This window comes from Tachyglossus aculeatus, chromosome 11 (genome assembly GCF_015852505.1).
Source record: "Tachyglossus aculeatus isolate mTacAcu1 chromosome 11, mTacAcu1.pri, whole genome shotgun sequence".
Classification (NCBI taxonomy): domain Eukaryota; kingdom Metazoa; phylum Chordata; class Mammalia; order Monotremata; family Tachyglossidae; genus Tachyglossus; species Tachyglossus aculeatus.
Genome location: NC_052076.1, coordinates 56,838,995 through 56,956,060, shown reverse-complemented (window position 1 = coordinate 56,956,060; position 117,066 = coordinate 56,838,995). Strand labels below are relative to the sequence as shown.

General features: G+C 42.7%; 1 protein-coding gene across 3 annotated transcripts; it reads left to right on the top strand.

The window, feature by feature from the left end:
* The first annotated feature begins 10,323 nt into the window (after positions 1-10,323).
* NUP93 (nucleoporin 93) lies at positions 10,324-114,147 on the top strand. 3 transcript variants are annotated; one of them, XM_038754504.1, is made up of 22 exons: positions 10,324-10,382; positions 16,456-16,660; positions 20,160-20,277; positions 77,528-77,590; positions 82,708-82,836; positions 92,421-92,495; positions 93,502-93,591; positions 95,281-95,420; positions 98,278-98,410; positions 102,429-102,586; positions 103,946-104,111; positions 104,436-104,529; positions 105,391-105,582; positions 106,446-106,572; positions 106,702-106,774; positions 107,096-107,140; positions 108,197-108,313; positions 109,837-109,955; positions 111,203-111,320; positions 111,634-111,717; positions 112,432-112,560; positions 113,910-114,147. In XM_038754504.1, exons 2-22 carry the CDS (start codon positions 16,482-16,484, stop codon positions 114,018-114,020), a joined length of 2,460 nt encoding a protein of 819 aa, XP_038610432.1. In that variant the 5' UTR covers positions 10,324-10,382; positions 16,456-16,481; the 3' UTR covers positions 114,021-114,147. The 3 variants fall into 3 exon arrangements, with proteins under 3 accessions (XP_038610432.1, XP_038610434.1, XP_038610433.1); XM_038754506.1 differs by lacking the exons at positions 10,324-10,382; positions 16,456-16,660; positions 20,160-20,277 and adding an exon at positions 56,564-56,643; XM_038754505.1 differs by lacking the exons at positions 10,324-10,382; positions 16,456-16,660; positions 20,160-20,277 and adding an exon at positions 58,324-58,417.
* The last annotated feature ends 2,919 nt before the right edge of the window (positions 114,148-117,066 follow it).

Here is a 117,066-nt window from a genome sequence, read left to right as displayed (position 1 = left end):
TGCCCACACCACTGTCTGCTGTTTGACCTTGGGCAAATCACTTCACTTCTCTGGGCCTCGGTTACCTCATCTTGAAAATGGGGATTAAGACCGTGAGCCCCAGGTGGGACAGGGGCTGTGTCCAAGCTGATTAGCTTGTATCTACCCCAGCGATTAGTACAGTGCCTGGCACATCGTGATTGCCGACTTGTACTTCCCAAGCGCTTAGTACAGTGCTCTGCACACGGTAAGCGCTCAATAAATACGATTGATTGATTGATTGATTAACAAATACTTCTAGACGGTGAGCCCACTGTTGGGTAGGGACCGTCTCTATATGTTGCCAACTTGTACTTCCCAAGCGCTTAGTACAGTGCTCTGCACACAGTAAGTGCTCACTAAATACGATTGAATTGAAAATACCATAAAAAAGGAGAGAGAAGCAGTTGGTCGAGAAGCAGCATGGCCCAGGGGAAAGAGCACGGTCCCAGGAGTCAGGACTTGGGTTCTAATTCTGGCCCTGCCGTTTGCCTTCTGTGTGACTTCGGCCAAGTCGCTTCACTTCTCTGGGCCTCAGTTCCCTCATGTGTAAAATGAGGATTCCATACCTGTCCTCCCCCCATTTAGACTGTGAGCCCCATATGGGACAGACCTGATTATCTTGTATCTACCCCAGTCCTTGGCACATAGTAAGCGCTGAACAAATACCACACTTATTATTAGCGGACTAGGGGAATGATAGGAGAATACAGTGTGACTTTCCATTGTCAACAAAAGGACAAACAGGGCAACCGCGGAGCTACTCCATTACCCGCTGTCGGAGGCATCCATTGTCAGAGACGTGCCCTTCTGCCTTGCTTTTGGTTTAGAAGCAGAATCCGAGCCGCCTTGCCAGCTGTATGTGGAGGAGGAGTGTCAAGAAACCGAGCCGCTTCCTCCCGGGCAGATGTGAATGACTTTGACAACCCACGTGGACTGCACTGAAGGGAATCTGGGCCCATTATTCATTCCTGTCAGGACTCCTGGTCGGAGAGAGTTTCAGGCTGGAGAGTGATTGCTGTGGGCTGAGAAACCGGAGGGGGAAGGGAGACGGGTGAAAGGAAAAACCAAGGAATTTAACAGGCTCTGGATTGTTCAGGGTGCAGGATAGCGGGACCCACCAGTGGGTGAAAGAGTACCTGGGCAATCCTGATAAATCCCTTAATAATAATAATAATTATTCTTATTATGGAATTTATTAAGCTTTTACTATGTCCCAGTCATTATAGTAAGCACTGGAGTGGATACAAGCAAATTGGGTTGGACACAGTCCCTGTCCCACATGGGGCTCAGAGTCTCAATCCCCGTTTTACAGATGGGGTAACTGAGGCCCAGAGAAGTGGCTTGCCCAAGGTCACACAGCAGACAAGTGGTGGAGCCAGGATTAGAACCCATGACCTTCTAACTCCCAACCCCATGCTGTAGCCATTACACCATGCTGCTTCTCTCCCAAGCTGCTCCTTAATAATAATAATAATAATAATAATAATGGCATTTATTTAGCGCTTACTATGTGCCAAGCACTGTTCTAAGTGCTGGGGCGGTTACAAGGTGATCAGGTTGTCCCAAGGGGGGCTCACAGTCTTAATCCCCATTTTACAGATGAGGTAACTGAGGCCCAGAGAAGTGAAGTGACTTGCCCAAAGTCACACAGCCGACAATTGGCGGAGCCGGGATTTGAACCCATGACCAAAACCCATGACTCCAAAGCCCAGGCTCCTTCTACCAACTCTGTTGTGCTGTGCTCTCCCAAGCGCTTAGTACAGCGCTCTGCACACAGTAAGCACTCAGTAAATAATCATCCGTTCAGTCGTATTTATTGAGGATTTACTGTGTGCAGAGCGCTGCACTAAGCACTTGGGAGAGTACGCTATAACAATAGACAGATTCCCTGCGCTCAGTGAGCTTTCAGTTTAACTATCCCAGTGTTTAATCCAATGTTTGGCACATAGTAAGAGCTTAAGAGATATCATTATTGTTATGAGATGGTGGAAAATGTCTCTCATAGCTCATAGCTCGGGAACGAGAAGCAGAATACAAGGTGTCTGCCTACCAAGAAATAAAGCCTGTCACGGATTTCCATTAAAAACCATGCCCCAAAGGGCTGGGAGAGGCACAATGCATCCCACTGGGAACTAGTAGGCAGCTATCTGGGGGTCAGTGGGTGGAAAGAAAGGAATGGAGCAGGTTTTGGGAAAGCCCCAAATGATTCTAGCCATTTAGCACGGCCAAGTGGATAGAGCATGGGCCTCGGAGTCAGAAGGTCTTGCGTTTTAATGCCGGCTCAGCCACATCTGTCGTAGTGGAAAAATGATAAATTGTCACGATCCTTGTACTGTGTGCAAGTGCAGGACAAGACCATAAGAATATGTGCTGTTAGGGTGGCCCCTTATTTAATTGTGGGGCCCTGCTTGACCACCACATCTGTCGTAGTGGAAAAATGATAAATTGTCACGATCCTTGTACTGTGTGCAAGTGCAGGACAAGACCATAAGAATATGTGTCGTTAGGGTGGCCCCTTATTTAATTGTGGGGCCCTGCTTGACCACCACATCTGTCGTAGTGGAAAAATGATAAATTGTCACGATCCTTGTACTGTGTGCAAGTGCAGGACAAGACCCTAAGAATATGTGCCGTTAGGGTGGCCCCTTATTTAATTGTGGGGTCCCGCTTGATGCTACTCTCTTCTCTTTGAACTTAAAACCTTTTTAAACACTTAAGGTAAATCAGCCTTACTTTGGTGCGTGCTGAAGGGGATATTATTTTATTTTTTATTATATATATATAATAAAATTTATTTTATTTGTACATATTTATTCTATTTATTTTATTTTGTTAATATGTTTTGTTTTGTTCTCTGTCTCCCCCTTCTAGACTGTGAGCCCACTGTTGGGTAGGGACTGTCTCTATATGTTGCCAATTTGTACTTCCCAAACACTTAGTACAGTGCTCTGCACATAGTAAGCGCTCAATAAATATGATTGATGATGATGATGATATGTTCATTCATTCATTCAATCATATTTATTGAGCGCTTACTGTGTGCAGAGCACTGTATGTTGCCAACTTGTACTTCCCAAGAACTTAGTACAGTGCTCTGCACACAGTAAGCGCTCAATAAATACGACAATGAATGAATGAATGAATGTCTGCTGTGTGACCTTGGGCAAATCACTTCACTTCTCTGGGCCTCAGTGACCTCATCTGCAAAATGGGGATTGATACTGCGAGCCCTACATGGGACAGGGAGTGTCCAACCTGATTTGCTTGTATCTACCCCAGCGCTTAGAATAGTAAGTGCTTGGAGAAACAGCATGGCTCAGTGGAAAGCGCCCGGGCTTTGGAGTCAGAGGTCATGGGTTCAAATCCCGACTCTGCCAATTGTCAGCTGTGTGACTTTGGGCAAGTCACCTCACTTCTCTGTGCCTCAGTTCCCTCATCTGTAAAATGGGGATTAAAAACTGTGAGCCCCCCGTGGGACAACCTGATCACCTTGTAATCTCCCAAGTGCTTAGAGCAGTGCTTTGCACATAGTAAGGGCTTAAGAAATACCATCATTATTATTATTATTAAATACCATTATTATTACTATTATTATTATTTAGGTGGACTTGGAACATTACGATTCCCGGGTTAGGTTCTGGGATAGGATGAACGATGAGTGATTCCACACTTCGACTCTGTGTACATGGCATTTTTTTTTAAGCAGTATTTGTTAAGCACTCACTCTGTGCCAGGCACTGTATTAAGCACTAGACTGTAGCTTCATGTGGGCAGGGAATGTGCATGTTATATTGTTATATTGCACCCTCCCAAGAGCTTAGTACAGTGCTCTTCATGCAGTAAGTGCTCAATAAATACAATTGATCGACTGGGGTAGATACAAGCTTTGTACTTTGCAAGTGCTTAGTACAAGTTCTCTGCACACAATAAGGGCTCAATAAATAGGATTGAATGAATGAATGAATAACCAGGTTGGACACAGTTCCTGTCCCACAGTCTTAATTCCCATTTTACAGAGGAGGTAACTGAGGCACAGAGAAGTTAAGTGAGTTGCCCAAGGTCACACAGCAAACAAGTGACGGAGCCGGAGTTTAGAACCCAGGTCCTTCTGACTCCCAGGTTTGTGGTCTATCCACTAGGCTACACAGCTTCTTGTTCCCGGAACACTACCAGAAGCTTTGAGTTATGACTTTGAGTTGGTCCCAACTCCACCAATTGCCAGCTGTGTGACTTTGGGCAAGTCACTTCACTTCTTTGTGCCTCAGTTACCTCATCTGTAAAATGGGGATGAAGACTGTGAGCCCCACGTGGGACAACCTAATCACCTTGTAACCTCCCCAGCGCTTAGAACAGTGCTTTGCACATAGTAAGCGCTTAATAAATGCCATCATTATTATTATTATGAGAGAAATGTTTCACCATCTCATAATAAAAATGGTATTTGCTAATAATAATGATGGCATTTGAGAAGCAGCGTGGCTCAGTGGAAAGAGCCCGGGCTTTGGAGTCAGAGGTCATGGGTTCGAATCCCGGCTCCGCCACGGGATTCTCTGAATCACGGGAGTCCGCCAGAGGACTTCTCTGGGCCTCAGTTACCTCATCTGTAAAATGGGGATAAAGACTGTGAGCCCCATGTGGGACAAATCCAGGTGTAAGGGCAGCACCCAAAGGAGAGGGAGTAGAGAAGCAGCGTGGCTCACTGGAAAGAGCGTGGGCTTTGGAGTCAGAGGACATGGGTTCAAATCCCAGCTCCGCCACTTGTCAGCTGTGTGACTTTGGGCAAGTCACTTAACTTCTCTGGGCCTCAGTTACCTCATCTGTAAAATGGGGATTAAGACTGTGAGCCCCATGTGGGACAACCTGATCACCTTGTATCCCCCCCAGCGCTTAGAACAGTGCTCTGCACATAGTAAGCGCTTGATAAATGCCATCATTATTTGTTAAGCACTTACTATGCGCTAAGCACTGGGGCAGCTTCAAAATAATCAGATCAGACATAGTCACTGTCCCACCCGTGGCTCATAGTCTAAAGTAGGAGGGATAAAAGATGCTGAATCCCCATTTTACTGATAAGGAAACAAGTTAGTGACTTGTCAGTAGGCAAGTGGCAGGGCCAGGATTAGAACCAGGTCCTCTGACTCCGAGGATTATATTCTTTCAACTAGTCCGCAGGGCTCCTCATGACACGCTGCTGAGAAGCAGAGCGCGGGTTTGGGAGTCAGAGGCCGTGGGTTCTAATCCCGACTCCGTCACTTGTCAGCTGTGTGACGTTGGGCAAGCCACTTAACTCCTCTGTGCCTCAGTTACTTCATCTGTAAAATGGGGATGAAGACTGTGCGCCCCACGTGGGACAACCTGATTACCTTGTATCAATCAATCAATCAATCAATCATATTTATTGAGCGCTTACTATGTGCAGAGCACAGTACTAAGCGCTTGGGAAGTACAAATTGGCAACATAGAGAGACAGTCCCTACCCAACATTGGGCTCACAGTCTAAAAGGGGGAGACAGAGAAAAAAAAACAAAAACCAAACATACTAACAAAATAAAATAAATAGAATAGATATGTACAAGTAAAATAAATGGAGTAATAAATACGTACAAACATATATGTACCCCAGCTCTTAGAACAGTGCTTGGCACATTGTAAAAGCTTGACAAATACCAACGTTATTATTACATTATTATTATGTCAATCTTTTGGCCCTTGGTCACATGTGCTTGTGCGTTCCCCCTCCATTTCTGCAGCCGCGCATATTTCATGCATGAGGATCTGGGCACCACCACTGGCTGCCATGCCAAGGAAGTGAGAAAATAGGTGGCGGCTGAGGAGATTGCCAGATGGGCGAGGAGGTCATCTGGATTAGAGCATTTTGGAGAGGGCAAGAGGGATGCCAGCCTGGAAATAAAAAAAACAACAGCATGGCCTTGTAGATAGAGCATAGGCCTGCGAGGCAGAAGGAGCTGCGTTCTAGTTCCAGCTCCACCACTTGTCTGCTGATCATTCAATCGTATTTATTGAGCACTTACTGTGTGCAAAGCAATGGATTAATTGCTTGCGTGAGGACAATACAAAAATAAACAGACACTTTCCCTGCCCACAGTGAGCTTACAGTCTAGAGACTGCTGTGTGACCTAAGGCAAGTCAGTTTACTTCTCTGGGCCCCAGTTAGCTGTAAAATGGAGATTTAGTCTGTGAGCTGTATGTGGGACAGGGATTGTGTCCAACCTGATTAGCTTTCGTCTACCACAATGCTTAGAAGAGTGGTGACACATACCAAGTGCTCCACAAATACCATAAAAAAAGCCACTAATTAGTGTCCTCCAGGCATAGCAGGTAGAGCTAAGCTCCATCTGAATAACATTTATATTCTCCAGCGGTGAAGCAGCATGGATACACATACTACTTTAGTCAACCTGGGAGGGTAAACAGGCCTCCAGGCATTGACAATCAAGTGTGACTCTTTTAATTCATTAATCCACAAAGCAAAAATGTTCAATTTGATAAAAAAAAATCCTTGGTAGCCCACGACAGAGTTGATTTATTCAATCGCATTTATTGAGCGCTTACTGTGTGCAGAGCACTGTAGTAAGCACTTGGGAAGGACAAGTTGACAACATATAAAGACGGTCCCTACCCAACAATGGGCTCACAGTCTAGTAGACAGGCTCACAGTCTAGAATGTTTCCCCCTTCGATGAACGACATGCTTACTAACGAGAACATTCGTCAGGCAGATGTTTCAAAATTTTGAGATGTCATTAGAAAGTCGACTAGCTGCCTGTTGATGGAGAAGGATGTTGGAGGAGGGGGGACAGATGGAGTATACATTTCTAATTGGAGAGTTGGGGATAAAGGGAGGCAAGGTAATGGAACCAGATGATCTACATTAGGTGGGATGTTATGAGGAAAGTGAGAGAGTGGAGGAAATGTTGTCCAGAACTGAGAAGCAGCGTGGTCTAGTGGTTAGAGCACGGGCTTAGAAGTCAGAAGGACCTAGGTTCTAATCCTGGCTCCGCCACTCGTCTGCTGTGTGACCTTGAGCAAGTTGCTTCGCTTCTCTGTGCCTCAGTTACCTCACTTCTCTGGGCCTCAGTTACCTCACTTCTCTGGGCCTCAGTTACCTCACTTCTCTGAGCCTCAGTTACCTCATCTGTAAAATGAAAATTAAGACTACGATCCCAATGTGGAACACGGTCTGTGTCCAACCTCGGATCTACCCCAGCGCTTAGTACAGTGCCTGGCACATAGTAAGCACTTCAACACCAGGAAAAAAATGGCAACTAGGGCCTGGCACATTGTAAGCGCTTGACAAATGCCAGAAAAAAAAGGCCACTGCTACAGATGTTCATTTTTGCCTCCCAGGCATCATTATGGGGAAATCATCTGCCTATAATAAGCATTCAACAAATACTATGGTTTGATTGATCATTGGGAGCAGGAAACTCCCTGTCATCTTTGTCCATCGTGCTCTGCACACAGTAAGCGCTCAATAAATACGATTGATGGTGATGAGAACTGGCATTTGAAACTGGTATGGTGGTGTATATACCGGATGTCCTTGAAAGCTACCGTCCGATGGTCGTATTACGAATGTCAGACTCCAGACAATCACGCAGTAACTTGTCACCGCCGAGGCAGACGGCATGACACAAATCCAGATGGCAAGGTAAGAAATTGCTGGATGGGAGGGAGGGGAGGAGTCCTCTCTGAATGACTTTTAAATAATTTTGCTGCTCCTTCAACTACGCTTTGCTTAAAACCTTTTAAAGAGTGGTGATTTCATTCCTAACTCCAGCTTTGGGTGGTCTGGTCGATTATGGTAACCCCATTTGCAAAGATTTTTAAGAAATCCGGTAACACGAGGATAAGATTTGGAAAAAGGTTGTTTACTTAGCTTCTTCACACGGCATGAATCAGTAAAATTAGTAAAAAGGACACAAGGAGCTTGGAACCATGTGGGTTAAAATGTCTTCGCTTTGAAAAACCCTTGTCAATTGGGTGGCGAGTTCTATCGGAAACAGTCACCCATTTCCTCAGCGGGGCTCCTTGAGAGTTCAGTAAAGACGCTTCACTTCCCTCCTTTCACGTTCAACATGAAAGACTTTCCTATCTCCTCTGGAGCAGTGGTATTTATTGGTTGACTAATGTGCAGAGCACTGTACTAGGTGCTCCGGAGACGACACGACAACAGACTTGGTAGACTTGTTCCCTGCCCACAACGAGCTTACAGTCTACAACCATTCCAACCGCATATTCAATCTATCACCAAATCCTGTCGGTTCAATCATCAATCAATCAATCAATCAATCGTATTTATTGAGCGCGCAACGGTGCAAAAATCATCATCATCATCATCAATCGTATTTATTGAGCGCTTACTGTGTGCAGAGCACTGAACTAAGCGCTTGGGAAGTACAAGTTGGCAAGATAAATCAATCAATCAATCATATTTATTGAGCGCTTACTGTGTGCAGAGCACTGTACTAAGCACTTCGGAAGTACAAGTTGGCAACATATAGAGACAGTCCCTATCCAACAGTGGGCTCATAAAGACTGTGACAGTTGGATAAAGACGGTGAGCCCCACGTGGGACAACCTGATTGCCTTGTATCTACCCCAGTGCTTAGAACAGTGCTTGGCACACGGTAAGCACTTAACAAATACCAACATTATTATTATTATTCTCGCCATCGACCCCTGGCCCACGTCCTACCCCGGGCCTGGAATGCCCTCTCTCTGCCCATCCGCCAAGCTAGCTCTCTTCCTCCCTTCAAGGCCCTACTGAGAGCTCACCTCCTCCAGGAGGCCTTCCCGGACTGAGCCCCTTCCTTCCTCTCCCCCTCGTCCCTCTCTCCATCCCCCCCATCTTACCTCCTTCCCTTCCCCACAGCACCTGTATATATGTATATATGGCTGTACATATTCATTACTCTATTTATTTATTTATTTTGCTTGTACATATCTATTCTATTTAGTTTATTTTGTTAGTATGTTTGGTTTTGTTCCCTGTCTCCCCCTTTTAAACTGTGAGCCCACTGTTGGGTAGGGACTGTCTCTATATGTTGCCAACTTGTCCTTCCCAAGCGCTTAGTCCAGTGCTCTGCACACAGTAAGCGCTCAATAAATACGATTGATGGAAGCAGCGTGGCTCAGTGGAAAGAACCCGGGCTTTGGAGTCAGAAGTCGTGGGTTCAAATCCCGCCCCCGCCACTTGTCAGCTGGGTGACTTTGGGCAGGTCACTTCTCTGGGCCTCAGTTACCTCATCTGGAAAATGGGGATTGGGTCTGCGAGCCCCCCGTGGGCCAACTTGACTACCTTGTTTCTACCCCAGCGCTTAGAAAAATAATAGTAATGATGGCATTTTTATTAAGCGCTTACTATGTGCAAAGCCCTGTTCTAAGCGCTGGGGAGGATACAAGGCGATCAGGTTGTCCCACGGGGGGCTCACAGTCTTCATCCCCATTTGAAGAGTGGTCTGCCCAAGATCAGAGTGACCCAAGGGATTGGAGGAATGGGAATTTTTTTAATTTTTTTTTTGTTGTTGCTGTTGTTGCTTTTTTTTGGTATTTGTTAAGTGCTTACTATGTGCCGGGCACTGTACTAATAATAACAATGATGGCATTTATTAAGCGCTTACTATGTGCCAAGCACTGTTCTAAGCGCTGGGGTAGATACAAGGTAATCAAGTTGTCCCACGTGGGGCTCACAGACTTCATCCCCATTTTCCAGATGAGGGAACTGAGGCCCAGCGCAGTGAAGTGACTTGCCCAAAGTCACCCAGCTGACAAGTGGTGGAAGCGGGATTCGAACCCACGACCCCTGACTCCAAAGCCCGGGCTCTTTCCACTGAGCCACGCCGCTTCTCTGCTTAGAGCAGTGCTTTGCACAGAATAAGCGCTTAATAAAGGCTATTATTATTATTAATGAATGCCAAATAAATGTTTAATAAATGCCACTATTATTATCATCATCATCATTATTATTATTAATGATAATAATAATGATCATCATCATTATTATTATTAATGATAATAATAATGATGATAATAATAATAATAATAATAATAATAATAATAATAATAATAATAATAATCGGCGGAGGCGGGATTCGAACCCAGCCCCCCGGACTCCCTCCGGCCCGCCGTGTCCCTGTCCGCGTGGCGCGCGCTGTCAATAAAGTTGGTTTGTCGGGGCCCGCGCGGGGGCTGCTGGGAGGGGCGCCTCTCGTCCAATCGGGAGGCGGCGGCGGCGCGCGCGCGCGCATCGAGCGGCGCGAGGACGGAGCTGAGGAGAAGGCGGCGGGGGCGCGCATGCGCGCGTGCGTGTGGGGGGCCTTCTCCTCACGGCGCTGCCAGGTAAGGGCCGCCCCTCATGCCCTCTTCGTGCCCAATGCCCATTTCCTGTATATATATTTGTACATATTTATTACTCTATTTATTTATTTATTTTACTTGTACATATCTATTCTATTTATTTTATTTTGTGAGTATGTTTGGTTTTGTTCTCTGTCTCCCCCTTTCACACTGTGAGCCCACTGTTGGGTAGGGACTGTCTCTATATTTGTTGCCAACTTGTACTTCCCAAGCGCTCAGTCCAGTGCTCTGCACATAGTAAGCGCTCAATAAATACGATTGATGATGATGATGATGACATCATTTGCTCCCGCCAGTTCTGTTGGCACCTTGGAGCAGTACAGAAAATGGGATCCAAATCCTAGTGGAAAGAGCCTGGGAGCCAGAGGGCCTGCGTTCTAATCCCGGTTTCGCCACTTTTCATTCATTCATTCGTATTTAGTTTTTAGTATTTATTTTACTTGTACGTATCTATTCTATTTATTTTATTTTGTTAGTACGTTTGGTTTTGTTCTCTGTCTCCCCCTTTCACACTGTGAGCCCACTGTTGGGTAGGGACTGTCTCTCTATGTTGCCAATTTGTACTTCCCAAGCGCTTAGTCCAGTGCTCTGCACACAGTAAGCGCTCAATAAATACGATTGATGATGATGATGATGATGATTTCCTCCCTCCCCCCATCCACCAAACTAGCCCTATTCCTCCCTTCAAAGCCCTCCTGACAGCTCACCTCCTCCAGGAGGCCTTCCCACATTCAGTTCAGTCATAATTACTTATTAAGAGTAATAACGATAGTAATAATGATGGCTTTTGTTAAGCGCTTACTGTGTGTCAAGCACTGTTCTAAGCGCTGGGGGGGATACAGGGTGATCAGGTTGTCCCACATGGGTCTCACAGTCTTCATCCCCATATTACAGATGAGGTAACTGAGGCCCAGAGAAGTTGTGACTTGCCCAAAGTCACACAGCAGACAAGCGGCGGAGCCGGGATTAGAACCCATGACCTCTGACTCCCAAGCCCATGCTCTTTCCACTGAGCCACACTGCTTTATAATAGCATGGTGGGCAGGGAATTTTTTTTGCCAACTTTGTTGTATTGTGCTCTCCCAAGTCCTTCATACAGTGCTCAATAAATACCATTCGAAGCAGCATGACGTAATGGAAAGAGCACGGGCTTGGGTGTCACAGGGCCTGGGTTCTAATAAATCAATCAGTCAATCAATCAATCGTATTTATTGAGCGCTTACTGTGTGCAAAGCACTGTACTAAGCGCTTGGGAAGTACAAGCTGGCAACATATAGAGACAGTCCCTACCCAATAGTGGGCTCACAGTCTAGAAGGGGGAGACAGAGAACAAAACCAAACATACTAACAAAATAAAATAAATAGAGTATATAGGTACAAGTAAAATAAATAAATAAATAGAGTAATTAATATGCACAAACATATACATATATACAGGTGCTGTGGGGAAGGGAAGGAGGTAAGATGCGGAGGATGGAGAGGAGGACGAGGGGGAGAGGAAGGAAGGGGCTGAGTGTGGGAAGGCCCCCTGGAGGAGGTGAGCTCTCAGTAGGGCCTTGAAGGGAGGAAGAGAGCTAGCTTGGCGGATGGGCAGAGGGAGGGCATTCCAGGCCCGGAATGCCAGCTCCAACCCGCTCCTTTTCTGTGATCTTGGGCAAGTCATTTAACTTCTTTGGGTCCCAGTGTCCTCATCTCTGAAATGGGGGTTCAGTACCTGTTCACCCTTCTACTTAAACCACAAGCCCCAGGAGGGACAGGGGAGATACGATCTGATTAACTACTCCAGTGTGTAGTACAGTGCTTGGCACATAGTAAATGATTCTCGAATATCACGATAATAATTGGAAGTATGATTTTCAAATCCATGTGTCACGTGTATTTAGTGTCGAGAAGCCAACTATCAAATGGTTTAAGGGGTTACATCACCAGGTAATAATAATAATAATAATAATAATAATAATAATGGCATTTATTAAGCGCTTACTATGTGCAAAGCACTGTTCTAAGCGCTGGGGAGGTTACACGGTGATCACGTTGTCCCACGGGGGGCTCACAATGTTAATTCACATTTTACAGATGAGGTAACTGAGGCCCAGAGAAGTTAAGTGACTTGGCCAAAGTCACACAGCTGACAAGTGGCAGAGCCGGGATTTGAACCGATGACCTCTGACTTCAAAGCCCGGGCTCTTTCCACTGAGCCACGCTGCTTCCCTACAAGCCTTTGGCCATTTAAAGGGGAACCAACAATGAGCTTTGAATATTTGTTTCAAGTTTTGTATTTTGAGGATGTGGAAAAGACCGCATTTTTATTTCAGGAGTGATATTCATCTTTTAATAGCAAGTAATTGTTTGAAATGATTTTGAATGAACAAATGTGACAGGTTGACTTATTTTCAGTTTAATTCAGTGTTCTTTTAAACGAGATGTAGAATTGCTTCACATTTAAAATTGTGGGAGCACATGGAAGATTATTTTATTGGACCTAGATTAGTGATTTAATAGAGCAGGACCTAACTTGATCGGTGCTTTTTAGAGTTGGGATCAGTCCTCAGTTTTACCTACGGGATAAATCAGACTTTACTGAAGTTAGTATAGTTTCTCATGTCTACTTTTTCTTTTTTTAAGTTACCTTTCCAAAGACAGTTAGAAAAATCTGCAAAACCTAGAACTCTGCTGCAGTGGCAATTTTCTCTTTGAAGGGTTGCAGTGTCAGGTTACACTATTTTGTCAACATAAGTTTAGTTACAAGCGCTTAGTACAGTGCTCTGCATACAGTAAGCGCTCAATAAATACGATTGATTGATTGATGTTTGACTTAATTTTGTCTCATTTGAGAAGGTAGAAAGTTTTCTTTGAGGGAAATGGATTATGATTCCTATTAGACTAGTTTACTGGTCAAAATGACCCTGGTTTATTTTATTCTTAGTCTTCTGTAGACTAGTATTTACCTTTTTTATCAGTGGTATTCAGCACTTACTGTATGCAGAGCATGGGACTAATTGCTTGAGAAAGTATAAGAGTATTCTATCATGAGATTATTTGAAATTGTTCTTTGTCTTCTAATTTTTGGAGTGAAACATAAAAAGCGCTGATTGCTTTGAAGCCCTCAGCCCAACTCTAGGTTTGGGAACCATTTTTAAGTGAGAATTGATCGTTTTTATATTGGCTCTTAGGCAGTCTGAGAAACCAAGGCCCATTTATGGCTGTCGCTCAGATGAATAATGGAAGACCTGTCGAAGATTAGTTCTAATTTGATTTTATGCCATGTCGACAGTTATTTCTTATCCCTGTCTCTCAGAAATGTGGAGCATCAGTTATTGGATTTGGAGGAAGGTATTTGCCCTGAGCGCTTTCCCCAGGTGTGGGTTGCTTCTGGCAGTGATACCCAGGAAGCCAGTGAGAAGACGAGACAAGGAAAAACTGAATATATGACTCTTTTTTCCTTTCGATCGATCATTCTGAATAACAAATTCCGATATGGAGTTTGAGTGACATCAGTAAGATGACTGTTTAACCTAAATTGCATCACCATGAGTCTAAGATTGTCACTATTTTCACCTCTAGAAACTGTTGGGCCCATGATGTTTGCTGTCAGTTCTTTGGGAAAAGAGTGGTTTGGGCCTCCTGCTTTTCTTCTGGCACCAGCAGATTGTATTCCCTGTCTTGCTCAAGTTAATGCCTTACCGTGCATCACTAATACCAGTGAACATCCTGAAGCAGGCTGTGCCAAGTGTCTCTAAAAGCTCTTCTACCGAAAGACATTTAATGGCTTTTCCTGCACTGAGTCTGTTATGAAGAGAATTTTGTCTTAAATAAACTGTAGGGTAGTATGTGTTTACTGCCTTTCTTTCTCCTCCCTGGTGATTTCTCAGGCTTCTAGGAGCCTCGTTGAAATCAGTAAAATTCCAGGATGTAATTGATAGATTGGGTAGCACAAGTACAGTAATACCTCATTATTAATTCAGACCCTATGAATCTGAAATTCTTGATAATCCAACCCTCTGCTTCCTTCCTTTGCCCCAACTACTCTTTTTTTTAAAAAAAAAAAACAAAACACAAAAACTCTTGCTACCAGAACACTGACTTTGAGCTAAAGAAATGGGATCTGATCTAGATCTGATTTCTCCCCAGCCGCAGACTGTAAACTCATTGTAGGCGGGGAATGTGTCTGTTTATTGTTGTAGTGTACTCTCCCAAGTACAGTGCTCTGCACACATTAAGCACTCAATGAATAGGATTGAGTGAATGAATGAAACTATACTGCTGTTAATAAAAGCTAAACTGCAAAGTTGAGGTAAATGGAGGAAGTAACAGGACAACCGAAGAGACAGCCTTTTTCTGGATCTCAGCACTTTACTATTTACCTGAACCAATTAGTCAATTTATTGAGCTCTTACTACATGAAAAGCACTTTACAAAGTGCGTGGGAAAGTACAATGCAACGGAATTGGTAAACGCGATCCCTTCCCACAAGGAGTTTGCAGTCTGTGATTCTACTGAACGTGGAAAGGACTTCCTCATAATCCCATTGTCTCTCTTAACTTCTGTTTTAGGGATGCACCGCTAATACTAATTGGTTTTTGATTATGCTGGTCAAAACATCACTGAATAATGTTAGGCATAAAATATTTAAGAGTTTTGTGTCCCAAGTTTTGTGTCTAGTACGGGGTTCTGCACACAGTAGGTGCCGATTATATTCTGTTGCCAAGTTGTTCTTTCCAAGCACTTAGTACAGTGCTCTGCACACAGTAAGTGCTCAATAAATATGATTGAATGAATGAATATACTGTTCATGATGGTGGTGAATGTTTATCTAGGTTTAAAGCCTAGCCTATTCAGGGTGCTAAAACAAACACTAAAATTTCTGCTCCACCTTCTGTTTAGGTCTGAATTGGTCACATTTATGCATTTCATGCCCCTTAAGTTCCTGAATTTGAGATATTCATTGTCCTTTCTCTGTGGCATTAAGGGTACCCAGTTTTTCTTATGATTATGCTTCTTATACCCTGAGGACTGTGCTAAGCACTGGGGTAGATACAGTATAATTAGATCAGATGGATTCCTATCCCATATGGGGCTCACAGTTTAAGTAGGAATTTTCAGAAACAAATATCTGTAGTAATGAATTATGAGCAACAATGTCACAGAGTCAACAAACTGAGATAACACTGCCAAGTTAGAAGTAAATAAACAGTTCTTGAAAGATGGTATCCTCAGAAGCAACAGCTCTTCCTTACAAATCACTGTAGTTTCCCTCACCTGTGCTGGGCATCAGCGGCCCGGGAGGAAGTCGAGGGTGGAGATTCAAGTTTACTGCATGGAAGAAGGTAGTGGTAAACCACTTCAGTATTTTTAACAAGAAAACTCTATGGCTACACTACAAAACGACTGCAAATGGAGGTGGGGTGTTCTGGGAGAGATGTGTCCATGGAATCCCTATGGGTCAAAGACGACTCGACAACATAAGGCACAAGTAGTTTTTCTAGTGGAAAACGGTAGTCAGAGACATAATAAATACCATTGCTTGATTGAGCTCAGATGTGAACTCTATCTTTTAAAAATTTCCGTTTAAAAAGTGATTATATTCCAACAAAACAGGACTATAGGGCCCTTACCAAAAGGACAAACACATGGTCTTTGATATTGCTACTTTCTCTAAAAGGACAAGGAGATGGCCCATTTAGAAAGGATTTAACGTTTATTGTTTTAAACCTCAAGGATGCTGATAGTATCACTTCTGCTGTTTGGGTATGTAGTGGGGGTTGGAGAAGAGAGGCATTTTTAATTCCCCATAAGTGCGTTGCATATGATGAGCTTTGTTTTAGGCCTTGATTGAACCCTCTGAGCCTCTCATTTGTTCTGGGATGGGAGGAGGGGGCCAAGGGAGGCCAGGAATCTTACTCATTTCTTCATCTCCATTGTTCTTGGATGTCACGCATGAATCTTTGATGAAGATCTTGATCTCCTCATATGCTTTTCCACAGAGGACCAGGCTGTGGTAAACCAGAGCGACACCTGCACAGGATTTTTCAGCCTCTCCTTCCCGTCGTCTTAGGTTCCCTCTCCTCTCCCGTCCCCAAGATGGACACGGAAGGGTTTGGCGAGCTCCTCCAGCAGGCAGAGCAGCTGGCAGCCGAAACAGAGGGCATCGCCGAACTTCCTCACGTCGAACGCAACTTACAGGAGATCCAGCAGGCCGGGGAGCGGCTGCGCTCCCGCACTCTGACCCGCACATCTCAGGAGACCGCAGACGTCAAGGCGTAAGTCGTCCGGGTGGGTCCGACCTTGGCACCCGGAGCCTCGGGTGGCCAGCCCAAGCTTGGTTCATCCGTTGTTCCTGATGGAATCTCTCCTCGGCAGCCACCCACGCTGCTTAGAAAAATGTACCCTGCCTACTTGTCTGCCCAGTGGGTAACTGAATTAATCCATCATGTTTATTGAGTGTTTACCATGTGCAGCGTGCCGTACTGAGCACTTGGGAGAGGACAGTATAGCGGACACATTCCCTGCCCACAATGAGCTTACAGTCTTGAGGGAAAGAAGCGTGGCTCAATGGAAAGAGCACAGGCTTGGGAGTCAGAGGTTATGGGTTCAAATCCCGGCTCCGCCGGTTGTCAGCTGTGTGACCTTGGGCAAGTCACTTAACTTCTCTGTGCCTCAGGTACCTCATCTGTAAAATGGGGATTAAGACTGTGAGCCCCACGTGGGACAACCTGATCATCTTGTATCCTCCCCAGCGCTTAGAACAGTGCTTTGCACATAGTAAGTGCTTAACAAAAGCCATTAAAAAAAAAAGAAGAAAGTCACCATGGAGCTAGTGTTCTGAAGTCATAGCTGCAACTCCACCTGTAAAATGGAGATTCAATACCCAACCTTGGGAGAAGCAGCATAGCATACTGGATAGATAAATATGATTATTATTATTAACTCCAACTCCTTTATTAATTATAATAATAACAATAATGTGTTAAGCGCTTATTATGTATCAAGCACTTTTCTAAGCATTGGGGTAGATGCAAGCTAATTGGTTTGGACACAGTCGTCCCACAGTCTGACTTGGGCTCACAGTCTCAATCCTCGTTTTACGGGTGAGGTACTGAGGCACAGAAAAGTGAAATGACTTGCCCATGGTCACACAGCAGAAAAGTGGCTGAGCTGGGATTGGAAACTAGGTCCTTTTGATGCCCAGGCCTATGGTCTATCAGTTAGGCCATGCTGCTTCTCAACGCTACTAGTTGCTCAGGGGTTGCAGGGATTTGGTCAACAAGAGAAAGAGCTTGCTGACCATATAGAGAGAGGTATTGTAATCATCACCATTTTGAGAATGTATGAAGAAGCTCCGGGAAAACTCACTACTTAGCCAGTGGAAAAAGTCACCAAAGTCTGGAGGGATCCTCAGCACAGCATCTTTAGGGGCTTGCAAAGAAATGAGGGGAAAATCTTTGAGATTTACTTCCACTGAAAAGCCTTGAAGGCATAGTTTCTTCTATGCTGATTATTGAGCTGGGAAGATTGAGCCTTAAAGCACTAAGAGTTTTCGGCAGGTGGAAATTGCTTACTGGCTGTCTGGTGGACTGTCTACTTGGGCAAAAATGTCTGCGGAGACATTGATTTGTCTGCCTTCAAAATCCAAGAGATGGGATGGAAAATGTTTTGTCCATTGCCCCTCATCCTTGTTTATTCTGAAAATATTGAAATGTTCACATTCTGTTCCATGACCGAGCATTTACTGGGTTTTTAAAACTTTCAGAACGTTATGTATAAAGAGAATATTTTATCTCTCTTAAGCAGTAACTTCTTAATTCCAGACTCACTCAACGCTTTGACACCTGGGTCATATCAAAAACAAGAATATGGGGATCTTGAGGCCATCACTGTGTTTCTCTTGCACCTTGTTACAAATGTCTCCTAGACAATACCCCTTTGTCACCTGAAGTCACTGTGACTGTAGTACGTTGTGGGTAGGGAATGTGTCCACCAACTCTGTTACATTGTACTCTCCCAAGTGCTTAAGCACACAGTAAGCGCTCAGTAAATACAATTGATTGGTAATATTCAGTTGAGAGATTTAAAGGCAGTCCAAGCAAGGATCTACTTAACCAGTCTTGCTCAAGCTCAAAAGGTGTATAAGCCTTTAGGTATTATTTGCCTGCCTGCTTTCCATATATATTCTCCAGCCTGGACTATGTAGTTTCTCCCTCTTCTCCCCTTCACCAAAAAAACAAACAACCCCCCACCCAAAAAACAAACAAATAAAAAAACAAGTAAATTCAACTTTCTGTAATATTGGCCTTTCACCACAAATTATTGGTGGTTCTGGGACAGGACAGTTTAGATTGTGAGTGAGTTTTAAGCAAAGCTGGTACTAGCAGTGGAAAGTGACAAGATATTAGATCGGGATTTCCTTTTGGACAGGGAACGTGTTTTGCTAATGTATTAAGTGCTTGGGAATATACATTGTATTGCCCTTAGGACTCTAAGTACTACTATAAATTGCTATTACTAGTTGGGTTCAGTTATGATTTAATGAACATATTACATTAGGGTCATTGCTTGTTTGGGGATTTATGGGAAAATTATTATCTATTAACCGGCTAGTTGAATATATTCTCCTTTTCTTCCATGTTTCTCATTTGAACACATTGCTTGTCAGTGGGTTTTTTTTTTCCTTTTAAGAGAATAGCTTGGAAAATTGGGGCAGGGTGGAACAAGTATACAGCAAGCCAAAGATTGATAATCTTTTGTATATTCCTAGATATATTCTTATAGTACAATAAATGTAACTAGTAGAGGCTATGACATTACTAAAATGAAAACTTGTAAGTAGAAAGCAATACCATGAAGAAAATTCTGGTTAGTGTTGCTGTTTCAATTCAAGATTCAGTTTAGATAGGGGGTAGACTAAAGTTTAGATTAAAACAGCCAACTGCGAAGCCTCTGACGGTGACTTCAAAAACCTAAGCCAAAAAAACTAGGGTTCAGAATCAGTATCCCGTAACATCTTCATGTTTGGAAAGATTTAATAGCTGTGCAGTTCTAGAGGGAATAATATGGACAGTAGGAAAATCTTTCACTGATTAAATCTCAATTTCCTTTCAGGGTTAAGAACCGGAAGCATTATATGCATCTATATTTTATCCAATCGTGCTTGCAGGTTTAATGGAACCTTTCTTCAGAGAACCTCAAAATATTGTACAGATATTTCCTTTTGATTTTGTTTCTCTTCCCAGACCCGAAGTCACTTTGTAGAAATACATTGGGTTCTTTATTACTGCAGCACAGTGCGTTCCTGTTGAAGTGCATTAAGTAGTACCCTAATGGCTTGGAGGAGCAAATTCTCCTCCCCAAGTACCTAATTTACTACCAGGGGATAGCATCGGTACTGGGGAAAATTGGATATATTCATTCCCTCTATACCCCAGTAAGAGGAGGGGGATTTGTTGTGGTGTCCTAACTTCATGGATGGTCAATAGAAATACCAAAGGATGAAAAACACAGTATTAAAGAGCTGGTTAGAATTGGGACTTTAGTCATTTTGATGACTTTGGCATCTTGTCCATTATCATGGGCTATAGCTGGCTTGCAAGAATTACTAGAAAGGTAGAAGATACCTGTAGATATTGAGTGATTGTACTGTATACATGAAGCCACTGATTTAAATACTAGAACAGTATTTTCCTCTTTAGGCCTTAAGTATATTAGCTGTTTAAGTCCCATTTTTATTCCATTTTGTTCTCTCTCCCTTATTTCCCCCAACAGGTCAGTTCTTCTTGGGTCCAGAGGACTTGACATCTCTCACATCTCACAGCGGCTCGAGAGTTTAAGCGCAGCGACTACATTTGAGCCTCTTGAACCTGTGAAGGATACAGATATACAGGTTAGAGCAGTCAGGTTGTTCTTGAAGTGATGCAGTTAGAACACTCAACAAATGTATGAGATTTTTTGATACAGATTTGGAAGACTCTTTTTAGTGCCTACTTTTCTGATTTTTTGCAAAGACTTGAAATTCAGCCTGGCAGCTCCGGGGTTTGTCATTCTGTGTATTTTTTGAGTGTTCTGCAATCAGTCATTTATTGAGCACTTGTAGGGTGCTAAACGCTTGGGAGAGTACAGTACCATAGAGCTGGTAGCTGTGAATCCTGCCCACAAGGAACTTACAGTCTAAAGGGGGAGACAAGATATTACAATAACTTAGAGATAGGAGAAATGGGAGAGAATAAGGATATGTACTTGTGGATGAGAAGCAAGTGCTTACCAGACTGCAGGACTGAATTTTAAAATGGTTCCCACCTTTAAGCTCCAGAGCAGGCCAACCAACACATCTTGTGAGCCATATAAAAATATATTTTAAGTGAGTGAAACAATTGGGAGTTCCAAAAAATCATCCTGCCGTATTAAAAAATTACAAAAAACCCTCAACCCCACCTATCAGTGTTATCTACTATAATGCAGAAAGGATTTCAGCTATCAGAAAGCCTTGTTCCTGGCAGGAGTTTCTCCAAAAGAGGGTAGCCACTTGAGCCCCTGCTTGCAGATCATTTCCAGGCTCTCCGTGGGCTAGATCCACAGCCTGATATTTTCCCATCCAGTTAAACGACCCCTCTGGCCAACTACCATTTAGTGACAGAAGGACTGAGGAAAGAGCCAGCTATGGGGGAACCGTTTGGAGAAAAGATGGCATAGAACTTGGGGTTTTTACTGGTTCCCCACTGTTCCTTCCAAGTTCGGCAGTGCCGGCACTTCCCGGCTGATTCTCTCAATGCCCCTGCCAACACCAAAGCCCCATTTCCTTTGATAAGAGTCCTCGGGCTGGTTAATGTTTATCCTCCTCAAAAAAGTGTAAGTCAAATAAGAAAAATCCATCTGTGGGCCATGATTCAATTTCCCATGGACCAGTAGTGATCGTGTGAGAAGACTTGTTCTTTAAATCAGTGCTTACAGACTCGGAGTCACCACCCAGTATTGGCTCATACTTTAACTCTGCACTTTGTTGTAGGCCCCAGGCCTGGGCAGCCCCATGGGGGTTAGGGAGCTTCATCTCATCCCCCAGAGCCATGCAAGCAGTTTCTGGAGAATGGGGCTTCTGGCCCTGAGTGTTAGAAAAGCCACTAGTCATCATCAGCAGCTGAAGGGATGTGAGACCCTCACTGTAAAGCTCCTCCCACCCCCACCATCTAGGTTGGGCGGTCCGATGGTCACAGATCGAGGGCCGGGCAATGTTCCAGGGCCTTGCCTTGTTTGGCAATGTTCAGTTTAGAGTAGATTGCCCTCTAATGGGTTTAATCCCAGGAATTGAAGAATTGGCCTCTGCACATTAGCTATACTTTACTGAATCGCAGATGGTTTTCCAGATCCTTTTCCATGTATTTCATCTCATTGGCATCAGTTGGCATCAAGTGGAAAGTTTTGAATTCGTTTGTTTAAAAACTCTTCTGAAAATTTGATTCCATTAGCTGGACCAGGAAATAAAAATAATCAAGTTAAATTTAAAATCCTGAATTTACTGTCCATAATCTGTAAATGGTCAAAGTTCAAAATAAGATTAAACTCTAGAATGAATGTTTTTTAAGAACAGACTATCTTCCCCTCTAGAGTGTAAGATGATTTTTAGACTGTGAGCCCACTGTTGGGTAGGGACTGTCTCTATATGTTGCCAATTTGTACTTCCCAAGTACTTAGTACAGTGCTCTGCACATAGTAAGCACTCAATAAATACGATTGATGATGATGATGATGATGATGACCGTGGGCAGGGAACATGTCTGTCATAAACAGAACATGTCTCTGTTCTTTTGTACTCTCCCAAGCTCGTAGTACAGTGATCTGCCCATAGTAAGCACTCAATAAATAACCATTGATTAACTGGACAAGTAATGGGAATAACTTCCGTATGAGGAGGGTGTGTAAAGAAGAGGACTTTTAGTTTGGAAAGGTGAATGCTCAGAGAGGATATTTTTGAAGTCTGTAAATTCATGAAGGGTAGAGAGCAGGCAAACATGGATTTGTTCACCAAATCCCACAAGTCTAGAACTAGAGGGCACCCAGCAAAGCTAAAAAGTGACAGCTTCAAAACTAACCATAAAAGAGTCAGTAAGGGAGCATATGGAATTCATTACTGTAGAAAGTAGTGTATGCCAAAAATGTCATTGGGCTCGAGATGGGTTCAGAAAAATCAGGACTATTTATTTGGTGTCACTGTATGTATTGCACTGTACTAAGTGCTTAACGATATGCAGTAGAACTAACAGGCCTTCAAATAGTTCACAGTCTAATGGGATCAATGAGCAGACAGACATCGGTTACAAATAGTGGGAGTAGGAAGACCAGTTAGGACTGGTGTTATTCGGTTGTCTTTATGAGCACTTACTGTGTGCAAAGCACCAAGCACTTGGGAGAGTACAATATAACAACAGACACTTTCCTGCCCACGTTGAGCTCACAGTCTAGTTGGATGGTATTAGCAGGGGAACTGGAAGATGAATATGTACGTATATTAATAAATAGGGTACAGAGATCAGTATGAGATTGGTACATATGTAAATGTTAAGATACTGTTAGATTGACATGACTGTGGTGGGGATTAATCAAAGAATGTTTCCTGGAGGAGGTAGGATTTCAAATAGGCTTTTTTAAAAAAAAAATGGTATTTGTTAAGCACTTACTATTTTTCAGGCACTGTACTAAGCGCTGGGGTAGAAACAAGCGAATCGGGTTGGATATAGTCCAGGTCCCACATAGGGCTCCCGGTCTTAATCCCCATTTTACAGTTGAGGAAACTGAGGCACAGAGAAGTGAAGTGATTTGCCCAAGGTCACACAGCAGACGTGCAGAGCTGGGATTAGAACCCAGGTCTTTCTGACTGCCAGGCCTGTGCTCTCTCCATTAGGCTATACTACTCTTATTGGGAATGAATTCCAGGAATGGGGAAGGGAATGACAATGGACAGGAGAAGATGGGGGAAGTAAGAGCTCATTTCAGATGGTGAGCCCGGGAGGAGCAAAGAGAATAAACTGGGGAACCTCATGGTATTTAGTAAGCATTTTTTTACGTGTCATGCATTACACTAAATGCTGAGGGAGATATAAGATTAACAAGTCATACATTATTCCGTGTCACACAGGGTTCACAGTTCAAGAAGGAGGAAGAGATAATATTTAAGCCCCATTTTTCTGATGAGAAAATGAGGCTCGGAGAGGTGAAATAACTTTCCCGAGATCATCCAGTAGATCACTGGCAGTACTGGTATTAGAACCCGGGCCTTTGGATTCCCAAACTTACACTCTAGTCACTAGGCCACGTTTCAGGTGAGGAGAGTAGATTTATGGATAATGGATCCTGATTAGAAGAAATAGAGTTGTTAGTACTTAACCCTGAAGACGGGTGTCAAGGAGAGTCACAGGTACCTAACACACACAATGGATTCTCCCATGAAGAGGGGGTTTTGTTCTGGACAAGTCACAAATTAAAAAAAAAAACTCAGACATTGCTTGATTCCATAGATATCTTCTGACATTGCATTGCGTTTTATCCCAATAATAGTGTATTATCAGAAGAATGGTCCCTAATTCTCCAAACTCTTTTCTGCAAAACACATAGTGAAAACCTGTATTTTGGATAAGTAGATTGTACTTAAGCTAACTAGTCCTGAGGTGTGAACCAGATGGATACCTTATCCATTTTGTTGATTGGCTAAAGGGGTTTTACAAGAAAAGGGATCTTTGGCCAGAAGAGTAACTAGCTATTCAAGTAAATGTCGAGTGGTCCCCAGTGAAAAAAGGGAATGGCTCAGAGAGTATGGAGCCATTGTTGAAAACAGTTTTGAGCAGAGTGGGATACTAGCCTGACCCAGTAAGTATTTTTATTGTTCTTACACTGTAAAGATTCTACCAAAATGCCAAGTATGAATACTTCTTCCCTTAAATTGGCTACTGATTAGAAGGTAAATGTAGTTCCCCTCAAATTCTCCCTAGTCCCCCCCAATCTCCTTAATATGATTGTGTTTTTTCTTATTTTTAATCTAGAAATTTTCCATACTATGTTTGGGGTTGAGAATTGAGCTTTGGAAATGATTAGTCATGAGAGCATGAGATTTTAGTGAACAATATGAGTGTTGCTGATTGTTATTATTTTGCTGGTCATCCTTGGCACTGATTTGGTTTCTATTAGAAGAGCCTTAAATCAGAAAAGAAGCCTCTACACTGAATTTTTTTTCTTGAGGACAAAAGAGAGATGCTTTCTTTGTTGTCTCTGGCATTTTAAGATCCTTTCAAAAGTAGACTGGAAAGGTTAACGCCAAGCAATTTTAATTATTTCCTATCTCGCTGTCATCTTATGGTATTAAAATTCATAACAAGTCATTTTTATTTTCTCCCACATTGAAGTCGGCTTTTACCATGTGGAAATAATTCTGGTAAATGCCTGATTCTACCCTATTAAGAATAAAGTTTCTTCTGTTTTAAGTGGGTATAGAGTTCCATTTCTCAGCTAATACAGAGGCTTTACCAAATAACTTGCAAAGTGTGGGGTTTTTTTTTTCCAGCTAATCATATGATGCCTTTTTTTAACCTGCTGGATTTTGATACTGTTGGAGAGACCCTCTCCAGGGAAATAGTATCCTAGCTGGCTGCCTTACCCGAGAATCAGGGGACTTGGCTTCGGGACCTGGGTTCTAATCCTGGCTGCACCACTTGCCTTGCTGTGTGACTTTGGGCAAGTCGGTTACCTTCTCTGTACCTTAATTTACTCATTTGTAAAGTGGAGATTAAATACCTGTTCTCCTTTCCCCTTAGACTGCAAGCCACGTATGGGACAGAGACTGTGTCTGACCTGATTATCTTGTATTTAACCCAGTGATTACAACAGTGCCTGGCACTTAACAAGCACTTAATGAGTACCACGGTTATTAGTTTTATTATCATTACTATTACCTGGATGATAGAAAGAGAAAATCCCCTTCCAAATGCTAGAAGTTTACATTCTTGGACGTGCCCAGATTTTGTTTTCAAAACAACAAAGGAATCCACACCATCTGATGTGCTGACTGTGGGTAGATTGTTTTTTCAAATAGCCCACATTTTTGAGATGGGAGGGCAGCAGCATCCCATATGTTGAATATATGTCAGCATGAATTTATTATTCCAATTTATAAGACCCTTGAAATTCGGCTCATAAGTGGAAATGCTGACACATCCTTAAAGGGCTGCTGCCAAATACTGTGCACCACCCACTGTTTGTGTTACTTAGCAGCCTGAAAAGCATTTTCCTCCATATAGATTGTCCATTCCTATTTGGTAAACATTGATTATCTTTTCCCTGTTTCTAATGGAGCTTGAAATTAGTATAGGGTTTTTGTTTCCTTGTCTGTCATAATCAATGATGTTAGCATAGCCATGGGAGTGCATTTTGAAAAATTGCTTCAGCCAGCAAAGGTAACATCAAAAAATCTGTTGATACATGCCGGTGATGATCATGGATATCTTTTTCCTTTATTTTTTTTAATGTTCATTGATCTTTTTTAGCCACGAGAGGTTATGGAAGTGTATAATAGTAGACTTAAGAGCTATAGCTATTGAACAGGCATTATGCTAAAAAAAATCTGACCTGAGCCAGCCTAAACTAAGCGCCAGGATAGATACAAGCTAATCAGGTTGGACACAGTCCATGACCCACATGGGGCATCCAGTATTTAATCCCCACTTTACAGATGAGGTAACTGAGGCAAAGAGAAGTGAAGTGACTTGCCCAGGGTCACACAGCAGACAGGTGGCAGAGCAGGGATTAGAACCCAGGTGCTTCTGAATCCCAGGTTGGTTCTCTATCCTCTAGGCCAAAGCTGCTTATAGTATTTCAATTGAAGAACGTTAAGCATTTCTCATTCATTCATTCAGTCGTATTTATTGAGCACTTACTGTGTGCAGAGCACTGTACTAAGCTCTTGGAAAATGCAGTATGTCAAACTTCAGTCAATTCAAAGACCTAGTAAGGGAGCTGATTCTATAAAACTCCGCATTTGTGCCATACTTCTGGTGCTCTTTCAAGTGTCTAGTACAGTGCCTTGCTCAAGGCGTAGCTCAGTAAATACCATTGATGCTCACACTCCTTGCCCAGCCACTGTTAATTAACTACCATAACTACATTCTCCAGGGTCTTATTGCTAAGCAACACCAACCCCTACAATTTCAAAGCTATCACTACCCATTGCAATTTATGAAATAATTTTAGAGATATTTGTGGTGATACACTGGATTAGGAATAACCGTCCTTTTCTGGTCACATCAGGTTACTTTAGAGTTTGTTAATAATTTGACACCTTTTCATCAGAAGAAAAATTAATCAAGCTTATCCTTGTGGCTTCTGTCAAGCCATGCCCCTTGGAATTAGGTTAAAATCTGTGGCTTAATAAGTCTTTTTTTTCCTCTTTCTCCCTGCCAGTTATTTTTTTCCCTTTCTGTATTGGTCACATTTCTGTTGTGCTCATTTCCCACTAATATCTCCTCTTACTAGTGGGGCCTGTTAGTCAAAAGAAAAACATGCAGGATAACAAACTTCTGTCCCTGACGTCACTCGCTTCAGGTTGGATGGACCACATTCACATCCATCCACATCTCTAAAACCCTTTCCATGTAAATGCCTCCAATATCTGTAGTCATACCGGTGATATAGCAAAAATGCAACAAAGTCTATAATGATCAAACTTCACAGTTAATTCTATTAATTTAAATATGCATACCTTCCTCTGTCATTCTGGAAGTCAGAGAAGCAGCATGGCTCAGTGGAAAGAGCATGGGCTTTGGAGTCCGAGGTCATGGGTTCAAATCCCAGCTCTGCCAATTGTCAGCTCTGTGACTTTGGGCAAGTCACTTAACTTCTCTGGGCCTCAGTTACCTCATCTGTAAAATGGGGATGTAGACTGTGAGCCCCCTGTGGGACAACCTGATCACCTTGTAACCTCCCCAGCGCTTAGAACAGTGCTTTGCACATAGTAAGCGCTTAATAAATGCCATTATTATTATTATTATTTAATATTTGACTTGTTTGCCCAAAGGTAAAATACTACCTTATCAATTGATCACTGATATTTGAGTCCTTACTGTGTGCACACATGGGAAAGTACAATGCAGTAGAAGAGGTAAACATGATCCCCTCCCGCAGGGAGTTTACAGACTAGATTGAGGGAGGCAGGGGCAGATATTAAAATAAATTGCAGGCAGATAAGTGCTGTGGCGGAGGGGTGAAAAATCAAAGGGCTTCGAGAGTTATAAACACAAGGGCATAGGTGGAGCAGAAATTTGGATGAGTAAGGGAAGTAGGGGCTTTGTCAGGGAAAGAGTCTTGGAGGAGATATGATTTTAGTAGGTCTTTGAAGGTGAGGGAGAATACTGGTCTCTCACATGTGGACGGGGAGGGAGTTCCAGGCCAGAGAGAGAATCGTGGGCAAGGGATCAGTGAGTGGCGAGAAAGATGAGATTGAGGTACGGTATGTGGGGTAGTATTAGATGAATGAAATATATGGTTGGGTTGTCTGTGAGGTAAAGTAGGAAGGAGAGAACTAATGAAGTGTGTTAAAGCCCGTGGAAGGCCAAAGGTTTCGGAATATTTGCAGAATCAAACAGCTCTGAAGTATGAACCTCCACTGTTTAGGAAATCACTCAAACACTTGTTTTTGGTCTTAGAAGGTACGTCCTACACCATTCATCATGAAAATTCCCCAATCCGTAAGAAAAAGAGAGCAAATAAATTTCAAAACAGAGGATAAGAACAACGTTAAAAGATTGGGTTGGAGAAAGCTGATGCTTCATCTACAAGAATATATCCTCACTAGTAATTGATTTTACTTGCTCTGCCAACCATATAGCAACTAAAATGAAATATTCATGATTTCCTTCCTTTTCCTGCCTGCAGGCCGGTAAATGAAAAGAGCATGTTTGAGTCTCTTAGCCTGTTTTTAGAGAGTTATAAGAAGGTAAAGGGCTTTGATAATCATAAAACTGTTTCAGTACTAAAGCAATCTAATATCTTGTCTGCATTGCACTCTACTGATCTTTGGTTGGATAGATTTTTTTTTTAAGAAACGGGAGAGCTGGCGTTTTGTCTTTTGGTGGTGGTTTGTTTTTGGTTTTGACCCTTGATTTGTCGTCACAAAAGTAGAGTTTATTTCGTCTACTATGTGTGCGGAATTGAAATTGAATTGTATTGCTTATGCATTAGTTTTGTTCCCACCTGCATATGGTAGATGGTCAGGAAAGTCATCTTTGAAAAGAAATACAGGTAAATCCCATTAATGTGGGATCCTTCGAGACTGAGGCCCTTTCAAATTCAAAGGATTGTTCAGAGTAGACCTCCCCTGGAATGACTGTGGGTGTAGGGAGGAGGGAGGGTCTTCTGAGGGCCTGAGAGTCATGATCCCCTTCACAGACCTAAGAGTCTTTGGAGAGACAGGGAACCTATTTCCTTCAGCTCTGGGAACCGACTGTTGACAGCAGCAGCCATAGGGAGTAAAGGCATTTGTAACTGGTAACACTTAATAATGCATCCTCCATTTTGGGGAGCAGAAAAGACTACATTTTGACTGAGGTTTGTAACCAGTTTTTGGCTTACAGATTTCCCCCAATTTATACAAGTTCTGGTTACATATATTCACAGCGTCTACACTGAAAAGCAAGAAATCAAATTCACAGAGACTGGGAGTGGTTTGAGTCAATCTGCCTCCTTTCCCCTCCTCTTCTGTTCCCTCATCTCCCCTCCCTTCCCCTTTCAGGCAGTTTTCTGCTGTTGCAGTAAGCCATTTCTCCAGCCAGGCATCCTCCATGCAGCTTTTGCTACAAAGTAGTGTTTCTTTCCCCTCCTACTGCACTTTACCCTTCCTTAGTGTAGGTCTATGGCAGTGAATAATAATAATTATTGTGGTATTTAATGCTTACTATGTGCCAGGCACTGTACTAAAGTGCTGGGGTGGGTACAAGCAAATTGGGTTGGATACAGTCTCTGTCCCACATGGGACTCATACTCTTAATCCCCCTTCTAGACTGTGAGTCCACTGTTGGGTAGGAACCATCTCTATATGTTGCCAACTTGTCCTTCCCAAGCGCTTAGTACAGTGCTGGGCACACAGTAAGCACTCAATAAATACAATTGATTGATTGATTGATTGATTAATCCAATCCAGTGGTATATCTGTGCTCTTTTTAGGTCCTGAAGGCAAATAGGTTATTATTTTTAGTGTCATAATTCTCACCAAGTGCTTTTTTAGTGAAAAGCATCCGTTTGTACTGAATGCTTGGGAAAAGCACAAGAATATTGGGCCAGACACAGGCCCTGGCCCACAACAGGCTTACAGATCTAAAATGTTGGGGGCAGAATAGATATAGGGAAAAGTAATATACAAACACATTCAGTTAAAAATAAACAACACTAAAGTGATAACAGTTGTGAGAAAGGGTGGGAGTGAGAAATTTAACCAGTGGGATTGGAGGATCAAAGGTGGCTCTTGGGAGCAGGACCAGTGGCAAATGGGAGTTCCTGAAGAGGGTCTCTCAGTGAGACCTGTTCATGTATTTCAAGGCCACAGGATGAGAATAAGGGGTATGCTAGGGAGAATGGCACGTCTCTGATGTTAGACGTATGGCCCAGGGAGCCAACCAGTTCTTCCCTGGCCAGGATAATGCCAGTCAATCAATTGTATTTATTGATTGCTTACCACATTCAGAGCAGTGTACTAAGTGCTTGGGAGAGTATAATGCAACAGAATTAGCAGACACGTTCCCTGCCCATAACAGCCTTACTGCCTAGAGGGGAGACAGACATTAAACCACCTCCCCCAGGATCCTCAGTTGTCCTTCTGGGCCTTAATTTCCTTCCAGAGTCAAAATTGAATTCCCAAACTCTGGTAACTTTTAGCTGTAGCAGGATAAGGAGACTGTGGGTTGGGGACCATGACTGATCTAAGTGTCCTGTTTTTACCTCAACACTTAGACCATACTGAACACTACCACTGTTACTCCTCCTTACCACCTTCTTCCTTTCCAGGAGTTCACTAGTAAGGTTAATAAAAAGCAAAATTTTACTGGTTTGAATTTTATATCCTTTATGTCTCTGACCCCCCAGTTGATAGTGGCGCTAATGAGGTAGCCAAAAGGCAGGCAACTAGTAGGAGGAGAAGCAAGGGATGTAGATAATGCACAAGGTGGATAATTGAGAGTTTATTTAGGTGTTTTGTTGGTCTGTTGTATTGTCTGGGTGGTATTTGTTTAATTTCAACTTTTACTGCCTAAAGCTTCAAGCTGACAAATACAAAATGATCAGATGTAGGATACTGTGCCCATCTGCTTTCTGTAAAATGCAGCCATCCAGAAAAATTGAGCCATTATCACATATGAGAAATGCACACGAGCTTAGTTTTTTAAAACCTCATATTTGAAACTCTTCACACTGCAGTAAAAAATTGAGGACTGAGCAGTCATCATCATTGAGATACATTTGTGGAGGCTCTAGAATAGGGAAGGAACTTTCCCAAGTTAGATGTGCTGGAAGCAGTTCAGTGTGTACGATGTGGTTGGCAGGGGGATACCACATACCTCTTAAGGTATATATTTTCTTAGGACTCTAAAGAAATTTGGATGCAAACTTTGATATTTCTGGAGAGCTGTCCTTATTAACCCATATTACCTCACAAATATGTGACAGTAAAATGAGGTAATTGAAAGAGTGCTTTGAATTTTTATGACAAACGGTGGTTTGGAAATCCTAGGTGGTGGTATCCTCCATAATTAAATGATAGTTCCCCCACCACACCAGTTTTTATTTGTTTTTTTTCCTCCATCATAGGATACCATTTTGTTAGTGGGTAATGTAATTTAGGAGAGTTGGGATTTAGCCTTATTGTTAGCTGGGGAAAATCCATCATTTACTATGGAGTTGTCGCAAAGGAGATGACAGGAATCAGAATCTCCTGTCCAGTTATTCAGACAACTTGAGGCTTTGGTTTCCTGATCAGTAACAAAATCTGTCCCATACTTCTCAGTGATGCAGTGAGAAAGTGAGTGAAGGGTAGAAGTAATATATAAACAATTGAGATATGAAGATGTTAGGTCCAAAGCATTAGTAGAGGCGTTTACCTCCTACTGTAATCTCAATTATCTCACCAATGGAAAGGAGCAATAGCATGGATAATTGAAGCAGTGAGTAATATGGAAAGCCTCAAAGCTTACCCTCCACCGCAAACACACACCCACCCACCCACACACGCACTCGAGGTACACTATCATTTTCTGGTCTACCCCTGATTTCATGGCCTGATTCTGCTGGCTAACTCAGCCACAGACTTACGCCAGATCAATCAGTCAGTCATATTTACTGAGCGCTTGCTGTGTCTAGAGTACTGTACTAGGCCCTTGAGAGAGTACAGTATAACAGAGTTGGTAAACATGTTCCCTGCCCAGGCAGGACTCAGAAAGGTGGAGAGTGGCATTCAATCCATCAGTCAGTGGTATTTATTGAGCACTTACTTTATGCAGAGTGCCGAACTAAGCGCTTGGGAGAGAGCAGTACAGCAAGTAGACCATCCCTGCCCTAGCAGAAGAGATGTCCATTAAAATAAATTACAGGTTAAGGGAAGTAACTGAGTTAAGGATGTGTACAAAATTGTGGTTGAGATGGGACTAAGTGCTGGAATGAAGCAGTAGGGAGGCAAAATAAGGTGGAGAGAATTGTGGAGAACTCTTAGAGGTGGAATAACCTGATTAACTCATACTTACCTGTGTGCTTAGTTTGGTGCTTGACACATAGTAAGCACTTAACCAACACCATGATGAATTTCTCAGACAAATTGGAAGATTTGGACTTTTTAAAAAATCAATCAGAAGATGTTAGCAAGACGATTTTTCCCCAACCACATCATTTTTACATTACCATCTAGAGACCCAGTCATGCCAATGACATCAGCTTACTTTGCTTCTTACCCAGGATCAGGATGTCTTAATGGTTTGATATGCAGTGCAGTGCGTTCCAATTTATTCTTAGTTGTTTTCCTGCAGCTTCTAGGCAGGCTGTTATTTGTAGCACGAATTATTCTCTCTCTCTAGCAATTCTCTTTTCATCTCTTCTTTGGAGTGATCCTATTTCTCCTGAGTGGGTCAGCAATTAAATTCACGAGAGCCTCCTTTTTAAGGATTAAGAGTTTTAGAGAAGAATGCACACTTGTGCTTGTACTGCTTATGGGTTCATATCTTGAACTTTCTCTTTTGGTAACATTCTTTAGTTCCAATACTATTCATATATACAGACCTGACCGTCGTCCACATTAGAGCCAAAGCATTGAAAATTCTGCACAATTGCTATGAGAGAAATCCTTTGGAATCATAGGGGTGTTTCAGGTCAGGAGTCAGGTGGATTTGGCAGAGATGCATGTAGTAGGAGCTCACAGGAGTAGTCACATTTTTTGAATGGCAGCTGGGTGCAGTGCACTGTATTAGTTGCTTGGGATGTACAGAATAATGGAAGGGACACATTCCCTGCCCACAGGGAGCTTACACTCTGATCGGGGAGAGAACTGCCTACCATCATGGTACCCTACATTCAATTTAGCCTAGTGAGTTTTTAAAACTCTGTTCCTACTTAAGAAAATGCAGAGTTAAAATCTATCTGATGATAACCATTCCTGGCTATTGCTCCTAGGCACCATGTTATATACTAATAATAATGTTATTTGTTACGTGCTTACTATGTGCCAAATATTGTTCTAAGCACTGGGGTAGATACAGGGTTGTCAGGTTGGATGCAGTCCCTGTCTTTTGTAGGGCTCACAGTCTTAATTCCCATTTTACAAATGAGGTAACTGAGGCACAGAGAAGGAAATTGACTTGCCCAAGGTCACACAGCAGACAAGGGGTGGAGTCAGGGTTAGAACCCGGGTCCTTCTGGCTCCTAGGCCTGTGCTCTGTCCACTATGCCATGTTCCTTCTCTGTACTGATGAAATGAGTACACAAATGTGTCTTTTTCCACTTTTATTCATGTGGAATTCGACATTGCAAACAGTGGAGATTCTTGTGTAATACAGTATCCTTGAGAACAATGTGGTTTGGAGTTTTCTGCTTTTCCTACTAGAACCTACCGAAGTGAAGAGTTTAGCCTTTATGTTTCCAAATGACCGATGATGGAGCAGATGGAAGAAGGCCATAGAACCTCAACGGTGACAAAGGCAAATGAGAGCTGCAGTGGAAGAAAATCTCCAGCTTTTATAGCCTCCTTGCCATTTAAATGAAGGGTTCACGCCAGCAAGGACTGAGCTGTAGATAAAGGGTAGCAACCTCCCCGCATTAAAAGAAATCCAATTCATCTTTCTGGGAATGAACAGATATATGAACATCTGGGGCCACTGAGTATTTTTACTGGTACCAGCCCAGGGAACTTTAATGGGGCAATAACATTGAGATTGTAGCACTAAGTGAAACTGGGTGGGCACGAAGTAGTTCGAAGGCTAGGGAAGAGGCTGCTCCTTTGGGAGAGGTAAAGTGGAAGAGGAATGCTGAATTGCTATTAAGTACACTTATTAATCAACACTATGTGCTTCCTTTTGGAAGTGATGAAACCCTTTTGACCCTTGGCCATCCAACTAGCAAGAGGATACAACACAGTTGTCAGTCTCAGTGGCGAAATCAGGAAAAAATGCCTGCCAGTACTCACTGTTACTCAGGTCCTCTGGGATATTCTGAAAGAAGGGAGGAGAAGTCCCACATTGGGGCTGAACACTAGTCTAGAATGTGAAGCACTCTCCCAAAGTCATAGTACAGTGCTTTACCCCCAGGGGGGTAAATTTATTTTCATTTATATATTTTATATATATAATATAGCATTTATTAATAAGACACATTTTCTGTCCACAATGGGCTTATGGTTTAGAGGGGGATTCGGACATGAAATAGAAATAAATAATCAGAATAATTATGGTATTTGTTAAGCAGACATGTTTTCTGTCCACAATGAGATTACAGCTTAGAAGGTGATTCAGACATGAATTATTAAATAATAATTATGGTATTTGTTAAACGCTTACTATATGCCAAGCACTGTTCTGAATGCTGGGGTAAATGCAAGGTAACCGGGTTGTCCCATGTGGGGCTCACAGTCTTAATCCTAACCATTTTCCAGATGAGGTAACTGAAGCACAGAAAAGTTAAGTGGCTTGCTCAAGGTCACACAGCAGAGTGGTGGAGTGAGAATTGAACCCATGTTGTCCTCTGACTCCCAAGCCCGTGCTCTTTCCATTAAGCCACGCTGCCTCTCCTAATTATGGGTAGACAGAATAATTTATAGCATATAATTTAAAGATACGTGCATAATTGTGGGGTTGAGGGTGGGGCGAATCAATCGGTGGAAGAATGTTAAAAGTGTTCGAAGCAGTTATAATCACCACTGAAACCTTTAACGCCATATGGGGCGGATCCCTTTCTGTGCCTTTTTCCTAAAGACCTGGGGTTATGGGACGATCTCAGTGAATTAATGATGTTATGATGATGAGAATATTCAAGAATGAAGATAGAGCTAAGACGTACAGGTGCATCACTTTTCTTTCTGTTTCCATAGAGATTATTGTAAAAAATCTTCCTGAACCAGTCCCTTCCTCTTGTTGGAACCTCAGTAGTTTTACTCAGCACTCTAGGTGCGTTACCAATGTGACCTTCACTGCAGGAAATGCTAAGAGCAACTGCAGTTTTCTGTAGGGTTTTCCTTGGTATCAGGAAGACTTTGACTTTACCCGTATTCAAGATTCTTCTAAACTATGGCTGCCCTGAAAATGTGTTTCTATCATGGCCCTCAGTAAGGGATCCATCTTGGAGCCTCCTGAGATTAAGATGAAAGCAAAGGAAGACTGTGTTATCATATCAGTGCCTCATGCCCAAGAGCAGTCGGTCATCTAAAGAAAAGGCTGTTTGAAGATTTTGACAGATATAAAATCAGCTCAACAAAAGTACCTGCTTTACTGAGCTGTTACAAGTGCATGTATCGCAATGATCGCCAAATGTCAACTTCACTGAATTTGGCTTATAATCAAAATTCATGATTCCAAGCTCCCCACATAAGTAGTGTATTCCCAGTTAAACTAAATGTAATTACCCAAACAAAGGGATCTTCAAGTCTAACTGGGGACAACCCCCCCAAAATATTTGCCGTTGTTGGTTTTGTTCTTTCACAGCTCTTTGGCCTCCTCTCCTCCCCTCCATTTAAACTAATAGTTTATGGCATACTTGGGTTCTTTGGGGAAAAGCGAGAGAGGGTGATTTTTAATTTTTTCCACTGCAGAAATACTAAGTTTTTTTTTCTCCTCTAATTTATTACAGCAGTAGTTTTTGGGCATGACTCCAATGCTTCATAAAACTCATTCCCTCTCAGCATTGTTCAGTAAATTTAGTTCCGCAGAATATCTGTTGTCTTACACATAAACATTAGAAGGTATCTCCCCCACCCAAAAGTCCAAAATAAGGTTAATGCCAACTCAAATCCATGCCGCATAGCTTGTGTCCTTTTGGTCTGAGAATCCAAACTGTCTCCCTGGCCTTTTTTTTTTTTAAATGGTGTTTCTAAGTGCTTATTATGTGCCAGGAACTGTTCTCAGTGGTGGGGTAAATACAAGGTAATCGGTTTGTACACAGGCCATGTCCCACAAGGAGCTTACAGTCTTAATTCCCCATTTTTAATAATAATAATAATAATAATAATGGCATTTGTTAAGCGCTTACTATGTACAAAGCACTGTTCTAAGCGTTTGGGGGGGATACAGGGTGATCAAGTTGTCCCATGTGGGGCTCACAGTCTTAATCCCCATTTTACAGATGAGGTGACAGGCTCAGGGAAGTTAAGTGACTTGCCCAAGGTCACACAGCAGATTTGTGATTCAAACCCGTGCCCTCTGACTCCAAAGTCCGTGCTCTTTCCACTGAGCCACGCTGCTTCTCTACAAGTGAGGTAACGGAGGCAGAGAGAAATGAAGTGATTTGCCCAAGGTCACACAGCAGACGAGCGGTGGAGCTGGAATTAGAACCCAGATCCTTTTGACCCCCAGGCCCATGCTCTATCCATTAGGCCATACTGCTTTCCTTTTTCGATTGCCAAGTAGGACTGGGCTGGGTTGGAGCAGTGGGTGGGCGCCACCCATACCTTCCATACAACAGTGTCACGCAACATCATAATGTCAAAGCTCTGTTTCCCTCCAGGTGTAGGTAAAGCAGAAATGCTTTCATCAGTGGTAGAACATTAGGCTAGATTTACTTTTTACTGGCTTCTTAATGAATAATAATAATAATAATAGCATTTAGAAGCCAAACACTGCACTAAGCATTGGAGTTGATGCGAGATAGATTGGACACCGTCCTTATCACACATAGGACTCACAGTTTAAATGAAGGGAGTAGGCTTCAACCTGTTTTATTCATTCATTCAATCGTATTGAGTGCTTACTGTGTGCAGAACACTGTACTAAGCGCTTGGGAAGTACAAGTTGGCAACATAGAGAGACGGTCCCTACCCAACAGCGGGCTCACAGTCTAGAAGGGGGAGACATACAGATGAGGAAACAGAGGCACAGAAGAGTTAAGGGACTTCCCCAAATTCACACAACAGAGAAGGAGCGAGGCAGGATTAGAACCCAGGCCCACTATTTCCCAAGCCCGGGCTCTTTTCACTAGGTATCCCGATACGGTTGATATTTGAATGTACAATATTGAACTATTGTTTCTAGGACTTCCCCCGTAGCTAGGGAAAACTAGCTACTGTCCAGTTTTTTTCTGTAAATTCTCAGAGTACAGAGTTCTGCACAGTATAGATACTCAATGTTCGTAATAATTTTAATGATTGTTTTTTCATCCTGCCTTGAAGCACGAAAATCAGTCAATCCAGTGGTATTCATTCGGTCAGTCGTATTTGAGTGCTTACTGTGTACTGAGCGCTTGAGAGAGTATCATACAACAAAGTTGGTAGACCCATTCCCTCTCCACCCAGACCCCATTCTCTGAGGTCCTCAGTGACCCTCTCCCTTGCCAAGCCCAATGGGCATCTCTTCTGTCCCAGCCTTCGACCACTCGGCCGCTTGAATGTTGTTGGGTGCTGTCATCTTGAAAAACTGCCACACCGTGATTTTGCTGACACGGTAGTCATCCGTCCTGTGTCCTCGTCCTTCTCAGTTTAATTTGCTGGCTTCTCATCCTCCTTGTACCCTATAACTGAGGGGGTCTTTGCAGGAGTCCGTTCTTGGTCTCCTACTAGCTAGATTCCCACTCCTGGGGGGAGAACTTATTCACTCATGTGGCTTCATAGCTGCTTCCTCTCTGACTGACTCCCAAACCTATCTGTTGTTCTAGCTCTGGTCTTATCAGTTCGGCAACTGTATCAGCCCGGCTTCAGCCTTGGTGCTCTTCAGTGTGTACTCCATACTCCTACCCAGATCATCGTCCGGAAATGTCAGTTGTAACATGTCTCTCCGCCCCTCAAAAAATGACAGGTTAATCCATCACCCTCCATATCGAGTAAAAACTCCCTTCTGTTGGCTTCTGGGTGCCCCGTCCCCTCTTACCATTTTGCGTAATATCTCTCTTCATCTGCTTTGCTCCAATTTACACTCTTTGCTCCCCCTAAGCTATCTTGAAAACTGCGTTTCACTCTTGATTCTTCCACACATGACCCCTTCCCCTCAACTGTTCTGCCAGGCTGGACCTTTTCCCACCATAAATCTGCCAGACCACAGCTCTTGTGATCTTCAGAACCCTCCTAAAAATCTCACCTTCTCTAGGGCACAGTTCCCAACACTCTAATCCCTGTCAGCCCAATAGTCACCCTTAGGACTTTGGTATTTATGCATATTCTCTGTATTTCGGTACATATTTTAATTCAGCTGCATTTTTTTCACTTTTTCCGCAGTTTCATCCATTTGCATTCATACTGTTGATGACTATGATGCCCCTTTGCCTCCTGCCGCAGGAAATTTACAAATTTCCATTCTTTGTAAATAATTTTTGTTTTCCCTGGTGGATTGCAAGCTCCCTGAGGATAGGGAAGGGGTGCTTTTGTGCTCTCCCAAGCGCTTACTGCAGTGTTCTGCACTCAAATGTTAGCTTCCATGGGTTGGTCGGAAAGGGAATTTAATGCTTTTTTAATGAAGAGTTTGTAATGGTTCGTTTATGAAGCATCAGTGATCTAAGAATTCGACTCATATTTATCCATTCAGACTTACTGCCTGAATGAAGGGCATTCAAAACAAGCACATGAGTGGATGTTGAATGGATTCTGAACAAGCAGGAAATGGTAGGCTTTTGAGTTTTCACAGAAATTTCTTAAGTCCTTCAGTGAGCAAGGAAATATCCATAATGGTCTTAAACAATAACAGGATGAAATGGTTCTGAAGAGTTTGGAATGAATCCATAAGTAAAATATTTATTCAATATTTTAGTTTTTCAGTTTAAATGCTGGCTAGCCTCTAATGTCTTTGAACTGGAGCCTTAGTAGAAGCCGGCCCGGGGCCTTTTAATGTGTCAATATCTATTGATGGCCAAGCGCTTTCAAGGCGTGGCCAATATTTTAGACTTTTCAATTCTGCAACTTCAGATTGCTCGGTTTCAGGAATTAGAAGTGGGGGTCTTTGCCATTGCTTATGATTTAAAAGAAAAAAATATGAAATATTAAAGGTCCTACACCAGGAGAAAGAGGGCGAGACCTATGAAGGAAATCTGAGTAGGACTTAAATGAGTCTTTGTAAAAATGTAGATTTGGTATCTGTTTTGGTGGGTTGGAAAGCTGCTCCCTGCTGGTTTGGAAGGAGGGATCGGGAACGTTTTTTTCCCTCCTTGAAGTCCTCAGTTGGTATGTCGAACAAAACGCCAAAGCTGTCGGCTTCTCAAATGACTCACGTCCCCATTTTGTAGCTGGAATGCTGAGAAGTAAAGTGATTTCTTCTGTGTACAGTGAGTCAGTGGTGAGGCTGGGGCTTTGGGCTTCAGTGTACATCATGAGTCCATGGTAAGGCTGGGGCTTACGGTGTCACCGCCATTTCTACTGAGCCTACCTATTAGACTATGTGGTTTCTACTTTATACTTCAAGCCACTGGGTTAAGACCTGACCTTTAGTAGCCAAGTGACTGAGGTTTGGGGGGGATAAAGGAAGCCACACCATTCTTTTGTAAAACAGCACATTTTTAATCACCACAGCCGAATTGGCTGAGTCTAGCATGGTTTCCCGGAAATTGCAGAGATAGAGCTCTCATTCTTCAGTACCGGACTGCAGATTATGCACAATCCAGTCATTTGTCGTATAAAACAAAAGGATGGATTAAGCCAGAAGTTTACCACATGTAGATGGGAGTTGTGATTATATAGGCTCATTTTGGGCTCTCTTGTAGTCGCCTGACTTGAAATAAAGAAGCCACTGTAGGTTTTTTCTTAAAAGTACTAAAAATAATTTAAAGTTGCTGCACATTATATTGCTGTAGGTGGTAGCAACGTGTAATCCAGTTTTTTTCCCCAGAAATCCAGATCGCTGATTATTCTTTATTTCAAGATTTATTTCAAACACATGATAGGTGTGCATTGTGAAAGTGTTTGCCACTTCGGGGCCTGTTTGGTAAGAATAATGTTGATGATGATAAACATGGCATTTGTTTTATTTTGTTAATATGTTAGGTTTTGTTCTCTGTTTCCCCCTTCAAGACTGTCAGCCCACAGTTGGGTAGGGACCATCTCTATATGTTGCCAACTTGTACTTCCCAAGTGCTTAGTACAGTGCTCTGCACACAGTAAGTGCTCAATAAATACAATTGATTGATTGATTGATTGACGGGGCAAACTAGCAAAAAGCTTAGATACTTCTTAAAGGGCATTGTTAGTACATAAAGATTTGTGAAATTAACCTCTTACCTGGAGTGTTTAAGCCTGGAGAATACTAGACTTAGTGGCCGAAACCATGATATAGAAATATTCCAAATTAAGCCGTATTTTGTTGACTAACTCTACAGTAGTACTATGCAGTAGTAACACTAGTAGTGCCACAACCTGGCACACTCCCTTCACTCCTCTAACACCAACCTACTCACTGTATCTTGATCTCATCTCTTGCTGCCCACCCCCACCCACATCCTGCCTCAGGCCTGGAATTCCCTTCCCCATCATATCCAACAGACCATCACTCTCCCTTCCTTCAAAGCCGTGTTAAAATCACATCTCCTCCAAAAGTTCTTCCTGTATTAAGTCCTTATTTCCCTAGTCCCTCTCCCTTGTGCGTTGCCCTTGCAGTTGGATTTGTGTACACCTTATTTGCCCTGCCCTCAACCCCAGAGCAAGTCCGTACACATCTGTAATTTATTTTAATGTCTGTCTCCCCCTCTAGGTTGTAAGCTTCCTGTGGGCAAGGAGCATGTCTACCAGGTGTTGTATTCTCTCCAGAGCATAGTACAGTGCTTCGCACACAGTAAGCACTCAATAAATACGACTGATTGATGAATAGCAGGGGGGTAGTGTGTCCTGATGTTTAATTCAGCTGGTTGATGAAAATTAAAAAAATATACGTTTTCTCAACGTAGAAGTGAAAAATATTTGGCCGCTGACAAAAAGGACCACCCAGCTTACCTTCTAGAGGGGGAGAGAAACAAACCCCATTATTTAATGTCTGTCTCCCCTTCTAGACTATAAGCTCGTTGTGCACAGTGAATGCGTCTGTTTATTATTATGTTGTACTCTTCCAAGCACTAAGTGCAGCGCTCTGCACATAGTAAGCGCTCAGTAAATATGATTGCCTGACCCCAGACATACATTGACACCCACACAGACACCGTCATAGGGACAAGGAAGGTGATGATGGTGAAACGCAAAGCTAAACTAGGAGGACTCACACAGTACAATCTGGCCTTAGGGGGTGGGATAGTGTGCCCGCCCGTCTCTGAAGTTTAAGATAGGGCAGGTCTAGAGGGTCGGGAGCCTTTTCCTAGCTTCGGCTTCTGGCCAGCTCCCTTCTTATGGAGAGGGGCAGGGTGGGCTGCTAATAATTTTATCTCCCTGGTCTCAATTCTGTGTGGGGGCAGTGGCCCCCTTTGCTTCTTTCTCCTCCAGGGTTTGAGTCCTTGCTGGGATACTCTAAGAGAATGAGCTCAAGCACCAGCCTGTATCAGTCAGTCAGTCAGTCGTATTTGAGCACTGAACTAAGTGATTGGGAGAGTAGACTGTAGCAGAGTTGGTAGACACGTTCCCTGCCCTTGGTGAGCTTAACAGTCTACAGGGGGGATAGAGACAACATTTTAAATAAGTTACGGATCAGTCCTGTGGGGCCGAGGGAGGAAATAAAGGGTGCAAGGGTGAAATAGCAGGGAGTGGGAGAAGAGGAAATGAGGGCTTAGTCAGGGGAGACGTCTTGGAGATGTGCGTTTATTAAGGCTTTGAAGGGGGACAGTGATCATCGGTTGGATATAAAGAAGCCGTGGAAGCAAATCAGTTCTCCGAGGGGGTGATTGTAGAAGGGAACCCAGAACTGAACCTTGAGGGACTCCCACATCTAGGAGTTAGGAAGCAGAGGAGGAGCCCGCGAAAGAGACTGAGAATGCGTGGGGAGGTGGGCGGAGAACCAGGAGGTAACAGTGTCAGTGAAGCCAAGGTGGAATAATGTTTCCAGGAGAAGTGTTGAAGGCAGCTGAGCGGTGGAGGAGGATTAGAATGGGAGTAGTGACCGTTGGATTTAGCAAGAAGGAGATCATTGATGACCCCTGAGAGGGCAGGTTCTGTGAAGTGAAGGGGGCAGAAGCCAGAATGAAGGGCATCAAAGAGAGAATTGGAGAGGACATTTGAGACAGCAGGTTTAGACAACTAGCTCAGGGAGTTGTCAAGACCATTTCTTGTTCTTGGTCCTATTTGGAATTTAAAAATTACGTTTGGGGGATTCTCTGAAATATGTTGTAAAGTTTCGAGGGAAAATGTCCAAATAACTATATTTTTAGTGGAAGAAACCTAGTTTGGATTTTGGGGAGCCTAGTGTGCTTGGGAGAGCCAGGGAAATGAGACAGGGAGATAAGGGAAGGAAAAATAGTGAAAAATCCAGTGTGGTAGTGGCCTCTTAATAGGAAAGAATTTTGAATTTTCTTAGGATGGTGTAGCTCAGATTTATGTGTTGGTATAAGTTTAGTGGTAAAAATGATTAAATCAAAGTGAAAATGCTACAGACTTGATACACATTGATGCAAACATTTTGTTTGCTTTCCAAAGGAGGTTAGATTTCTGGGAAAACGAAGTTTTATCATCTCTTAATCTCCTTTTGCTTGATTTCTGTCAGTTCTTTATTGAACTGCCAGTTTAATTTGCTATCTGAAGTGTGTCCCATTATTTCTTGGATTTGGCTGCCCTACAGGTACTAGTGTGAAGCATTTCTGTGAAATCCTGGAGCTGTTTTTGGGCCAGAAACACTAAGGCAAAACCTTCTTAGCTGTGGAGATAGATGGTATTTCAGCCTTTGCTTGGTAGTCTTCATTTTGTTTTGTTGGCTAAAACTGCGCAGTGATCATTTGACAAATAGAAGGATGATGCTAGAAGCAATTTTATAGGGCATATCAAATTTTTACTGAAATACTGAACTATTGATTGTAGGCTTAATGCAGACCCATTTCCTTACTTAGTGTTTGAATGGCCATTAAGATGCTGGCTAAGGGCCAGAATGTTGAAATCCTGTATTGTATAATATGATTTGGCCATTAAGAGTATTATCAGAATGTCTTTGTCTTAAAAATACAGATACAGACTTTCTTTCTCATTATTCCAGAATACTAGGGAGAACTTGCATAGTGAAATAATTCACTCTGTAAGAAGAAACAACAAAAAATGCAGAAACGACATGCATTGGAACATTGATTCTAACAAAGTACAAAGTAAATCACGTGGTACCTTTTAGACTTTGTAATCCCTGACAAACAGATTTACATAATCATAATCATCATCTTCTAGACTGTGAGCCCGTTGTTGGATAGGGACTGTCTCTGTTGCCGAATTGTACTTTCCAAGCGCTTAGTACAGTGCTCTGCACACAGTAACCGCTCAATAAATACGATTGAATGAATAAGAAAGGGCATGAATTTGAGGCATTCCAGTGGAAGTCTTATGATAGTGGACAGTCAGCACAATAGCAGGAATGATAAATACTTGAGGACCTAAGCTTTTATAAGAAGCAGCCTGGCCTAGTGGATCAAACCTGGGCTTGGGAGTCAGAGGACCTGGGTTCTAATTCTGCCTTATCCACTTGTCTGCTGTGTGTCCCCGGGCAAATCACTTCACGTCTCTGTGCCTCAGTTACCTCATCTGTAAAATGGAGATTAAGACCCTGGGCCCCATGTAGAACATGGGCTGTCCCCAATCTGTTATGCTTGCATCTACTACAATGCTCAGTACAGTCCCTGGCACATACTCTGTGCTAAAGAAATGCCCACCCCCCCTAAAAAAAAGCAACCCCCCAAAAATAGATCTCTGGCCTGGAGACAGTGATGTATGTCAGCTCCTGGTCTTCAGTTTTGGATTGGCTTACTCCCCTGCGAAAGGAAGGGACGAGAAATTGTGCCCCGCCCCATTGGCATAGGGCAAACCCAAATGCAGAGTGAAAAAGTTGCAGGAATCCATTTGTGCTTTAACCACATTAAAAAGCTCTGAATCCTTAGGCAGCTATCATTAGGAAGATTTAATACTTCAGCTGAGAAACTCATAATGACAGGGAACGAAGGTACTAATATAAATGCGTAGCCATGTGAATCACATGTACTTGATACCAACCATGTCTTTAGGATTTTGTAAAGTTGTTATATCGAGGTTTCATTTGAAGAACCTCTTGTTGAAATCTGGGTTGAAAAGGGAAAAGAATTTGGTTGAGGTTTATTTTGTAAGAGACTGTGCCTCCAAATTATCCCGTAGATCTTCCCGATTGCTGTTGCCCCAAAACGTTGATAGCTCTGTATTGTATTCCTCACCCTGTTCCTATATGCCCCATATTGTATTCCTCACCCTGTTCCTATATGCCCCACTGCCGAGATGCCGAGGACTGCCTAATCCATTTTTCTCTCCCCACTTCTGGGATGAGTGGGTGGGTGCGTTGTGGGGGGGTGGGCAGAGAGACTACAAGGGTTAGGTGAAAGAGAAAATTGCCAAAATGCATCAGAATTCCCTTAGAGGGCTCAGAGATGATGAGACTCCCAAAACATTGTGTCTTACATATTTAACGGTACTTGTTAAATTCATTCATTCAATCGTATTTATTGAGCGCTTACTGTGTGCAGAACACTGTACTAAGCGCTTGGGAAGTACAAGTTGGCAACATATAGAGGCGGTCCCTACCCAACAGTGGGCTCACAGTCTAGAAGATGAATTATGCCAGCTAACTTCTCACTGAACTGCACTTAGCAGATCACTGGGTAATTCGATTCTGCTGCTTCAGATGCTCCTGCTGACGGCAGGAGTGAGGAAACTTCAGACTTCTAAAGCCATACAGGCCCCGAATCTGCAGAGAACAAGTCCTGACCATCAGGAAAAGCCCGTCGGCATCAGGTTCACAGGGCAGGCTACCGAGTGATGACGCGTAGACTCTTCACATTAATTAATCAGGGCTATAAGTGATGAGCTCCACCTCGGGACTCTCACATCTCACCATTTCCTCAGGTTTTAACCAATTAATCAATTCGATGGTATTTACTGAGCTTTTACTGTGTGCACAGCACTGGACTAAGCGCTTGGGAGAGCACAATAGAACGGAGTTTGTAGACCTGTTCCCTGCCCACAACAAGCTTATAGTCCAGAGGGACAGTCTAGTCAATCAATGAATGGTATTTATTGAGTGTTTACTGGGTGCAGAGCACTGTGCTGAGTATTGGGGAAAGGACAACACAACAGAGTTGGTAGACACGTTCCTGCTCACAGTGAGCTTACCCAGATGTTTGTAGTGGAAAACAGGACGAGTTGGAAGTTCTCTTCACTGAGAAGTAAGACTCTCATCCTACCTTTCTGAATGCTCCTTTTTTTAAAATGGTATTTGTTAAGCCCTTTCCTATATGCCAGGCACTGTGCTAAGCGCCAGGGCAGATACCAGTTGATCGCTTACTTTGTGCCAGGCACAGTACTAAACACTGAGGTAGATATAAAATAATTTGGTTAGATACAGTCCATGTCCCACATGCAACTCACAGTCTTAATCCCCATTTTACAGATGAGCTAACTGAGGCCCAAAGAAATGAGGTGACCTGCCCAAGGTCACACAGCAGACAAATGGTAGAGCCAGGAATAGAACCCAGGCCCCTGCTCTTTTCATTAGGCCATACTGCTTCTCTACATCGTGTAATTCCGGCTGCTGTTCAGATCACATTTGGGATTAGGTTTGCCTCTTAGAGATTTGGGGCCCATATGGAGTTCTGTTGAAGAAAAATTCCCCATTAAATTATGTTGGCCTCCTCTAGGGATGGGTGAGTGGATTTGGGTTTGGGAGTGTATAGCCATGTATCGTATTCCGATTGTCCCTATTGCTTTTGGGTTTAAACAGTAGATGATAACACAGTGCATATTAGACCGTGATCAGGAGATTGCATTTTCTTTGAGAAGGTTGGGAACCAAAACCATTGCAGAGGTTTTAAGCAGTGGAAGTGTGTCATGGTAAAAGTGATTCTAGAAGGAAATTGTTCTTAATGTTTGCAGGATAGATCATTAGAGGGAAAGAGAGCCTTGAGGAAGAAGCCCTGGAAGGAAGCTATGATACTTCAAGAGTGGGGAGGTTAGGGCTTTGATTGTGGGGATGGAAAGGATTGAGCAGAGTCAGTGAGTTAGGACTCATTTGGATTGCATGTGGGAGAATCAAAGAGAACTCCAAGATTGTGTAGTTACTGATAGTAGTAAGGTGTTTGGGGAGCATGGAGTGTTTGAAGTGGAAATAATGAGTGATGTTGCCAGGCTGAGGGAGATTAAGTTTTTTTTGATAATTAACTATTAGTAACTATGACAAGAGAAAAAGTGTAAAGTGAATCCAGCAGTAGAGCCACTTTCAGGTGCTGGTTTGCAACCAGGTATATTGGGATTTTGAACTCTTGTTTTTTTTCAAGTTTGGCCACTTTAAGCATTTTTTAAAATGTAGAATTCCAGAGAAGTTGGCCCAGTTGTTTTTGAGGAGACCTTTGGGTGATACCTAGTGGATATTTGAACTTTGAAGATGGCATAAACTTATGGCATTGAAGTACTTATTAGACACAGTAATTTATGTTTTGACAAAGCTGGTGATGTCTTCAGGGTTAGAACCTTTGGAAAAGATTTCTAGTATGAAAGGAAGCAAACTCTCTTTTTTTCTTGTCTCCTTGATCATTGGAACTGATTCTGTTCTATGACAGTATATGGGCACTCAGTTTTCTAGGCGAAAATCTGACAAATCTGGAAGGGAAATTGGCCACATTTTTTTGGAGGGTATTGAACTGGTTTTTTTATTTTTACAGTGAAAAGGGAGTACTTTAATAACTTGAGAACATGGAACATTTGTTATCTCCACTAATAAAGAGAAATCATTTTTGATGATAAGTAGGAGCAGATTTAATTCTCTCCCAAACATAGAAAGTCCTGTGATGGTGACCATCATCTCATAACAGAACTGGCTGGCCCTCTTCGTGAAGCGTAACATTTTTACGTGAAATGAAAAAAGTTTCCTTATGTTTGAACTGCTTTGAAGTGCTTTTTAAAGCAATCCTTACTTCTTTTCATTGTCATTCCTACCCTGTTCTGTGATTTGAAGAGCCTGATCCCTCAAATATTGAAGGGTAACCAAGGGGCCTTGAAGTCACTTCCGTCACTGGTATGTCACTTACCTCTCTGATCTTGCTTTTTTCCCATAAAATGTTTTTCCCTTTACCCTGGAGGGTATGGTGTTGGTGCTGTAGCAGGTGGAGGGGAAGGCCAACTAGCCTGAAAATGTCATGCAATTTTTGTTGATGTCTCCTCTCTGGACTGTAAACTCACGGCAGGCAGGGAACTGGGCTGCTCACTGTGTTGCATTGTCCTCTCCCTAGCCTGTAGTACAGTGCTCTGCACATAAGTGCTCAATAAATACCATTGATTGATGTATGTTGGAGAGGAAAAGAAGGGCAAGCAATCATTTATTGAGCACTAACTGTGTGCAGAGCACTGTACTAAGCGCTTGGGAGAGTACAGTATATCAGAGTTGGTAGACACGTTCTCTGCCCACATTGAGCTTACAGTCTAGAGGGGGACACAGACAATATAAATTAATTACAGGTGTGTACATAAGCGCTGTGGGACTCGGAGGGGTGAACAAAGGGTGCAGATCTGAGCGCGAGTGACACAGAAGGGAGTGAGAGAAAAGGAAATGAGGTCTTAGGGAAGGCCTCTTGGAGGAGGTGTGCCTTCAATAAGGCTTTGAAGGGGGCAGGTTTCTCTCTCCTTCCCCTGTACCATGCTGTTTATCCGGAAAGTGTTTGGCTGCAGGGCTCCAGGAGGGAAATTAGGTGGGATAGGGGTTAATTAAGCTAGGATTTGGAGGGAGGGAGCAGGGCGGGGGCAGAACCTGATTTCACCTGGGATAGGCTGTGTACAGTTCTTCTAGTTTGGTAGCATTGTCCTTCGCTTCAAAGATGACACTGCCAACAGTCAGGCTGCAGCCATGAGTGGGAGTATCTTTGAGGGAATCTCTTGCACACTCTTTTCATGGAAGTAGTTGAGCACCTCTCTGCCAGCGGCCATTATTCAGGTGAGCTGTGCTTGACAGAGACCGAAAGGCCTTGAACGGGTCCCGGGAATGATTACTGGAAATTTTGGGAGTATCTCGTTACCTTTGGAGAACTAATGCTTTCTGATTTCGTCCCCAGGTTGTTGGAAAGCATAACTGGCAAATAGAAGTGAAATGAAGTGAATAGTGAAGCAGTGTGGCTCAGTGGAAAAGAGCCCGGGCTTTGGAGAGGTCAAGGGTTCAAATCTTGGCTCTGCCAATTGTCAGCTGTGTGACTTTGGGCAAGTCGCTTAACTTCTCTGTGCCTCAGTTACCTCATCTGTAAAATGGGGATTAAGACTGTGAGCCCCCTGTGGGACAACCTGATCACCTTGTAACCTTCCCAGCGCTTAGAACAGTGCTTTGCACATAGTAAGCACTTAATAAATGCCATTATTATTATTATTATTAAGTGAAATGCTGTGTAATGGTTCACTAACGGCTTGGTTTTTATGGGCTTCTTGTGAAATACGAATTGGACGGAAACCAGGAACTCTTTTCTTCTAAGACACCAAGTAGTAGCTAGTGGTAGTATTGATGTTTGCGTCTGCTGAGCTAGTTTACCTTATGTGTCTTTGACCTACATGTGGTAAGTTCAATATGCCATTAGTCCCTCTGGACAATGTGTAGATTTCCCCTTTTTTCTTCCCTTTTTTTTCCCCTTTCTGAAAGGGATTTTGTTTCCTTTATGATGCAAAGGTTCTTTTGAGAGACTAACTCATATCCATTTCATATAGTGAGTCCTGCTGCCTCAAATGTTTGATGCAGTGGTAGGTTGTACAGAGTACCTAGCAGGGACATTCCTTATATCTTGTGGAATGATCCCTTCATTTTTGTCGGTCTCTAGTTTTATGGATGGCATAAATGGAGTTTGTTTCCCAGAACTGGCTGCCTTCCTTATATTTTGAATCATTTCTAAAAGAACAAATTCATTTGCCTTCTATCTTTTGGCCACATATACACATATTTGAATTAAATCTCACATTGTTTGCTGGAGGATAAGGGTGGCTTTTGTCCACAGTGTGTCCTTCTGGAGTAGGATGGGGTGTAGACTCCAGGGTGGTGGCTGGCAGATAGAAGTGAAATGACGTGAATAGTGAAGCAGTGTGGCTCAGTGGAAAAGAGCCCGGGCTTTGGAGTCAGAGGTCACCATTTTGGACTGCTGACTTCCAAAAAACATTTGTGCCCCCTTTTCACCCCTCCCTCAGCCCCGCAGCACTTAGGTACATATCTGTAATATATTTCTTTCTGTTGATGTCTGTCTCCTCCTTTAGACTGTAAGCTCGTTGTGGGCCGGGACCTTGTTTGACCAACTCTGTTCTAGTGTACTCCTCCAAGTGCATAGTACAGTGCTCGGTACACAGAAAGCACACAATAAATATGATTGAGGAGTGGGAAGTGGAGGGATAGCATACCTATTTAACTCTGCTCTTTTGTTCAGAGTTACTATCTTGTAAATTTAATTTACACTCTGGCCTACATCGGTTCCTAGTGAGTGTTCAGCAGGTAAATTTCCACTGGCTTCTGCAAGGCAATGTGGCGGTAATTCTGCATGTATGATTTTTTTTCTTTTCAAAGTTTAGTGACCATTCAATCAATCATATTTATTGAATGCTTACTATGTGCAGAGGACTCTACCAAGAGCTTGGGAGAGTACAATATAACAATAAGCAGACACATTCTCTGCCCACGAGCTCACAGTGTAGAGGGGGAGACAGAAATTAATATAAATAAATAAATAAATAAATGAATAGTCCTTCTAGACTGTGAGCCCACTGTTGGGTAGTGACCGTCTCTACGTGTTGCCAACTTGTACTTCCCAAGCGCTTAGTACAGTGCTCTGCACACAGTAAGCGCTCAATAAATACGATTGAATGAATGAATGAATGAATAAATTACAGATTTATATGTAAGTGCTGGTGGGGGTCAGAAGGAGCAAGTCAGAGCAATGACATTGGGCTTAACCACCCCAGTTTGGAGCTGCATTTAATCATAAATACATGGTTATCTGATGACATTTGCATTTTCAAGTTCATGAGATCTTTTCAGTTCTAAATTTATGTCGAATCCCGGCTCCACCACTTGTTAGCTGTGTGACCTTGGGCAAGCCACTTAACTTCTCTGTGCCTCAGTTCCCTCATCTGTAAAATGGAGATGAAGACTGTGAGCCCCACATGGGACAACCTGATCACCTTGTATCCCCCCAGCGCTTAGAACAGTGCTTCGCACATAGTTAAGCACTTAACAAATGCCATCATTATTATTATTATGTTTCTGAAACTTTCAATGACTTGAATGTGACTTTGTGAATGCAGTCTCCAAATAACGTTAAATGGGTAATGCTTCTGCTTTTCCAGAGATGTGAAGAAGGTAAGGAGAACTGGGAAAGGGGAACAGAGGGATTAATAATCACCTCTTGGTTAATCATCATTATCTTCTATGATTGCTAGTATTTGATATGCTGTTTCTTCCACGAAAGTTAATAATTCATGCCCGGATGATGCCAAAGGGAGGCTTTAAATCTAGTCCCTTAGCAGATTAAGTTCATCAGTGTGCCTTCCCTAGGACTCAGTAGAGATGAAAGATGGACTTGTTGTTTTTAGTCATTAGCCGGATTTGGCTTCTCTTTTCTTTTCCCTCTCACTCTCCTTTGCTTGGAGTTAGCTGTTGGTAGCACACGTCTGTTTAAATGGGTGTTGTTTGAGTTTTGGAAAGAGTTTATACCTGGCAAGACCCACCATAATCTGAAAGAGCGGTTGGCATTCTAGAACAGGTTGGGATAATTATCTCGTCTGGGAGGCCACTTTTCAACGTCCCAAGCGTGTGGAAGACCCCCGCCGCGGACTCCGCTCTGCCAGGGCGAGAGCGGGAGGTTAAGAGGTGGGAACGCAGCCCACTTGGAGCGGGCCCCTCCTGGGCTCCGTGCCTGCTGCAGATGCTGGCGGCGGCGGCAAGCCTTGCCCGCTGGGGCACTCAGACACAAAACGCAAGGTTACCGACTCTCCGGGAGGAGACGCGGGAGCAGCAGGGAGCACTTAGATGGGAGTGCAGCCACTACCACGAGGCATTTCGGAACCTGGAACCGGCCTACGGGGCATATTTTGCCTACCCTTCTTCTGGAATCTTGTGGATCTGTGGACTGTGGGTTGGGATGGCTGGGCAGGTCGGGTTTGACATTTTTGATATACATCAAAATTATCTGTATATCAATGTATTTATTTATAATATGTAAATATACATACATTTTTTTTCTTGAGCTTTCCCTGAGTGGATTTTGCTAAAAGATGAATTGGTCTTAGGTGCTGGAAAATTTTCTTTTATAATTAGGCCCATTTACATTGGAAAAAGTAGATATATATAAAACATATTTGTTACTCTATTTATTTATTTTACTTGTACATATCCCTTTTATACTGTGAGCCCATTGTTGGGTAGGGACTGTCTCTATGTGTTGCCAATTTGTATTTCCCAAGCGCTTAGTACAGTGCTCTGCACATAGTAAGCGCTCAATAAATACGATTGATGATGATGATAAAACTCCTTCAGTTTTGCTCTTTGTTTAGCTTGGTTTTAAACTTTGGCCTCCTTTTGCGGGGGAAAAATAGTAGATCAAATATGTGTACAGAATCTACTGCCCTACAAACCTTAATAATGATAATAATAATAATGATGGCATTTATTAAGCGCTTACGATGTGCAAAGCACTGTCCTAAGTGCTGGGGAGGTTACAAGGCAATCAGGTTGTCCCACAGGGGTCTTCATCCCCATTTTACAGATGAGATAACTGAGGCCCAGAGAAGTTAAGTGACTTGCCCAAAGTCATAGCTGACAATTGGCAGAGTCTGGATTTGAACCCAAGACCTCTGACTCCAAAGCCCGTGCTCTTTCCACTGAGCCATGCTGCTAAGGGATTCTTGTGTTTGCTCTCCCTGAAAGAGCCCGGGCTTGGGAGTCAGAGGTCATGGGTTCTAATCCCGGCTCCACCACTTGTCAGATGTGTGACTTTGGGCAAGTCACTTAACTTCTCTGGGCCCCAGTTACCTCATCTGTAAAATGGGGATTAAGATTGTGAGCCCCATGTGGGACAACGTGATTACCTTGTATCCCCCCAGCGCTTAGAACGGTGCTTGGCACATAGTATGTGCTTAACAAATGCCACTGTCATTATTATTATTATAATTATTCCCAGTTTAAGGGTCAGGGGTTCACAGGGTAACACATATTAACCCCTTTAAGGGGAGCTGTGCCTCTGGGCAAGAAAATAATACCAAATTTGGGGTTGTAGGGCATTAGGAGCAGAAATAATAATAATAATAATAATTGTGGTATTTGTTAAGCGCTTACTATGTGCCAAACACTGTTCTAAGTACTGGGGTAGATTCAAGATAATCAGGTTGACACAGTCCCTGTCCTATCTCACGCGGAGCTCATAGTCTTAAACCCCATTTTGCAGACAAAGTACTGAGGCACAGAGAAGTTAAGTGATTTGCCCATGGTCACACAGCAGACAAGTGGCGGATCTGGGATTAGAACCCAGGTCTTCTGTGGTCTTGCCACTGGGCCATGCTGCTTCTCTTAAGAAGCCAACATCAGATGATTGCCTAGTTTATAGATTGCCATCCAAAATGAAGGCAGGTTCTTCAAACTAAAAGTGGAGCGGAGTCAAGTTGTCAGAGGGAAGTACGTTATGAACAACAAGTGGCCAAAAAGGACGCACTCTTCATTTTCCCACTTGTTGGTAATTCCTCAAGGAAGAAAATATTTCTTCTAGTTACCGTTTCTGTTCTTTGTGGAGGACCATTTGTTTCCATTCACTGACTTCAGAAAAGCAAGAACAACTTCAAGATTTGAGGCTTGGCCTTCTCCTCCCTACGCCACCCCCTCAATAGTAATGAAGATAATTCCACTTTAGAAAACAATCCGGTCTCTCCAACTGTTATGTTTTTCAAGGTAGATCAAATTTGGATTCAGTAGGGCACTGTTTCTGACACATTTAGAAAGTCCTTGCAGTTTAAAGGTAACAAACAACATTTTCAGAATGGTCTCAGTACTTTTGAATAAAATCTATTTCAAGGGCAGTTTATTTACACTCTCCTTCCAATAAGTGCCTCTCTTCCCCACCTGATGTTCTCCCCTACCCCCATTTTAAAAGATAAATGGCTCTTCATAGTGTGGGCTTGGTTGTAGTAGTTGATCAGCAAGGTTAAAGTAGGAGGGGGAAAGGTGATTGAGTGTCTAAAAGCCAATGGTTTGTTTGATATAGAGGTGAATGAATTGGAGATTTTTGTGGAGTGAGATTTGGATTGAGTGGTTTTTTTTTTTTAGAAAAATGGTCTGGGCAGTTTGGACTGGAGTGAGGAGAGACAGGAGGCAGGTCAGTCAGCGAGGTGGCAGGTGCAGTAGTCAAGGCAGGATATGATAAGTGCTTGGATCAATATGATAGCAGTTTGGAGAGGAAAGGTTGGATTCTAGAGATGTTGTGAAGATAAAGCCAACAGGATTTGGTGACAGGTTGGATCTGGAGGTTGATTGAGAGAGATGCCAAGGGGGGATCAATCAATCAATCAATCATATTTATTGAGCGCTTACTATGTGCAGAGCACTGTACTAAGCGCTTGGGAAGTACAAATTGGATGCCAAGGCTAATGCCAAGGGGGGGCTTGTGAGACTGGGAGGATGGTGGTGGTGTCTACAATGACACTATGCCACTCCTAAATCAACACTGAACTACCTAGGAGAAATTGTATTTATTTTCAACTATTTTAGTATTTATTAAGAACATACTATAAGCGATAGGGTAGATACAAAATAATAAGTTCAACTACAGTCCCTTCCCCCAAGTAACTTCAAATTTAGAGGAAAAGAAGGCACTTTCCGTTATTTTATCCCCTCCTGCACCTGCAGCGCTAACTGGGCTTTTTATTAGTGTTGCTTATACAGCACTAGAAATCATGTTTTTCAGGCTAAACCTGTTAGAAACTCATTCCATCCCCCTGAACTAAATTTCTTGTTCATTTTAACCCCTGTTTCCTCCCACATTCCAAGTAGAGCAGTCCTGGAAGGAGGCCTTTCCTTCTTCGGGTGGGGGAACTTTTCAGCTTCAGTCAATTCAGACATTTCAGTGTTGAAAGATCTCTGCCTCTCCTGTCATGTCCTACCCTCTTGTCTTAATGCTGTTGAGTCATTGCCATGGCCATGGCCGCATCTCTTCCAGAACGCCCCTCTCTCCATCTGCAGTCATTCTGGTAGTGTATCCGTAGAATTTTCTTGGTAAAAATACAGAAGTGGTTTATCACTGCCTTCTTCCCCGCAGTAAACTTAAGTCTCCACCCTTGACTCTCTCCCATGCTGCTGCTGCCCAGTACAGGTGAGTTTTGACTTGTAGTGGATTGCCTTCCACTTGCTAGCCACTGCCCAAGCTAGGAATGGAATGTGTACTCCTCGGCTTGGCTCTTCCTCCTGTAGTTGAGACTGGTATTTTATTTTATTTATTTTATTTTACTTGTACATATTTTATTTTACTTGTACATATCTATTCTATTTATTTTATTTTGTTAGTATGTTTGGTTTTGTTCTCTGTCTCCCCCTTTTAGACTGTGAGCCCGCTGTTGGGTAGGGACTGTCTCTATGTTTTGCCAACTTGTACTTCCCAAGTGCTTAGTACAGTGCTCTGCACACAGTAAGCGCTCAATAAATACGATTGATTGATTGATTGGTAGAGTACTGGAAATTCCCCAGGTGTGATCCTGAGAGTGGGTCCAGACCTTTAGACAGTAATTAAGATGAAACATGAATTGAAGAAGCAGTTGTAATCCAGTTTAATTCAGCACAACTGCAAGTCATTTCTGTTTTCTTGACCACCTTAAAGCATGAAATATCTCACTTGAGAAGACAAAAATCTGGTCAAAATCTTGATGTCTGAGCTAATTGGGAATGAGGCTGGCTAATTCAGATAACCAAGCCCCATTTTTTTTTTCCCAGTTATTTTGGGCAGTGCTTGCCCAGCTGTAGGAATAGATGTTGGGCTGTTTCAAGGTATAATAATAATTGTGGTGCTTGTTAAGCACTACATGTGTCAAGCACGCTACTTAGCGCTAGAGTAGATGCAAGGTAGCTCACAGTTAAGTAGGAGGGAGAACAGGCATTGAACCCCAGTTTTGCAGATGAGGAGGCAGAGAGAAGTTGTGACTTGTTTAACGTCACACAGCAGGCAAATGGTAGAACCAGGACAAGAAACAAGTACTCTTTTCACTAGGGCCATGCCGCTTTTTCCTCTGGGGGCTTGGAGGTCCAGAGGCAGTGATTCTCGACTGCCTGGCCCTTGCCGTCAACTTCCTCGCTTGCAAATGGCTCCAGAGAATCTAACAGAGCCCCATCCAGCCCATTACTAGCCAGAAGCCACCTAGAGAGGAACTAGAAGTTTCCATAGCTAGTATCTCCGATCTAACAAATACCATCATTATTATTAAAGTGTTTTCTCAGGTGAACGATCTGTGAGATTCAAATGTGAAAGTACAGAGGGGTCTCCCCATGTTTTTCTTCCTCACCATCCCTTCAGAAGTCTCTGGTAGTGAACTAAGTAAGAAAAAAGTATTGGCAATTTTTAGGATCTAATTTGGAATCCTTTGGTTTAGGGCTGTTTTGGTGGGGGGATGGGGTGGGGAAGGTTATTAAGTACTCAATGCAGTGTTCTGTGCTCAGGTAGTTCCACTGATTAATGAGGGATTGAAAAAAGGGTGGCATGGACCTGAAATCTAGTTATTCCACTCTTTTCTTTTTTAATTTTTACCATTATTCTAATTTTCGGTTCAAAATGGAAAGAAAGGCCATAATATGTACCAAGAATGTGCCTATAAAACACGGCACACGAACCTTTGGGAACTACTCACACTGTACCTTTTCCAAGGAAATGATTGTTTCTCCCCCTTCCCATGGGATTTTTACAAGTGGGAAAAGAGTCTGAATTGTTCATGTATTTTCTGTAAAGTCAGGAGAAGCAACCCCCCCCCCCCCCACTTAGTTTCACTGGCGGTAATGAGGGGAAAATGTTTTAAGTTGGCATTATTCCTGTAGTCCATACAAAAATATACCATGCTCTCCCTCTCTGTATTTGACTCCCTCCGGGATCGCTTATAACTGTCAACAAAATATTATGTATCTTCAAGGACGGCTGGGTGTTGAGGCCCACTTTTAGCTCTCCACTTCCTTCTGCTTGGCTTCCGTGTTCCAGTTCAGTATTTATTTGATCAAAAACAAAAGAGGGTTTGCTTCCTGCACTGGCACAGAGAAAGGTCCCCCAGGACTAGCTTTTGTCTCAGTAATTGGAGCAGAAGCTAAAGTTGGTTAATTTCAAAGCTGTGGCACACACTCTGCTAGTTGGGAAGATTCAGAGCCCAGACATGGTTGCACAGTGTTGGGTTTAAAACTGATAAATTGGAACCGCCAAATGATTTCTGAAAATTATAACAGGAAGGTGGCATCCAGTACAGCCCTAGGTAGGAGCGTCGAATTTTAGCAGAGTCAGTTGAAATAAAAAACAAAAAAGAAAGCTCTTTAGTTTCACAGAACTCAGCTGACATTTGCACCTCAGTAACATTTGTTTAGCTCTGTCACAATGGAAAATAACAAATTAATTTTTGTGTTAATGTGACAAATGCAGTTTTTCGGCGTGTGGGAAAGATGATGTGTCATTCCAGTCATTCGTTTTGATAAAATTTTTAGGAAAGAGCCTGAGACCCTCATATTTTTTTCTAATATTGACATAGGCACTTGATTGACCAAAGTTCTAGTTCATACTAAGTTAATAATAGCAGTGCTTGTTGGTAAGGATCTATATTTTAACAAATAGTTCTTCCTTGTAAAATATTCCAGAAAACAGTGAAACTAGAACTAGATTAATCGATTCTAAGTAGAACAGTTCAGCATGATAAATATGTTACTATTGAAATGGAATGACAAAATGTGGTTAAAATGGTGTATTATTTGCAAGTTCCTTCATCATGGAGTGTTTCACGTATGTGAAACAAAGTGCATTTGCTTTAGCGTTTTGTGGCTTTTCTTTCTGAAGGTGGGGTGGGCCGTTTCTCGATTTTTCTCTGGGTTTCTGCACTGTAATGATGGCACCATCACCTGACTGCTAGAATATACTGGCCTGACTTTAATCATCGGGTGGCTGGCTTTTAGCATGGCTTCTTCTCTGCTGGTTTACATCCCTTCCCGTAATTGCACAGTTGTTTGCTGCATTGAATTTCTATTGGTGTTAATGGGGAAAAACCCCCCTAAATATAACCTTTAGATTTCATTTAGTGCTTCTAGATAGATGTATATGTAATCCACTTTCAAAAATCCTTTCCCTAGCTGACAATTTTATCATTAGTAAGGATATTACTATCTATGGCTTAAACATAATATATTTTTGCCTAAAAATTACACAGAGAAATGGCAGTTGAGGGGAACATATGTTAATAAAGAAACAGCATTTTCTTGTCACTGACAGTTTCATTGGCTGTATATTCCTGGAATGCAAATAACCTCTGTTCCACACTATAATTATTCTGAATAGTTATTTAAAGAGCATCTAAATCTTTTAACAACTATGAGACCTAACAGCTAAATGCTGAATTAAAATGTTTTCTCTGAAGCGAAGGATAAGATCTGGGTTGGAAAGCGTTAGTCCTGGGTGTAGAGAATCTATGCGTTCTTGTAAGTCTAAAATGGCAGAATCCGCTCGCTGCTGTATTAAAATCTTTTTTAACTTCCATTTATTTTAGCATCATGGCATGTGCAGATTCCTGCTGCTCAGTTAAGGGAATAGCTTCACAACTGGTGTTACAATCTGTGGCTACAGCATTGCATCAGAATGCAGCAAATGCATTTTCCACATTAACTAAACATGACAGCTGAAGCGATTATTAACCATGCAAGATGTCGGAAGTCATCAAAAATTCACATCAGAGTAATTGCAGTGGCTTGGGAGGGGAAAAAAAAAGTAGCCCATCTTTCCTTGCCTACATGTTGTCTCTCCCCCGCTTAAATTTTTACTTGGTACAGTCCGTTAACAATAAAATATCCTTCTGTAGCCCATAAACTGTTACTCTCATCAGTTACTGCTTTGAAACTGATGACTGACTGCTCAGAACCTGAATACGGCAGCATGGAAAAAAATGATGAAATGCTTCATAGACTGTGGTGGTCAGCTTTTGCGGGGAATCTTGCATTCTCATTGTCTTGCAGGACTCTTCACTGCCTCAGCCATTTCAGGACTTGCAGGTTTTTTTCTGGTTTAAAATATATATATATATATTTATAATATATTTATATATTAATATATATACATATGTATATTTATAAAGAGGGGTAGGTAAGAGGTTTAGAAGCCCAGATAGAAGGCATTGAAGAGTTGCCGTGACAGACAGCAGTGACAGGTTTGTAACTCTGCAGTTCAATGATCTACAGGTAGGATTGTCTACATTTTGGAAATAAACGAAGATAAATGCCTGCTGGTAAATAGCTTGACAGTTTTGTTGCTCTCGTTGCTCTCAAAGACAAATTCTTGGGGTTCTTAAATTTTTGCAAGAAATTGTGAAATGGGTGGCTCATTTTATAAGAAAAGCACTTTGGTTTGGAGAAACTGTCAAACGTGTGCCTTTCTAGTCTAATATTTCTCTCTTTTGAACAGCTCTAGGGTGGGGCAGTATGGTGTCTGCCATAGGATTAAACATCTGTTTGCCTTCTTTAAATCTTCCTTGACTTCTACTCTTGAATTTAAGTGACCAGAATGAACTTCGGCTATTTCATTGTATCTGTGGTGTGAACAGACAATTCTTGTCCTGAAGAGAGGAATGTGAAATCTTTTTTTTTTATTTCATAAGACAAATACGCTTCCCCAAGATTTCCTATATAAATAAAATAAGGAGTCTTTACAAAGAAATGAGGAATTTGTGTCTGGTATTTATGAGAAACTCTTGACGTGAACATACGTTTTAGGCTTTGATTTCTGAACAGGCAAGGCAGTAATCCAGGAGATTTAAATAGAAAATAGTGTTACCCTTTGGAAATTGCGTGGTTGAGAGAAATGCTTTTTTTTCGTTTTGTAAAATCAGCCTCCATTACCCATAAATCAGGTCTTTTAAATGTTCAGTTTCGTTGTTCTTGAAGTGGGATTTGTGCAAAATATAGCCAAAACTTCCAAAGTTTTGTAAGCAACAGCTAGTTGGAAATACAGTGATAAACGTCTGAATCCCTTTGAGACATATGATGAATCTTTGAGGTGAAATGCCTAATAAGTAAGAACTCTCTTTTCCTTTTCAGATGAGGAGTAGAAGTAAAGCTTTTCACCCCCAGGGTTCTATTCGTTGTTTGGCGCATGGCGAGTTCAGATCTCTTGATACTCACCTAGAAGCCTGAACTGGGGAATTACTAACCTAGTTCAGAGATTTCCTTCAGTCCATAGGTGCGACTCTGCTGGCAAATAACAATAAAAGTCTTCAGGAGATGTCAAGGGGGAAATGGGTGCACCGTTCAAGGAATAGCCAATAACTCTGGAGCTTTGGCTTTTTTTTTACGCTAAATGTAGGAAACTGTGAACAAAATGAAGCAGTTTTAAGAAATCTCACCTGGTAAACCGTTGCAAGGCATTGATTTCATAGAGCAGAGACAATGAGCTGCTTGTTTGCATTTGTGTAAAGATGGAGGAAACCTCTAACACTGACCCTGTCGGTGGGAGATGGCTCAATTATCCGTGCGTTGATACAGTTGCAAATTATTTTCCTTTGTCTGAAGTGGGTGGATGCCAGATCCTTCAACTCAGCTCCCTAATTTAACGTATGGAAAATCTCTAAGCCACCATTTTTAGCAATTAGCTTTCCCTTTACTTCAATAAAATTGTTCCTGAAAGCAGCTGGGGTGCCATTTCATTTACATTAAGTCCTATGGCCACAAGAGCTTTGTTACTGTAAAACTCGAAAAATGGAATTGTACTAGAGAAGAGTTCCTTGGCTAGGGAGGTGTGCATTCATAGGAAGAAAATGGAATCCTTTTGTCCACAGAAAGCTTTTATCTTACTTGTATTGCGGGTAGACTATACAAGGTTTAAATCTGCCTTCTTTTTGAATCAAAGTACATTTAAAAAATTCAACTGGAGAGGTGCTAAAAACCCAATAGGTTTGGCATTTCGGATCCATCAAATGTACGTTTTGTGGGTAGGTGTAGCAAAACCTAACAAACAATATTAATTACATTACTGCAGGTAGAAGATGGCAACTTGACTACAACGTTTTAATCAATTAGTGGATAATTTAAGTTGAGATGTATGCATTTATCAGTAGCTGATTGTAAGTGCTAAGCTAAAAAAATGTACATTTGGTATTAAAAGATAACCCACACGTCTTTTCCCATCCTTCACAATCAACATACTTTTCAGTCCTGAATAGGACTGCTGTATTTCCTAAGAAAAAGCTGCCATATTAGAGGGATGCAGTGCGTTACCAAAATATCCATGCAATTCGTTTTTTCAAATCTCTGGAATGGAGGAACTAACAAATTGAGGATTTTCCCCCCCCCTTTATTGTGTGGCTGATTATGCAATTTTGCTTTGACAAAATTGATAGTTTATAACTTTAAAGACACTTTTTTCCAAAGCACTTTATATTTCACCATAAGGTTAAAAATTTTATCCTTCAATTAATCAGACCCAATTCTTATTTATTCCATTGTGTAAGCATTAATTGGAGTAATTTCTGTTGTTCATTGCTATCAACTAGTAGATTTTAATTCTTTTATTTTATGAGTTATGCAAGTTTGTGATTGAGTGACTTAATCCCAAATAATTTTTATAGACCACAGATGTATTACAGACCAAACCATGAAGAATGTTTTGTACATTTTTAGTGTTCTGTTTTTTTTTTTCAAAATTAGTTAAATCCTCCATGCTACTGTTTTCTAATCAGATTTGAATTTGATAGGAAATTTCCAGCAGTCATTCTAGGTCTCATTGTACTGGGTGGTGTTCATTTTAAGAGATGCTGCTATATGTGACTAATAAGGACTTGAAAATGGAAGGTAGAAGCATTTTTTGCAACCCCCTTTTGATTGAAGCGGAAGGTTAATTTGAACTTTAAAACATAGAATTGACTGGTAAATATTTTATCTAACAAACTGGAAGTGGCCGTCAGACCTCATATTTGAACCGTGAATTCTCGATCTGCCCGACTGTAGAATAATTTGACTGAGTTTAGGTTTTTCAAGGGCGACTGAAGATGGTACTCATTCGTTGAATTTCCCTTCTCGAGCCTCTTCATTCTGCAGTACCTTTAAGGATGTTCTTCTAGGTGGCTGAGATAGACACACCCATTCTTCATTTCCCTTTTTGCCATCTTGGACGTGACTTTTCGCAGCTCCGATAGATGCTGCTGTCTTGTTAACTGATACGGAGTTGACCCGGCGAAAAGCGTGGAGAATTGAGGAGGTGCTTTTCACGAGGGAACAATGAATTGTAATTTTGAGATATCACAGCATCCAACTGATGAGACACCTTAGATTACAGTGACATGGTGGCATAATACAGACAATAAAGCGCACTGCCGAGTTTACCAGGAAAGGTTTGAAAGTTCTAAGATGGCAGAGGAAAAGCTAGTAAAATGGCGTCATGAGTAAAATTAGGTGAACGGTTGATTTCATGAGTTTTTCTGTGAAGTTTAAAGACACGGACGTAGCAGTGTGAAGCCCCTTTTCTGCCACAGAATACTGATTTTATGATCAATTTTATCTCTACGATCTTGCTTAAAGTAAATGATGCAGATTGTAGTCAGAATAGAAACTTCCAGTAAAGTGAGTGAATGTGCCTTGTTTAGTGCTTTCTTGCTCAGGTTCCCTCATTTGCAGCCCACACTGGCTCTGAAAACCTTTGAAGACTATCGTGTGCATTTCTCTGATCCAGGAAAAAACTAACGTCCCCAATTGGTTCGGCATTTTATTCTGGCTAACTGGATTTTTCAAAGTTATATAGGCTGTACAAAATGGTTGTCGGGGGTGGGTTGAAAGTTTGGACCGTTTCAAAAATATTCCTTTAAATCCCTGGTAATTTAGAATTCCGTTGTAATTTATAGTCTTTAAAAGTGCTAAAAGATACTAAGTACTGTACAAGGTCTGAAAACACTAAAACTGCCAATTTACAAATATGCATCACTCTCCATTTCTGGGCTTCCATTTTGGCTTATTTGCTTTCTCTTTAGGTTTGGTTTTCCAATACTGAAAAGATCACCGCACATCAGATAAATGGTTTCTGTTTTGAAGAAATTGATTAAGCTTTGGAAAAATCGGTTTGACTAGCCGCACTGGCCATTCATTCATTCAGTTGTATTCATTAAGTGCTCACGGTGTGCAGAGCACTGTACTAAGCTCCTGGAAAAGTACAATGCCGCAATAGAGTGACAATCCCTGCCCACAATGAGCTCTCAGTCTAGAGGAGGGGAGACAGACCTCAATAAAAATAAATAAAATTACAGATATATACATAAGTGCTGTGGGGCAGGGAGAGAGGGGAAGAGCAAAGGCTACAAGTCAGTATGAGGCAGATGGGAGTGGGAGATGAGGAAAAGTGGGACTTAGTCTGGGAAGGTCTCCGAGTGGAGATGTGCCTTCATACTTGATGGACTCATTCTCTATTACCCCAGAAATTAACAGAGCATTTTAGGAATAGTTTGGTTTGAAATGAAAATGTATAATTATATTTTTTCAAATACTAAGGTAAACTCTGCAAGCAGGGCTATTTAGGCAACATGGCATAGGAGAATGAAGATGAGATTGGGATCAGAAGACCTGAGTTTTAGTCCCAGCTTCACCACTGACTTGCTCAGTGTCCTTGGGCAAGTTATTTAAGCTCTCTCTGAGCCTCAGTTTCCTCATCTGGGAATAAATGCCTGTAAGCCCCATGTGGGACAGGAGCTGCATCTGGTTTGATCATCTTGTATCTATCCAGTGATTAGCACATTGCTTGGCACTTAATAAATTCCTTCATTATGAATGTTTCAATGGTGTTAAGAAGCTAAAATGATAACACTAGAAGGTAAATCATCGTGAAGGCAACAGAAGGAATGAGGACTGAGGGGGGAGGACATCCATGGAATAGAGTTCATGGACCTAGTAGTTTTTACCAGTAGGCAGTCATTTGACAGGTATATAATCAGGATTTTCAGATTTTAAAAATTTCTGTTTCTTCTGCTGAGTATAGACAATATCAAAAATGTTCAGCAGGTCTGTATTTGGAATTGTCAACCCCACTTGGTGTTGTTTCTAATTGCCAGTCTAGTTAAGCAGTATTTTGCATTTTCCATACTAATTGGTGGCAGTGAAATATAATGCAAATATGTCTTTATGTCTTTGCAAGTTTTAAAAATAAACCTATATAAAGATAGATTTTAGTATGACAAATTTCAAATTTGATCTAGAAAAGAAATAACTTTTGTGTGGTGTTTGAAATTATATAAAGTTTCAAGTCCAGATTACAACAATGGTCTGTATTAGTGACCCAGTTTTGTGGGTGAAGGTCTTAGGTTCAGTGAAAATGAAGGAAACTCATTCTACCCTGTGCATTCAACGTTCATTCTAGGTGGTCCCATTAAAAATCTCTGTGATGCTTAATTTCAGGTCTCAAACTGTTTTTGTTTCTCCTTGTTACCAGGAGTTGATATTGAGGGAGAAAAATATGCATGATTTCCTACCCATTGAACTTCTAGTCTCTCTGAAAATTTAAATATGTGGAAGTCTCTATTTTTGAGACCTTAATCTTTGGAAGTTAAAGGACCAAGAATGGTTGAGGTTGGGGTAAGGAGGAATCTGGAGCTAAATACAAGTTAAGGGAGGGGGCAGTTTAATCCAAAGATAAATGGTTTAGGCGAAAAGAAGCAGAATTTAAATGACTGCTGGTTTTAATTAGGGTTTTGATGCTCATAATCAAAAATGGCTAAAATACCCCAATGCTTTTGATGAGTGTGAGCTATTTCACTCTCCAGTGAAAACACAAATATCTGTTTCAGTTTGTTTTAGTGAACAAAACATCTGAATCAAATGTCGGACACAGTGGCTACAAAATTAATTTGGAAAAAAAAATCCAAGTCACTGCTTTTAAAATTTGCGTGCCTAAAAATGAAATCTATATCTACTTCTCTAATGAGTTGTTATATATGTAAGAATATGTATATACACACACACACAAATATATGTATATATACATATACTACGTATATATAGTTCTATAGTTAAAAATGAAATCTATATCTACTTCTCTGAGTCGTTATATATGTAAGAATATGTATACACACACACAAATATATGTATATATACATATACTACGTATATATAGTTCTATAGTTAAAGTTAAAACAGCTATCTATCTCCCCCCCCCTTCTCCTTTTTTGGTGGAAAACAATTTTTACAAAATTAAATTGAGACTTCCTGATCAGTAATTTAAATGAAATTGATGTATGTAAAATCCACCCTGTCAGTAATTTGGGCACATAACTACGGTTCTTTGGCTTTTCCATAGTTATGGGGAGGAAAAGTCAGTATCTTTTAAAACAAAGTTGGAAAGAAAAATAGTAAGAAAATAATCTGTCCTGTTACGGAGGAAGCACTATACAAATATATTTGAAAAAAAAACCCGATACAAGTATAAAAGGATGGTGATTAAAAGGAATAAAATGTGAAAATATATGAAACAAAGCAGTACTAAATTAGAAGAAGCCAAAATCAAGCTGAGACATGCTTTTCATTGACAACAAATAATGATTTATGTTCATAGAGTGTCAGCATGAGCATTGCAGCATAGTTGGAAGAGTTGTGTTTTTTGGCTGCAGTGGAAATGAATGATACCGTGCACCGGCAGGGAATACATATGATAATGTCGGTTCCTAAATATTTTCCTGGATAAGAAGAGTTTTTCTTCCATTCCTTGTGATTGGGGGATTTAAATGGAGCTACTCTAAAACGCAGCTGTAAACCATACCAGAAGCAAATGCCTGCCTAGGCACCCCCATTCCCTTCCCTATACCACATTGAATGAACAAGGAAGGGGAAGGTCAGATAGTGTTGGGGGAGAAGAGAGTTCTTTATTGCTGATTTCTGGTGCAAGGCATTTGTGAACCCATTGCACTTAAGATTTTAGGTGGCTGAGTTATACCAGGAACAGTTGTGGAAATTCTCAAGTGCACAACAGGTGACTTTAACGCCCAAAGTGGGATACAAATCCATTTTAATGAGGGAGTCCAGTTCTTGTCTTCTCCAAGTTTTCCCTTTTGTTTATAAGTTCTTCATACTCTGTTCTCCCTCAGGTGCCTAGTCCAAGGCCCAAAACAGTGGGCGCTCAACACACGTTGTAGGTGAGATGTCAGTGATGGGACCAATTGCTCACTGAATATTTGATCCCTTTTGGCTTCTTCTAGCTCCAAGCCTACTACAGTTCACCGTATTTTGCATTTTCAAACACATTAACTTGTTTCGGAGGGGTCGGGGGCCATAGGATGGCATCTGTAGCACTATTACACATAAGCAGAGTTTCCTGGGAGCTACTGGATCTTTAAGGTCCTCCATTCCATAGGACCCACTCTGCCTGTGCAAATGCACTGCTTAGATGTGGCAAATATCCCTTGACTCTTAACCCTTATCTCCTCAGATGCATCCTGAATGCCTGAATGAATTCGAGGGCTGTATTGTGGGGTTCAGCTCAGGCTGGACTCTGGAATTAAGGCCATCCGGGTCTCAAACAGCCTTTGCCATGTTATGAATTATGAGTCTATTTTTGTATCACTTGTTGAAAAAGAAGTGATACCACCAAATGTCCTATGTCACTGTATTTCTCCCCAGCCCCTCCCATCGAATGCTAAGTTGCTGACAAAGTCAGTTGGTAGACAGCATTCGTAAATGCCCACAAGCTCTGCCTGTCTTGGAGTTTCTCTCCTCATTTGTTAGAGGCTATTGGGAGGGGAAAAAAATCTTCAAAAGCTGCCACACAAGCAGATGTAGAAAAGCCGGCATTGAAATTCCTTAGAAAATATTAGGTATTAGGCTAAAGTAGTTCACATGGTCTAAGGAGTAAAGCAATCAGTGGTATTTATTGAGCACCTCAGAGAGTACAGTGTAACAGAGTTGGTAGACATCTTCACTGCCCACAACAAGCTTACAGTCTAGAGGGAGAGACCCAAAGAAGAGCCCTAAATTTGCCCTGGTTGGCGTCATCAGATGGAACTCAATGCCTGCTTCTGCTCACCCTACGAGGGGCTACAAATGGTGTTCCCCTTGCTGCTGTGGAAATTCTTGGGGAACGCGAGACCACCCTAAGAGTCAGAGTGGGGTGTGATACCTCGGCCCGAATGATCCCGATTGGGCCGTAATGACGACCCCAAGTTCGCCCCATAGGCCACGCTCTGTTCCGTTACGGTTGGGAATTTCCAGAAACTGCACGGGACATTGAGCCTTGCCACCGTAGCAGGGAGAGGAGGGTAGTTCAGTCTCGGACCAAACAAGCGCCATATTCTAGCGCTGCAGTCTGTTACCTGGAGCTCCGATAGACTGAACCGGCAAATGGCGGAGCTCCGCTTTCATTCTTGTAGCATCTGCTGCCACCTGCTGAATATGAACTCTTAAGCTTTTGCATATCGGCACAGCAGGAAATCGCACTACAACGTTAAAAAATATAATATAGACAATATATGTCAGTGACGCCAGGAAAACACTGCCGCAGGAATATTTTCTGTCGGAAGCAGAAGCAGAGTATTTTTCATTTTCAGGGGGGCCAGAAAAGGAATGAATGAGCTTTTAAAATACACGAGAAAAGAGTAAAACAAGATTCAAGCCGACACACTGTTCTGTCTTGCTTTAGGAACAGGTATGAGATCACCGTTGTAAGGGAAGCGCGACAGTAAGATCAAATAAAAAAATATGTGCAGTAGATCCACTTTGGGCGACTGGCATTGATTCTCATTTTTTCCTCTTTCTATATGTTGTGTCCTCTGAAGTCAAGTGGGGAATTTCAGGCTCTGGGAAATGTTCATCCTTTTGAGTTTCTCCTCTCCTCAGTCAGTTTTATCAATAATGAAAATCTCTTCCCATTTGAAAAAGTCGTGGAGGACTTCCCTGTGTAAACACAAGGAGCTAATGAAAGTGTTGTCCCTGATTTATGATAAGCTCGATAACTTTTCCTGTGCCAGCCAAGATTTCCAGGGTGACTCTGGAAACGATATCTCCACTTCAGTCTCCTTGTGGTTGAATAGTTGTTTTTCTTTTCTCAATTTCACCAAGGAAGTGAAGATTTCTGCGAAGGCCTCATATCCAGATCTTCTGTTCTGATGAAAGAAAGTGGCTCTTTTTTCCAAAGGCCAGGTTTGCTGGATGATCTAATAAAGGTGTAATCGACTCTTATCTTCGTAGAAATCGGCCACTTGGCATTTCTCCAGCCTGCTAACTAGGAAACTTGTAGCCAGTTATCTGTATTACTTATTGAATTTTCTGCTTGGTTATCTCTGTTCTGTTAAAGGTTTATTGATGACTTTTTTAAGCCCTTTTATTATGTAAGGAAAACCCATCCTAACCATCTACCAAGGGGCTTTTTACATCTTCTGAACACCTGTAGCAATGTGATGGGGTGATTGCCTCATGACCCTCCCTTTTTTCAAAAATGGTATTCATTAAACACTTACTGTGTTCGAGGCACTGCACTAAGTGCTGCGGCAGATACAAGATAATAGGGATGGACACAGTCCCTGTCCCACACGGGGCTCACAGTCTTAATCCCCATTCTAAAGATGAGGTAACTGAGATACAGAGAAGTAAAGTGATCTGCCCAGAGTCTTATAGTGGGCAGGTGGTGAAGCTGAGATTAGAATTCACGTCCATCCGACTCCTGTCCGTACTCTACCCACTAGATTTATGGGGAGCCCATTCAGAGTTCTGGCTGCTAACTGATTCTTCTCATGGAAGTTGGACATTTTCAGGGCCCCTGCAAACATGAGCAGCTCCCACAGTGCCCAGACCTATGCGATCGGGGCTTAGCGAGCTCTTCATTGATATATCTTACATAACTCTGAGTACGGGGCTTCTAGTTCTGAGTCCATATTGGAGCATGTAGGAATTGTGCTCCTCCCACCCTCCCACCTTATTCATGTTTGCTAAGATGGGGGAAGAGATGGAAAAGGAAACCTGACTCAGAACTTTGTGCCCAGTGGTTCTCAAACAACTTGGCCAGGCTTTGGTCCATCTTCAAAGTTTCAAGACTACGCAAATATCGACATGGACATCAAAGGCAGGTTTTCAGTCCTTTTAAATATTTTAGAACAATTTTTTAAGACATTCAGAGGCATTTCTCATGGTTACAGGCCCACGGACAAGACTCATTTACTTTAAAGAGAACGAGGGGTGGGTAAATCAGCAATAGTTTTTTCTCTTCCAATTGTGGCTCTACTGTGTCTCTGTTTATTATCAATCAGTGGTATTTACTTAGCACTTACTCTGTCCAGAGCACTGTTCTAAGTGCTTGGGAGTGTATAATACAATAGAATTAGCAGACACGTTCCTGCCTGTAGCCAGTAGGGAAAGATGAACTGATAACTTTTTTTAAGGAGCAAGGGAAACAAATGGAAATTCTGCCAAAATGGTACTTGTCACTGTGCATGCTCATTTCCTTTACCCCACAATAAAACATCAGTTGTTTCAGTTTTGCAGTTCCTACAGTTGTTGCCAATCCCCCTATTCATTTAGACAATTGGGATGTAACATTGAGCTTGTATCAAGTGTTTTCTGATGTCCTGAAAGCAGAATAAAAGACATTTCTTCAAGAAGCAGCATGGCTTAGAGGTAAAAAGCCCAGGCTTAGGAGTCAGAGGATCTGGGTTGTAACATCGGCTCTACCACTTGCCTGATGTGTGGCCTTGGACAAGTCACTTAACTTCTGTATGTCTCAGGTTCCTCATCTGTAAAATGGGGATTCAATACTTGTTCTCCCTTCCTCTTAGACTTTGAGCCCCATGAGGGAAAGGGACTGTGTAGCCTGATTAACTTGTATCTCCCAGTGGTTAGATAGTGCTTGGCACAAAGTGAGCACAGAATCAGTTATTAATTATTAAGCACTTACTGTATAATAATGATGGCATTTATTAAGTACTTACTATGTGCAAAGCACTGTTCTAAGCTCCGGGGAGGTTACAAGGTGATCAGGTTTTCCCATGGGGGGCTCACAGTCTTAATCCCCATTTTACAGATGAGGGAACTGAGGCACAGAGAAGTTGTGACTTACCCAAAGTCACACAGCTGGCAATTGGCAGAGCTGGGATTTGAACCCATGAAGCATACTGTATGCGGAACCCCGTACTAAGCATTTGGGAGAGTACAATGTAACTGAGTTGGTTGACACATTCCCTGTCCACAGTGAGGTTACAGTCAGACACCATAGTGAATGAATGAAGAAAAGTAGATCCTTTCTGGAGTTCCAGTGATGGCATTTCAAAGGTGAGGGTGCCAGAACAATCACACTCATACAAAGGCTTATGTTTTTACAAATATCATTTTTTTGTGCCAACATGCCATCACCTCAGGTAGAAGAGTAGAACAGGGATGCACAATATGGCTTTTAGGAGCAGTATGTAGAGATACCACATGTCTTAAAGACCACCTTCTCTCTTCCTAAAGCTCATTCTGCTCTATCCCCTCTAGTCTGTAAGCTTGTGGGCAGGGAATGTGGCTGTTATATTGTTATATCATACTCTACCCAGAGCTCAGTACAGTGTTCTGCACATATTAAGTGTTCAATAAATACAGTTGACTGGCTGACTGGCTACAGTTGGGGCCAAAATCGGAATTCTACTCCTTGAGGTGCTAAGTGTCCACAGTCTGTAAAAAAGAAGGGTAAGAATAAAGGAAAACCAGATCTTGATGTAACTACCCACAGAGTCCGAGATTTTGTATAATCTTGTTTCTCTTCAGGTACAGCCCAGATCAGATGGGGGCAGGGGAGCTATTGTAATTACTAAAGTAGGATGAGTCCTGTGGTAAAACACTACAATACATTAGTTCCGCAAATTACAGCCTTCTGTCTGCTGATTAGGGATGATTTGGGTGGCAGAGCAGGTAGAAGATTCTCTGCGAATTTCTCAACTCTTCATTAAAGTAGTATTTTTCAATCAATCAATGGTTTTATTGAGTGCTTACTGTGTCAATCGCATTTACTGAGCGCTTACTGTGTGCAGAGCACTGTACTAAGCACTTGGAAGAACACAATGCAACAGAGTGGGTAGACATGTTCACTGCCTTCTCCACCAGTTTCTTTGCTGGGGCAAGTTTACAGGAGTTTCAGAATCAGTATCTTTATGCTGGGGGACACTTCAGTTTTTACAAATATAAATTCAAGCCGAGTCATCTCACAGCAGTTGTTTAGTATGTAAGCGATTCATCTTTGTTGCTTAAAAAATTATGACAATTGGCAGTTGTTACTTCTTGGCTGGGTCAGGCGTGTTTGGTAAACATCAATACAAAAACAAGTAACAGGACATTATTTCTTTCCTGTCCTTTTTGTAAGTTGCGGAAATATAGTACAGTCTTGAGCCAGAACAAATTCAGTGAAATAGAGCGTCTTGTCCTGTGAGGAAAGAATAGAGGCAGAGGAAGAAAAATGTTTAGGATTAGTGGGTCCAGCAGAGCAGTGGAATCAGTTGGAGATGTGGCAAAACGGAGTGGTGTTTGGAAGGATTCTGAAGCCGTGGGGAAGCAGTTGAGATTTGAAGGCGTAAGAGGTTTGGTGGGATCCAGAAACACTGGAAGAGGGCAGGAAGGTGAGAAAAAGTTAGGAGGGAAAATGGCCAGGGTAGTCAGGAGGTGAGGAAGCAGGCTAGGTAGCCTAGGCATGGTTTCGTTGCCCAAAGTCAGCCAAAATGCATCCTGAACAGCGAGCAAGCTGGAACGCAAGCAACTCCCACTCAACCCCACGTTGCCTGCATTTCTATAAGGCTTATTGTAGCATCTAACATCCGTAGTCTATTTTGTGAGGAAGGAGGATGAGGGGAAGGTGAGACTAGGAAGGCAAGAAAAAGAATTCGAGGGGAAACATGAAAGGACAGAAATGTGAATAGAAGGGGAGGGTGGTTGAAGCTACTCTCTTGCTAACTGTGCAGAAGCCGAATTGATCTGAAAGGATTTTACCCAGCCCAAGGGGACAAAGCAGGGCTATCGAATCCTCCCAAGCACTTAGTACAGTGCCCTGCACACAGCACTCAATAAATGCGATTGATTGAAAACAATATGCATCCGGGTAGTTGCCTTTCCAGTGCAGTATTAGGGACAGTGACGTTTGAGATTTCTACAACTCTGGCCTCCCCCAACCATAAGGCTACATTTTGTAAAGAGCATAGTCGAGTGATATCCTACAGAATTTTGACAGGTGATACGACCTTACGGCATTTAGCCCATAATGTATGTTGTCACACATGTTTTGGGTAGGGCTCTGTTGGGGAATTAGGGAACATTCTTTCCGCAAAGCACCTGCCTGGGTAGAGTGTGATGCAGTATTGGAAGCAATGGTTGTATATATGCATGCTGGCTTCATCTTGGTACGACTGTAAAGTGGGTTTTTAGTGACAGTAATAATGGTATTTGTTAAGCGCTTACTATGTACCAAGCACTGTTCATTCATTCATTGTCGTATTTATTGAGCACTTACTGTGTGCAGAGCACTGTCCTAAGCGCTTGGGAAGTACAAGTCGGCAGCATATAGTCGGTCCCTACCCAACAACGGGTAAGCGCTTGGGTGGATATAAGTAATCAGGTTGCCCCACGTGGGGCTCACAGTCTTAATCCCCATTTTACGGAAGAGGTAACTGAGGCACAGCGAAATGAAGTGACTCCCCCAAAGTCACACAGCTGACAAGTGGCGGAGCCGGAATTAGAACCCGTGACCTCTCACTCTTTCCACTAAGCCATGCAGCTTCTCAGTGCAAGATCCTTCAGGAACGTAAGCGCTGTGTTAGAGGAGAACTGAAGAGATCCCATTTCAGCTCTTCAGTTTCCTCGTCCAAATCAAAGAGCTGTCCACCTAAGTCCAAAAGGTGCTTTTTCTAAGGACTTAAGGGAGTAAACAGTTCTGGACTGTGGATACGTTTTAGGAGGGAAGGCATTTGAAATGCCATCATCTCTGGCTAACCCTTTTGTCCTTTCATTTAGATTCCAGACGCATCGTTTGTTCCCTTTGTGGTGGGTCTATTCGCAGTGATTTATGCGGACTTTTCAAAAACAAAAACCACTAGGTGGCACATATTCCATGGCTCCCAATCCCATTCCGACAGTGTACAAACAAAAATATCCAGGCGAAGGCCAGCTAGTGTGTTTATTTACATTTTATTAAATTTAATTAGCAGTTGACATTGCAACATGTACATTTGGAGAGGAGGGAGGTGAGAAACTCTGTGGATTTGCATTTTGGATTTAGATTCGTGCCTAATTTGGACAAAGCTAGATCTGCGCACACAAAATAGCAAATGGCCTTTGTTCATGTGTGGGTGTGATCTAAAATTCAACTCACCCATAACGTCTTGTTTAGGCATTCACTGGCTCAATACTGGAATATATAATACTTTTGAAAAGTCATTTTAAAGAGGGAGAACAGTATACCATCCCAAGTTGAAATCGATAATAGTTACTTCTGAACTTTAAAAATTTTCTCCGAGGGCAAATGCCATCAGGAAATTTTGAATTCTGTTTCCCTGAGCCCCCCCATGATTTGTCAATAGTTTTTCATCACTCTACTGTGCAGTTCATTCATTCAATCATATTTATTGAGCACTTACTGTGTGCAGAGCACTGTACTAAGCACTTGGGAAGTACAAGTTTGCAACATATAGAGACGGTCCATACCCAACAGCAGGCTCACAGTCTAGAAGTGCAGTTTTGACTAGGCCTGCAGGTACTTAATAATCATGGTATTTGTTAAGCGCTTATTATGTGCCAGACATTGTTCTAAGCGCTGGGGTAGATACAAGATGATTGGATTGGACACAGTCCCTGTCCCCCTTGGGGCTCACAATCTTAATTCCCATTTTACAGATGAGGGAACCGAGGCACAGAGAAGTGAAGTGACTTGCCGAAGGTCTCACAGCAGACAAGTGGTAGAGCCAGGATTAGAACCCATGACCTGACTCCCAGCCCCGTGCTTTATCCACTAGGCTATGCTGCTTCTAAAAACACAGAACTTGAACTGAACTCTTTTGACTTGCTGGCTGGAATCTGGCTGGCTAGCAATTCCAACTCCACTCCTGTGCCTCTGAAAATGAATTTGGGGGCTGAGGATTTACAGGCATAAGGTCATTTTTTTTTTAATGGCATTTGTTAAGCGCTTACTACGTGCAGAGCACTGTTCTAAGCGCTGGGGGGGTTACAAGGTGATCAAGTGGTCCCATGTGGGGCTCACAGTCTTAACCCCCATTTTACAGATGAGGCAACTGAGGCTCAGAGAAGCTAAGTGACTTGACCAAGGTCACACAGCAGACATGTGGGGGAGTCGGGATACGAACCCATGACCTCTGACTCCAAAGCCCGTGCTCTTTCCACTGAGCCACGCTGTCATCTCCTATTCACCCTGATTCGCTCCTTTTCTTCACCCCCCCTCAGCCCCCCGATACTTACGTCCATATCTGTAGTTTTATTTCTTTATATTAACGTCTGCCTCCCCTTCCAGACGTGTAGGCAGGAAATATGTCTGCCAACGCTGTTGAATTGTATTCCCAAGCACTTAGTACAGTGCTCTGAACCCAGTAAGCGCTCAATAAATGCATTTGATTGCCTACTATGTGGCCCCTGCTCCTGGCCAGGTGGTGTTCTTTTTCTGCATAATTCATAGCCAGGGCCAAGACAGAATGGGCCATATATCAGCAAAGCACCAAATATATATGTTTTGTTCATAAACAGCAATTTCTGTCTATAATTTGTCATGCTTAGGAGTTGGGTCCTATAATGCCAGGTCTCTTAGTTTGGTAACTGAAGACTCATCATGACAGAATAAGAAGAATGGCATTCAATCCACGCTCTGGTAAAAGTCATTTATGTGGTTTGTGATCTTTAATTTTTGAAGGGTATAAATGAGAACCATTTCAGTATTGTTCTTCCGTCTCCCACTATTCCAAGGACTGTAGTGGCACAGTTGGGAAATGGGCATTATATGAGCAGATTCATAGGCTCCGGAGCTTTTTTTTTTTTTTAACACATGATTCATTAACCCCTGTAAAACCCCTGTAAAAAGGCATTACAGGATCTCGGCATGCCTTCACTGTCCTTGTCAGTTCGGTGTCTGCTCCAACCTCAAGCAGCCCCGATTCCGGCTTCCCTCCATTACTATACAGTTGTAGCGGTAGGGAAAGGACAGAAATGTCAGCACGGTATAATTTCTGATATTATGCCAACGGTTTTTAACGGCAGAATCAGTTAAAATGGGACAGCTATGCCTTCTGACTGCTGGAGAATACCCAAGGCTCTTGTGCTTCCAGCGGCCTGGGTGCCCTTGAGGGACTATTTCAGGAGGCAGAATGGGCCACTAGCCACGTGGCCTAGTGGAAGGAGCACGGCCCTGGGAGTCAGAGGTCCTGAAGCAGCGTGGCTTAGTGGAAAGAGCCCGGGCTTTGGAGTCAGAGGTCATGGGTTCAAATCCCGGCTTGGCCACTTGTCAGCTGGGTGACTTTGGGCAACTCACTTAACTTGTCTGTGCCTCAGTTACCTCATCTGTAAAATGGGGACTAAGACCGTGAGCCCCACGTGGGACAACCTGATAACCTTGTGTCTACCCCAATGCTTAGAACAGTGCTTTGCACATAGTAAGCGCTTAGCAAATATCATCATTACTATCCCAGCTCTGCTATTTGCTCTGTGACCTTGGGCACATCACTTCACTTCTGTGCCTCAGTTTCCTCATCTGTAAAAATGGGAGTTTAATTCCTACTCCCTCCTACCAAGATTGTAAGCCCCATGAGGGACAGGGACTGTATCCCACCTTTTATTTACCCTGGTGCTTAGAAATGTGCTTGGCACATAGTAAGCGCTTAGCAAATACCCTCATTACTATCCCAGCTCTGCTATTTGTCTGCTCTGTGACCTTGAGCACATCACTTCACTTCTGTGCCTCAGTTTCCTCATCTGTAAAAATGGGAGTTTAATTCCTACTCCCTCCTACCGAGATTGTAAGCCCCATGAGGGACAGGGACTGTATCCCACCTTTTATTTTCCCTGGTGCTTAGAAATGTGCTTGGCACATAGTAAGCACTTAGCAAATACCCTCATTACTATCCCAGCTCTGCTATTTGTCTGCTCTGTGACCTTGAGCACATCACTTCACTTCTGTGCCTCAGTTTCCTCATCTGTAAAAATGGGAGTTTAATTCCTACTCCCTCCTACCAAGATTGTAAGCCCCATGAGGGACAGGGACTGTATCCCACCTTTTATTTTCCCTGGTGCTTAGAAATGTGCTTGGCACATAGTAAGCGCTTAGCAAATATCATCATTACTATCCCAGCTCTGCTATTTGCTCTGTGACCTTGGGCACATCACTTCACTTCTGTGCCTCAGTTTCCTCATCTGTAAAAATGGGGATTTAATCCCTACTCCCTCCTACCGAGATTGTAAGCCCCATGAGGGACAGGGACTGTATCCCACCTTTTATTTACCCTGGTGCTTAGAAATGTGCTTGGCACATAGTAAGCGCTTAACAATATTCCATTTAATAAAAAAATCAAACCCAAAAATATGGGAGGGAATTGTGTGCCCGAAATCCTAGCAGCATGGTGGGAGACCAGTGTTTTAAATTGAGCTCCCCATGGGTAAAATAGGAAGGTTTACCATGAAGAGAAATTTGGAAGATTGAGACCTATTTAATTTCCTTTTAAATATCTTTAAAATGGCACCTTGGTGTCTTGAAACTATTGAAGCAAGTCCAATAAAATATAGTTAAATTACGAATGAAAAGCAAAAGCAGTTATTTAAAAAGCAAGGCATTCTGCCTAAAGCACAAGAAATTATTTTTAAGGATATCAAGTGCCCCGTTTTCTGCAGCTAACGTAAAACATTGTGCAGCTCTGTGTTCCATATTCATCCTTTTTGAAATTTAAGTTTTATGTGACTGTATCTGTGTTGTCTGACACCAGTACGTCTAAATCTAACCATTTCTAACAGGTTTACTATGTATTTATCACATTAACAATCTCTAACTATCTTTCACTTTCCCAGTTGAAAGACACTGACAAGGATTTGGGATGGAAATCTTAGCAGTTAGTACAGTGGAGAACTAAGCTAAGTGCTGAGTACAGAGCTCTGCCTGCAGTAAGTGCTCAATAAATACCGTTGATTGATAGCTGGAGAACTGGGGGAAATAGGAAAAAAATAATTGAGCAATTCATTTGCCTTAACAGATATATCTTCTAATTGGGGAAATTATCTCTGAACGTTTGGAGGCCCTATGAGGGGACAAAGATCTCAAAGCTTAAAAAGCATAATCAACCAGTTGTATTTCTTGAGCACTTATTATGTGCAGAGCACTGCATTCATTCATTCATCCAATCGTATTTATTCATTCATTCAGTCGTATTTATTGAGCGCTTACTGTGTGCAGAGCACTGTACTAAGCGCTTGGGAAGTACAAGTTGGCAACATAGAGAGACGGTCCCTACCCAACAGCGGGCTCACAGTCTAGAAGGGGGAGACAGACAGACAACAAAACAAAACATATAGACGGTTGTCAGCGTAGGGAAGCAGCGTAAAGAGCATGGGCTTTGGAGTCAGAGGTCATGGGTTCAAATCCCGGCTCCGCCAATTGCCAGCTGTGTGACTTTGGGCAAGTCACTTAACTTCTCTGTGCCTCAGTTACCTCATCTGTAAAATGGGGTTTAAGACTGTGAGCTCCCCGTGGGACAACCTGATCACCTTGTAACCTCCCAGCGCTTAGAACAGTGCTTTGCACATGGTAAGCGCTTAATAAATGCCATAATTATTATTAATTATTATTAGGTGTCAATCGTCAGAACAAATAGAATTAAAGCTATATGCACATCATTAACAAAATAAATAGAATAGTAAATATGAACAAGTAAAATAAAGAGTAATAAATCTGTACAAATATTGTATATATTGTATTGTATATTGTCTATACAAGTGCTGTGGGGAGGGGAAGGAGGAGAGGAAAAAGGGGGCTCAGTCTGGAAAGGCCTCCTGGAGGAGGTGAGCTCCTCCTGTAGTAAGTGAGAGGGTACAATATAGCAGAATTGGTAGGCATATCCTCCATCCACCAGGAGCTTCCAGGCTAAACAGTCTTTCGGTGTGATTTGTGAAACCACTGCTCCATGAGGTTTTTTTTTTTTCCCCTAATAGGGATTTTTGAAGAATGAAAAGGACAATGCATTGCTGTCTGCAATTGAAGAGTCCAGAAAGAGGGTGAGTAGGAATGCTAACTGGATGGGAGGCAGGAGCCTTGGTTCTTACAGAATTTGGTTTTCGACCGCCAGGTCGACTGTCACAAGCCCTTTTAGCCTAACTCTCTTGCCTTTGGAACTGAACCATCCCAAAGCTTCATCATATCTGAGTCTGAAAAGGGAAAAGGTATAACTAAAAGGTCACCATACTGTACCCCAAGCATTCACCATTCTTTAATTGGACTTCTTCATCATTTAAACTCAAGGTATCATAAAGCTCGTCATAATAATAAATGATGATTAATAAATAATAACATGGGGAGAAGACAGCCATTATGTGCTCAACAGTGACTTTCAGATGTATGGACATTAGAATTCCACTGTGAACAATGGAAAAAAAAAAGGATTGTGGATTTACAGCTCTCTTTAGCTTTTTCTTTGTTTCATAACCTTCTTCCTTGGGTTGGGGGAGAGAGACTGGAAGAGCCAACAGGTATTTCAGGAGCTTATCTTTCCAAGAGGGATGATTTTCAGTGGTTCCAGGCATTTCTAGTGACTCCCGTCTATTGATGCTTGAGGTTTTTTTTGTTTGTTTTTGTCATTTTCTCAAATGTTTCTAGTATGATTGTTGGTGTAATTAGAGGAGCATACTTATTAACTCTTGTTACTGAAAATGTAGAACTTCATTGGATTCAGGCTTGCAGATATGAAAAACAGTTCTTATAAAAAAAAAATGTTGGATTGACCAAAATCCTCTTTTCCCGGTGTAGGTAATGGGTAACATTCAATGTTAATTATCATGTTCGTATAATTGATGAATGATGGATCAATACCATCAAGCCTTATTAATTAATTTAGCCTGCTAAATGTTTTTCTGAAATTGGCAGCATCCGAACACTGTGCCATACTGAGACTAAATGTGCAGCCAACCAAAACATTTAGTGACATGCTACAGTGCGAAATACGTGCATATGTGTTTGTGAGAGATACATTCCAATATTGTGAGTAGTCAAAGTTCTCTCTCCAGGCCAAATTTAGAAGAAGCTAAGAAACTGCAAAACGGAAATAATATCCAAGTAATAGATGAGCTTCTTGCTGATTTTTTTTTGTAAATTTCTACTGGTGAAAGTAGCCATTGTCAAATTAAAATGCCAAGGAACAGGGACAGAACTTGAGAATCATAAATGTATCTGTGTCTTTTCCCCATTTGATGCACCCCTAGAGCACAGGCTAACTTTCTAAAAGCCAGTAACAACGTAGTAAAAAGCTGGTATTGCAGTAGAGCAGGTTACCACTCTCTCTGTTCGAAACTACAGACCTTAAATACTCATCCTCCCAAATAGTAGAAATAGTATTAATTAAGTGCTTACTGTGTGCAGAGCACTGTACTAAGTCCTAGGGAGAGAGGTGTTAATTTGTGTCCCTGAATCAAGAATTTATACTGATGACTCTCTCCCCCTCTAGACTATAAGCTCATTGTGGGAAGGGAACATGTCTACCAACTCTGTAATATTGTAACCTCCCAAGTGCTTAGTACAGTGCTTTACACACAGTAAGCGCTCAAATGCAATTGATTGACAGATATTAGCCTTTGTGCTTAACATTTCACTGCAGTAACTAAGGGTGCAGGCTTCCCTTGAGGAATGCTTCTACATTTTCTACTGGTTTTCAATCATCTCATTCTCATTCAGTGTCTTCATTCCTCTCTTTTTCTCTCTGTGGCCCTCTCGTCTCTTTTACACATCTCTTCCTTTTCTCCTGTTCCTATTAATCTTCCCCTCCTTCTAAGACTATGTCTCGATAAAGGGAGTTATTCCAATTATACCATTGTAGCCTACAGTTATAGTCAAAATAGTGAAACAAACCTCTTTTTTTAATGGTATTTGTTAAGTGCTTACTATGTTACAGGCACTGTTCTAAGTGCTGGGTTAGATAGAAGGTAATCAGGTTGGACCCAGTCCCCATGCTTCATTCATTCATTCAGTTGTACTTATGAGTGCTTACTATGTGCAAAACATTGTACTAAGCACTTGGGGAGCTTATCCACTCTCACAGCTTCAGCTCCCACCTCTGCATAAAATAAAATAGTAAGCACTTACTAAATACCATTATTATTGTTATTATTATTATTATCGTTAGGACTGCTATATCAGCCTCTCTTACCCCCACCTTCCCACCCCACAGTGGTCTCCCTGCCTTAACCTCTCCCATGACCAATCTGTATTTCATTCTTCTGCCTGAATCATTTTTTCCAAAGTGGTCATCACGTCCCTCCACCCAAATATACAGTGGCAGCCCAACCTCTTACCTTCTTTGCAGTTTCACAATTCAGAAGCAGCGTGGCTCAGTGGAAAGAGCCTGGGCTTTGGAGTCAGAGGTCATGGGTTCGAATCCTGACTCCGCCACTTAGCTGTGTGACTTTGGGCAAGTTACTTCACTTCTCTGGGCCTCGGTTACCTCATCTGTAAAAGGGGGATGAAGACTGTGAGCCCCTGAGGGACAACCTGATCACCTTGTAACCTCCCCGCACTTAGAACAGTGCTTTGCACATAGTAAGTGCTTAACAAATACCATTATTATTATTATTATTTCCTTTGGACTCCAGTACACCACACCGATGCCCTGCTAATGCCTTGATTTCAGAACACTGAAAACTGAACTCCTCATCACCCCTTCCAAATCTCCCCCTCCTTCTTAACTTTCCCATCACAGCTGACAACATTGCTAGCTGTCCTGTTGCCAAGTTTCTTGCAATCATGTATTCCTTGGTCTCTTCCAACTCTCTCTCATTCAGTTTGTCACTAAATCCCGTTGATTTTTCCTCCAAAACATTTCCCCAGTCCACCCGTCCCAGAGGCCACCATTCTAAATGTAAGTCTTCAACATAGCCTAGCGAGGAGAACCGTAGCCTTGAGAAGCAGCATGGCATAGTGGTAACAACACAGGCCTGAAAGTCAGAAGGTCATGGGTCCTAACCCCGGTTCTGCCGCTTGTCTGCTGGGTGACCATGGGCAAGTCACTTCACTTCTCTGGGCCTCAGTTCCCTCATCTGTAAAATAGGAATTAAGACTGTGACCCCCACGTGGGACAGGGACTGTGTCCAGCCTTATTATCTTGTATCTACCCCAGCACTCAGTACAGTGCCTGGCACATAGTAAGCACTTACTAAATACCATTATTATTGTTATTATTATTATCGTTAGGACTGCTATATCAGCCTCTCTTACCCCCACCTTCCCACCCCACAGTGGTCTCCCTGCCTTAACCTCTCCCCTGACCAATCTGTATTTCATTCTTCTGCCTGAATCATTTTTTCCAAAGTGTTCATCACATGTCCCTCCACTTCCAAAAAATCCCCAATTTTTTTTTTATTTTGTTTTTAAGGTATTTGGTAAGCATCAGGCACTTTACTAAGCACTGGGGAAAATACAACCTAATCAGTTGGACACAGTCCATGCCCCATGTGGGACTCAGTCTTAATCCCCATTTTACAGATGAGGTAACTGAGGCATAAAGAAGTGAAGTGACTTGCCCAGTGTCACCCAGCAGACAAGTGGCAGAGCCAGGATTAGAACCGATGTCTTCTGATTCCAGGCCTGTGCTTTTTCCACTAGGCCATGCTGCTTCTCTTTTGTACTCTTCCAAGTGCTTAGTACAGTGCAGAAGCAGCATGACCTAGTGGATAGAGAACAAGCCCGGGAGTCAGAAGAAGCTGGGTTCTAATCTCGCTCTGCCATTTGTCTGCTGGGTGACCCTGGGCAAGCTTTACCTCATTTGTAAAATGGGAATTAAGACTGTGAGCCCCATGCGGGACAGGGACTGTGTCCAACTTGACAACCGTGTATCTACCCCAGTGCTTATTATATACAATAAATATATAAATAGATAATAAATGCTTAGCATATAACAATTTGTTAAGCATTTATTATGCATTTATATATATATATATATCTATATTTATATATATAATTCACTGCCCACTAGGAGCCTATTACCATCCAGAGGGAGGAGCTTACAGTCTAGAAGGAAACTTATCAAGGTAATTTAAAAATCTGACTCACAGGTTACTCCAAGTTGCTTTCTGGTCATTTTTTCCCACTTTATCCCTCTCACATTACTGAAGAGCTGATCCAGAATGGTAAAGGTAGTAGAAGCAGTACACCATTGCCACACATACACACATGCGCTCTCATATGTGTATATGACCCTACTGGTATAAATTATTTTCATTGCCAAAAAGTAAAGCAGGCATTACAGTCATTCCCTTGGTGCTGCCTAATTCCTTGCCAATTGGATTCTAAATGAAAGAGCTTTTTGAAAAGTGTATTTAAGCTGATAGGAAACCTGTTCTGCCAATTAGAAAATAATAGGTTGAATTCTCATGGTTCAGTATGTCTTTTTATAAGGACTTTAATTTTCCCTTGGTGTTTATCTTTGCCTTCTGTGCCCATGCTATTTGGCAGTAGAGATTGCCATGACACCAGCCGACGGAGAGTGGAGTTTGCCAGGCACATAATGCCAAATTTGAGCAGAACAATTAGGAACCTAATTACAGAGTGTTCTGTGTTTTCTGTCACATGTGCACGTCCACCGGTGAAAATGCTACTCAAATTGGATTTCTTAAAAAAAAATTTGGTAGCTTTTTAGCCCATGGTACTAGTAAAACTGGTTTCATACTAACTACGGGCAGTATGCAGCCTAAAAACCCACAAAATAGTTCTCCCTCATTTTATGAATTGATTTTTTTTTTATTTTTCCCTGCAACCCAACTAATAGTCTTTTAAACTCTCAGGTCCTCTGTAACCAGGGTGGTTTAGTCCTGATTACGTCCAAACAGCTGTTCACAGCCCCTCGGCTGTAGTCTCTGGAACCACCACTGTTAAGGGATCTTCTCTCTTCCGTGTCTTCCCTATCCTTCGGGACCAGGGTCTGGTCTGGGTGTTGACAGGTCTGGGCACATTTAAAGAAAAGCGTATTTTAAGGCGAGGACACTGTACAGCCACATATGCGCTTAAGTGTTCATATGTAGATTGACTTTATTTTTAGAGGAGTCCAAGTTAGGTTTTGATTACGTTGTGCCGATTCTTCACTCTCCTATTTATGGTAGGAATAATGGCCTTTATCTTTCTTCATTGGCAGACCTTTGGTATGGCTGAAGAATATCATCGAGAGTCGATGCTGGTCGAATGGGAACAAGTGAAACAGAGGATTCTACATACATTGCTTGCTTCAGGGGAAGATGCCCTTGATTTTACTCAAGAAAATGAGGTAGGTCTAAGCCATAAGAAAGGACTAACACCCCCATATCAACCGTAGTACAAATACAGCATACCATATATTACAAGGAGTGTGCCTCAACTTCCTCACTGGTTTTTCTGCCTCCAGTCCGTTCTTCATTCTGTTGCCAGAATCGTTTTTCTCAGACTTCATTCTGCACACATCTCCCCTCTCCTCAAACACCTCTAATCATTACCCTTTCCTCCCCTGACCCTTCAGGCACCCATTCGGGTCTCTCTCCGACTTATCTACGCTTGTCTCATGCTAAACCCGAGTTCACACTCTTCATTCCTCTCAAGCTCACTTACTCACTCTGCCTCATTCTCGTCTCCCTTGCCACCAACCTCTTGTTCATATCCTTCCCCCTACTTGGAGCTCCCTCCCACTTCAAATCCGAGATCTTCAGTCCTCCCATTCTTCAGGATACTTCTGGAATCGCGTCTCCTCCAAGAGTCCTTAATTGCTAATCTCCATAGAGCGAATTGCAGGGGGCTCAATGGATTTAAGTCAGGAGGGCCTCGTTTACGGGGGCTTCAGTTGACCTCCTTCCCAAAATCGAGCACCGCCTCAACCTGCATATTTCTCCAAAAGACCTTGAAGGCAACACGGCCCTTTAAATGGCTGGGAATGGAGTAGACCAAGAGAAGAGCCTGCTTGTCCCCAGGATGTCTTTTTTAAAAAACCTCTTGCCTTAATTGAGCAAGGAGGAGGGTAGCGATTAACACAAATAGAGGCTAATCTCTGGTGCTAAACATTGTCCCTGAACCTAGTTCTCCATCTCTTAGAAGGATCTCCTTGATTCCTTGATTGGGAGAAGTCATTAAGCCGAGAGGAAAACGAAAGGGGAAAAGTGTGTTTGATGTTTCATCAATCAGTCAGTCAGCGGTATTTACCGAGTGCTTACTATGTCTACTAAGCACTTGGAAGAGTATAAAACGACAGAATTAGCAGACACGTTCCCTCCCCATAACGAGTTTACAGTCCCAGTGGGGAGACAGACATTAATATGAAAAATAATTTGTAATATATAATTTAAAGTGATGTACATAAGCACTGTGGGGTGGGGGGTGGGGTGAATATCAAATATCCAAAGGTCACAGATTCAAGTGCATAGATGACTCAGGAGGGAGAGCGAGTCAGGGAAAAGAGGACTTATCGGGAAGGCCTCTCAGAGGTGACATTTGCTTATTCATTCATTCAATCGTATTTATTGAGTGCTTACTGTGTGCAGAGCACTGTACTAAGCACTTGGGAAGTACAAGTTGGCAACATATAGAGACGGTCCCTACCCAACAGGGGCTCACATCTAGGAGCTTATGTGTGTTTGGCCATGTGTTTTGTTTACTGGATGCTGCCAACTGCAGGAAGTCACAATGCCTGGAGAGAAAAGCAGAACTTGGGGACTCCCTTCTTAACTTCTACCCCGTGCCCCCGACGCTGACACCCCCGGCCCCACAATTGCCTTTGGTTTGAGAGGGAAGTGTCACCACTAGGTCATGTGGCCCCCTCTTCTTCCTCCTCTCCCACTTTGCCCCAGCCCAGTCCTCGTCCTCTAGCTTTGTGTCCTCTGAAGGTGGGAACCACCCGCTGCAGAAATAGCCAGTGCAGTAGCAATGGCATGAGCAGCAAGGACCCAGGTGGAACCCAACAATATTTGAGCTACTAAGAAATAGAAAGAGAATAGTCCAGGAGAATACGGTGAGATGGGGACAGAAAAGCCAACTACCATGAGCTAGCAGGCCTGGGAGCAGAGGCAGGTTTAGGATTACTCCCTTGGTGAATTTATAAAGGCAGAAACCCAAGGAATAAACACTTGGAGTGGAAGTTATTTTGGCCAGCGATGTCCAGGTGGACCGCTACATTCCTTCAGTAAGGAGAAGAGATTGTACTGTGATTTTACACCTCCGTCTTCTGTGTCATAAGCCCACGGGGGACAGAGCATAGGCAGCTCCTCTCCAGCAGTCAGGAGACAGAGGCCTGGAGGACAAGAGAGACCAGAATGAAGGAAAGAATACCCCTTCCCCAAAGATGTAGAGAAAAGAGCATTGCCATCTAAGGCGCTAAAAGCCCAATCTTCCATAGGAAGAAAAACAGATAAGGCATTTCCTCTCCACATATCTGTGAATTAGGTGAGGAGATATCGCTTCTTCAAAGAATCACTAGGGTAGAGAATAACTTTCCCCAAAGAATCCCAGAGAGTGGCAGTCAGAAGTCCTGGAGTGAGGTCTGCCCTCCAAAGAAATATGGGAAAGAAAAATCTCATGCCTTAGAAGAGCCAAGAAAAGGAATCAGTGCACTGCCTCAACCCAAAGGGACAAATTCATGAGGTCACCTCTCCATGAAGTATAATGGGTATTGCCGTCCTTTGAGAGGTTGAGATGTGGGAAGAAAAAAGGAACAGAGACAGTGCCCCCTTCTCCCCACAAAGAGCCAGTAGTAAAGAAAATGGTGACCCCACTCTGAAAAATTAAAGCTACAGGAAAGAATGGGGCCCTTGCCTTGACATGGCAGAAACCAGGAAAGGTAGAACCCAGCACGGGGAAATCCAAAATGTCAGCGAGGTCTCCCTCTTCCCAAAATAGCAAGGCAGAATGCAGAGGCTGGACAAGGTACCAGTCTCTAAAGAGCAACTCATGGAAGGCAATTGGAGGAAAATCAGGTGATTCTGTTTAATTCCATGAATAAAAAATGAGTGGAGATACTTGCAGATCAAATTCATTCATTACAGGAAACTGGAAGTACTCTGAATGGAAGGGTTAAAATAAAACGCAGAATGCATTACGTTGGAGCGCTGGGCTTTTTTGGTTCATAGACTAGAGGGAACAGTCAAAAGCAAATATTTCAGGGCAGATCCTGGTTTAGCAGGGACGGCTCATCAGGGAAAGTGTTCAGGGGGCCAAAGTCAGGGATTTTTTTTTTAATTAAAAGAAGACTGAATTTCCCCTCTTGCCTGACCTTGCTAGTGGAAGACCCTTTTCCTCAGCAAGCAGCTAGGTGGTGGAGGGATGGCCAGGTTGGGAATGGAAAGCAAGGTTCAGACAAGAAACTAACATCTGTTTCTATTTGCTGAATTGGCCTTCCTTCCCCCGACTCAGTATCCTTTCCCCTAAGGGAATACAGTTGATACCTATCTAAGGAAAGGAAGTCCTCCCCTATCAGTTGGAAGTGAGGTGGCTGTGCTATGACTTGGAGTAAATCGCTGCAGACCCTAAACCATTTCATAGCTCCTACTTTACACTCCCTTCCCCCCTAAAAAGACTTCAGAATTTCGGCACCACATATACGTTTATATATTCAGAACCTCTGAGGCACACATATATGTAGCTTACGTACTCTATTCAACATTACCTCATATGCAAGAGAAGCAGCGTGGCTCAGTGGAAAGAGTACGGGCTTTGGAGTCAGAGGTCATGGGTTCAAATCCCAGCTCCGGTAATTGTCAGCTGTGTGACTTTGGGCAAGTAACTTAGCTTCTCTGTGCCTCAGTTACCTCAGCTGTAAAATGGGGATTAAGACTGTGAGTCCCCCGTGTGACATCCTGATCACCTTGTAACCTCCCCAGCACTTAGAACAGTGCTTTGCACATAGTAATCGTTTAATAAATGCCATTATTATTATTATATGCATATCCCCCTTTCCTTCTTCTGTTCTGTAAACTATTTCAGTCTGTCTCACTAGATTGTAAACTCTGCAAATTTTTCCTCTCGTTTCAAATGATTTTACTAACAATTTCTTACTGGTTTGTTTTGCTCTCACCTCCAGGAAATAGGAGTAAGTAGTCGTAGTACCCCCAATTTTCAGAGAAGGAAAACAGAGGCTCAAGAGGGACTTGCCACATTCTGCCAAGGTGATAGGTCCCAGCTGTAGACCTGCTCCCCTAATCACTCGAGAACTAGGCTTCTGAACTAGGGTTTCAGAAATGGGCAGGCGTGTCCTGAAAATGGAAACGGCATTGCCCCCGAAGCTTACAACTTGTGACTGTCCGCTTGCCGGTTGATAGCTCCTGAGCAGGTTGGCCTCTACCTGCCTATACTGGTGGCCTCCCCCCCACCTCCACTCCACAGGGTTAATAACTAGCTTTTCATCTCTTCCTTTTGCCATATCATTGTAATATTAATGAAGCAAACTGTTAGTAATGAACCAGTCATGAGATTTGGCAGCATAGGCGTAGCTGGAGGGAGGGCAGTAATCATGGCTCCCATGCAACTTGTCCCCTTGCGTGCCCACGGTCTCGTCTTGCGGTTCTTCAACTTGGCAATATTATAAGGTCCCTGGGACTAGTACATTTGGCCATCTCTGCACTTTTCTAGACTAGTCAGTGGTATTTATCGATTACTTACTGAATGCAGAGCATGGTGCTAAGCGCTTGGGACCGTACAATACAAAAGAGTTGGTAGATACGTTCTCCATCCACATGGAATTTGTCTAGAGGGCAGGCAACCTATTGATGGTGTGTGTTTTGCAAGTCATTTCCAGCTATTAGGCTTCGCTGAGGCCTCAGGCCCTCGTTTCACCTTAAAGCGAGTCATAATAAAAATCGAAACAGCAAATCCCAATTTTTCATATTGTTCCCGTCACCCTTGGGCAGCTGTTCTTTACTTGACTGACTCACAGAGAACCAACATGGCCTAGTGGATAGAGCATGGGAGTTAGAGGACCTGGGTTCTAATCCCAGCTCTGCCACTTGTCTGCTGTGTGACCTCAGGCAAGGCTCTTCACTTCTCTCAGCCTCAGTTTCCTCATCTGAAAAATCATTAAGACTGTGAGCCCCACGTGGGACTGTGGGACTGTGCCCAACCCAATTTGCTCTTTCCCACCCCAGTGCCTGGCACATAATAAGCACTTAACAAATACCACAATTATTATTATTATTGTTATTGCTTTGGGACTTGATTAGCGTGTGTGCCCGGGCTGTTTCTGGATGTACCATGATATCCATGCCACTGATGCTTCCCCGATAGGCTTCTGGCCAAAGCTAGTTTCTTCTGGGAAGAAACACCAGCCGTTCCAAACTCCAGACCCCTCCAGTGTCTTTGCTTTACTTCTTTATGGAGTGAAGCAAAGAACTAGAGCAGGGTATCCTGCTGCAAAGCTTCCTTTTATTATAAATGGTGTTAATAGGCTGTGGTCTGTAGTGGGATTTGGAAATAATTAAAACGTTGTTAATGAGATGTTCTTTCCTGATTGCTCTTCTCTTAAAACTAGGTTAGTCCCATTTAGCAGATGATTTTTTACAGCCAGCAGAATCCCCATGGAAGGTCATTTGTGCTTTCGAGCCACTGCGTTGGGGCCTCCCAACAGGTAGTCAGTTTAGCTTGCAACTTGGGCAAGTCAGGCAAACTCCAGATGAGCTAAAGGAAGTGCCATTTTTCTGCAGCGGGTGCTTAGACCGGAGGCTCTTACCTTATAATGAGCATCCTTTTCCTATATTGCAGGCTGATCGCAATTCATGAATTGTTATAGGAAGCCCCCGCGTAACTTATCTCGTTACGCTGGCTTCATGTACCCGGTTGAATCTGTAGTCTCAGACATTTGCACTAGTCTTTCTTCCATTTAGAAATATGTCATCAGAAATCAAAACATTAATGGCTGGCTTAGAGTACTGAAAGAAGGAGAAGGAGTGGAGGAAATCTATCAGGTTGATAGCTGAAGTATTGCGCCTGGTCATCGTATCTTGAGAGGGACAGCTAAGTCTCGAGGAATGATTAGCAATATGGGCAGAATTTATCTGTGAAGGAGAATGATTTCGTCAGAAGAAAAATGAGGGTATCGAAGATGCCATAAAATGAGTACTGAAGATCCGAGTTACTGCCCCGTAACGTAAGAAAATGAGGCTCTCCAATGAAACCAGTGGTGAACAAGTATACAATTCATAAAGGAAGCGCTACCTCAGACAGTATAGCATCTGTATGGGAAATTGATTCCTTCAGGATGTGATTGGGAAAAGTGGTGTGCTGTGGTTTTGAAAGGAGGCTAGATCAGTTCTTGGTCATTAGTAAGTTTAGCGGTAGAGCCGGCAGGTGGGTGGAGGGGGATAATCTTATGTAACAGAGTACATCTAGGGATCCATTATTATTTGTGGCAAACTGGTGGAGTGGGATAAGTCACAGTAGACTGTGTGAGTGGCTCCTGTTTCTGACTAACGTACTTGGAGTGATCAATGTAGTCCTTTGCTTCTGGACGTCTAGTCTGTAGCGGTGGAGTCGGACAGTTTCCTCTCTTGCCTCTTTGAGCTCTACCAATGGTCACGAGCCATTATCTTCTGTTCTGTTCTTCCAGCTCTTCAAAACGCTTCTTCCAGTTCCTCAAAATTCTTCTTCCAGCTCTTCAAAATTCTTCTAGCATGTATGTATCATTTCACGAGTGTTTTGAGTTGGTGTGTCTTAGTCTAACCTTGAGAAATCTCAGGTGCAGTAGATTGGAAGTGAATAGTTAATCGATTGGCAGCTCAGCAGGGTATTCTTCAGTAACCATGTGCCTGTCAAATATATCGCTGAATCGGCGTGGTTGTGGGTGTCACGGAGCCTTCCCACAGCAGGGAGCTAGCTTGCCAGTGGATCAGATCGCCAGCGTGGGTAATTCCAGTGGAACGATCAGAATGTCTGTTCATTGCATGTACAGATCAGGCCATTTAAAAGGCCGAGGCTTCTGATTAAATATGAATATAGACTTCTTTTATTCCTTTCCCCTTTTTTTTGTTTTTAACTAGAGCGGGAAGAAAGCGAAGCCACGGAAGTACCGTTTTCCCCATCTGACCACAGTGTCTCTACTCCTGAATGCTCTTCCCGAAGATAAACAAATGATTAAAATCGGTTCCTATAAGAGCCTCACTTCTCAGTTCCCAGCTCCATTTTGTCTTCAGCTTCTGCTCTCTTAACACTGTATACCCACACTTCTCCATTTAGCTAAGGTTTTCTCCTGGCACTTCTCTCCTGTCTTTACTCCAAAGTGCCGCTTCCCTGTCTGCCATCTCTAGCATATGCCTCCCTCTTGCCAGTATTCCCTCTCAGGGCTCTCTCAAAACACCTCGACTGTGAAACCCAGGAGTCCCATCGGTGTCGGAATCGTTATTTCTGCACAGGATGTTGGCACCCCGGTGCCAAGCCACCAGCCAGCTCCCCTTTTTATGAAATTCCGACAAAAGTTGCTTGTTTCCGCTATTCAGGGATGTCCGCGTACACATTGCATTGATGAATAATGCATCGCTTGTGTGCATGGGATCGGTATACAAGTGAAAGTGAAGATTTAGCTAAGGGCAAATGAAGGAGAAATTCTTCGGAAAGCAAGTGCATTAGGGGAAATTAATTTAAATGGAAATTTGAAGACAGCACAAAACGAACAGCATTTTAAAGAGGGTAATTTTAAAAATTGGATTCTTAGTACTGGAAAACGCTTTTCAAAGCCATTCATTTATACTTAGCAAAACTTACTGAGATTAGAAATGCAAATGCTCCACCACTGTTTTTATTCCCCATGAAAGTTTGTCAGAACTTGCAACCTTCTGTGATTAAGTCCAGCTGCATCTTGTAATATGACTTCAGTTGCCTTTTCACCTGCTTTTGTCTTTAATCTGACCTTAAACTGAAGAAAATTACATCTATCTTTAACCTTTTGCTCTTTGCCACCTCACCAGAAGCAATATAAATAAAACAAAAATCCCCAAGGTGACCTTCCACTTACCGCACATCTACCTACTGATTTTTTTCTCAGATAGGCAGAAGTAGACCATGATTTTCTATACAAGTTGGAGGCTGGTGCTACTCTAGAAAATTATTTTAATTATCAAACAATTATTCCAGGGAGCCCAATTTTAAAAATTAACCAAAGGGCCAGGGAAGCCTGCTCTCTCCATTTCAGTAAAGGAAAATGAGGAGAAATAAATGGACTGATTGGATCGTTTTGACCACTTATCTTTCTATGATGCAGAATTGCTCCTTCAAGAATTACAAGATAAAATGACATGTGAAAGTTATTTCTTTGCTTTATGCAATACTCAAGTAATTCACTGGTCAAAAATGTGGTGTCCTAGTGTTCTCTGCCATTTTCAGAGTTTGATATGTGTTGTAGGGTTTTTTGAAAATCTTTACATTTCTTGTCTTCCACTGTTGTATTTGCTAATTAGCACGCAGGATTAAGGGAACAGTTTGCTGGTCAACTTGAATATTTTTTTTCCCTCTTCATCACTGATGAATAGAACTGTATGAGCGAGAACCCTAACTGTATAATCCAAATAAGAAGCAATATTCCAGCTTTGAGTTACTTTCAAGCTCATCAAATCCATAAAAAACATGAGATATTTGTGTGTGCCATGTACAGTTTTATTGCTTCTGCAAACATAGCTAATTCAGAGGTAATTTAATATTTACCTATGACTTTCTTTTACTGTGTAGTATTTTCTAGGTTTTGTTCATCCTATTTTTATTTTTCCCTTTTTCCCTAGATGTTTTTTTTTCCAAATAGAGTCCCATCTAAATTCTGTACTTGCGCTTCTAACCTCTCCAGTTATTTTGTCCAATTTCTGCCATCTTGTTGTTGGTTATTTTTGTTTGGCTGGAATTGTTGTAAATGATTTCTTGAAGCATTTACCAGCTCTGGGTTAGCTCTTTACTGTAACATGCTGTGGTAGAAACTGCTTTCAAAATTTACTGTTAGATTTTTCAGGTAGAGAAAATTGATCGTGTAAGTTTAATTTGAAAAAATTCCTGCTTTAGCACTAGTCGGAAATGCACTCTAACTACAAATTCTACTGCGTGTTCTTAGACCAGTCAGTCACATAGTATTTAAAGCAGCAGCCTCGGTATTGTTTTAAATCTTGTAAAAAAAGTGAGGGGAAAAATTTTGTGATTTATAGATGAATGCTGCTGCTATAAAGTGATCCCAAGGTGACACGACTTCTTCGAACTTCTGTACCAAGAGAGATCCCAGCAGTGAGTGTCGGTAGCCTAAAACCAGAATTTCATGCATCAGCTAGGCAGTTTATCAAAAATAACCCAGGGTGAGGTTGCAGAGCAGTAGTTCCTTCACATCCGTTTCCCAGGAAACCTGCCTTACCAGCTGCTTTGTTCCAAAGAACAAAGGCTTTGTCATTATTTAGGTGGGCTTAAAGAGTATATGGCTCAGTGTGGTTTTTCATTTGTGTTTGTTCTTTGTTTTTAAATGGTATTTGTTCAGCACTTACTATGTACCAGGCACTTTACTGAGCACTGATAATCAGGTGACACGCGGTTCCGTCCGCATAGGGCCCACAGGTTTAATTTTACAGATTACAGATTACAGGCTTAATTTTACAGATTAATTTTACAGATCATTTTACAGATGAGGTAACTGAGGCACAGAGAAGTGGAGTGACTTGCTCAAGGTCACCCAGCAGACAAGTGGTGAGCCGGCATTAGAACCCAGGTCTTTCTTTGCCACCTAGAACCCAGGACCTTAGAACTCCTGGGCCCAAGCTGTGTCCATTGGGGTCTGCTGCTGAAGTACAGTGCTCTGCACACAGTAAGTGCTCAACAGATACAGTTGATTTTGATGGAGTCAACAGAGTCCTTGACTGATCCTGCGTGTGTTTTGCTCAACAGCCAAGTTACATCAGTGAATTGGGCCCTCCAGGTCGCAGCTCTTTGGATAGTGTTGAGATGGCTTATGCCCGACAGGTAAGAATATGGAATGGGAAAGCTCGCGTAAAGTCAGTTTTGTGGGAGGAGAAGTTTGGGATAAACGGTACGAGAAGAGGTGTCGCAGAGGAGAAAGAGGAAAAATTGAAAGTTGAAAGGACAAACTAGAAAGTTGACACTGAGGATTCCTGGAGACCAGGAGGCAGTTGTTCAGAAGGTCCCTTAAAATCCCTTGCCAAGTTGATATCTGAAAATGAGGCTACACTATCTTTGCAAGCTCTAGAAATAGCTTAATTGGGGCTACAGAGGAAACTAAAGTTGTCATGTAAGCTTAAACGTGGCCCCCGGTTTTGATTTGGCTTTGGTCCTATATGAGGACAACTGGCCAAAGATCTGTCATTGAGCAGTTTTGGCTGCCTTGGTGGTTTGGGAGGAATGGGAGCAGTGAAGCAATTTGTGGACTGTTGCTGCATTTTCCCCCTGGCACACACAAACTTTGCCCCCTTGACCTCTGCCTTAGCCGGACACAGGTTTAGAGGAGATAGGGAAGTGGCAGTTATAGGAATGGGGCTGATTCAGTTCACCCTGTCTCCCTTCACCTACATCCTTTCCGTTCTGGTCATAAGGAGGCAAAGAGGAAGGCCTAAAGACTCTTGTCCCTGCCTTCTGATCACTTATTCTGGGTAAAAGACAGCAGCAGAACCCATTTCTTCACTTCCCTTTTTCTCCTGAACTACTAATCGGCTAGGACTGAGTCTGCCGAGCAGAAAACAGGTCTTCAGTCTCCCAATTTTACTTCCCTTAATTCCCCTCCTCCCCCGCTGGTTCATTGGAGAGCGAAGGGAAGAAGCAAGGTTGATTAGATGGGTAAAGCGTTATCGCTGCACAGTAGCTGGAATTTTGGGGTAAGAAAGACACCTCCCTGAAGTCCGCTGCTCCATGTTTGATTGGCTGCCCCAAGGAAGGAAACTTGGGTGATGGGGCTCCCTGGCTAGTTGGAGACCTGTATAAATTGTGCTGCTTACTTTGCTTTTGATCATTTCAGATTTATGTTTATAATGAGAAGATAGTGAACGGGCACCTACAGCCTAACCTGGTAGACCTCTGTGCCACCGTTGCAGAACTCGATGATAAGGTACTGCTAGGTAGTGAACCTATGCTGACGTGGGTAATCCTGTTTTTCCACTGGGGTTAGCATCCTGCTGATTCTGCTGGAAATGTACTGAGGATCCTGAGAAATGGGGCACCATTTTATGGGAAAAGAAATACAGTCAACCTAAGCTTTCTCCGGTATTGCAGTTGAAAAGTGTCATATTTTAACAATATTGTATAGATGTATACATGTTTTAGGGAGGAGGAGAAAGATATCTTCAACCACTCCCCCCACCCCGCCACCTCCCCACTCTTTTGTCTGGGAATTCAAAGATGAAATGCCACTCAGAAATGCCATGAGTATTTTCTCTCAGACCCAGTACCAGGGAGAAACGATTGATTCCCCAGTTTCTTGGTGCCCACATGAACATTAGTGGGCTAATTGATATACCAGTTGAATTGACATAATTTCCCCATCTGGCTGGGCTAACTATTACTTATGCTTATTTAATTATTACCCAACAGTGAGGTTTGTCAGAGAGATACCGGGCATCTCTAACATAAAGAGGTATTTCGGGCACATTTTAAAGGCTGACTTCATGGGGACCGAACCGTGAAGGTTCAGCCTGTTCCCTCCCCAAAGAGCCTAAGCTATTTTGGGGGCCAGGGGAAGCTGAAGCAGGAGCCCATTCTTGCTCTTCCCCATACATACCTTTTTGGAAGGGAGGGTTTTTTTGGTGTGCCCATGGGTGGCATGCTAAGAATAGTTCTGGAAAACAGGGCAGGTGGCTCTTATGATGCCCCATGCCAACCTTGCACTGGGACTCACACTGAAATCGTTCTGCCCCCGTGATTTCTGTTTGCTCTCCCTCTCTCCCCTCCCTGCTCTCCCTCCTGGTTGGGAAAATACAAACTTTTCCCCCAATTAGGACTACTGGGGAGTTCCTGCCTTTACATTTTTCTTTGTTTTACAAAGGAGGCTTTCAAATTCTCCAAGAGTGAGGTTTCAGAGAAAGGTTTAAAGATGGGGAGGTACTCCAGGAGAAAGGAGCCCCAGCTTTGTGTGGGTGGCACAAAGAAAAGAATGCTTCCTTTAATTGCAGGTCGTCATGGGAAGAGTCTTTTGGAAGGGAATGAGTGGGTAGGAGAGTAGGTGGGTATGAAACTTCAAAAGTATGGTTAGAGCAACCAGCCTGTGGAGGTTTCCAGGAGAGCAGAATGCACATTATTTAGGTTAAACTCCAATTTTAAAGTGTGCAAAGCGGGGTGACCTTGTAAAGGCTGAATTACTGCTACCTAGTATTTTTTAAGTTCTTGAGAGCCTTGAACAATTATAAATTTAGCCACATTCTTTAATAGATAACCCACTGAGATTTGGTGTTCTTGTTACTTTTTAAATTCTATTAATTATGTAGGTGGGTATACCAGACTAGGAGAATATTTTCCCCTCAAACTAGTCTTGTGCTAGCACACTGGAGAATTAGGCTCCGAGCTCTTAAAAGAGGACAGATAAAGAAGAGGTGGTACATTTTCTGCAACAAAGTTTGTCTGGGTGAGAACTCGGAATGCACGGGTGGAGGAAATGAGTTCCATCAACTACTCTTTATTTTCTAGATTCCCTGTTTAATCCCATCAAAAATATATGGTGAGTTTTCTGTGGTGCAAATAAATGCCTGTAAGTGAAACTGAGAGACCTCTTCAACAACTACTTTTGATTTTCTTTTTTCCACAGAATATTTCTGATCTGTGGGCCATGGTAAAGCAGATGACAGATGTGCTTTTGGCTCCGGCAACAGATGCATTAAAAAGCCGCAATAGCATAGAGGTGCGAATGGAGTTCGTTCGTCAAGCTTTACATTACCTAGAACAGAGGTAAGAGCAAAACATTCGGACTTCCTGAACGTGAAAGTGAAAAGGTTGGGCAGTTTTCAGAAATAGCTGTTTCAGTATATCACGGTCTTCCAGTCATGAAATGTCGATTTAAAAAAAAATCACGACAGTTGGAACATATTTATCTTTTTCTGTTCTGTTCCCTGCCTTCCACGTGAAGTGGTTCAGGAACATTTTGATCGTGCTGAAATGCTTTAGATCAAAATTGTTTCTTCAGCTGGTTCCTCCTCTGTTCTTTATGCCCCTTTGTCCTTTTAACAGTGATTTAATTAGACCATTCACCCCGTCAATTTTCCTACCTTCAAACCATATGAAAGGCCTCCGTACCCCTATTAAATCCCCCTTTAATCTTAATTTTCCTTTTGGCTATATTGAGTCAATTCCTAGGGGTCCCAGCTCCCCTTTTGATGCCGGATTCCTTCCTGCTGTTCCTGCCAGTGGTGTGTGCTGAGCTACCCCCATAGCAACTTGACTCAGTCGTTTTGGGGGATTAGGTTGTGCTTTTATCCCTCTGCCATTGTCCACTCCATTAATAGGGCCTCGCGTCACTCATCCTTCATTGAGGATTTTCACGACCTTTGAATGAGCCAGCAGGGGCTGCCATAAGCGTGGCAACAAATCCTCTTGATTTCAGAGACTCAGTGCTGGGCTTCTCCCCGCTGGCTCAGAAAAGAGGACCGCTGAGTTGAATACAGTAGCCAAATTGCAGCGCACTTCCACGGAGCCACCCAGGCCGATCGCCGCAGTAGATTCTTGTTTTCAGTTCTTCCGCGCTAATCAAAGTGACGTCTTATTACGAAGTCACAATATTGGCTTCTGCGAGGAAAACTGCCTTAATTCGGAGCTCTGACAGTGGTGGACTGGCTTGTAAACTGACTATTTGTGTGGTAGAGAGATCAGATGAATGCGTTAAACTCATAATATATAATAATTAGTGTTCATCATCATCATCATCATCAGTCGTATTTATTGAGCGCTTACTATGTGCAGAGCACTGTGCTAAGCGCTTGGGAAGTACAAATTGGCAACATATAGAGACAGTCCCTACCCAACAGTGGGCTCACAGTCTAAAAGGGGGAGACAGAGAACAAAACCAAACATACTAACAAAATAAAATAAATAGAATAGATATGTACAAATAAAATAAATAAATAGAGTAATAAATATGTACAAACATATATACATATATACAGGTGCTATATACATATATATATATATCTATATATATATATATACACACACATATATACAGGTTCATGGGGTAAACGTCTCAGAGCAGAGACTTCGGGAAGATTACGGCCCCAAGAGAAAGAAAAAAGAAACGGGGGAAAAATGCAACCATCCAGCTAAGGGCAGTTTTTATGCTCACGTGATGTGGAAAGGCGTGTTTCTCACATCCACAGAGACTGACTAAAAATCTCACGGTCAGTAACGTCATCCTGGAACCCCAAGGACAGATACCCACTCATAATAATAGCGGTACTTGTTAAGTGCTTACTGTGTTACCCTGTGCTAAGCACTGAGGTAGATGCAAGTTTAATCAGGGTGGACAGTCCCTGTCCCACATAGGACTAACGGGTCCCCATTTGACAGATGAGGTAACTGAGGCACAGGGAAGGGAAGTGAGTTGCTCAGGGTCACACAGCAGATGAGCGGTGGAGCCAGGAATAGTACTCAGGTTCTACTGACTCCCAGGCACAAGCTCTGACCACTAAGTCATGCTGCTTCTCTATTAAGTGTAACTTCTGAGCAATATATAGAGTCTGTTAATAATAATAATAATAATAATAATAATGGCATTTGTTAAGTGCTTACTATGTGCAAAGCACTGTTCTAAGCGCTGGAGGGGATACAAGGTGATCAGGTTGTCCCACGTGGGGCTCACAGTCTTAATCCCCATTTTACAGATGAGGTAGCTGAGGCTCAGAGAAGTGAAGTGACTTGCCCAAGGTCACACAGCAAACATGTGGCGGAGCCGGGATTCGTACCTATTACCCCTGACTCCAAAGCCCGGGCTCTTTCCACTGAGCCACGCTGCTTCTCTGTTCTCCAAACTGTGGTGGGTCAAGCCATAGTTCAATTTTTTGGGTGCTTATTCTTATGCCATAAATATCTTCATATTAGTAGCGATTGTCATGAACTGGTTTATTGCAGTGTTGCAGCAAAATGATTTTATGTTGGGCCCTGTATAATAAGGTATAAAAATAACCTCCATATGTCCTCTCAGTGTATTTTAAGTGGACATTCCTTATCTACCCTTGAAGAAATCAAGATCTATGCTTGAATTTCTTTTGTACTAGATTTAATACCTCCCTAACAGCTTCCTAAATGAGTTATTCTTCCTGGGTTTCTCAGCTCATAATAATCATTTCCCAGCTTAGTTCTCTGCTAACATTCTTCTCTTCTGACTCCAATCACTGTTACTCAGCATCATAAAAGCATTTGGGAGTCAACCACTCAAAACGTTTTACTTAAGAACCTTTTTTCAGTCAAGGTTTCCTAAATGGTAGAACTGTCAGATATGTATTCTCACATCTGTGGGTGTATCTTGCAGGAGTGATAAAGTTATGGGGAAAGTACGTAGAATAATCTAAACTGTTTTTAAAGCATCGGTGGCTTATTCTTAAGGTGTATGTATGTTAATAGTTAATGGGAGATTTTGGGTTTTTTAGATTGGCAGTATGCCCCATATCACAAAATATTTTCTCAAAAGCTTTCCCCAAACATGGGGTGGCAAGAGTAGCTGCCCTTATTTTTTTCGTCTCTCATCTAGGGCCTTTGCATTTAGGCTGTCTTAACTTGTTTGTGTTCAACTGTCTTTAATATCGATTTCTTGCAGTTATAAGAACTATACCCTCGTGACAGTGTTTGGGAACTTACAGCAAGCTCAACTAGGTGGGGTTCCCGGGACTTATCAGCTGGTTCGCAGCTTCCTTAACATCAAACTCCCAGCACCTCTTCCAGGACTCCAGGTACCTGCTACTTACACGTTTTCCCAACCCAACTTTTATCCGTCTTGTTCCCGTCAAGTTGTATAATGAGACGCCTCACATTTGTTGTTTTCACCTTGGTAAGAGCGGAAACATACAGAAAGTGGGAAAGTACTTCTTGAGGGGAGGACAGATATAAAGATCCGAAATTTATCTGAAAGATCTGAAGAGCAGGAGGGACCCAATGGAGCCGGAGAGAGAAAGTGCAGAGAAGGGCAATCATTGATCAGGCTGGGGTTGGACTGAAAGGATTAGGACTCCTCAGAGGTTCAAAGAGGTTCAAGAGAGGAAGTGATCGAATCTACCAAGTCATAAAGAGAATGGAACAGGGTGAAAACTGAATTATTGTTTTCCAGATCCCATAGCAGTTGAACAAGGGGGCAGCCCTTGAAGCCTGAATGCCAAAACAAACAAAAGGAAAGTCTTTTTCATAGATGGGTGTTAAGAATATGGAATTCACTGCTACAGAAAATTGCATAGGTTACCAATGTCATCATCATAGTGGTATTTAATAATACTGATGGTATTCGTTAAGCGCTTACCATGTGCCTAGCACTGTTCTAAGCATTGGGAGAGATACAAGGTTATCAGGTTGTCCCAGGTCGGGCTCACAGTCTTAATCCCCATTTTATAGATGAGGTAACTGAGGCACAGAGAAGTTAAGTGATTTGCCCAAAGTCACATGGGTGACAAGTGGCGGAGCTGGGATAAGAACCCACGACCTCTCACTCCCAAGCCCACGTGCTTACTATGTGCAGAGCATTGCATGAAGCACTTGGGAGAGTACAGTGCAGCGGAGTTGGCAGTCATGTTCTCTGCTTACAATGACCTTACAGTCTATAGGAGGAGACAGATATTAACGTAATTGAATAATTTGTTATGTAGTTCAGACATTCAGTCATTCATTCAGTTGTATATAAGGAGCTCTTGCTGTGTGCAAAGCACTGTACTAAGTGCTTGGGAGAGTACAATACAACAACAAACAGACACATTGACTTCCCATAATGAGCTCACATTAATATGAAAGAATAATTTACAATGTATAATTTAAAGATATGTACATAAGTGGTATGGATTTGAAGGCAGGGCAAATATCAGATGCCTCAAGGTCACAGATCCAAGTGCTAGCGTCATCATCAGGGTCGAGAGGGGACTAAATCCATGGATGAGCAGGCCATAATGTGCTATTAAAGGGAAATGTTGGGGGTGTTAGATGATTCAGCCTCGTCCCCCCCCCCCGCCTCGTTCCCCTCTTCATCTCCCCCATCTTTCCTCCTTCCCTTCCCCACAGCATCTGTATATATGTATATATGTTTGTACATATTTATTACTCTATTTATTTATTTATTTATTTATCTTACTTGTGCATATCTATTCTATTTATTTTATTTTGTTAGTATGTTTGGTTTTGTTCTCTGTCTCCCCCTTCTAGACTGTGAGCCCGCTATTGGGTAGGGACTGTCTCTATGTGTTGCCGACTTGTACTTCCCAAGCGCTTAGTACAGTGCTCTGCACAGAGTAAGCGCTCAATAAATATGATTGCTTGATTGATTCAGCTGTAACCTTTTGGATGAATGTCAAAAACCACCTGCAGTCTTACCGTTTCTCCCAACATCGTATTGCTGGGTTGCTTAGAGGCAGTTCTGGGTGGTATGGACCATTGAGATTGAACCAGTAGTGGCATTTCTTGTGGCATGAATTTGTTCATTCAATTTTTCTGCACTTCCTTGGGATGTTCACAAAGCAGATGCATTTCAGCATATGGTGCTACCCAGCACAGCCCCAAGTAGGCCTAGGACCTGGCCTAACCATATATCAGGCTATCAGGCTAGGCTTCATCATCATCATCATCAGTCGTATTTATTGAGTGCTTACTGTGTGCAGAGCACTGCACTAAGCGCTTGGGAAGTACAAGTTGGCAACATATAGAGACAGTCCCTACCCAGCAGTGGGCTCACAGTCTAAAAGGGGGAGACAGAGAACAAAACCAAACATACTAACAAACTAACATACAAACATACTAACATACCAGGCTTGCTGGGAACACTGTGGCTTCTAGCGAGGACAGAGGCTGGGCCATCCCGAATCAGCCTGTGGGACTTCAAGGCCCAGAGAGAAGTTGCACGTGCAACGTGCAAAGGGCATGTGCACACATTTTATATATATATATATATATGTGTATATATATATATACACATATATATATATATATATAAAAATAATGTAATTCACTCCCTGTTCCCTCCACCACCATGGAGAAGCAATATGGCACAGTGGATAGAGCACAGGCCTGGGAGCCTGGGAGTCAGAAGGTCATGGGTTCCAATTCCGGCCCCGCCACTTGTCTGCTGTGTCACCTTGGACAAGTCACATCACTTCTCTGTGCCTCAGTTACCTCATCTGTAAAATGGGGTTGAGACTGTGAGTCCCACGTGGGACAGGGACAATGTCCAACCCGACTTAGTACAGTGCATGGCATATAATAAGCGTTTTACGTTATTACCACCCCATCTTCCCTGAAGTCCAAAGCATCATTCTGGGAGTATAGAAACAGTTTCTTCACCTGAAGGTAGCTGAAGGATACAGGTCTTTTCTTTCACTCCTCCCTTCACCTTTCTAGGCATCTTGCTCCTTGAACTGTATAAAATTCTTAAATGCTACTAGTTTAAACTCTAAAATCACAAATCTGGGAAGAAAATCCAGTAGCATTATTCTTTAATATTTGTATTTTAGAATATGTAGTGCCAGTGAAAGTGTTGGGAAAGGAAAGGATTCAGGTTGCGATGCTCCGGATCTATGGCAGGGGGTTGTTTTTAGAAGAACCAGCTCCCCAGTATAATGATGCCTTAGACAATAACGAGAGAATTGCTCGCCTTAAATGAAAACTGACTAGGCAGCCCACTGGGATGTAAGTGGAGTTGACTGCCCTGGAGCTTACTAGGGCCCTTGCAATAAAACCCACATGTTCATAGTGGTAAGGATACGCAGTGGTTAGAGACTTCGTTTGAATGGTCATACCAAGTATATGTAACACAAAAGCACAAACTCAATCAATCAATCATATTTATTGAGCGCTTACTGTGTGCAGACCACTGTACTAAGCGCTTGGGAAGTACACGTTGGCAACATATAGAGACAGTCCCCACCCAACAGTGGGCTCACAGTCTAAAAGTGGATGCGCACTTGCACAGTGGATGGTTGTGGGCAGGGAATGTGTCTGTTTATTGTCGAACTCTCCCAAGCACTTGGTACAGTGCTCTGCACGCAGTAAGCAAGCTTGGCTTAGTGGAAAGAGCACAGACTTGGGAGTCAGAGGTCGTGGGTTCTAATCCCGGCTCCGCCATTGATCAGCTGGGTGATTTGGGGCAAGTCACTTAACTTCTTTGTGCCTCGGTTACTTCATCTGTAAAATGGGGATTAAGACTGTGAGCCCCATGTGGGACAACCTGATTACCTGTATCTACCCCAGCGCTTAGAACAGTGCTCGGCACATAGTAAGTGCTTAACAAATACCATCATTATTATTATTATTATTAGTAGTAGTAGTAGTAGTAGTAGTTGTAGTAGTAGTCGTGAGCACACAATAAATACAATCAAATGAGTGAATGGAATGAATGGTGTAAGTGGAGAAGGAACTAGCCAACTTTGTTCTGCCATCTGGGCGGCACTCACATGCAGGGGAGATAAAGCGTGAAGCCTGAGTGTGGGGACAGGTGCTCTTGCCCTTGGAGTCTTGCACCTCGGGGGTCAGCAATCTGCGGGGCGCGGGGGCAGGCCAAAAACTCAGCCCTCTTCATGCAACGGGTGTTGCTTGCTGTTGGAGAATTTAGAGCTGCTCCAGACGACTCCCCGGAGACCACCGGCAACGCTAGGGAATTGGGGGTAAACCTCATGGGGTCTTAGCTAACAGACAGTATGCCTGGTCACTATTAAAATAAGGAGAGTCTACAAGAATGGACTCTTTTCTTTCGTCATGACGATCTTTTTCAAATTTTTCTAGGATGGAGAGGTGGAAGGACATCCCGTTTGGCCATTGATTTATTACTGTATGCGTTGTGGGGACTTACTCGCAGCCTCCCAGGTTGTAAATCGGGCCCAGCACCAGCTGGGAGAGTTTAAAAGCTGGTTTCAAGAATATATGCATAACAAGGATAGAAGGTATTTTGGGCTAGATTATGGTGCTTGGGGGGAAATGACAAACAAAAATATGTGCAACAAATTGAATAATACTTAATATATTTACGTTTGTTTGTAAAGGACTTTGATAAAGTCTGTCGTGAATCCAGTATTGAAACTTGAAAGTGTTTCCATATGTATTTTGTCTGCCTGTCAGGCCTTCCTTACATACACAAAATGTGTCCTGTATCTATAACAATCACAAATTCAAAAGTTGCATACTGAATGAATTCTCTATTCAGTAATTTCTCAATCCACTTGCTCAGCCAAGGGAGTAGATAAGAGAATTGTAATTTTTACAGGCAGTCCTTGGATTTGCAACCCAATTGGTTTCTGAAAAGTGCAGTTTTACAGAACAAAGTTATAGATAGATTAGTTCCTCAACCAAGGTCAGATATGCCATTTTAACTAAATTACTCAGAATTGTTAACTCAGTCGATTGCAGATGAGCGTTAGAGCTTTGCTGATGCATTTATCTAGAGTCAGAGCGGTTCCAAGACGGGGGACCGATTTTTGCTTCATAGAAGTAAAATGAACTTGTCCATTCTTCATGGGAAAACCTCCCCTGCTCCCACCTTAAAGTCCTTCCCCGCCCCTCAGCTTTTCCTGCTTCACTTGCACACTCCCCAGCCCTCCACCATCTTTAAACTTTCTCTTCTCTGCCCACGCCATTTGCATCTTTTAAAATTGTTCTCCGTATTTCTCCATGGCTTTGTCTGCACCTCCACCCTAGGACCCACTTTCATAAAGGAGGCTAGTGTTGAAGAGTCAGAACTGATTAATCAAGCAAACGGTGACATGTAATGAGCGCTGTGTGCTGAGCAGTGTACTGGGCACTTGGGAGATATCAATACACTAGAATTGGTAGACACGTTCCCTGTCCATAACGAGCTCACAGTCTAGATGTAAGTGAAGCTAAAACAGCGTGTAAATTTAGAAGCATTCAAAGTGCCGTTCATCTTAACTTGGAAGCGTCGTAAATTGAGGATTGCCTGTATTTCCACTGTGGTTACCCCAGTCTAAACTGGGTGCATGATAGTATTTAGACGGGAAATAGAATCGAGAATGTTTGTAGGTGAAATAGTATTGTAAATCACAATGTTTACCTGTCAATTATTTTTAATTTCTGCTAATTTTGGTGAGCTTAACTTGGGTGCTTGGGGAGATTTTGGGGGGCAGGGGACTTTGTTTAAGATTCAGTAGACTTATAAATCCGTCTCACGTTTTGGGTGTTTTAAGTTGAACAGTGATGTTTTGGGGGGATTAGTACCTCTCAGATATTTCTGACAATTGCAAAATGAATCTCGGCTGAGTTCCTGTTCACCTGTTTATCATCTTTAGATTGTCTCCTGCCACTGAGAACAAACTTCGTCTCCATTACCGACGAGCCCTGAGGAACAACACTGACCCGTACAAGAGAGCAGTTTATTGTATTATTGGCAGATGTGACATCGCTGATAATCAGAGTGAAGTGGCCGATAAAACAGAAGATTACCTCTGGTTAAAGGCAGGCCCGATTATCAGTCACTGACTTATTTTTGTGGGGACCTCGGGACCCTGGTTGGGGGTGGCTACAGTTTCTTGCCTCTTTCCTGGCCGAACGTTTCACTTCGGTCACTTATTTGACTTGTGGGCAGTTGCTGTGAAGTGGGCAAATGGTAGGATTCCTCCTCCATTAGGGTTTCTGGCTCCTGATCTGCTTAAAGTGTGTAACTCATGACAGCCGAGGACCAGCGAGCCAGCAGTCAATTCTGTAGAGTGGCCGTCGTCACTTGTGGGCCCCAACAGAGGAAAATTGTATCCTAACGTCTTGTTTCTTTTGAGGGTTTAGTTGAACCAAGTGTGTTTTGAGGATGATGGCACCAGCTCCCCACAAGACAGACTGACCTTATCCCAGTTCCAGAAACAGCTTCTAGAAGACTACGGTGAGAAACCTCTGAAAACACCCTTCTGCTTTCTGAGCGTTTTCCTTCAGTCCTCTGACTTTTTGTAAGAATTTGGGGATCAGAAAAAGCGTTTTGCCTCAGACCTAGTAACCTTGCTCAAGAGCCCTTAGGGATTCCTTGGCAGGAGACTTCAGATTTCACATTGCGCAGTGAAATTACTTTTCTCTCTATTTTTGTCCAGAACAGGAGGCCCATTTGGGATATTTGTATTGTACACTATAGTCCCTCTTTTGCTCTCCTGAATCATTTGATGGGTTAAAGAAAAGAAGGGGGAGTGACTGCTGTCAAACAAATGTACCGTGGCGGTGGCTGAGAAATCTGACCAGGAAGTTGGGTACAGTGTAGCAGGAAAAGGACTCTTGGGATTCTTTGCAGCCAGAGATCACTGCTGCTAAAACTGTAAAAGGGAGTAGTTGAGTAGATTGGGTTTTTTTTTTCCCTGATACTCTAGTGCCTTTTTCCTGTCAGCATTTGGAAGGAGATGAGGTGATGATGAGCCACAGTGCCTTTTGTTTGGAATAGGAGGCAACCTCGGGGAACTGCCTTGTGGATACATGTATTATTGTCTAGCGGTTTTCCAAACCATTTACTAATCCTTTTATGGGTTAGAGGGGAGTGTCGTAGTTCTACCAGACTCACTTTGAATCAGGCCACTCCATGTGAATGGCACCAGGTTTTGAAGAAGTTGTCCTGTAACGCTGTGGGCCAAAACACTGCACTAGTTTACTGGTAATTAATACTGACCATATAAAATGATCTAAGAGATAATCTATTTTAGTGTCACCACTTCCAATTAAGGAATCTCTCCTTTATGTGCATGCTTTCTTCTCTGCCTTTCAGGGGAATCCCACTTTGCGGTGAACCAGCAGCCTTTTCTGTATTTCCAAGTGCTGTTCCTGACTGCTCAGTTTGAAGCAGCCATCGCGTTCCTCTTCCGAATGGAGCGCCTCCGCTGCCACGCCGTTCATGTCGCGTTGGTCCTGTTTGAGCTAAAGCTTCTGCTGAAGTCATCTGGGCAGAGTGCTCAGCTCCGTAGGTATTGCGTGCCCCAGCAAGGGCATGGATTCAGTGTTCCAGTAGATACGGACTTCTGTCAATCCATCAGTCAATCAATCAGTCGTATTTATCGTGCGCTTACACCTAATTATTATGAACCAATCAATCAATCGTATTTATTGAGCGCTTACTGTGTGCAGAGCACTGTACTAAGCGCTTGGGAAGTACAAGTTGGCAACATATAGAGACGGTCCCTACCCAACAGTGGGCTCACATCTAGAAGTTCACAACAGTAAGTCTGAATAGCTGATGTGTTTCTGTTGTCCGAACGGATCCCTGATTTTTATTCAAATAGTTTTGTCATGTAGAGGGGTTTCAGACAATTAGTAGTCCCGGGCAGTTCTCTGGGATTTTATTATTTATTCGAGCCCTCTGATCAGAGACCTTATCAGCCCCCGTTCCTCTAGACTTCAAGCTCGATGTGGGCAGGGAACACGTCTACCGACTCTGTTGTATTGTCGTCTCCCAAGTGCTTATTACAGTGTTCTGCACACAGTAAGCGCTAAATAAACATCATCGATTTGTTGATTATTACACACATTAGCTGCCTTGACTGAAGAACTCACAGTGAGACAGGCCAGAGCTGGGAGTAGAAGGGAAGTAGAAGTCTGGTAGTCAATCAGTCAATCAATCAATTGTATTTATTGAGCGCTTACTATGTGCAGAGCACTGTACTAAGCACTTGGGAAGTACAAATTGGCAACATATAGAGACAGTCCCTACCCAACAGTGGGCTCACAGTCTAAAAGGGGGGTCCATTCTGTACTTAGTCCCCTGAGCCCTTAAGGCCCACTTGCACAGATCTGAAGATGTAGTTCTCCTCCTTTCTCATGTTTCAGTGAGTCATGAAGCTGGGGACCCTCCTTGCATAAGGCGCCTTAACTTTGTTCGTCTTTTGATGCTTTACACGCGGAAATTTGAATCAACGGACCCGCGGGAAGCACTCCAGTATTTTTACTTTCTCAGGTAAGAGTTGCCATCGAGCAAATCTTGTAGGGTTTTTAGGTTTCAGAGCTCTGCGATCTGCGATGGGCTTGGGCAACCTTGGTTCCATAACAGACGTCAAGTGGGGTTCTTCTCTTTGATCTGTTACAGGGACGAGAAGGACAGTCAAGGAGAGAACATGTTTTTGCGTTGTGTCAGTGAACTGGTAATTGAGAGCCGAGAGGTATGTGGGTTTCCTGTTCTCCTCATTCCCACTCGTACATAGCAAATGTTTGGTGCCCATTAACCGGTTCTGGTTACCCCTGTGCAACTGTGAAGATCCCCCGAATGTAGGCTGCCTATGCGTTTCCGTGCAGGTGATCCTCCTTAACTTTCCTTAATAATGAAAGTATTGGCCTACCTAACTATAATTTTCTTGTGTGTATGGGACATTTCCCCTCATCCTCTCTCCCCTCTCCTCTTCCCCCCTCCTCCAAAAGTGCAGTATTGTTCTTAAAAGTGTGAAATTTGGGATACCGATCCTTTTTTTTTTGTCTTTCTGTAGTTTGATATGATTCTTGGAAAACTGGAGAACGATGGCAGCCGAAAGGTGAGTTATGAGATGTTTAATAGGTGTATTTGGTACTTCATCAGTTTCCAGTTGCGAGTAATCTGTTGCTGCAAGAATGCAGTTCACTGTGTTTAAAAAAGTGGTTTCTCCAAAATGGGAAGAAGAGGGTGGAAGTGAAGTAGAGCAAAAAGTGGGAGGGTTGAGAGAGGAGTTGTATTTCTAACTTCCATGCTGATGAATAAATTTGAGTTTGTTGGGAATAGAGCAGGTCATTCTGTTATTCCGAGTTACTCTAAAACTCAAAGAATCTTTGCATGTATGTCACTTTGGGAATATAGAAAACTGTTTTTCTGTTATTCTCATCCCTGTAGGGGCACTATTGGAATAGGTTAAGAGTGATATATATCTATTGACCTCACAGTTGGGAAATTGGGCTGGAGAATTGGGAAGGGTTACATCTGCTAATGGGAGGTTTCAGAAGAAGGGGAAATTTATACTAGTTCTTGCAGTTAGGATTAATGGGGTTTCTAACCTGCCGGTCTCATGAGAAGCAAGTCTCTAGTGCTCCTAAGGTCTTTTACCACTTCTTGTTTTTTTGGTTGCAATTTAATGATGACGGTGATTTGGGGAAGAAAACACCTTGGTTTTTTTCATATGCCAAAAACAAAAGTGAAACCTTTGACATCACTTTTTTCAATTTTCTGATTTCTGACAACTAGGATCTCCTCCAGCTGCATTGTAGGGTCAGTAAACAGGCCATGCTTTTGGCACACTCGTTTCTGCCACAACTTGTGTTCACAAAGCGTTTAAAGAGCGTGTTAGGGAATTAGGGACCTTTCACTTGTTTGGACCCCACATGCCTCAGTGTAGGAAGAAATGGCTCAAACTGATGGGTGAAGTGGCAGAAGTTGCCCTGCACCTGGGACTTTATTCAAACACAAGCCCCACCACATTGCTGAGCTGGGAGTATTTTGGGCGAGGTGCTTTTGTAGTCTAGGCAGCAAGAGTAAAGGAAAAGTAATGTCTTCTCTGGTAAGAGATGTTTCACTGTGTTTAAAATGACAGTAACATGCATACTTCCCCTTGGCCTATCAGCCTGGAGTAATAGACAAGTTTACCAGCGACACGAAGCCGATCATCAACAAAGTAGCCTCTGTGGCAGAAAATAAAGGATTGTTTGAAGAAGCTGCAAAACTTTACGACCTTGCAAAGGTAAAACCTTCAGTTCGTGCTTTGTAGCTCTTTTGGCATGAAATGCCCAAACACTGACTCGGCTGTTGTTTTGTCTTTTCTGGGATTGTTCCCCCTACAGCGGTGTTGGTACTTTCTCCGTTCTAAGATGTTTTCTCACAGTACTTGGTTAATGACCCCAATCTCAGTGAAATTTCCATTTTACAAAATTGTTTCCATCCACAAGGTGTTTCCAGCCAACAGAGCTCCGTATTGAAATTAGGTTCTCCAGGCACCTAACTGCAGTATCATTTGGCAAAAAAAGAAGGAGCAGGGCCTAGCGGAAAGAGCACAGAACTGGTAGCCTGAGGACCTGGGTTCTAATCCTAACCCTGCCAGGATTGCATGCTGTACGACCTTGGACAGGTCATTGATTTTGCTGGGTCTTAGTTTCCTCATCTGTAAAATGGGGATTATATATCTGTTCTCCTTCCTGCTTAGGCTATCAGCCCCATGAGGGACAGGGACTGTGTCCTACCTGATTATCTTGTTTCTGCCCCAGCACTTAGTACAATGATTGGTACAGTGTAAGCTCTTAACAAATATCCTATTATTATTGTTATTACTACTATAATAATAATAATAATAATGAACAAGTTAACATTTCTCACCTATTCCATGGGATCAGGGCAGTAGAACACTGCCCCTTCTCTCACTTTCAGCTTCAGCTAGATAATTGAGAAATTCTTAGACTACTTCATATTTGTCTTGTTACTATGTTTAGTGAAGGAAGTTAAAGACTGCAAGTCTTTATATACCAGTAGTAATAGCATTTACTGAGTACCTTGTTGGTGCGATGTACTGTATTAGCACTTGCGAAGTGCAAGTGCCACATTCCCTGTGTACAAGAGCCGTGTGGGGAAGGCATTTACAAACAAGGTGATCAAAATCAATAATTGAATATCCAATTGAATAAAGATGATCCAAAAGGGCTGAGAATGGGTTTAAATGAGTACATTTGAGCTACAGATAGCTGGTGGAGTTATTTGACTCAAGACGCGAGGAATTTCATTGAGGAAGTCTTGCTGGAGGAAGCGGGATTTCCTAATTTTAATGAAGACTAAGTTTCATTTTCATGTTGATGTGTAAAATGAAGGATAAAAGTAGTATATGTGATGGATCAGTTGCCTTGTGAAAGGACTTTTTTATAATATTTGTTAAGCAACTTGCTATGTGCCAGGCCCTTTACTAAATTCTGGAGTAGATACAAGCTGATCAGGTTGGCCACAGTCCACGTCCCACATGAGACTGACAATCTTAATCCTCATTTTACAGTAGAGGGAAATGAGTAACAGAGAAGTGAAGTGACTCGCCCACAGTCACACACCAGACAGTGGCAGTCGAGATTAGAACCCAGGTCCTTCATACTCCCAGGCTCATGCCCTATCTTCTAGGCCATGCTGCTTCTCCTTTGTTTATAGTGGGGGGTGGGGGGGAATCCAGATCTTTTGCGTGGCTTTTTGGTGCTGCAACATAATTTTTTTAACTGTAAATGTATTTAACAGAATGCAGACAAGGTGTTAGAGCTGATGAACAAATTACTTAGCCCCGTGGTTCCTCAGATCAGCGCTCCTCAGTCGAACAAAGAGAGGCTGAAGAACATGGCACTTTCCATTGCGGAACGGTAAGATTGGAGGGTTGGAATCTCCCGAGGTCAAGCTGCTGCTGAGGAGACCCGACCGGTCCAGTGCTGAGTGTCGGAGCCTTTGGCCCAGTACAGGCTGTCTTCGGCCAGCGGGTCCACCACAAGAATTTAACTGGGTGGAAAGCGTGGGGCTCCTAGAACAGCTTTTCCTCTGTGCAGTTTTTAAATCTTGGCTCCGTTGGGGATGAGGAAGAGTAAAGAGCTAAAACTGCAGGCGTTCTAAAGTTCCTTAAACTTACCGAAGAAGCGGGAACTTTTAGAAGGGCTTTGGAAGTAGGGACAGTTGGGCTTTTTCAGATCCAAACTGAGAGAACAGTGAGAGCGAGGTGCAGTTAAAAGGGTTCTCTTGTGGGTAACAAAAAAAGCAAGTCGGGGAATTGCAGATGAAGAGAGCAGAAAGACAAGGCGGGGCAAATCGGTAGAGAACCATGAAGCCAACTGTGAGGAGTTTGTGTTAGACGTAGAGGGTCCCAGGCAGCCAGTGGAGGGTTTTGAGGAGTGGGGACATTTGGCCCGAGCGACGCTTGAAGAAAACGATCCGGGCAACAGCAAATAGGTTGGAGAGGGCAGATTTAGGGAGGCCAGTGAGGCGGGAGATTGAATCCTCTGGCCATACTCTGACCTGAGCTCGTAGCAGGGTGGTAGTGGCTTGGTGGCTTTTAGACTGTGAGCCCACTGTTGGGTAGGGACTGTCTCTATATATTGCCAATTTGTACTTCCCAAGTGCTTAGTACAGTGCTCTGCACATAGTAAGCGCTCAATAAATATGATTGATGATGATGATGATGTTGGGTAGGGACTGTCTCTATATGTTGCCAACTTGTACTTCCCAAGCGCTTAGTACAGAGCAGAGCACACAGTAAGCGCTCAATAAATACGATTGATTGGTGGAAAGGGTGAATTCGGGGATGTCGCAACTTGGCAGTAGACTGCATGTGAGTCGATCGAGTCAGCAGAGTGAGACCGTCGTCCTCATTTTAATGCATTTAATGCAAAACGGTTTTGTGTCTGGCGAATTCCTGTCCAGCAAAATATCAGAAGATACGATGGGGGTCAAATCAACTGGATCAACTAACCTCTGATCCTGTTGAAAGGATCAATCTGGTTCCCCGAGTCTTAGGCAGTTTTTTGGCTTTTTAAATTCTGCTGGAGACCATTTAAAGATATATTTGAGTCACGAGGTCTCCTTTGGCTTGTTAAAATTGTAAACCTTTTTCGTCTTTCAGGTACAGAGCTCAAGGAATAAGTGCAAAAAAATTCATTGACTCCACGTTCTACCTTCTGTTAGACCTGATCCTGTTTTTTGACGAGTATCATAGTGGTCACATTGACAGAGCATTTGATGTAAGTTGCAAGGGGATCTTTTCAGCACAGGTTAATCCCTGCTCTTAAAAAACCCAATGCCATTGATCTAATTTTATCCAAAACAAAAGATGACAAGTATCGTGTATGGTAATTGAAGAAGAATTGTGCGGTACGGGGTTTAAAAGAAAGAGAATTTGCAGTCTCTTGAACAAAGCAGTAAAGAGCAAAACAATCGGTGAGAAGAGAATTGAGGACAACTTGTATCTTGTAATGGTTACCTTGGGGAAAATGTGGAAAAAAAAATTAGATGGCTGGATAAACTGTTCTTATTCATATTCTTTGTTTTTCCCAGATAATTGATCGCCTGAAGCTGGTACCCCTGAATCAGGAGAGTGTGGAGGAACGGGTGGCTGCCTTTCGAAATTTCAGTGATGAAGTGAGACCTCTTCCCTTTAACACCCCCGACTTCTTAAAATAGATTAAAAAAAAAAAACTTCAGAAGGCATGCATGAGAAATTAGAATCCAGGCTCTCATTTAAAAATATCGTCTCAATGGGCAATGAGGTCCAGGTTCACTATCGACATACATGTTTTCCTTAAGCGCTTTAAACATCTCTACTAACCATGAAAGAGTTATTTAGTACACAGCTGGTGACGGCTCCTCCTATATGTCTTCACTTGAGAATTTTTTATTTTGGGGGGGCAAAGGGGGCTGAGGGCCAAATCCTTAGCTTTTGTGGGCTGACCCAGAGAGCATTGATATCATCACTGCACCTCTGTTTGCCTTAGTGATGCTAAAGTCTAAATACTTGGTTGCATTCCCTTTTAATTTGAAAATAAGTACATATCCTTTCTTACGAACGGCTAAAGAAATTTTGGGAGAAAGTCTGTTGAATAAACGGGTCTCCTCCTGTACTGTTTCAGGGATGGCTTTCAACACTCCGATTTGGATTTACAAATCCTGGTGTAGGAGTACAATTTCGGTTTTAGGGAAGAAGTTTTGCGGTGTTCCTTATGTTGGAGTAACACTATTTTAGTGCTAATTTCCTTGTATCCTCACCTGCTAATGGATAAGACTTTCATTTTGGGGCCTCCGAGGTGTTATTTCCTTCTGATTTTTGTGCTTTTCCCATTTCTTCTGTTTGTGTAGATCAGACATAATTTGTCAGAAGTCCTCCTTGCAACCATGAATATCTTGTTCACTCAGTATAAGAGGCTGAAAGGGACAAGTCCATCTTCGGCAGCAAGAAGCCAGCGAGCCATGGAGGACAGAGACTCTGTAAGGTTCCCTTCCTCTGTAGACACAGTGCGCAGGAAATACTTTCCACTTCTAGGGTTTGGTTTGCCTCCAGTAGCCCTTTTGAATGCAATTGGCAAGATCATTCAGGCAAAAAAGAACCTTTTGCTCAACATCCCTCATGGATGGCAGCTATGGCAATTTATCAGTGCTTCAAAGAGGAAGCATTGAGCTATTAAGTCAGTGTGACCTATGGCAGAAGATCCTCTGATTTGTTAGGGAGTACCAGATTATTCAGAAGCCTCTAAGGAAAGTTTTCTTTCCTTTTTGCCGATCAGAATGAACTGTAGGATTGGGAGTGACTTCATCGATTTAAAAACAAACCGTCAAATTCAGTGCGAGGACCAGTCAGATGCAGAAACATATTTAGTAAAAACTTCATCCCTGGCCTAAATGATAAATTATAAATTAGAGCGTGGGCGTGTGTTTTGCTTTGTTTTAACTTGGGATCGTCGACATCTGGATTTAGGGGTGCTCAGAAAAAAACCAGATTTTTAAAATTCATTCAGTCGTATTTATTGAGCGCTTACTGTGTGCAGAGCACTGTACTAAGCGCTTGGGAAGTACAAGGCGGCAACATATAGAGACAGGCCCTGCCCAACAACGGGCAGTTGTATTGCATATCACTAGTAAAAACATTTGCCTCTTTCATTTTTCTAAGTACCTAAACTACATTTGACCTTCAGATATCCTTTAATCGTCTCTGAAAGCTCCTGAATGTATCTAAAATAATCTTGTTTAGAGTCCGCTTGTGCACATTTTCTGTTCCCATCGGGCTCTGGTGAAGGAACCAGAAGTGTATCCATGAAGGAAGCGCTTCTAAGCCAGTGTCCAAAACATTAGCTCATCAGAAGTTACTGATTCTGGTTCTGATACTGACACAAAATTTCAGAAGTAGGGTTATCTCTCCCCTTTCCTGGTACCTCTTGTGTAAACTGGGCCTTGCATCAGTCGCCTCTTCTCCCAAAGATCTGTTTTCAACTTGAACCTCATTCTGAAGAGGGTGATCTGCAGAGAAGCAGGGGGTAGGCGTGGTGTGTCTCTCCCTCCCCATGAGAGAGGGGTGGAATGTGTATGGCCGAATGCCAAAGTTTAGGGTTGCAAGAGTGTGGAGTTCAGCGGAGATAACATGGGGCAGCCTCCAGAGGCAAACCCCGGTGACTCTCCATGCTAGCTGGTAGTGAGTTGTTTCTCTCTTGGTTTTCTCAGTAATCCATATAAACAAAAATATACACTGCCCTATCGCTGGGAGAAACACCATTTCTCTTCTATTCTTCAAGAGGCCCAGCTTAGTGCGAAAACGTTAACCGGAAACTTATTTTTTCTCGTAGCAACTCCGAAGCCAAGCCCGGGCATTGATTACCTTTGCTGGAATGATCCCTTACAGGACATCAGGAGACACAAATGCAAGACTTGTGCAAATGGAGGTCCTTATGAATTGAAGCTTTCAGTTAGCGTGCTAGCATCCCCTTGTCGTTTAAGTTCTTTCAAGAGACGGGGTCACTATCATTTTTTTTTTAATGTATTTTTTTGTCAAAATAAATGTCTTTGGTTTCTGTTTCTTTTAGACCTTTTTGTTTTGTCATGTTCTATTTTTTATTTGTGTTTTATAGAAGTCCCTTATGAGGCCAAATCATTAAGAGAGGCAGTAGATTTTGTGTTTTGGGGGGTGTCAATAAAGTTGTAAAACTCACCCAAAAAATGAGCTAAAAGGAGAAACCTCTTGGGAGCTATTTTTTTTTTTTTTTGAGGGGGGGAAACATAATGTTCTGGGAATTGAGGTACAGGGTGCAAAATATTTGCTTTTTTCCAAAAGACCTTTAAGGTTTAAATCTTTCATGTCCGTTGGTAAAATATGTCGTACTAAGACACCCAGAGTTCTCAAATGGATATGTGTTTTATTGAAATAGTAGTAAGCAGAGCTGAACCCCTCCCCATCCAAAATGACTGTTTCTAAGAAAATGCGTTAAACTCCATAGTAGGTTTAAGCGTCATTCGGTTTCCAGTGTGCAGCTACCAATTAGAATGTGTTTGGGGATATAAGGCAATGGTTTTTAGGCGAAAACATGGTAGTCCACGTGGTCTACATCAGGAGCGGTAAGTTCCCGACTTTTGCTTTACTCTTGTAAAGGCAATGCCTCCCACCTATTTTAGTCATCATCTGTGGGTATCTTGCTTTTTTTCATTACGTGTATCCTGTCAGCTGTGCATGTAAACCCTGCCATCGGCTTTCATGGGTGTGTGGTCCAAGTGGGAGAGAGAAACCTTCCTGCTGCTTAGTACTGTCCTCATCTCTCCTTAACAGCTCTCCTCTTAGGGCCCTTGGGCTGGTCAGCGGAGTCATTTCTGAGGGGCCCGAGAGTTTTCAGGTGCCAAAACTCTGGGCCTGACACGCATTTAGCGACCTGCCTCTTATTTCACCTGTGCGTGACTGCTCAGTCATACAAGTGTTTCTCAAGGTGACAAGAGTGCAGGTCCATAGACAGAGCTTTTAGATAGGAAGTCAGCGAACAAATGCTGAGGCAAAGTTGGGAGTTCTACAGGAGGTGAAATATGAATTAAGAACTAGGTCCTGGTTACTTAAAAACAATTTTGGGGGGAGAAAATAACCGGAGAAGTGTTCTCCATATTGCTGTAAAAGGATTAATGTTCCTTTCATAGGGTTGGCTCCCGCGATCCACCCAAAGGAAGTTAGCATTGAAACTAGGACAGAGGAGGAGGAGAAAGGGATGAGCCTTTCTTGATCTCTATCAATCAATGGTATTTATTGAGCGCTTACTATGTGCAGAGCACTGGTACTAAGTGCTTGGGAGAGTACAATACAACAGGATTAGCAGACATTATTCCCTGCCCATAGTGGGCTTTTCATATTCTGGAGGTATTCATCTATTGCCATGATAGTCCTTTCCTCCAGTGATACTTTGCTCAAATCTGGTGATTCAGGATGCTTTAGGGCTTTTCAGCAGATCAGAGTGCTAAGTGCCCAGCAGACCTTTGGAGAAGATGTAGACAACTCTGCTGGGTTTTTTCGTTTGTTGTTTTTTTGATTTGTTAAGCCCTAGCTATGTGCCAGGCACTGTACTAATCACTGGGGTAGATACAAGCTAACCAGGTTGGACACAACCCATGTCCCACATTAGGGTCACAGTCAAAATCCCCATTTTACAGGTGAGATAACTGAGGTCTGGAGAAATGAAACGACTTGACCAGGGCCCCACAGCAGACAGTGGCAGAGCCAGGATTAGAACCCAGGTCTTCAGACTCCCAGGCCTGTGATTTTTCCACTAAATCATGCTGCTTCTCCTGGGTCCTAATCCTGGCTCTGCCACTTGTCTGCTGTGTGACCTTGGGCAAATCATAGACTGGAGCCCAAATGCTTTGATATGTGTTTAGTCACTCTGGGTTGGACAGGAGGATGAAGTTATTAATAGTAGGTATAGGTATAGTGGGTTCTCTGGGTTTCATTTAATACGTGATCTCCCATCTTTGCCAGTTACGTGGGTAGTTGAGAGAAGGCAATTCAGATCTCTCTAACACCCTACCAGCTGCTCCGTTCCCTATCGCAGCAGCCCAAGTCATCAAGTAATATTTGTGGAATTTGTTAAATACTATGTGCCAAGCACTGCACTGAGCACTGAGGTAGATAAACTCAATCAGTGGTATTTATTGAGCGCTTACTATATGCAGAGCACTTGAGAAAAGAGTTGATAGAAACAGACCCTACCCACAAGGAGCCTACAGTGGACTGGAAACAAGATAATCAAGTCAGACAGAGGTCCTGTCCCACAGGAGACTCACAGTCCATGGGATCGTAAGCATTCCTTTCCCTCTTTTTTTAGCTCATGGACAGTAAAGTGGTTTTATTAATAGTAATTACGGCACCAGGCACCGTAATAAGTGCTGGCAGGGGGATACAAACAAAGCAGGTTGAACATAGTCCATGCCCCACATGGGGCTCACAGTCTTAATCCTCATTTTACACACGAGGTAACTGAGGCACAGGGAAGTTGTGACATGCCCAAAGCCACACAGCAGATAAGTGGTGGAACTGGGATTAGAACCCATGAAATTCTGACTCTTAGGCCCACGCTCTATCCACTACATCATGCTGCTTCCCACTACAATTATTGAGGTTGTAGAGTTCTGAAATCCTCCCCTCCGCAGCACTTGACCCCTAATACCCACTGTGTCTGGCTTGAGGGTGTATTATAGCTATGTAGATAAGCAGCTGCCTTTGTGCCCTTGCCTTAAAAGTGTTATAGGAGCATCTAATGGATATTGCGCAGTGAACTTAAAAGCAGTTATAATTACAGCATTTATTAAGTGCTTACCATGTGTTGAGCAGTGGGGAAGATACAAGATAACCAAATCAGGCAGTCTTTCTCCCAGGTGGAGCTCGTTCAGAGACAGGGAGGGTAGGGATCTTATTCCCATTTTACAGATGAGGTAACGGAACAGTTAAGTGACTTGTCCAAGGTCACTGTAGGG

What these genes read in the sequence shown, in the direction of transcription:
- NUP93 (XM_038754504.1), top strand. Translation starts at nt 16,482, where the DNA reads ATGGACACGGAAGGGTTTGGCGAGCTCCTCCAGCAGGCAGAGCAGCTG. An exon ending in GAGACCGCAGACGTCAAGGC is followed by an intron (nt 16,661 to 20,159) that starts GTAAGTCGTCCG and finishes TTCCCCCAACAG; the next exon opens with GTCAGTTCTTCTTGGGTCCA. An exon ending in ACAGCTTCTAGAAGACTACG is followed by an intron (nt 104,530 to 105,390) that starts GTGAGAAACCTC and finishes TCTGCCTTTCAG; the next exon opens with GGGAATCCCACTTTGCGGTG.